General features: G+C 40.0%; 1 protein-coding gene and 1 long non-coding RNA gene across 2 annotated transcripts; one reads left to right on the forward strand and one right to left on the reverse strand.

Moving 5' to 3' along the window:
* Nucleotides 1-998: 998 nt before the first annotated feature.
* Nucleotides 999-73,711, reverse strand: AKAP10 (A-kinase anchoring protein 10). The gene is made up of 15 exons (XM_039227359.1): nucleotides 73,497-73,711; nucleotides 64,238-64,285; nucleotides 59,258-59,440; nucleotides 55,082-55,633; nucleotides 32,837-32,935; nucleotides 27,567-27,651; nucleotides 26,630-26,753; nucleotides 25,464-25,600; nucleotides 22,852-22,996; nucleotides 20,487-20,660; nucleotides 17,814-17,923; nucleotides 14,749-14,831; nucleotides 10,636-10,688; nucleotides 9,885-9,980; nucleotides 999-2,231 (listed from the first exon to the last, which is right to left on the reverse strand). The coding sequence occupies exons 1-15, from the start codon at nucleotides 73,582-73,584 to the stop codon at nucleotides 2,226-2,228; spliced, it is 1,983 nt and encodes a 660-aa protein (XP_039083290.1). The 5' UTR covers nucleotides 73,585-73,711; the 3' UTR covers nucleotides 999-2,225.
* LOC120228767 lies at nucleotides 34,205-41,523 on the forward strand. The gene is made up of 3 exons (XR_005527585.1): nucleotides 34,205-34,326; nucleotides 40,842-40,949; nucleotides 41,415-41,523. It is a non-coding gene; the product is annotated as an uncharacterized LOC120228767 (long non-coding RNA).
* Nucleotides 73,712-101,761: the final 28,050 nt, after the last annotated feature.

Here is a 101,761-nt window from a genome sequence, read left to right on the forward strand (position 1 = left end):
TGTCAACAACAGGATAAAGACGGAGGTTCAAGCAATTCCTTGAAGCTAAGAAAGGCTCCAAGGCAGCATATTTTGTGGGCGCGCCACACAGAGCCCGGGTGCTCGATGTCAGATTGAATCCAATTCCAGTTTGAAAAGAAGTGCAAATATCCACTTCCCACCGAGGATTAAATCTGCCTAGTAACCTCAGGCCCCACCTGCTTCCATGTCCCACAGCAGGTGCGGCAGAAAAAAGTAACAAGTCTCGAGCTTGCTATTCTTCTCTTTATAAGAATCTCACAACCAATCTCTGACGCCCCTAGCTCAGAAGCACAAAACGTATACAAAGAGAGGACTATACACTATCTTAACTGAAAGCAGTGGTTTCAAGTAGGCTAGCGTCTTACAGAAATTGTTATTCCAGAACATGCAGAGGCAGCAAGAGTCGCCCAAAACCACATTTTATTCTATGACTTTTATATTGCTTTTCTGTTATTTAAAGGTTGAAGCAAAGTGAAAAGGATGGAGACATTTTGTTAAAAGAACAAAATGAGTTAAGTCACAGCAAATACACCTAATAAAACCTCAGGTCTATGCCATACACTCCAAACACAGGGCTAAGTCCAGGAGTGGCTCGTGCCTGGGTTTTTGTAAAGCAAATGGAAATATTTGGAAGAATCCACACGTTTCAGGAGAAGAGCCACAAGTGCCCTGAAAGCAGAAAGTTGACACCATTTTAAATATAATTCATATATATATATTTTTAAAATCAAACACAATTAAATAGAATATGGGTTAAGTACATGAATACTTCGCTTTAGAAGAATAACAGAGGTGGTACATAGTACCAAAAATGTATACACAGCCTTTTGCTTCTTCTGTTGATGAAACAGTGTGCCTCTATACAATCAAATATTGCAAGGGAATAAATTCTCTATTCATTCAAGACTTTCTCAAGGACAGAGGTGATTAATAATTATATATATTTATATATATATATATATCTTTTTTTTGTTTTGTTTTTTTTTTTTTGCAAAGTCTGAGCAAAAGCTGTAACACCTAAGAGAACGTTCTTTCCCCTCAAACAGTCGCGTGCGGTGAGGAGGCAGTGGCGCGGCCTGGCCGTGGAGTGTGCTCGCCAGTGGGGCAGGCCCGCGGGCGGCGGCGAGGCCCGGCCCCAGCAGCCGGCTGAGGGAGTGCGGGAAGGCAGTCCCCTACTCTCCTAAAGACAGACAGCAAAAAGGCCACCAACTGCACACTTTCCAGCTCACAGCAAAGAAAGGGGAGGCAGCCGAGGCTGAATGCTTTCCTTGCTCCCAACCCTCGCTTGCCCACATTCTTAATTAAAAAAAAAAAAAAGGCAAAAACAAAACAGAAACCATACAGTCTGGGAACTTGGTACATTTTGTCCAAGGTACCAAAGGGGGAAACGGGAGTGACTGTTACTGTACATTCCTTTCCCCATGTATTCTGAGGGGAAAGTGAAGTGACTTGGAGGAATATTCCAGAAGAGCAAGTCCTAATGCACAAAGCAAAGGAGACTCATCTTTTTGTTAGCAGGGGAGAGACTGGTTTTCAGTATACTGCATCTTAGGAGCGATTAAAATATGGAAAGTGTATACTGTCACCATAGGGAAGGACAATATCAACGGAGACCTGACCTGTCAGCTGGCTTCCTTCCAAATTAATGCCTGTGTGAAGGAAGAATGACAACGCCACCGAAGGAAAAGGATCCGCTAGCACCGCGCTGCCACCCTGAGCTGCCTGGCTCTCGGAGGGGCTGACTCACCTGGTGGCTGAGGAGGCCAAAGCAAAGCACTCTGGTACCTGCCTTACAATACTTCCAGGGAAGGGTCACCACTACTGAATGTGCGTCAAGTATCCGCTGTGCGCTTGTCTGCCTCCCACAGTACATGGCCCCTGTCTATTCCAGTGGACTCAAATTCTTTCGTAAATGGGTTATTGCCATTGGAAAGCTATTAATTTTCTAGTAATGTAAACAATACCACTTTGTCTCTTTATGACTTTCACTGTGTGAACATCATGTGCAGCAAATATGTCTACATGTCACTCTGCTGAGGATGGAAGTCTAGGATTGTCTGCCATTCTTTCTTGGGAACAACAGTGATATATAAGTGAAAAGAAATACAGTGCTTTGTCTTCATTGGCTGTGTTGAAGAATCCAACCAAAGGAAAAAAGTTCTCTTATTTTTCAAAAGCAGATTTCCTTTATCTCAGGTCTGGAGTCATAGCTGAAAAAAAGAAAAAGAAAAAGATTAGGTACATTTCGGTAGCCAGTGACAGATTAACCCAAAAGCATTCTCATAAGAGAGGGCAAAGACATATACACAGACGTTCATTAAAGTACTGTTTGTAGCAGGAAAAACAAACCCCCAAACACTTTAAATGACCATCCTCAGAGGAGTCACTAAATCATGAGAGCCAGAATACAGAATATTCCAACACCTTCAGAGAGAGAAAAAACCTCTGATCTTCTCACTTCCTAAGACCAAGAGCTTGAGGCTGAGACCCTTTCCTCACAGAACTGGGGAGGGAACAAACATCCCGGGGAGACAAGGTCCCTGGGGCATCTACACATGAAATAACTCAGTAATGCCATGAGGCAGTTCACGGGATATTCCCAAATACATTCTATAGACAAGCAAAGAGTAGGAGATTCCAAGCAGAGCGGTATCAACATAAGCTAGAGAAGCTGGGTATTCCTTCGTGGAAGTAGGACAGCTCGTATTCATATACTCATAGAATGAGAATCAGAAAGGGATTCTATGAGACGGTCTTGTCCAATTTTCCTGATCTACCGATAGGGAAACGGGGCGTGGAAAGAAAAGCAAATTGCAAAAGGTCCCACATGTTCTCTAAAAGTGGACTGTATGAGTTCTTTTAGCCTAGCACTTTCTCCAGACCAATCCACTGCTGATCCTCAAAGGACATGCAGGAGAGTCATCTTAGCCAGCCAAAGAGAAAGGGCTAGCAAGCTTAAAAAACAAAATATAGCAAAATAGATCTAAAAATTTAAAAATGAAAAGCACAAGGTAATAAAATCTGAACATATAACTCAAATAAAAAGCCTTAGCTTTAAGTACCTGCTTTCTAAAATGGCGTCTAAAAGAACATTTTCATGTTGTCAAACATTTGTTCATGGGGAATCACAACTTCATACACTTTTATCTTGCTCTTTGCTCTTTCAGGTTTGACTGAACCAGTGAAGATAAATACAGACAAAAATTACCACCCTTACACAGAAAAGAGGATGGAATTTGCAAAAGTGAACAGAAGTTTGGTGGGAGTTGGTTCAGTGCAAAGTTCAAAATTGAACCAGCCTCTGGAAACGACAGCTCTCACAGTAACAAAGCTGGCAAGGAAAGAAAGGGCGACGCTGGACCTACATCTAAATTCAGGCCTCAAACCCCTGTGGGCTATATGGGGTGTCATCTGAACATTCTAAATTCTGATTCCTGATTTCTGCTAATATAAATAACAGAGGAGTAGTTTAATGCCTTCATAAAGAACATGAGCAGAAACTCTCCTCTTGCATTAAGTCTCTGTGAATCAACTTGAGTTAGGGAAAATAAGAAGTTGGGAAAACTGGGACTGTCTGGCTTGAGGAGAGGACTAGGGGCTGCGCTATGTGGCTGCCTTCAACTTTCTAAAGGTGACTTGCATGGCTTCTCACAGGCACTACTAGAACTAGCTGATGAAGCTACCAAGAGACAGTACTAGCTTGGGGCAAGTCAGAGTTTCCTACCCATTACAGCTACTGACCTCCAGATAAAGATGGAGAGCTGATCGTACTTATCCAATTCACTCCTTCCTAAAATGCCACTTTAAAAAAAGAAAGAAAGAAAGAAAGAAAACAAATTCACATGAATGGGAAAAGTGAGAAGAGAGGCAGAACAAACTTTCAGAAGCTGGAAGCAAATGGATGAGTGGTAAATGACTTAGCTGGCCCAGAAGACTCAATCCTAAACAGAAAGTGGAAAAAGTGGAGAAGCAACCTGATTTGCAATGCAGAATCCCTCAAAGCCTGGGAATTGGTAATGTCTCCTAAAGGCAGTGGGGGCTGAGTACAAACACAAGGACTTCTTAAAAGCCTGTTTTGGAAGTTACTAATCTATCGTTATTCTGCAATTCTGCTCAACCAGCCCCTGCCCCAAAACCAATCTCAGCAGAAAAACCTTAGATTTCTTCTCTGAGCAGAATAAAACAGAGGGTCCCTGGGCTGAGCTACACCGAGCATGACCAAGGACAAGGATGCTGTCCTGAAAAGAGGGGGATTAAGGAGAGGTATATATAATGAATGAAAGACTTCCCTAGCCTTTTCCCACTTGGCTCCTTGAACATTGGTAGCCTGGCCTTCATCCTCCAGGCTGGAGACTGCCAGTGTTTTCTCTGGGAAACAGGACCAGCCCAAGAAGAAAACTTCAAAAAAAAAAAAAAAAAAAAATCTGACATCAGCGTTCCCCAAGGAGACACCTGGCTAGTGTACATTTCTCTTTTTAAAAAGCTGCCAAACTGTCTTCCAAAGTGGCTGTAGCTGTTTGTATTTCTAACAGTAACATGGTAGGGTTCAAACTGCTCTACATCCTTCAACTGTCAGTCTATTTTAGTCATTCCATCAGGTCTGTAGTTGTATATCACTGTGACTGTAATTCGCATTGCCCTTATGACTAAACATGTTGAGCACATCTGCATGTGAATATTTGCCATCTGTGTATCTTCTCTGGTGGGATGTTTTGATAAAGATCAATTTAACAATTTTTCTCCTTTATGGCTCATGCTGAGTATGATCTAAGGAATCTGCCTAACTCCAAATCATAAAGATTTTCTCCTGTGAGTTTTACTTTTAGCTTTGACATTTAGGTCTATGATCCATTTTGAGCTGATTCTGTATATGCTATAAGGAACAAGGTTCATCCTCTCCCCCATATCTATCTATATCTATATTCTATATCTGTATCTATAGATGTCCTAGTACTGTAAACTAAAAAGACCATCTTTTTACCATTGAATTAGCTTGGCACATATGCCAAAAGTCAACTGGCTTCACATATTTGGGTTTACTTCTGCACTCTCTATGTGTTCCAACAATTTATATGTCTACCCTTATGCTAAATATTTCTCTGCCTTATGTAGCTTTACAGTCAATGTGTCCAGGTAGAGTTAGTCTTCTAATTTTATCTCCCCTCCTCCCCGCCACCACTTCACATTTTTGTTGTTGCTGTCTTATACCAGTTACTTTAAATCTCCCAATATATTTTATAATCATCTTGTTAATTTCTATAAAAAAGCTTGCTGGGATATTTATTGTGATTGTACTGAATCTATCACTAATCCTGGATAATCTTGTACAGAATGGAGAGTACAGTCAATGCTGTATTACATATTCGAAAATTGCTAAGAGAGTAGATCTTAAAAGTTCTCATCACAAGAAAAAAATTTTTAACTATGTATGGTGATGTTAACCAGACTTACTGTGGTGATCGTTTTGCAATGTATACAAATACTGAATCATTATGTTGTACATCTAAAACTAGTACATTATATTCAGCTATACCTCAACCACCATCAGCACCACCACCACTCCCATCATCATCCTGGGTTAAAATAGCACCTTTTTAAATTCTTTTTTAAAAATGTATTTAAATCCAAGTTAGTTAACATATAGTGTAATACTAGTTTCAGGAGATTTTAGTGATTCATCATGTATATACACGACACCGTGCTCATCCCAACCAGGGCCCTCCCTAATGTCCATCACCCATCTAACCTATCCCCCCACTGAGAAATGGCTCCTTAACAACACTGAGTCTTTTAATTCACAAACATGACTTTTTGTTTAAATCCTTAATTCTGTTCAGTTGTAGTTTATACTGTACAAATATTATACATATTTTATTAAATATATTCCTCAAGAATTTTATGTCTTGGGATCCTACTATAGATTATATTGTTTTTAAAATTTCAATTTCCAACTGTTAATTGCTAGTATATAGAAATATACTTCATTTTTATATATTAATCTTATATCCTTTAGCACTGCTAAACTTAGTTCTAATCGTTTTGTAGATTCCTTCAGATACTAGTGTCCAATAATAGTCCTTTGGACTATTCCAGAACAATGGAAATGTTCTGTATTGTTCATACATGGCTAGTCACTACCATATTGGATAAAGTAGCCTTAGGAATTTCTACATAAATGAGGAGGTCTTCTGCAAAGAAAACCAGTTTTAACTCCTTCCTTTATAATCTATAGACCTTTTTTCTTTGCCTTTTTGCACTGGCTAGGACTTCCAGTACAAGTGTCCTTGCTTTTCCCCCAGAATCATGAAGTCTTTCGCCATTAAATATGACTTTAGCTGTCAGTTTATTAGGTGTAGGGAATTCTGTTCTGTTCCTAGTTTTCTGAGAGTTTTGTCATCAATGGCTGAATTTTGTCAAATTCTTTTTCTGCATCTATTAAAACGATCATATGCTTTTCTTTTTATGATGAATAAAGCAACTGGTTTTCAAATATCAAAGCAAACCTGCTTTCCCAGGAAACCCAGGTTTCCACCAACAGTGCACAAAGATTCCTTTTACCTACACCCTCGTTAACACCTGTTACTGTTTGTCTTTTAGGTAATGGTCATTCTAACAGATGTGAGGTGATATCTTATTGTGGTTATGATTTGCACTTCCCTAATGATTAGTGATATTAAGCACCTTTTCATGTACCTTTTGGCCATCTGTATGTCTTTAGAAAAATGTGTTTCCAGGTCCTTTGCCTGTTTTGTTAAATTGAAAAAATTTTTTTGGTCTGCTGAGTTCCTCATATAATGTATATATAAATAATAATATATCAATATGATATTATAAATATAAATATATTTAACTCCTCAAATTCAACCTAATAGATACAGTATTAGTCAAGTTACCGATTTCTTCTTGAGTGACCTTTGGTAATCTATATTTTTCAAGGAATTTCTCCATTTCATTCAAGCTATTGAACTTATTAGCATAAAGTTGTTCATAATAGTTCCCTAGTACCATTTTAATAACTTTAGGATCTGTAGTGATGTCTCCTTTCAATCCTAGTATTGGTGATTTATATCTAATTTCTAATTTCCCCCCCTCAATTAGTCTGGCTAAAGGTTTATCAATTTAATAGATCTTTTTCAAGAGCCAGCTTTTGCGGCGCCTGGGTGGCTCAGTCCATTAAGCGTCTGACTTAGGCTCAGGTCATGATCTCACAGTCTGTGGGTTCCAGCCCCTCGTTGGGCTCTGCGCTGACAGCTCAGGGTCTGGAGCTTGCTTTGGATTCTGTGTCTCCCTCTCTCTCTGCCCCTCCCCGACTCATTCTCTGTCTCTCAAAATAAAATAAAGCATAAAAAAAATTAAAAAAAAAAAAAAAAAAAAGAGCCAGCTTTTGACTTTTCTCTATTGTCTGCCTATATTCTTCTTACTTTATTATTGCTTTCCTTCTGCTTTCTTTGGGTTTAATTTACTCATTTTTTAGTTTAAGGTAGAAGACTGAGACTTTTTTTCTTGTATAATATAAACATTTAATGCTATAAATTTCCTTTAAGAACTGCTTTACCAGTATCCCACAAATACTTTGTTGTATTTTCATTTTAATTCAGTCTAAGATATTTTTAACCTCTATTTTGAAATTTTTTTTTTTTAAATGTTTTATTTATTTCTAGGAGAGAGAGAGAGACAGAGACAGCATGAGCAGGGGAGGGTCAAAGAGAGAGGGAGTCACAGACTGAAACAGGCTCCAGGCTCTGAGCTGGCAGTCAGCACAGAGCCCGACGCGGGGCTCGAACCCACGAACCACGAGATCATGACCTAAGCGAAAGTCGGACGCTTAACCAACTAAGCCACCCAGGCGCCCCTTAACCTCTATTTTGATTTCTTCTTTGACTAATGGGTAACTTAGAAGTATGTTATTTAATTCCCAAATATTTGGGGAATTTTCTACATATCTTTATCTAATTGACTTCCTGTTTAATTCTTTTGTGGTGAAAAAACAGACTGTATGACTTCAATCCTTCAAAATTTACTGAAACTTGTTTTATGGCCCAGAATATGGTATATCTCAGTGAATGTTCTATGTGTAGGCCAAAAGAATGTGTACTCTGCTGCTGGATGCATTGTTTTCTACATGTCACTTAGGCCAAGTTGGTTGACATTGTTATTCAAGTCTTCTAAAACCCCTGTTCTATCCATTACTGGGACAGAGCTGTTGAAATATCTATGTATTTTTTCTTGTAGTTCTATCAATTTTTGCTTTACATGTTATTAAGCTCTGTTGTTGGATGCATAACATTTAAGATACTTGACGTCTTCTTGATCAACTGACCTTTTCATCATATAAAATGTCCTTTTTGTCTGGTAATATTTCTTGTTTTGAAGTTTACTCTGACTTGTGGTAATATGGGCAGCCCAAATTACTTTTGTTAATGTCTGGATGGTAGATATCTTTTCCATCCTTTTACTTTTTAATTCTTTTAAATCTTCATATTTAAAGCATCTTCTTACAGATAACATCTAATTGGGTTCTGCCATTATTTAATCAGACAATCTCCAACTGAACTACTTAGACCATTTATATTTGATGTGATAATTAACAGGATTTCATTTAAACCTACTTTCTTGCTATTTGTCTTCTATTTGTCCCATGGATTCTTTCTTTCTTTTCCCCCTTTTTCTTGAGTTCTTTTGTATTTAATACTTTTTCAGATGTGGTTTCTATAGATCGTGTTTTCTTCTGGTCAAGTTTTTCTGCTTCCTTGTACTGCTTCCTTGTACTCCTTCCCTGCATACCTAGTAATGCAGTGGATGGCAGACATTGTTATTTTCCTACTGCTGAATACTGAATTTTACTGTGTTCCTTTAAAGCGGGTTGGCCTTTGTCCTGGCATGCAGTTGTTACAGAGAAGTTTGATCCTTTCCAAGGTTGCTCTTAAGTTTAGTTAAGGTGCTTTACTCTAGGGCTTTTTGTTTTTTTTAAAGATTTTCTATCTGTTTTGAGAGAGAGAGTGTTCATGTGCACACAGGGGAGGGGCAGAAAGAGAAAGGGGGAGAGGGAGAGAGGGGGGGGGGGGGGGGGGAGAGAATTCCAAGCAGGCTCCATGTTGTCAGCACAAAACCCAATGTGGGCTCAAACCACAAACCATGAAATCATGACCAGAGCCTAAATCAAGGGTCAGTGCTCAAACGACTGTGTCACCCAGGTGCCCCACTGCCCCATACTCTAGGGTTAATTTAGCTCCAGTAGTAAGGCATAATATTTCTGAGGCCACTACCCAATGCTTTGTACACTACAAGATCTGTCCATATTGGTCAGTAGGGGTGTGATCTATTCCTAACCCATGTTTCAGGAATTGGTCAGCTTATTAATTTGTTATTTTTTTCCGTGGCCATGGGCACTTTCACCCAATACATGTATAGATCAGTATTTGGCCAAGCACTTCAAGGGACCTCTCGTAAAGAGAGAAACTCTGGAGCTTTCTTTCTATGAAGCTCCTCTTGTGGTATCCTCCTCTATGACTTCTAGCCAATTTAGGGTATCCAAACTTTGATTTCTAACTCCTCAATTCAGCAACACTATGAACTCTGTTAAGGTCTCCCCTCCCTGCACTTTGGAAACTGCTTCTGGGCAGCGAGCTACAGATCACCTCCATGTTACCCTTCTTTCATGGATTATAGACTACTGCCTATTGTCCAATATCTGGAACTAGTTTTTTCATTTAGTTTTTTCCTAGCTGTTCATGATAAGAGGGCAGTTTCTATAGCAGCTAATCCTTCAAAGACAGAAGCAGAATCTCCCTTATGTCCTTTTTTTATTTTTAAAATCTGGAATTTAATTCTTTTTAGCTCTTTAGAACACAAGTCATCCTTACCTTTGTAGACCTCTCTAAGGGTTGATCATATTGTGCCTGTTGCATAACATCACTGACTATCATTTTAGCAATCTTCCAAGCTAGCTCTTCTTGGGCCTAAAATTAAAAAACAAAACAAAAAAACAATTCAAACTGTTGATAATGGTTGTTCATTAGAAAAATCAAGACTTACATTATCAGTGCTCTAAACACAACTGTATATGCTTATCATTTCTACTTATTTGGATAAGAAGCACATTCCACGTATGGAAGGACCTGGGCCACCCTCTGGCTATGCTACATTAACATGCTATTGGTTCACTGCCTTGTAGGGTCAGCTACTGGGTACCCAACATCATGACTATTTTCATGTTAGATGATCAAAACATTTTTCTTTTCCCATATCTCTCACGTCTCTCAACGTACTTAACCAACAAGTAAAAAAGCAAGCCTCCTCTTCTGCAAACAGACAGTGAGGAAAGAAACATTTGAGGTTTTGTTTCTACGGATGCCTGATGGCTGATGGAAACCTGAAGGCACTGGTATTTTTCAGTTTCTAGCATCTCTGAACTAAAAAACCCTTCACTGTCCCCACACGCCAACTGTTAGATACTAACAATTTCTTGTTACAGCCTGGACAAGGAAGCAATGATGTGCCATGCTGCTTAAACGTGGGAAGTAAGGAAAGAAAGGAAAGAGAAAATCTGAAACTTTACTTAGACAAGGTGCCACTTATAAACAGGAATTTCTTGATACTGAAAGTAGAATTTACCTCATCAGTATTTCCTTGCACCCATTTCTTCATAGCTTGTGAGAACATGGATCCTAGTAAACAAAACCAAAATTGAATGTATATTTCATGCACAATTTTACACTAAAAAAGTGCTCTTATTCGAAAGCTACTTCCAGAAATGGGTATTCTTTTTTTGTACAATCTCATTTAAAACATTACGGAATATTACCATTAATCAAAACTGATTATCTCCATTAGCAAGTATTTAACTTGCAAAAGACTTTTGAAAGGCTGTTTCAGAGTTTTGGACTTTTCTTCTATTCTCCTCACTTGATAAAAGAAACTATTTATTGGGGCGTCTATGTGGCTCAGTCAGTTAAGCATCCAACTTCGGCTCAGGTCATGATCTCATGGTTCACGAGTTCAAGCCCCACACTGGGGTCTGTGCTGACAGCTCAGAGCCTGAAGCCTGTTTCAGATTCTGTGTTTCCCTCTCTCTCTGCCCCTTCCCCACTCGTGATCGGTCTCTCTCTCAAAATAAAAACATTAAAAAAAAGAAAAACAATTATCTGGTGTTAGATTTTCAACAAACATTACGTGGGCAAAAGAAAACCATGACTAGGATTTGGCTTTTGATAAGAGTCTAGCAATATGTCAGGAGGTATCAATCTCCTGGTTATACACCCAAGTTTTTTAGACCAGCTCCTATACAAAAGGGCTTCCAGTAGAGATTATGCTGCCACATGCTCAATCCCTGGTCTGTATAAAGTGGCTGGTTAAGAGCGGAGTTTTAAATGTCCACGCTCTGCCTGGGCCACAGCATACCTCAACCCAACAGGAGATACACGCGACCCTATCTTCGTAAATACTCAGGTGCTGAGAAATCACCAAGACACAGACTAGCTACTTTGTCCATTAATGAAATACGGAGCTTATCCTCTCATTAACACAAATAAGCTCCTTTCCAACTCTGCCTTACACCAAGTGATTGGTAGGTTGTTTCTTAGGCAAGGTGCCGACTGGATTGGAACTATATACGTAGCATTCATGAAAAGTATAAAGCCTGCATCCTTTCCCTTAATAATTTTTAGTATTAGCTGGTCTAGTCCAACTTTACGGCCAACTAGTCAAAGCTACAACATTAAACACTCTGCCTAAAGTCTCAAATGGCTGTTGAATTGCCCAGTGCACTGCTCTCTCTTCAGGCTAACCCAAAGAGTCACATGGTGACAGTCTCCTACATGTTTAATACCCTCTCTCCTTTTCAAAATAGATGTTTGGCTCCTTTCTGTGCATTACTTGCCCTTTTAACACGGAACTTCTCTTGGACCCCATTTCCAGCCTTCTTTTCTCCTCTGGCAGGTTTTCTTTGGGGCCTCTCATCCCCTCTCGAGGCTTTAATGTCATTTATTTTTAAAAATTTTTAAAAACAAATTTTTAAATGTATTATTTATTTTTGAGAGAGAGGTTGAGACAGCATGAGCAGGGGAGGGTTGGAGAGAGAGGGAGATACAGAATCTGAAACAGGCTCCAGGCTCTGAGCTAACTGTCAGCACAGAGCCCGACACGGGGCCCGAACCCACGAACCGTGAGATCATGACCTGAGCCGAAGTCGGACGCTTAACTGACTGAGCCACCCAGGTGCCCCTAATGTCCTTTAAAATGCAAATAATCAAAAAACTTGTCCTTGGGCATTAAAATTTGTATTTACAACTTGTCCTAAGGTCTCTCAAACTTAACATGTTCCAAATTGAGCTTGTCTGTTTTCCACCTTTTTTTTTTTTTAAGTTTACTATTTATTTTGAGAGAAGGGGAGAGTGTGCAAGCAGGGAAGGGGCAGAGAGAGAGAGGGAGAGAGAATCACAAGCAGGCTCTGCACTGCCAGTCCTGAGCCTGATGCAGGGCTTGATCCCCTGAACTGAGATTGTGATCTGAGCCAAAATCAAGAGTCATCATGTCTTGCTACCTGAGAACAGTGTAGAGTCCTTGCTGGCCAATACCCTCCAGAGGCTGTCTAGTATTTCCTCTGCTCCAAGGCTACCAGTCACTTCTTCCTTGTACTCATTTTTCACCCAATAAAAGACACTACTAGACTTTAAGGTTCTTAATGGCAGGACTGTTATGTTCTTTTTTTTTTTTTTTTAATTTTAATGTTTTATTTATTTATGAGAGAGAAAGACAGCATAAGCAGGGGAGGCTAAGAGAGAGAGGGAGACACAGAATCTGAAACAGGCTCCAGGCTCTGAGCTGGCTGTCAGCACAGAGCCCAACACGGGGCTCAAACCCACGAACCGTGAGATCATGACCTGAGCCGAGGTTGGTCGCTTAACCGACTGAGCCACCCAGGCGCCCCAGGACTGTTAAGTTCTAACCTGCCCCATGCGCAGGAGTGCACGGAGGTGCTACAAACTTATTTACTGCGTTAACTATGTAGACTTCCGTCAGTCTTCAGACTTTCCCCAACTGTATACCTCAGGCTTCTCTGGCAAATTAGGAAATAAAATCAATTATTTAAATAAACTAATAGGGTAAGATAGGTAACAGGTCCTTTCTGGGTCTAAGTGATTTCATCAATTGTTCCATTTTTTTTGCTTACTCTGTCAGTGTGTATCTGACCCAAAAGTAGATTGCTCACCCACATCAAGATGATTCATTACTCAAACAATAGCTGAACTGAAAAATAAACAATACAGGGCATCTGGCAGGCTCAGTTGGTAGTGTTTGACTCTCGATCTTGGGGTTGTGAGTTTGAGCCCCACATCAGGGGTAGAATTTACTTAAAAAAACAAAAACAAAAACAAAACAAAAACAAACAAACATAAGAGTGCAGTCTTATTAAATTAAATAGGAAAATTAATAATAGCTCTTTATTTTATTTTATTTTTTATTTATTTCTAGGAGAGAGAGAGAGAGAGAGAGAGACAGCGTGAGCAGGGGAGGGTCAGAGAGAGAGGGAGTCACAGACTGAAACAGGCTCCAGGCTCTGAGCTGGCAGTCAGCACAGAGCCCGACGCGGGGCTCGAACCCACGAACCGCGAGATCATGACCTAAGCGAAAGTCGGACGCTTAACCGACTAAGCCACCCAGGCTCCCCAATAGCTCTTTATTTTAAACACATTTATCAAAAAGACACTTTCTTCTTTTTTAAAATTTACTTTGGGAGAGAGAGACACAGAGAGTAAGAGAGAGAGAGAGAGAGAAGAGAGAGAATCCCAAGCAGACTCTGTAATTCCAGCACAGAGCCTGATATAAGGTCAGATCCTGAGCCAAACCAAAGGTCAGACACTCAACCAACCGAGACATCTGGGCACTGCTGAAGCATTTTCTTCTTACAAATTAGTATCTTTTACTCAAGACAATGCTGTCAATCCAATTACACTGAAACATGTCTAGATCTCAAGTGAATGGATCCACACTAGTTTTCAAAATCTTCCCGTGTGTAAACCAATAGTCTAGAAGCTGAAATCAGTCACAAATGAGGTACTTGTCAGCACATTTCTGTGTTTAACTCTTGCAATTGACTGAACACTCTCCTGTTAATTAAGCAAAGGACTTGAATTTCAACTTCTTCATATTTTCCACGTTTCATAATAAATTTAAGCAAATTAGAGGAAATCTAATGAATTAAAGGGTCTCGAGATAAATCTTAAGTGCACCCTAGACTGGGTACTCACCATTTTTTTTTTTTAAGTTTATTTATTTTGAGAGAGAGAAAGATCAAGTTGGAGAGGAGTGGAGAGAGAGAGGGGGTGAGAATCCCAGGCAGGCTTCGCACGATCAGCATGGAGGCGGATGCAGGACTGAACCCGCAAACCGTGAGATCATGGCCTGAGCTGAAGTCAGACGCTTAACTGCCTGAGCCACCCAGGCGCCCCGGGTATTCACCATTTTAAATAAAACAATGACAAATATTTTTTCATGCAGATGTGCTTTCTGGAATGGTAAAGCAAGTTCAATACCTTTCATTCAGAGAGACTGTACAGAGATGTGATTACACAAAGCCCTTGTACTCAGCTGTGACTATAAACACAAGGTGAGAGATAAGGCAATTATTTCATAAAATAAACTATTTAAATCTTAACTGATCCTTCACTTACAGTCACCAACTAATGTGAGAAGAGGCTTAACGGGGAGTATAAAAACACCACAAACCTTTTGATTTCTTTACATCAGGTTCAGGCTCAGATTCTCGGATGAATTGCCCCAAGTCACTTACTCTTCCAAATGTCATCTTCCTAAGTAAGTACAAAAAGAATATGATTTCTAACAAGCAATATTAAATTAAAAAAGAAAAATTCCACTCTTGAGCATCTCATCTAAATCTAGAGACCTAGAAATACTGCGTCATATTATTCAAAGCAAGGCTTATTTTAAATAGAACTGTCCCCTAAAGAAAGCAAAATAATCTTTAATTTAATGCAATTCCATTCAAAATCCCAGAAAGGTTTGGGAAGCAAAAATAGGATGAAAACAGGGAGGGGGAATGGGCTTAATGGCTAAAGAGCATTAAGGAATCTACTCCTAAAATCACTGTTGCACTATATGCTAACTAACTTGGATGTAAATTAAAAATTAGATGTTAAAAAAAAAAAATCCCCGAGGCGCCTGGGTGGCTCAGTCGGTTAAGCGTCCGACTTCGGCTCGGGTCATGATCTCACAGTTCGTGGGTTCGAGCCCTGCATCAGGCTCTGTGCTGACAACTAGCTCAGAGCCTGGAGCCTGTTACAGATTCTGTATCTCCCTCTCTCTCTGACCCTCCCCTGTTCATGCTACCTCCCTCTCTCTCTCTCGGAAATAAATAAAACATAAAAAAAATTTTTTTTTAAATCCCAGAAAGGTTTATGAAGCATGATGGGTTAATAGGTAGCTCACAATTCTAAAATTTATACAGAAGACAAAAGGCATAAGAACAGCCAGGATAATTCTGTAAAAGAGATAAAAAGGTAGGCACCTGTCCTAGACCAAAATGTGTATTATAGACATAGAGTCATTATATACTACATGTAATCATTTACATGCTGTAAAGCTATAATAATATAAAGCAAAGTTAAAAGGCAAAAAACACAGTGAAAGACCTTATTTAACAGATACTACTAATCAATAATGAATATTCAAAAAGATAAAGAATTCCAACAAGTCACTAAGAACGAAAGAAAAATGTAAAAAGGAGATAAAAGTCTCTTCACAGAAGAAAAGCCTTAACAACCAACAAACATGCCAAAAGCAACTTAATCTCAGAAATAATAATCCAAATTGGTAAAACAAAAACAAAAACAAAAACAAATATCTGATGTTATTTAGTGTCAATAAAGATGTGGGGAAAATGAGTATCTTCATTAACATGGGGTAAGAATGCAAAGTATATAGCTAATTTATTTTAAAAAATTTTTTTAATGTTTATTTTTGAGAGAGAGACAGTGAGTGAGCAGGGGAGGGGCACAGAGAAAGGAGACACAGAATCTGAAGCAGGCTCCAGGCTCTGAGCTGTTAGCACAGAGCCTAATGCGGGGCTTGAACCCATGAACCATGAGATAATGACCTGAGCCGAAGTCAGATGCTTAATCGACTGAGCCACCCAGGTGCCCCTAGAGCTACTTTTAAAGGTAAACAGTTTAATAGGTGCCTGGGTGGCTCAGTCATTAAGCATCTGATTTTGGGTCAGATCTGACTGAGGTCATGATCTCAGGGTTTGTGAGCTCGAGCCCGATTTCGGGTGAGCACTGCTTCTCTCTGTCCTTCCCCCACTGCTGTGGGATTCTCTCTCTCTCTGTGCCCCTTGCTCACTTGCACGCTGTCTCTCTCTCAAAAAAATAAAAAATAAAATAAAGGTAAACTGATTAAGAGCTATTAAAATTTAAAAATCTGCCTCTTGGTACAAGGAAGTATATAAAAGGAAGTCTTTCATCATTCCGTGTGTAACAGTGAAAAATTCCAAACAACCTGAATATTCATCAATACCCAAAGGGCCAAATAGTGGCCACAGTTATGAGCTATAATTAATATTTTATATGGAACACTACAACATAGTTAAAATGAGGTAATCTGCATAGACTATAGATTTATATAGACTATATATAGAAAAGTCTCCAAAACTCACTGCAAATGAAAGCACAAGATACCAAATAAGAGTGTAATATCAACTACATAAAAACAAGCAAGAAAAAATACATAGTATAATGTCACAGTGATTATCCTGAGTAGGAAGGGGAGAGAATAAGCAATGATGTGTGGTCAAGGGGACATTAGCCTTATTTACACATTTAATTTTTATAGGACCTTAATGTATTTGTGAATAAAAGTTAAAAGAAGAAAAAGAAACAGCGATGCCTATGGATTAGTTCACATGGGGCATGGTGGTTCTTATTTTAGGGTTAACCTTCCCAGTAAGTCGTCATTTCACATGTGCTTGCAGTGCACCGACAGATAGAAATATGTCTACCTTGAAAAAATTTCAGGAAGATGCCAAAGCCATAAAAAAAAACCAAAAACTGAAAGCTATCTTTAAAGATGAAGAAAAGTCATTATTCCTCTATTTCTGACCCATTTTATATACTGTTAAAATACATTTATTATACACACACACACACACACACACAAAGGAAGTAAAACATCTTGCAATTGACAGGCTGCAAGTCACTCCTGAGCCTTTACTCTTAACCACGGTCTACTGCATACTCTATATAAGTTAAGTGCTGGATACATAAGAGATGAGAAACAATTTTTTAAAAATTTAATAAATAATATATTTTATTTATAATAAATATTATAAATATTTTAAAATTTTTTAAATGTTTATTTTTGAGAGACAGATCATGAGTGGGGGAAGGGCAGAGAGAGAGGGAAGTCACAGAATCGGAAGCAGGCTCTAGGCTCTGAGCCGAAGCCGAATGCTTAACTGACTGAGCCACCAGGTGCCCCTAAATTTTAACTTTTTAAATGTTTATTTATATTTGAGAGAAAGAGCATGAGCAGGGGAGGGGCAGAGAGAGAGGGAGACACAAAATCCTAAGCAGGCTCCAGGCTCTGAGCTGTCAGCACAGAGCCCAACTTGGGGCTTGAACTTCTAACAGCGAGATCATGACCTGAGCTGAAGTCAGATGCTTAACCAACTGAGCCACCAAGGTCCTCCCAGATTTAAAAAATTTTAAACTGAAAAATAAAAGATGCAAAAGTCAACTGACTTGTAAGTACAATTTTAGACACTCAGCGAAGCTTACCCTGCATATGTCCGCTGATACAAAGATTCTGGGTCCAAACTGGCAGCATCCACAATTATCGCTTCATCAAAATTTTTCAGAATTTTAACACTGGCTTTTTTCATACTGGACTACAACAGAAATTATAAAATTGGCAGTATATTATTTGGGAATATACTGTACAACACTGTGAATATACTAAATGTCACTGAATTATACACTTTATGATAGTTAACTTTATGTTAGGTGAATTTTACCTCAATTTAAAAAAATGTACTTCTATACGTTTACAATAAAAATACGGATATAATAAAAATTCCATTTATAATAGTACAAAAAACAATAAAATATTTAGAATAAGCTTAAGAAATACCAAATGGATACTTGAAAATACAAAATGTTATTGGAAGAAATTACAAAAGATCTGAATAAGTCAAAGGCATCCTGTTTTAATGGATTACAATAATACATCTTGTTAAGATGGCAATATGCCCCAAACTGATCTATGGAGTCAATACAGCCCCTATCAGAGGCCTGGCTGGCTTCTTCACAGAAATTGACAGATTGATTCTTCAACGCATGTGAAAACTCAAGGGGCCTTGAAAAGTCAAAGCAATCTTGAAAAAAAAGAACTAAGTTGAAAAACTCTCAGTTCCTGATTTCAAAACTTGTTGCCCAAGCAATGGTAGTTAAGACAATTAAATAGAGTGATCATTTGATCTAACAATTCTACTTTTTTTAATTCTTTAAAAAATTAAAAAAAAAATTTTAATTTATTTCTAAGAGAGAGAGAGCATGAGCAGGGGAGGGCCAGCGAAAGAGGGAGACACAGAATCAGAAGCAGGCTCCAGGCTCTGAGCTAGCTGACAGCACAGAGCCCGATGCGGGGCTCGAACCCACAAACCGTGAGATCGTGACCTGGGCCGAAGTTGGAGGCTTAACTGACTGAGCCACCCAGGCACCCCTAACAATTCTACTTCTGTAGGTACCTAGAAGTAGAATTGTAATATCTCACAAGAGAAATGAAAACCAGTATCCACACAAAAACTTGTATAGCAGCATTATTCATAATAACCAAAAGAGAGAACCAACCCAAATGTCCATCAACTGATGGAAGAACAAAATGTGGCATGTGTGCACAATGGAATGTTATTTGGTCATAAAAGAGGACTCGTTCTGATACATGCTAAAGGTGGATGAACCTTGAAAACATCACGCTAAGTGAAAGAAGCCAGTCACAAAAGACCACATATCATATGGTTCCAATTACCAGAAGAGGCAAGTCTATAGAGACAGAAAGTAGATTACTAGTAGCCTAGGGCTGGAGGAATGGAGCATTTGTAGGGTAGTAGTTAAAGGACACACGGTTTTTTACCTTAGGTGAAACTCTTTTAAATTGGCTGTGGTGACAGTTAAGCAACTCTACGAATATACTAAACACCACTGAATCATGTAACATAAATGAGTGATTGTATGATATGTACGATAAATTGTACAATATTTGTACAATTGTACAATGAATGGAAATATTCTATTTTAATAAAGCTATATGAAAGAAAGAATGGAAAGAAAGAATATAGTAAGAAATGATTTCAATTATATAACTGAACAGGTAACACTAACCCACACCACCAAAATCAGGATAGTAGCTACTCTGGCAGGGAGGACAGTGACTAGAAGGGAACACAAGAGAGTTTGTGACATACTGGTAACGTTATGTTTCCTGATCTGGACACTGGGAGACATGGGTTAGGTCTGTTTAGGAAAATTCTTTAAGCTATTTATAGTTCTAAGAGTTTTCTGTATATATATTATACTTCAACCAACAACGTAAAACTATATTTTACGGTCATCACACCTATACCTTTTAAGTGCCTAAATAAAAACAAAACATTCTAGCCTATATCAAAAACAAAATAGCAACCACATTCAACAGGTAACCTAAACAGCAGGAAAAGTCCTGGGGAGAGCCTTGTTAATGGCAATAAATAGTACTGTCTTATAAATTAAGAAAATTATCCAAGGCCCTGTGTCAAAAAATCTCAAGTGTTATTTATTTATGTCAACAGTGTAATGAGAAAACAATTATGCTACATTATGGCAAAGAACACTGCACTGGCTTTACACTTAGTGTGACTTGAAAAAATTCAGTTAACTTTTTTTTAATAGCTCCCTAGATTCTTCTCTTGGGGACAACCCGTTTCATGCAATTTTGGAGAGAATCAAATCTGATACATGAAAGCACTCCAAAAAACCAAAAAAGGTTGAGGAAATGTACAATGGCACTAGAGTTTAAAATAAAATGAAAAGCTCTTCAGTGAAATACAATACTAAGAAATCTAGGCGTTCACTCAATTATTCTATAAAAAAGCATCCCAAATGTAGTTACTAAAATTTTCCAAGTAATTACACTAAATAGCTCTTCAGAGGCTATAAATGCCTAATATCTGACTATTGAAAGCAACAGCTGGAGTGTTGAACAGAATGGCTTGAATGAAACAGGGTAATACCTTACAATATAACATACTGTTAATCACCACAGATACTCTGATTAGAACATATAGTAAGTAGGCTAATTTTATTTTCTCCTTTGTTTCTTCTGCAACTAAAACTTACAGACAGAATCTGTCACTGGTATTAGAAGGAAAAGATGTGTACGCTTTCTCCTAACGGCAGGAGCAAACCGGTCCATACCTGAGCGGCTGAGCCGTCGGAACCGCCTGGCTGAGAGTCGTCAGGAGGGCCGACAGAGCCATGAGCAGCCAGTGCAACATTCCCTCCCAGAAATTCATCTCCTCGAACCGAATGGATGAGATCATTCAAATATTTATAATAAAGATTGCTGGATAAAAAGCCAGGCAAAAAGACCTGAAAAAGAGGACAAGCATTCTTTTAAAGTTGAAATCAAATACAACTCAAATTTTATTTGCAAACAATATTTTACCCACAGTCCTACCAGGTGGCACAAATGATTTTATTTCTTGCCACACTCCCAAGTATTATCTCTTTGTACACAGTTTACAATATGACTACAACTGTAAGTACAATTTATAGGTTTTTTTCCCCCAAAAAACACTTGCCATAAAACGATTACATAGACTTGATATTTAGACTTCTTAGTGACAGAAAATATTCAGGGAGTGCATATAATCTGAACTACATTTCTCTGGTTTGTTATAAATATTAAAGTCTTTGCATATGTACTGGTGGTTTACTTTTGAACTGATTTCTTTAAGATAAGTTGCCAGGTGTGTGAATATTGAGTTAAACAGCACGGAACATTTTAGCTTTGATATATATGGCTGATTTACTCTTCGGAAGGATGTTGTTAATTTGTATCACTGGCAATATAATCAAGGTGTCTTTTTTTTAATTAATAATTTATTTATTTTTTACCTTACATCCAAGTTAGTTAGCATATGGTGCAACGATTTCAGGAATAGATTTCTTAATGCCCCCTTAGCCATTTATTCCATCCTTCCTCTTAACAACCTCTCCAGCAACCCTCAGTTTGTTCTGTAAATTTAAAGAGTCTCTTAAGTTTTGTCTCCTTCCCTGTTTTTTATTATTTTTGCTTCTCTTCCCTTAAGTTCATCTGTTTTGTATCTTCGAGTCCTCATATAAGTGTAGTCACAGGGTATTTTTCCCCGACTGACTGATTTCACTTAGCATCATACCCTCTAGTTCCATCCACGTAGTTGCAAATGGTCCAGGTGTCTGTTTTGACACAGGCTTTCCAACACTGGATTGTGTTTTTCCAGGCCATTGTTAAATAAATGCCTAATGATAGATGGATATTTTTATTTGCACTTAAAAATTATTAATGATGCTGAATAAGCTCCCATGTTTATTACTGGCATTTCCTATCACCAACTGTTTCTTCACTGCACTTAGCACATGACTGTGCACTTCACATGTTTTTAACCTGCGCCTGTTTACTGTGCACCTTCTTTATAGCCAGAGCTCCAGGAGGGCAGAGCCCACGTTTCTTCATTTACCTCCGAAACACCAATACCTAGCACAGAAATTCTCAAAGTAGTGATGAATGAACCATCCACGTCTTTTTCCCATTTATCTACTTGATAGCATTCTTAAACTTAGTGTTAAGTTCTTTTACATATACACATTTTACACGAAATATTTTTACATTCTATTTTTCTGTGTATTTTAATTTTTTTTCTTACCCAGAAAGCTTAAATTCTTTACATGACACAGATTTGGAACTTTTCCTTTAAGATCAAAGATTTCAATTTCATTTAATTTAATTAAAAAATGATCCCTGGGCAGTAACTGATACTCTACTCAGTTTACCACTAGATTTTAATGATTTGATTATTATATGTAACTCTTACATGTTCCTGAAATTCAGCTTTTATGTGTCGTATTATTTAACAGTGCTTACTTAACCCTTTTCCGCCTAGATACACACAACATACAGAAGCAACAGAACCTCATGGGCTTATCCAGGCTCTGTGCAATTCCTGGCAAAATCTGTACCAGCTCATTAGAATAAATCATTCACAAATTCCAACACCTTATTATTAATAAGCCATTAATGACACCCCATAAGTTATGATACACAAAACTAGCGCTCTAGATCCACTGACGGATATTGATGAGATATTTGGAACACCCCTAAGCTAACTTCACCCAATAATACTAATTATTTTTGAAAATATGATAATAACAACAGTAGTAATAGCCATTGACATTTTTTAATGCTTACCATGTGTCAGGCATAATGTTAGTAATAACTGCATACATCTTACCTCATTTTTATCCTTAAAATAACTCTGAGGTAAGTATCCGTATTATCTCCATTTTACAGATGAGGAAAATGGCATTAAAGAATTTCAGTAACTGCCTAAGGTCACTCAGCCTATAAAGGTTAAGATGAATACATACCAAGTCAGAGTCAAAGCCTCTGCTCTTAATCACTATGCTCCACTGCTTCAATTTTCCACTGTTTTGTAATATTTGGGTTTTCCTGTGTTATGTTTTCTGGGTTTCACCAGTAAAAACGTCTTGCTGTTTTAATATTTTTGAAGTTCTTGGTTACCTTCTCCATGGTCGTCCAGGCCTGACGTAACGGAGTTGTGAAACAGTTAGGGAGTGGCCCACCTTCCCTGCAGATATTAGATTCGATTTCTAATCGCACAACATCATCAAATCCAAGAGGATGTGTGGCTTGGAGGGAGAAGTACCTATGGAACAAAGACAGCCAAAGTAAAACCAAAGTCCACCGGCGGGATGAGCAACTTCTGGTACCCACACTAGAGAATCGTCTATGCAGCTACTTGGTTCAGCCTGCAGACCTAGGGCTCTAGAACTGGCTCACAGCTGTGCTGCAACCTTTATTCCAACGGCCCTAAAGTCAACTTGCTACCTTTCTATTATCTCCTTCCATCGTCCCTAGTTCTTAAGTTTTCCAAGTGTCAGGCCACAACTGAGACAAAGCAATCAATCAATCACACACACTGGCTGGGTGCCCATTCTCTGTTCAGCACTTGGGAGAGAGAAATGGACTTAAAGGAAGGTAAGACACAGTTATTTCCCCTGGAAAGGGAGCAGAAAAGATCTCTGCATAGGACACAATGAGAACACACCATCATAACTAAGAGACACAAGTAATATACAAGTAGGAATTCAAAATAAAAGAACAGTGAGGGTGAAGCAGGTGGATTTGATGTATGTGGATAGAATAACATGCCTTGACGCTTGGGCGCAGAAAGGAAAAGGAGTAAATGATACCTTAAAGATTTCTAACTTCTTAAGATAGAATGCAAAACTAGTGTTTTAGTAAGCTGATTGTAAAGCGGATACCAAAAGGAGGATTAAAAGAAAAACAGCATCTTAAATCCAGTCTGTGATACAAACACAGAAAGACCGATTAGGTAGGACTGTGATGTTACATACATAATATACATAAGATATAAAAACAAACAGGGATTGGTAAAATGAAATTTGGCCCAATGAAGCTGGCAAAATGACAGTGCAAACTGGATGCCATACAGTAATCTTCATTTACAAAGGGCTCCCAATGTGACAATGGGATCCAGAAGGATAGGAGACTCTTGGCTCTCTGGGGTTACTGACCTCCAGCCAGGATCTTACTCCTGGTGCCACTCTTCTGTCCCAGCATAAACAAATAGACATATATATATTTTTTATCAGGCTTTTCTTAACAGAAACTTAGTCTCCCACCTTGTAATGAGTAAGTTGGTAAATACTCCTCCATGATTTGAATTTTAGAGCACCCCAGACCAAATTTCTAATTGTAAACATCTGCCATTTCAACATCCATGTAACAATATTTCTTAGATAATTTTCCCACAAATATATTCTACTAAAATAAACAATGAGCAAACGTTAAGAGCTGTAGTCCAGCCTAAGTTCTGCCATTAACTCGCCCTGTGACTTTGAGAAAGTCACTACCTCTCTGGGCCTTCATTTTCTTATCTGCAAAACGGGAAAATCGGACTAGATTCCCTAATTTGGCTATTTATCAGCACCGTCTGGGGAATCATCTAAAAATAAAGATTCCCGGGTCATACCTCAAACATGCTGAATCAGAATCTCTTGGAGAGAAGGACCGGAAGCCTATTTTTAACAAGCTCCCAGGTGATTCTCAGACAGACAGCCCAGCAGGAACTTGCGAAGCAATGTTCAAGAACCACTGACCTAGATGCGCTCAGCTCTCTCCCAACCGACAGCCCATGGATTCTCCTCTACTGTCAAGTTAACCTTTTAGCAGTTGCTTCTGGATACAAAGAGCGTATTACTTTTCTTTACAGATTAAAGAAAATTAAATGAAAATTAAATGAACAGAGTATGAGCGGTGGCCATCACCTTATCACTTAACTGACCAGATGTTCTCAGTTCTGTTCACTGTAAGATTTTGCCATCCTCTCATTTTCAGGGACAAAAAGTTAAAAACCTATTATTCATTAATTATGAACCTGGCTGAGCAGACCTGCACAACAAAATATAATTCATCCATACAGAGTCAAGACCCTTTTTAATATATTGCAATTAGTTTCATCTTTTTATTTTTTAGAGAGGGAGAGAGTGTGTGCATATGCATGTGCATGTGGAAGGGCAGAAGGAAGGGGAGGGACAGACTCTCAAGCAGGCTCCTCACCTAGTGCAGAGCCCACTGCAGGGCTCAATCATCTGACTGTGAGATCATGACCTATTCAAAATCAAGAGTCGGAAGCTTAACCAACTGAGCTAAGGCGCCCCCATTTCTGCTTATATTCCCTACCCAAGTTTTACTTACTCAAACTCAAGTTCCCTGAAAGTGCCACATTCCCCTAAGTTTCTCTGACTTTGTTTGTGCCAATCCCTCTGCCTAGAATGTTCTTTCCCGCCTTCTCTGGCTAGCAAATTTCAATTTGTTCTTCAGGATCCAATTCTAACCTTTCTTCTATGAAGCCCTCCCTGAACTCCACCACCATCAACCTTCTTGCCAACATAGATCTCCCGTTCCCCCAACAGAAAACTTTTACTCTAAGAATCCTAAAACTTTATACACACTATGTGAAAAGTAGCTGTTATGCTACTCCCTGTGAGCTCCTTGACAGCAAAGACTGAATTCATTCATTTTTATTTCCCAAGTACCTATCAAATAATAAATATTTGCCAAACACTAAATACATCAATAAAACTCACTTGTCATATAAAATCATGGCGTCATTCTGTGCCTCCTGTCCATCATACTGGCCCTTCTTGGCAGCAAGCTGAGACTGGAAGTTATCTGCCGCCAACCAGAACTGTAAGATATTCACTGCATCCTCTTTCTCCATGTACTAGGAAGGAAAATACAAAAGGAGAAAAAAAGACCATAAACAGATTTATCTCACCATCTCTAATCTCTAAGTCCAGCCATTAAAATACAGGACACACACACACACAAAACAAAAAAACAAAAACAGATTGACTTGTTCAGTTAACACCATTCAGCAGCTTATAGTTATTTGAGATTGAAAAGCTTAAAGCCATTCTTGTAGGGAAAACATCAAAAACTAACCAAAAAACCAACCACACTGCCGGATACACACTTAAGTGAACTGGAATAAAAATCACGGTCAAGATGATTAGTGGTCCCTCACTGGCAAACATACACAAAGTAAACTAACCAGACCAAATCTTTTATACCTGATCATTTCCATCACTCCGTGTAGCCATAGTAACCGGAACAAATGCTGGACTTAAGCTGACGGCAAACGAGGGAGTGAGAAAGCAGATCAACCGAACGGGCTCTATTCATGGGACAGGCAGAGTGCGAGTGTATATTGGAGTTCTGCTTTGTGAGCCTGGAAGTCCTCTTATCTCTACTTAAGGGTCATTTGCTGAAGCCGAACAAATGCCATTACACTAAACTGTATGCTTCAAAGAGATTAACATACTCATTGCTTGAGAAATCCTACCCAATGTCTAAAGTGAAAGGGATGATAGTAGGGAAAAAATCTGCTACTTTTCTTTCTCTCTTCTGAAGTCCGGTCTGCAAATATGTGTGCACTGGAATCATGCACCAAAGCTGTGGTTTTTAAAACAGCTCCAAATAATCAAAAATATGCATTCTCTTCTAAGATATTTAATTAAGGTTTTCGAAATTAGAGTTATTTTACACTGAATTTTCACGTTCTACGTAATCTAATAGGCCATCAAAGTACCCTTGCCATTAGATATATCTTAAAACAGTATTATGTCACTCCAAATGATCTTTTTGGAAATAATGTGTCTCTTCCATGTTATTTTCTCTAGAGGGGGCCCCGGCATTTCTAGTTCAGAGGTGGAATGCTCTAACAGAGTGTGAAAGGAAATGCAGACTTTACCTCAGAGAAATAAAAGAGGGCTGACTCACAGAAGAGAATGTCAGCCAGGTAAACAGTTCCGCTGGTCAGCACTTCAATCTGGTATTTACAGAAATGGTGACTTCGCAGAAACTCACTAAAGTGCCTGCACATGGACAAAAAGGGAAAGTTTGAGGGAACGACCAAGGAAAGAGCTTAACGGGGAAAAACATACTCTTTCCATTCTGTGCCTCCTGTATCTTAAAAGCCAAGGTCCACACTACCTCCCTTCCCCTGGTGTCGTTCCTGGTTCCTACACCTGGAAATAACCTCTCCCACCTCCTGTGGCTTTGTAGTTTTCCTCTGATATGTGACACATGCTACCTCGTATTACAGTAACCAAAGAACATGCCCTATTTCTCTTATTAGGCTCTAATTTTCTTCAAAGCAGGCAGTGTATCTAACTGTGCCTTGCACAGAGCACTCTTTTCAGACATGCTAAATGAATCAATACATAGATTTTTTTTTTTTTAAGGGCATGCAGCAGTAATTAAAAACAACAACAACTTTGGAGGCTGTTTCAATAAATCTATGTGGATTTAGTACTAATAGTATCCATTAGGACTAAAGCATGCACTGACAGATAGGATATCCACCTGAACACATGCATTGTTTAAATAAATAAACCAATTCTAACAGTCACACTACACCCATATCACCCCCAAATGACTTCAGAATTAAAAACAAATTCTTTTAACTTAGGAAAAATTAACATTAAAAATGAACACGTGTTTTATTTTTAAGAGTTCACACAATTTATATTTAAAAGGCACCACTGACCAAGGTAGTCTTAGAGCATGGGTATGCCTCCAAGATCCCATAAATGTTAAAAATACGTAAGTCCTCAAAGATAGTTCATTTTTAGTTGCATGAACCCAAATTCAGAAAATGCAAACGGTAAAGTGTATAATTAACTTACTCTTGCTCCATTGCACGGAAGACGGTGGACTGCGCCACCACGAAACAGTTAGGGTCCACCTGTCCATCTTCTCCACAGATCTTGGCTGTAAGAGAAATGGGAAATACATTTCTACTAAATCCAAACTACACACCTCTGTGAATCAAAGAGATAAAGGTAAAGGCATACGAACCAGGAAGTTTTAAATGGAGCTAAGAATGCACAACTAATCTTGAGGTAGGGAAGGTCTTTCTTCTAAGCATATATACACAAGCAGAAATTGAAAGATTAAACAACATTAATTTAAAAACAAAATTTTTAAAATGTTTTCTTTATTTCTGAGAGAGAGACAGCATGAGCAGGGAAGGGTCAGAGAGAGAGGGAGATACAGAATCTGAAATCGGCTCCAGGCTCTGAGCTAGCTGCCAGCACAGAGCCTGATGCGGGGCTTGAACCCACGAACCGGGAGATCATGACCTGAGCCGAAGTCGGACACTTAACCAACCGACTGAGCCACGCAGGCACCCCTAAAATTAATTTTTATACATTAGAACACCTCCAAAACAAAATGGCAAACTGATGCAAAAAATTCACAGCATGAATGACAGTTTACTCTGTATGTGACAGATTATTATCATTTGTATATCAAGAGTTCCTATAAACTAGTAAGAAATGTCCTGAAAGAAAAATGAGTAGAAACATGAAAAGACAGTTTACAAAAGAACAAAGACAGGGGTGCCTCAGTCAGAAGAGCATGACACTCTTATCTCGGGGTTATGAGTTCAAGCCTCATGTTGGGTGTAGAGATCAATAAAAAAAATAAATTTTTAAAAAAGAACAAATTATCAAGTGACCAACAGGCAAAAATATGCATGCTCGCCAGTAATCAAATAAATATAACTACAAATTAGAATAAAGAGGCACCCCACCTTTTATCTAGCAAACTGGGACAAAACTGTTAAAACAATGCATGTGTGTAATTGTGTCACACTACACTGCCTTGCCTGAGCAAGGACGTAGGAAAACGAACACTAGCGTTAGCCAGAAAATACTGGTATATACTTTTTCGGAGGGCATTCTGGCAGTTTCTAGCATAACCTTTAAAAATAAACATGCCCTTTCCATGAGCAATTCTAAGACTGCAACCTAAAGAGTTATGGATTTGTAAAAAGGTTTATCTGTAAAAAAGTTTAGCAAAATGTTAATTGTTAGAAACATAAAATGTGCAACAATTAGGAATTACCTAAGTAAACTGCAGCAAGTCAGTAAGCTGGTTAGCCAGCCATCAAACATGGCTGAAACCCTCCTGCCCATGATGGCTGGTTTCATTTGAAGTTCATGACCTTAGTGGACCTTAATGAAAATCCAAGGATCATACTACACTTTCCTGGGCCATTTACTCTCATAGTCTGCTGGGCAACACACATCTTCCCTCTCAGTAAACAACTTAATGCCTCTTCTAATTCTCTTTGCTGATTACTTTGCTTCCTACTTCATTAAGAAAACAGAAGCAATCTGAAAATTATTTCCATCACCTCTCACCACATCTAACAACTCGCCTGCACCTCTACCCACACACTCTGCATTTGAGCACCGGACCCTTTCCTCTTGCCTCAAGATTTCTTTCTTACAGCAACTGTTCCCTCAGCCTCCTGTATTGCTTCTTTGCTGCTGTCTCATATTCATCAGCTATACAGTCTGTCTGTACGCTACACATACGAACTTGCTTGCATGCTATACCTTATGTGCGTATAACACATCATCACAGAAACACAAACCATTGGTTCTTGACTTACTATCCCCTTCCAATTTATCTTCGGAGCAAGATGCCTCAAAGAGTTGCTCATACTTGCTGTCTCCACTCCACCTTCTATTCCAAGACTCCTCCAATTAAGTTTCCATCTCTAGTGGTCCTGCGAAAATAAGACTTAACCACAGGGTTGGCAAGTCCCTTCCATTCCTAGTACTCATCTTACTTAACCTCTCGGGAGGATTTAACGCACCTTTGATCACTCCTTTACTCCCAGAAACATTTTTTCACTTGGCTTCCAGAAAAGAACTACTCTCCTGAGACAGAGTTGATAAAGCAGGGCCTCCTTTATGGCTGTTACTTCTGAATCTCTGCTCGTTCTTCCTCACCCACCAGACTTGTAAATATTAGGTCTGTCCCAGAACTCAGTGCTTAGACCTCTTCGTCTTCACTCATCATACTTCGAGGGTAATGTTATCCATGGCTCTAAACCATCTATAGGCTGATGACTTCTAAACACATATCTTCAACCTAGACCTCTTTCATGAACTCCTAGTGCAGATATCCAACTGCATACTTGACATTCGCCATTTAGTGAAAACCCAAACTCCTGATTTCCTCCCTAAACCATTACCCTCATAATCTCTCTCATCTTATAAATGGCAATTCTATTCTCTTAGTTATTCAGGTTTGTTTATTTGAGAGTGAGAGCACATGAGCAAGCAAGCGAGCGGGCAAGCAGGGTAGAGGGGCAGAGGGAAAAGGAGAGAGAATCTCAAGCAGGCTCCAAGCCCCACACGGAGCCCAAAGCAAGGCTTGATCCCACGACCCTGGGATCATGGCCTGAGCTGAAATCAAGAGTTGAATGTAAATTCAACCGACAGACAGCCAGGTGTCCCATTATTAAGGTTTAAAAAACAAACAAACAAACAAACATGAAGTCACGCTTAATTCCTTTTTCCCTCTCACACTTCTCAATTTCAAACCATCAGCAAAATCTATCAGCTGTACCTTCAAAATATTTTTAAAATTCTACCACTTCAAGGACTTACAGAAGATGAAGGAGGCAGTGGAAGCACAGTTTTGGGGTTTTTCGAGTCCCCATATAAACGGGGAGTAATGAGCCAGCAATATCAGAAAGCCATGGATAAAATTTACAACAAAACTAGGCAGGTGGGATACACAGTAACAGCTCAAGTGCAGACTTCTTCCAGCTGTAATGTACTCGAAGTAGAGCTGTATTAGAGTATTCCAGGGGCGCCTGGGTGGCTCAGTCAGTGGAGCATCCGACTTGAGCTCAGGTCATGATCTCATGGCTCCTGAGTTCAACCCTGCGTCGGGCTCTGTGCTGACAGCTCAGAGCCTGCAACCTGCTTTGGATTCAGTGTTTCCCTCTCTTTCCGCTCCTCCCTTTTGCTGTCTCTCTCTCAAAAATAAGCAAACATTAAAAAAAAAAAAGAATATTCTAACTGAAAGAGTAGAAAATGGGCTAGGATTCAGAAGAATGAGGTTCAAAGAGGAAAAACGGTCTAAAAACATAGGTGATTAACATTTTAACTTTCTCAGATCTCTTGATCACTAAATGTTATCAACTTATACTTCAAAAGATTTTTTTCCCCTCATGGGATTATATCATTAATTTGATAAAGAAAAGGAATAAAAAAAGAATTGAAGAAGTGATATTTCATTTTTAAATATTTTATTTGAGCCCCATCCCTCTTTTCTCCCCTACCCCTGTATAGTTTGGTTATTCACTACTACAAACAAATCCCCAAAGGAATCACTAGTCAATCAATTCCTCAAACAGCCAAATTCTAATCAGCTAGCACACCCCAGTTGTATTACTGCACAGGAAATGCTGGTCTAGAGAAGTGTGGAAGATAGCTGAGACAAATCCCCACATAAAAACAGAGGAACTGCATAGAAAGGACAAAATCCAAGGACAACATTTGCAACAGAACTGGGTGAAAGCTCAAAATACAAGCAAATGGGGACAAACACCCAACAGCCACAAGGCCTATAGGAGAGTGTCTGTGTGGGAGGAAAAGGAAAACAATGAGAGCGCATCTGACAAGCCCCAAAACAGCCAAGAGCTATTCACTGGGAGGCGTGGCGGCCAAATTAAGACCCACAGCCTAGACAGGGAAAGGTTTTGCTGTCTCCAATAATGAATGAATGCAAAGTATCCATGGTGAAGAATGAAAGAGCCCCATGCTGGGAAGAATCTGCAAGGAGAAAAATAATATGCTAGATTTCATAAATCAAAAATATGAAGTTTCTGTAATAAAAATAGAAAACTCAGTATCAGGACTTGATGGGAATATAATACTTGTTTAATGAATAAACAAACCCCTTTCATCTGTGATTACAGGTGCTTCTAAGGTCCTTCTGATACAATGCAGTAAAAACTTTTTTTTTTACTACGACCTACAGAGAGACAAATAGATTTACATGACACAGTATATACATACATACATGAATATATGATGAAAACAATTTCCTGAAATAAGGTTTGCTCTTACTACCGTGAAGCACCTTGATTTTTCTATTCTAGGTTTTTTTTGGCAGGAGGGTGTGGTTATGAGGAGACTGGGCTGAATTTACAGTATGAAAAACATTGCCAAGTAGCATACCAGTCAATGTGTAGTGGCATAACCCCCCACCCCCCTTTTTAAATGTTTTTATTTTTAAGAGAGAGAGAAATAGAGAGAGACAGGGCATGAGCAGGGGAGGGGCAGAGAGAGGGAGACACAGAATCCCAAGCAGGCTCCAGGCTCTGAGCTGTCAGCACAATGGCCTGAGGCAGGGCTCCAACGCATGGACCGCAAGATCATGACCTGAGCCAAAGTCAGGGAGGTTAACCGACTGAGCCCTCCGGGTGCCCCTGTAGTGGTCTATTTTCAAATCCGGACTCTGCTGTGTCTGATTTACCTGTGGGCAAATAACTTACCCTCTTTGTGCTTCAGACTCCTCATTTATAAAATAGTAACGGTATTTATAACTGCAGGTTTTTAGAAGGTTAGAAACTTCTTACAATGCTGGGGCGCCTGGGTGGCTTAGTCGGTTAAGCGTCTGACCTTCGCTTAGGTCATGATCTCGCGGTTCGTGGGTTCGAGCCCCGTGTTGGGCTCTGTGCTGACTGCCAGCTCAGAGCCTGGAGCCTGTTTCAGAGTCTGTGACTCCCTCTCTCTCTGACCCTCCCCTGCTCACGCTGTCTCTCTCTCTCTCCTAGAAATAAATAAAAATATTAAAAAAAAAAAAAAAAAAAAAAAGAAAGTCCTTACAATGCTGTCTGGGACACAGTAGGAACTCAGTATTTTTGAGTGCCACTATTGTTTTTGGTGCTGTTGTTATTTGAGCCAAAGTCTAAGAATTTGTGTCTTACCTATTAAGAGAAAATTTTTAAGTGAGCTACAAATGATATAATAAAGTACTCTGAAAACAGATTAAGAAGGGATATGTTGAATTTCATGTTCATAAAAGATTCTCTTAATAACCAAAACTAGGCATTTTTTTGGCCATAGCTTTGAGCACTGCTTACCTATGATGTCATTTCTCATTGCTTCTGTAATCGGTATTGGTTTAGCAGCATCTGGAGATATATATTTGGTAAAAGTATTCACTGCATCTTGTTCTATACCTGCAAGGGAAGAAGGTGACAACTTCAAAACTCAAAGCGCAACCTGGACCAGGAATGGACTATAATCTTGAACAGCAGGGCTGTCTGCTGTATGCCCAAGCGTGTGCGTGCACACATACAAATACATCCATGTTTATCACAAATATAAATACATATAAAAATAGGTATGGGACAAAACAATGTTGCTTCTTCACTGGTCTGTGGAACAGAGAAGTTAATTCAGAAGACGTGAGTCCCGCCCCCTACTCCTCATCTAAACTAACCGAATGCTCCTTAATAGCAATTATTTATGCATGGTCTCTTTCCACGTCTCTTCTCCAAAATCTCAAGTCGAGGGACTTGCACAGCAATGTTAACAGCAAGAGCTCCAACATTATTTATAAATCCACACTTAAAATATTTTACAAAATGGGGCGTGTGGGTGGCTCAGTCAGTTGGGCGTCAATGACTTCAGCTTAGGTCATGATCTCGTAGTTCGTGAGGTCCAGCTCCGTGCTGACGGCTCAGAGCCTGGAGCCTGCTTTGGATTCTGTGTCTCCCTCTCTCTGCCCCTCCCCTGCTTGCACTCTGTGTCTCTCTCTCAAAAATAAATAAACATTAAAAAATATATATTTTAGAAAATGATTTCAAGTTTATGAATACATTCCTTCGACTTTCAACAACCCTAGAAGGTTAAAACAATAGATATCAAACGTTTTAGTCTCAGGACTTCTTTGTAACCTTAAGTTAAACTGAAGAACCTAAAGAACTTTTGTTAATGTGAGTTTTATCTATAGGTATTAAGGTATTAGAAATACAAATAAGAAAAAAAATTATTAAGTTAAAATTAACAATATTAAATCTGTTATAAGGTAACATACACAATATTTTTATGGGGAAAAAAAACAAACAAACCCTGATTTTCCAAACTGAAAAAATTAGTGAGAAGAGGGCACTATTTTATATTTCTGTCCTGATAGCAAACTGCTGGATTTTCGTTATCTGCTTTGGCACTCAATCTGCTGTCTATTCTGTGTCGGCTCAAGTATATTCTGATGCGGTGGTACCACCACACACTCTTCATTCTGATTCCTGGCACAGAGCTTCTAAAACCAACCTCTGCGATTTCCTGAGCAGCAGGGGTGAGAGGAACGTAGTCTGCTATTCATAATAAGCCCCTTTCCACTATAGGAAAGTTTATGGTAATGAGGTAACTTGCAGAATGGGGCTGGTTGCCAGACGAACACACTGTGTGGTCACAGAACTGGAATTTTCAGCCCCACTCCCCAACCTCCAGGGAGGGTAGAGGGGCTGGGGGTCATCATGTTAATCTCCAACGGTCAATATTTAATCAATCGTGCCCACATTGTAGAACCACGAAAACCCTAGATGAAGTGATTCAGAGCTTTCAAGTTGGTGAATGCATCCATGTGCTGGGAGGGTGGCACACCCCAACCCCTCAGAGACATAGGCTGTCAGCCTGTCATGGGACTCAAACTCACAAACTGTGAGATCATGACCTGAGCCGAAACCAAAGGTCAGACACTTACCCAACTGAGCCACTCGGATGCCCCATGATATACTTTAAAATAAAACAGTAAATGTAAGCAAAATGTTCTGTCAGCTATTATAACAGATTACTGAACACAAGGAGAAGTTGTGGAAATCGCAGATTTGCAGCTGTTGGCCAGAAGTACAGATGACAACTGTACTTGTCACTTGCAACTGGCATCTGAAGCGGGCAGCACTCCTGTGGAACTGCGCCCTTAACCTGTGAGGTCTGTGCTAACTCCACGTAGTTATGGCCAGAATGAATCAGACGGCAGGACTCCCAGTTGCTGCCCGCAGAGAACTGGAGAAGTGCTTGATGTGCAAAGTCCACACGTTTGGTGTCACAAGTGTGAGCAGAGGAAGGGTTTTCTTTCACCTATACTAAGCAAATCTCACCTCAGATAGGCACAGATGGGAAAAGGAGTATCTTAATAGCTGTTTGAGATCGCTGTGGATAAATTCTTGATACGACACCAAAATGTGACAAGTGGTAGTTTCCTAAAGGTAAGTTAGAATGGTAGAAGTGCAAACCCTATCAGCGAACTTGTCTGTTATACTAAAATCCAATGGTGTATCTCCCTTTAGTATATCTTTAAGTCATGATTTTATTACATCATAGATATTTTTTAAAAATTTTAAATGCTTATAATTTTTGAGAGTGTGTGAGAGAGCGGGGAAGGCTAGAGAGAGAGGGAGAGAGAATCCCAAGCAGGCTCACGGGTGGGGCTCAATCTCACAAGCTGTGAGATCATGATCTGAGGCTAAATTAAGATGGAGTTGGACACAGCCGACTGAGCCACCAGGTGCCCCAACATCATATATTTTTTTGAGTATTTTGGAAAATATTGGTTCACTGACTTATGTAGATCTTCCGAATGTTGATACCCTGCATCATCTAGTGTAAAAAGTAAAAAAAAAAAAAATCTCGGGGCGCCTGGGTGGCTCAGTCAGTTAAGCATCCGACGTCGGCTCAGGTCACGATCTTGCTGTTCGTGGGTTTGAGCCCCACATCGGGTTCTGTGCTGGCACAGATAAAAAACAGAGCCTGGAGCCTGTTTCAGATTTTGTGTTTCCCTATCTGCCCCTCCTCCGCTCATGCTCTGTCTGTCTCTGTCTCAAAAATTAAAAAATAAACTATTAAAAAAATTAAAGAAAAAAAAAGAAATCACATCATTAATATCACCAAACATCAGAACACTCTTTAAAGCTGTCAAAGCATAGCGTAGTTTTCCAAAATTCTAATTTTCACTTGAAAAGCTTAAGCTTTACCATAGGCAACAAATACGGTCAGCTGTTTTCCGTGAAATGTCAAGCTCGATTCATTCATTTCCAAGAAAATATCTGGCAAATACTCAAGTCTGTAACCACAGTCATTCTTTGGAGTAAAAATGGTATCCCATTAAAAAAAAGCAGCTAATTGAGCTCACAGAAACAAAACCGCACACCCATGCTGTGATGAGCACTGGTTGTCGCACAGAAGTGCTGAACCGCACTCCTGAAACTAGTATTACACTGTAAGTTAACAACTGGACTTTGAATAAAAACTTGAAAATAAAATAAAAACATTTATATCTTAAAAAAATACATATTCCCCAGAGTTTAGATTTAATAAAGTTAATTACCTACTTCCCCAAAGACATCTTTAAGTAAAACTGACAGTTTTACTGGGAGTACATGGCAGCACAAAATGAGTATTAGTACAATTTGACCCAAGGGCAGCGGGTTTTTCCACAACTGCCTTTGCACCGTCACTACAAATGTCAACATAGTGAAAAAGACAACATCTCAGAATTATTATGCAAACAGTTGGGACTACATGTACCCTGTTGAAAAAATTCTCAGGGACTCTCTATGGGTATGCAAACCATACTTTGAGAATAGATTTTTTTTAGGATAGATTATTATCCCTATTTTTACAGAAAAAAACCTTTATGTACAAAAATTTTAAATGGCTTGAGTTAAGAAAGTGCTGGGGTGAGGGTCAGGCCAGGGAGAAGCAAAAAACATAGTTTTTGTATGTGACTAAAGTTGTTATCAGCCTAAAATAGATTTTGATAAGATCTTAAGTCCTGTGGTGACCACAATAAAAACATCTACAGAAGATATGCAAAAGAATGAGAAAGAAATCTTAAGTGTATCACTACATAAGAACAAGGAAACACAAAGGAAGACAACAAGAGAAGAAAAGAGGGAAAAAGACTTAAAAGCCATTCACAAAAACAATGACAAGATGGCAACAGTAAATTCTACCCTATCAATAATTACTTTAAATGTAAATGGATTAAACTCTCCAAAAGACATAGGCTGAATGTATTTTTATTTAAATAATCAAGATCCCATTACATGCTGTCTACAAGAGACTCATTTTTTTAATGTTTATTTTTGAGAGAGAGAGAGAGAGAGAGCGTGCGCGCATGAGCAGAGACAGAGTCCGAAACAGGCTCCAGGCTTTGAGCTGTCAGCAGAGCCCAACAAGAGGCTCGAACTCACAGTTCGTGAGCTCATGACCTGGGCCATAGTCAGACACTTAACCAACTGAGCCACCCAGGCACCCCAAGAGACTCACTTGAGATTTAAGGACACACATAGGCTCAAAGTGAAGGGATGTTAAAGATATTCCATGCAAATAGTAACCAAAAAATTGCAGGGGAAAGGGGACTAACCTTTATCAGACAAAAAAAACCTTTATGTCAACAACTGTCACAAGAAACAATGATAAAAGGGTGAATCCACCTAGAAGACTTAACAATTATAAATACATATGTACCTAACATCAGAGCATCTAAATATTAAATCAACCACTGACAAAAGTGAAGGAAGAAATAAGCACCAATACAATAATAGAAGACATCAATACCCCATTTTCAATAATGGATACAGAATATCCAGACAGAGAATCAGGAAGGAAACAGAGGACTCAAACACCACCACAGACCAAAAGGACCTAAGAGACATATACAGAAGATTCCACCTTACAGCAGCAGAAGGGATATACATTCTTCTTAACACATTCAGATCACTCTCTACAACAGATCGCATGTTAAGTCAAAAACAGGTTTTAAATTTAAGACAGAAATTATAACAAGTATCTTTGCCAACAGCAATGGAATAAACCCAGAAATCAAAAGCAAAGAGAAAACTGGAGAATTCAAAAATATGTGAAAATTAAACAATATACTCTTGAACAATGAATAAGTTAAAAAAATACATCAGGAAATTTAAAAAATATCTGGACACTGGGGTACCTGGCTGACTTAGTCAGTAGAACATGCAACTCTTGATCTTGGGATGGTGAGTTCAAGCCTCACACTAGGCATGTAGCCTACTTTAAAAAAAAATCTTGGGACAAATGAAAACACAACATACCAAAATGAGAAGCAGTAAAACCAGTATCAAGAGGGACATTTACAGCTATAAATGCTGACATTAACAAAGTAGAAAGATCTCAAAGAACCTATCTTTAGAAAAGAAACTAGAAATAACAAAGTAAGCCCAAAGTTAGAAGGAAGGAGGGAATAACAGAGCAAAAATAAAATACAGAATAAACAATAGAAAAATCAATGAAAGAGTTGGTTTTTTAAAATGATCAACAAAATTGACCAACTTTTAGCAGGCTAAAATAAAAAGATGACTCAAATAAAATAAAAAAGGAGGTATTACAATTAATGCCACAGAGATAAAAGTTATCATAAGACATTATGAACAATATATCAACAAACTAGATATATGCCAATAATCAAGAAGAAAAAGGTAAACTTTTAGAAACATACAACCTACTAACACTGAATCACCAAAAAACAGAAAGTGAACACATCTATCATTTGTAAGGAGACTGAATCAGTAACCAAAACCCTCCCAACAAAGAAAACCCCAGGAGAACATAGCTTCACTGGTGAATTCTACCAAACATTTAAGGAAGAACTAACACTAATCCTTTTCAAACTCTTTCCGAAAACATAAAGAAGGAACACTTCCAAACTCATTTTATGAGGCCAGCAGTACCCTAATACCAAAACCAAAGGCACCATAAGAAAACAACAGAAGAATATCCCTGATGAACATAAATGCAAAAACCCTCAACAAAATACTACCGAACAGAATTCAACAGTATGTTGAAAGCACCCCACGCAATGACCAATGATAAATCAATGATAGAGACACACCACTTCAACAAACTGAAGGATAAACGTCATACAATCTACTCAATAGATGCACAAGAAGCATCTGACAAAATTCAACACTTTTAACGATCTAAAAGTTCCAACACACTAGGAACAAAAGGAAATGACCTCAACATAATAAAGGCCTCACATGAAAAATAAACAGCTAATATCATATTCAATTGTGGAAACCTGAACTCTTTTCCTCTAATATCAGGAACAAAGCAAGGATGCCCACTTTTAACACCTCTATTCAACACAGTATTGGACATCTAGCCAAGGCTATTGGGATAGGAAAAAAAAAGGGGGGGGGGCCCTCCAAATTGGAATGATAAAGTTAAATACCTCTATTTGCAGATGACTAAATCTGCGCCTGGATGGCTCAATGGGTTAAGCATTTCACTCTTGATTTTGGCTCAGGTCATGATCTCACAGTTCATGAGTCCAAGCTCTGCATTGGGCTCTGCACTGATAATGCAGAGCCTATTTGGGATCCCCTATCTCCCTCTCTCTCTGCCCCTTCCTCTGCTTGTGCTCTTTCTCTCTCTCTCAAAATAAACTTAAAAAAAAAAAAAAGACACAAAAGTTAGCAAAAAAAAAGAAAAAAAAAGAAAAAGGAAAATCCTCAAGACTCCACACACAAAAAACTGATAGATTAATTCAGAGTTATAGGATACAAAAACCAACATGCAAAAATTAGTTGCATTTCAGGGCGCCTGGGTGGCTCAGTTGGTTAAACGGCCAACTTCGGCTTAGATCACGATCTTATGGTTTATGGGTTGCAGCCCTGCATCAGGCTCTGTGTCTGTGTCTGTGTGCTGACAGCTCAGGGCCTGGAGCCTGCATCAGATTCTGTGTCTCCCTCTTTCTCTCTGATCCTCTCCTGCTTGTATGCGCATGCTCTCTCTCTCTCTCTCTCTCTCAAAATTAAATAAAAAACATTTTAAAAAATAAAAAAAAATTAGTTGTATTTCTATATGCTAACAAACTATCCTATCCAAAAAGGAAATTAAGCAAACAATCCCACTTGAATTGCATCACAAAAAATAAAATACTTAGGAATAAATTTAACTAAGGAAGTGAAAGATCTGTACACTTAGAACTGTAACCCACTGCTGAAAGAACTTAAAGAGGACACAAATAAATGGAAAACCAGTTTGCGTTCATGCAATGAAAGCCTTAATATTGTTAAGATGTCATTACCCAAAAGTGATCAACAGACTTAAATCCTATCAACACCTCAATGATATATTTTTTTCAGAAATAGAAAAAAGAATCCTTAAATTCATAAGGAACCACAAAGGACCCGGATAACTAAAACAAACTTGAGAAAAAAGAACAAAGCCAAAAGTATCACACTTCTTGATTTCAAAATATATTATAAAGCTACAGTAACGAAAACAATATGGTACTGGCATAAAGACATACAGATCAACAGAACAGAATCATAATGAGATACCATCTCATACGTTAACGTTAGGACGACCATAATCAAAACAAAACAAAACAAAACAAAACAAAACAACAAAGAACACATTAACAAGTGTTGGTGAGATGTGGAGGAATTGGAGAATTGGAGTCCACATGCACCGTTGGTGGGACTGTAAAATGGCATAATTCCTATGGAAAACAGTATGGAACATCCTCAAAAAATTGAAAATTAAAAATAGAACTCTTATATGATCCAGCAATGCCACTTCTGGGTGTATATAAAAAAAATTGAAATCAGGATCTTGAAGAGATATTTGTACTCCTAATTCACTGCAGTATGACTCACAAATGCCAAGATACAGAAACAACCAAAGATCCAAAAATGGATAAATGTATAAATAAAATGTGGTATATACATATAATGTTATATTGTTCAGACATTAAAAAAGGAAATCCTAACATATGTAACAACATAAATGAAACTTTAAGACATAATGGTAAATAAAATAAGCCAGTCACAGAATGACAAATATTGCAAGATTCCAATTCTATGTGGTATCTAATATAGTCAAACTCAGAGAAGCAGAAAATAGAAGTGTAGCTCTTAGGAGTTGGAAGGAGGGAGAAAGAGTTGCTGGTAACAGGTATCAAGTTTCAGTTACCCAAGGTGAGTAACTTCCAGAGATCTGCGATACACCACTGTATGTGTCGTTAACAATACTGTACTGTACACTTAAAAATGTGTTAAGAGGGTAGAGTTCATGTATCTTTTCTTACCACAACAGAAAAAGAAAAAAGAATTCATGGAAAAAAGAGAAAGTCCCACAGTTGGGACAAAAGTTCAGGGATGACTCACGATCAGTGCTGTGTCTCATACAGAGAGCTATAAAAAGGTATGTTTTGGGGAAGAGAAGTGCTTGTTTTTTTTTCCCCCTCTACATTAACTGATTAATCAATCATCTCTACGACCAGGGCCTTGAAGAAAGGTATCAATTGTGAAGATGTGGGGGGACTGTTTTGCCTTTGACCAGATATAGTAACAATAATCATCATCATCATCCAAGCTACTTCCACTCTCTCAACGAACATTTACTGTATTGTCACTATGAGCAAATTGTTAGTCAGAACAAAGACACTAGTTTTGAAGCAAATGTCTGTCAAAAAGCCTAAAAATCAGAACCTGGGTGGTTTCTCAGTTCTTGCTTTTCCACAGCTAAAAATTATAGCTGCCAATCCCAGACAAATGCTGTATGTTGTATAGACACTGATGCACATTTATTTGGGGGGGGGGGGGATTAAAACTAACTGAAAGAAGTTTTGATGTCTTTAAATAAAATGTTAACTATATTTCATTTCAGAAACACGGAATGAAGTTACACCCTTCTTTTGGATCAGGAAAAACTCAGTTTTAAGTATAAAAGGACATTAACATATTTTAAACAGTTTAATAAATTAATAAATGAAACCGTTTTAACTCAATAAATACTTGGCTAAGCAAAGATAAATGCTTTGGTTCAATACCTAAAACAGTCTTTTTTTTTTTTTAATTTTTTTTTTTAATGTTTTTATTTATTTCTAGGAGAGAGAGAGAGACAGCTTGAGCAGGGGAGGGTCAGAGAGAGAGGGAGTCACAGACTGAAACAGGCTCCAGGCTCTGAGCTGGCAGTCAGCACAGAGCCCGACGCGGGGCTCGAACCCACGAACCGCGAGATCATGACCTAAGCGAAAGTCGGACGCTTAACCGACTAAGCCACCCAGGCGCCCCTAAAACAGTCTTTTAAGAAAAGAACAAAGAACACAGAAATGCTTAAAACATCTGCTTTTTAAAAAACATACCTTTTAGAAACCCATGAGGACAGATTACTGGAAATACAGAACTTTCCTCCAATTATCTGAGTGATGTTCAAAACTCCATTACCCACTTTAGTATTTCACTAAGAAGTTTTAAATATTTAAAAGATGCTTATTTATTTTGAGAGCGAGTGAGTGAGCATGAGGACAGGAGGGCGGGGGGTGGGTGTAGAGAGAATCTCAAGCAGGCTCGCTGTCAGCACAGAGCCCAACTTGGGGCTCGAACCCACAAACTGTGAGATCAATGACTGGAGCACATATCAAGAGTCAAACGCTTAACCAACTGAGTCACCCAGGCACCCAACTTAGTATCTACTTCAATGGAAGTACAAAACACCAGTAGATTCTAAAGAAGTTACTCAGAAGAAATTAGATAGCAATTCTGAGTTCTTAATATCATCAATCTTTAGTAACAAAAGCAGTAGGCCATTATGAATTCCTTTATGGCCACCTTCTGAGGCTCGAGAAGTTTTAATACAATGAAAATGATTACAACAGGAACCTTAGAGGCAGGTGTTAGATCACCATCTTCCTAATATCTTTGCTTCTTAAAGGGAAAACAGAAAATCCATAGAGGAAACTCATTCTTTAATTTGCTTTGAAATATCCTAAGGATTGGGTCAAGATGAAATAAATACAGCCCACCCACCCCACAGAATGCAACTAAAACACTAGACAAATGTACCTGAGGACTGGGAAACGGTAGCAGGCAGGCAGACTGAGAAGGGAAACCAGAACTCAAAGTGCCACCATAGCAGAGCCGTTTCCCACTGTTTCCCCAGTACCTCCCGGGCTGGACTCAAAAGCTGAACCTGCACATGGACGCACAAAGAAAAAGCTCCAGAGAAGCCCTCTATTTCTGGTCTGAGGAGCAGGACGGCGGTTCATACGGATAGCGAGAGTGAGGGAAGTCTCCTGGGCTTTCTTTCACTCCAGTCTTGGTGCCCAGGCAATGGCAGCAGCACCCAGGCAGGCTCCAAAAGCTCTTTGACAGAGAAACTGTCCCAGTAAGAAGAGGAGAATCCCTCTTTCTTTTACCCACTGTCCTCTGGCTGCTTGGCCACAGAGGCTGACACAGTTGTGGAAAGTAAAGCCCCAACTTTCTAGCCAAACAACCAGGAAGGTAGGGTCCCCTAGGCACCAGAAGCTGTTAGAGAAACGGCAGAAAAGAAGAAGGCTCATGAAGAGCACGTTAAGTTGTGTGTGTAATCCTGGGCTCATACGTGAACGGGGCATGTGTGGACTTGACTGTAACAGCATACCAATGGGTCTGAGAACTAAACTATGACCTTTCCACTGGTCAGTTCCCAGACTGGAAACTAGCAGGCATATATACAAACAAAATCCAAAACTAAATGGATTCTGGAACCACAGGCTACAGAATGCTAATTGGAACTTGGCTAAACCTAACCAGGTGACTTTCTTGCTAAAGGAAAAATTCAACATTCTTTACAGGATCCAAACATGACCCAGTATTATGTAAGCCAAACTGTCCATAACACAATCCAAAATTAACTGCCATATAAAAACCCAGAAAAATCCCATTATCTCACAAGGGAAAAGACAAGTAAGATGATACAGATATACAGATGGTGGAATTATAGAACAAAGATTTCTTTTTAATAACCATGTTCCAAGAAGTAAGGTCAAATACTCTTGAAACAAATGGAAAGACAAACTTAGTAGAGAAACAAAAGAGAGGAGGGGGAGGGGGAAGGGGGAGGAGAAACAAATGGAGGCTTTAGAACACGAACACACACACACACACACACACACACACACACACACAGAACCCAAGGTTAAAATTCACTGGACTCACAGCATGATAGAAATGACAGAGTAAAGAATCAGTGAATTCAGATATATGAATAGAAAATTTCCAAACTGTATAACAGGAAAAAAAATTAGACCAAAGTACATTAGAGCCTCAAGGATCTGCAGGGCAATGACAAAGATGCATCTGGGGCATTAAAATCTCAGAAGAAAGGGAAAGAAGTACAAAAAAGCCAAAAAAAAAAAAAAAAAAAAAGTGAAAGAACAATGGCTGAAAACTTCCTCCCAAAATGGCCAAAAACCAAATTTTGAAAATCAAAAAGCTCAGTGAACCTCACACAGGAACAAACACTATAGCCAAACTGCTGGACATTAAAGACAGGGAAAGAATCTCAAAAGCAGCTATAAAAAAGATGCTAAATATAAGGTAATAATGATTCCAAGACTGCAGATTTCTCCTAGAAATCATGGAGGCCAGAGGCAGCAAAACAGAACTTTTAAAATGTAAGAGAAAAGAACAATTAACCTCGAATTCTCTATCAAACGAAAAATGCTTCAAAATAAAGACTTAGATGGAAAATTATTGAGAAGATTAAAGTTCTCTGATAGCAGTCCTGCTCTAGAAGAAATGCTAGAGGGATCTTTGAGATGCTGGTGACATAACAGAAATAACTGAACTTTAGGAAGGAAGGAACACCAACAGATATGGCAAATATTGGGCTAACATGTAATAGACAATTCTTCTTTTAAGTTCTTTAAGTGTGTCCAACAGTTGAAAGCCAAATACCTAACATTGTCTGATGGGATTTTCAACAAAAGTAGATGACCACTACACCACATGAGTGGGGAGATAAGGGGGCCTACACGGTCCCCCTATCACTTGATGTGATAAAATGCTAATTTTAAGTAGACTGTGGATGTATGATGGTATGTATACTATAATCCCTAGAGAAACCACCAAAAACCTATACAAAGAGATATAATCAAGAACTAAATAGATAAATTCTTTAAAAAAAATCAAACAATCCAAAAGAAAGAGAATAGGAAATCCAAGGATGGGAAACAGAGGGAACAAACAAAAAAATAAAATGGGAGACAAATTCAAACACATGAATAATTACACTTAAGGTAATTACATATAAATTAAGCTAATAAGTATTGGTAATTTACATATTAGAATGTAAATAATCATGGAGTAATTAACTACACTTAATATAAAGAACAGTGTACACTACAACTTATGCTGAAATAAATTTATCAACAAAAAACAGTTTATCAGAATGGATTAAAAAAAAAATGACCCAACCACATGCTATCAAAAGAAACTCACTTTAGAAATGATAAAGGCAAGTCAAAAGTAAAGGGATAGAAAAAGATATACCATGAACTGCAGTGGCTATATAAGTCAGACAGAGAATAATTCTGACCTGAAAACAAGTGAAGTTACCACAGATAAAGAGAAGATATATAATAATATCGATTCACCATGAAGATACAATGATCCTAAATAGGTACAAACCTAACAACAGAGCCTCAAAACACATGCAAAAACCGACAGAACTCAAAGCACAATTGGAAAAATCCACAACTACGGTTGGAGACTTCAACACTCCTCTCTCGGTAATAGATATAAAAAGCATAAAAGTACTGGCAAGGACACAGAAAATCTGAACACCATCATCAACCAGCTCCATCTAACTGACATCTATAGAAAACTAGCAAACAGCAGTATATTCTTTTCATGGTATGTGAAATGTTCACCAAGATAAACAATATCCTAGGCTATTTAAAATTTTTAACAAATTTAGGGGCACCTGGGTGGCTCAGGTCATGATCTCACGGCTTGTGAATTCAAGCCTCCTGTGTTGGGCTCTGTGCTGATAGCTCAGGGTCTGAAGCCTGCTTCAGATTCTCTATCTCTCTTTCTCTGCCCCTCCCCTGCTCACACGCTCTCTCCCTGTCTCACAAGATAAATAAACATTAAAAAAGTAAAAAAAGTTTTTAACAAATTTAAAAGAATTGAAATCAAAGTATGTTTTCTAACCATAATATAATTAACTGGGAAATCGATAACAAAAAGATAACAGAAAAAATTCAAACACCTGAAAATCAAAACATATTTCTAAATAACCGTGAGCAAAACATTAAGACTCCAGGGAAAGTAGACGTTTCATTTTTGCTTAATTCAAAGTCTCAGAATTTGTCGGATGTAGCTAAAACAGTGATTAGAAGGAAATTTATAGCATTACGTGCTTATCTTAAAAAAGAAAGGTCTTGGGGTGCCTGGGTGGCTCAGTTCGTTAAGTGTCTGACTCTTGATTTCCACCGAGGTCATGATCCTAGGGTTGTGGGATCAAGCCCCGCGTAGGGCTCTGTACTGACAATGCAGAGCCTCTTTTGGATTCTCTCTCCTTCTCCCTCTCTCTCTGCCCCCTACTGCTTGCATACCCACACATGTGAGCAAGCTCTCACTTTCTCAGAATAAATAAATAAACATAAAAAAAAAAAAAACAAAACTCTTTTGGGCATCTGGCTGGCTCAGTCTGTAGAGTATGCAACTGCTAATATCAGGGTTATAAGTTTGAGCCCACATTGGGTGTAGAGATTACTTAAAAAAAAAAAAAAAAAAAACCTTTCAAAAAAAAAAGGTCTCAAACAATTTAAGTTTCTATCTTAAGAAACAAGAAAAAAAGTAAAATCTAAAGCAAGCAGGAGGAAAGAAATAACACATAGCAGAAAATCCATAAAACTGAAAAGAGAAAAACAGATAAAAATCAATTAAACCAAAAGCTGGTTCTTTTAAAAAGACAGATTAAACCCCTAGATACACTGGCAAAGAAAAAAGACACAATTACCATATCAGAAGTGAAAAAGGGGTATTACTACAAACTTGAGATAAAAAAGACAGTAAGGGAATGCTAGATAATTACATGCCCATAAATCCAACAAGTTAATGAAATTAACAATTCCTTGAGAGCCACAAAGTACTAACATTCCCTCAAAAGGAAATGGATAACCTGAATAGTCCCATATCTATTAAAGAAACAGAAATCATAGTGTGAAACATTCTGAAAAAACACACAAAAAGCTCCCACAATTCTACATGATCTCTTCCAGAAAAGAGAAGTGGTGGGAAAGCTTCCCAACTCTTTTTGGGCCAACATTACTTTGATACTAAAATCAGACACAAGCAGTACAAGAAAACTACAGATCAAATCCATCATAAACATAAATACAAAGATGTTTAACAAAATTTAGAAAATCACATCTAGCAACATAGAATACACACCACACAACCAAATGGGGCTTCCCTGGGAATGCAAGGTTATTCAAACTTTTAAAATCAATCAATATAACCCATCACAGTAAGAGACAAAAAAAGGAAAACTGCATGGTCATATCAAACAACACAGAAAAAAACATGACAAAATTCAACATCATTCATGATTCAAACAACTTTCATGAAACCACTTAGAGAAGCAGACTTCCATCAACCTGATAAAGAGCCTTTATAAAAAAACCCATAGTTAACCTCATTCTTAATGGTGAAAGACTAAATGTTTTCCCTTCAAGATCAGAAAAGAATATTCATTCTCACCACTCCTAATCAATACAATATAGGAAGTCCTAGCCAGTTAAATAAGGCAAGGGGAAAAAAAAAAAGACTGGAAAGCAAGAAATAACTGTTCTATTCACAAACAACATCAATGTCTATGTAGAAAATCCCAAGCCATCTACAGAAAAATTACCAGAAGTAGTGAGTTTCATAAGGTCACAGAATAGGTTAACATATAAAAGTCAATGATATCTCTATATACTAGCAATAAAAAATTAGAAAGAAAAAGTTTTTAAAATAGCATTCACTGGGCACTTGGGTGGCTCAGTCAATTGAGCATCCGACTTCAGCTCAGGTAATGATCTAATGGTTCATGAGTTCAAGCCCTGCACTTGGCTCTCTGCTGTCAGCACAGAGCCTGCTTCAGACCCTTGGTCTTCCTCTTTCTCTGTCCCTACCCGGCTCACACTCTTTCAAAAATAAATAAAAAACATTACAAACAAAATTGCATTTACAATAGCACCAAAAAGAAATACTTAGATATAAATTTAACAAAATATATGAAGGGTGTGTATGTTGAGAACTACAGAACACTGATGAAGGAAATCGAAGACCTAAGTAAATAAAAAGATACTCCATGTTCATGTATTGTAAGACTTGATATAGTTAAGATGTAAATTCTCATCAAACTGACCTAAGGATTGAAAGCAATTCCAATAAAAACTCCATCAGGATTTCTTTTCTTTTAATGTTTATTTATTTTTAAGAGAGAGAGAGAGACAGAGAGACAGAGAGAGAGAGACAGACAGAATTGGAAGGAAGGCTCCAGGCTCCAAGCTGTCAACACAGAGCCCAATGTGGGGCTTGAACCTGCCAACCGTGAGATCATGACCTGAAGAAAGTCAGATGTTTAACTGACTGAATCACCCAGGCACCCCCATCAGGATATCTTACAGATATATGGACAAGATGATGCTAAAGATTATATGTAGGGGGAAAAAAAACCTAGACAGAACAATTTGATAAAGAAAAAACAAAAAAACAAACTTGACTTACTGTAAAGCCACAGTAATGAAGACCGTGGACCGACTGGTGAAGGAATAGACACATACATCAATAGAACAGACAGAGTCCATAGAAAGACCTACACAAATATGGCTAAGGTACAAGGGCAAGTCAGTACAGTGAAGACAGACTTTTCAGTTAGTGGTATTGGAACAGCTGGGTATTTCTATCCAAAAATAAAAACCAACACAAAAATATGTGACCACCCTTTACATCTTAGACAATGTTAACTCAAAATAGATCATATATCTGAATATGACATATAAAACCTATTACTTTTAGAAGAACACACAAGACAAAATCTTCATGACTGTTAATTAGACAAAGAGTTCTCAGGGCATGACTCCAAAAGCATAATCCATAAAAAAAAAAAAAGTTGCTAAACTAATAAAAAGCCCTCTTGTTCTGAGAAAGCCACTATTAAGAGAATGAAAAAATCAAGCTATAAACTAGGAGAAAACATTTGCAAATCACAGAGCCAACACAGTTTTATACCCAGGACACAAAAAGAACCCTCAAAATCCAACATTAGTAAAACAGACAATCCAAGAAAGTATGGGAGTTATGTTGCTTGTGGATACGCAAAATGGTGCAGCCACTCTACAAGCCAGGCTGACAGTTTTTTACATAATTAAACATATACCACATAACTCAGCAAATCTACCACTTGGTATCTGTCCTAGAGAAATAACAACTTTTGTCCACAGGAAAAAACCTATACATACACAATCGTTTATAGTTTTATTCATAATCATTAACAGCTGGAAACAATCCAGATGTCCTTTAACTGGTGAATGGTTAGCACATCCATATAATGGAATATTACTTAGCGATAAAAAGCTATGAATATTTTGACAGAACATGGATAAATTTTAAGCCATTATGCTGAATCAAAGAAGCCCGTCTCAAAGGCTACATATTATAAAAATTCACTTGTATGGCGCTCCAGAAAAGGCAAAACTACAAAGTCAAATAGATCAGTGGTTGCCAAATGATGCAACAGATGAGAGTTTAAGCACAAAGGTGACAGAACTATTCTTGTCCTGTGACGACAGTTACAAGAACCTACATGTGTTAAAATTCACACAAATATACATCAAAAAGGTCAAATCTACTGCATTAAAAAATTTTAAACTAATGAAAAATGAAAAAACAAGTACTCTTTTAATAACACCATGGCTATCTCTTTTTTTTAAATTTTTTTTTTAATGTTTTATTTATTTCTAGGAGAGAGAGAGAGACAGCGTGAGCAGGGGAGGGTCAGAGAGAGAGGGAGTCACAGACTCTGAAACAGGCTCCAGGCTCTGAGCTGGCAGTCAGCACAGAGCCCGATGGGGGGCTCGAACCCACGAACCGCGAGATCATGAACTAAGCGAAAGCCACCCAGGCGCCCCTATCTCTCTTTTTTAATGTTTATTTATTTTTAACAGAGAGAGTGGAAGCGAGTGGGGGAGGGACAGAGAGAGAGGGAGACACAGAATCCGAAACAGGCTCCAGGCTCTAAGCTGTCAGCACACAACCTGATGCAGGGCTTCAACTCATGAACCGTGAGATCATGACCTGAGCTGAAGTCGGACACTTAACAGACTGAGCCACCCAGGAGCCCCGTCCTCCACTGCTATTTCTATTTTTTATTGAAATAAACTACCATCAAAACAAAAGGCATTCCCTCCCCAAAATGAAGTGTATTACAATTAAACAGATTTCCATTTCCAGCAACAGGCCAGACTAGATGTTCAAAGAAATTCTTCACAATACTATACTCTCCCAAAATGCTTTTTAAAACCATATCAGAGTTCATGGTGAAGCAAGGGAAACTGTGAGAGGCAGAAAACAAGGACAAACAATTCCCTAATCTGAAAACTGGGGGCCAGTAATATTTTAGAATTCGGAATCTGGACAGTTTTTATACAGGTTTATATAAAGCCGGTGAATCCTCTAGCAGCGTGCGGGACACCACCACATGATCAAACACATCTACATTTCTGCAGGAAGTTCATACCAGGCCAGGTCAGGTTTTGTTCTTTTAGAAAATAACTTGTGATAGTCAAAGCTTTCTGGATCTCTAAATTGCAGGTGAAGAACTGTGGACTGCAGGAGCCAGTGCAAATCAAGATGGGCAAAAGACCAGAGGGGAAGGGCAGTCACCTGGGAAAACCAGCCATGTCAAGAGACTTGAAGTATGCCTTTCAAGGGCAGTTGCCCAGGACCCAAATGGGGTAGAAGATTCGATCAAAATCATGCAGGCCTTAAGGGTTTGCCTGAAAAACCCAAGACAAATTTAGTTTTAAGTGGTGCCAGGATGGTATCGAAGCCCCAGATGGAGGACAAAAGCTAATGCAGATATGCTCTGGAATAACCCCACTTAAACAGATTTCTCAAAGAATTCCCACAGATCAGGGCACAAGGGTGGCTCAGTTGGCTGAGCGTCCAACTTCAGCCCAGGTCATGATCTCACGGTTCGTGGGTTCAAGCCCCGCATCCAAGTCTGTGCTGACAGCTAGCTCAGAGCCTGGAGCCTGCTTCAGATTCTGTGTCTCCCTTTTTCTCTGAGCCTCCCCTGCTTATGCTATCTCTCTACTCATGCTGTCTCTCTATCTCACTCAGAAATAAATAAAACATTAAAAAAAAAAAAAAAGAATTCCCACAGATAAAAATCCAAAAACCTATGATTACAGTCAAAACCACTAAAATCACAAGCTACCAAGACTGTGAATCTGAAGAAACAAATAAATATGGAATCAGATCCACAAAACTATAGCTACTGGAATTATCAGATGATGAATATATGTTTAATAAATCTAAATAAAAAATGTGCTCAAAAGTGGGATGATGGGATAAAGGAACAAGAAACTAAAAAGTGACCAGGCAAATTTGAATTATAACCATTTTTTTCCTAGAAATAAAAAATTAACTTTTAGATAATAACATTAAAAAAATTATTCAACAGCATATTAGACCCATATTAAGAGACAACCAATGAACTAAATAAAAGACAGATCTGAAGAAACCACCACCAATGTGAAAAAGCTACCTACTATATGATTTCAACTCCAGGATATTCTGGAAAAGGCAAAACTATGGAGACAGTGAAAAGATTCATGGTTGTCAGGCATAAGCAGGTAGGAAGAGATGAACAGACAGAGTAGGGCAGTAAAACACCATAAATGATGGATACATGTCATTATACATTTCTCTAAACCCCTAACAATGAACAACACCAAAAGTGAACCCTAAGGTAAACTATGGACTTTGAGTGACTATAACTTATCCAGGTAGATTCATCAACTGCAAAGAATGTCCCACGCTGGTGAGGGATGTGGATGATGGGGGAGGCCTCTGCATGTGTGGGGCCAAGGGTATATGGGAAATCTCTGTACCTTCCCCTCAATTTTGCTGTGACCCTTAAACTGCTCAGAAAAAATAGTCTTACTAGGGAGAAAAAAAAAAAAAAAAGAAAAAGAAAACACAGAAAAACCAAGAAAGAAATCACACTAGCCCTATCGGAGACAAAGAACAAATAAGATAAAAAAGAGGAAAGGGGCACCTGGGTGGCTCAGTCAGTTGAGCATCTGACTTCCCTCAGTTCATGATCTCACAGTTTTCGAGTTCAAGCTCCAAGTCAACAGCTCAGAGCCTGGAGCCTGCTTTGGATTCTGTGTCTTCTCTCTCTCTCTGCCCCTCTTCCACTCACATTCTGTCTCTCTCTCTAACATAAGTAAATGTTTAAAAAAAAAAAAAGAAAAAGAAAAACATGGAGGCTGTCTAATCAGAATTCCAGAAGGTGATAACTTAAAAATTCAGAGGGTGTAACTTCCAAATGGACAGAGAAACCAAGAAAGAGGTGCTGTTGTTGAAATGCCTGGACTTTAACTTAGCTCCACCTCCACCTCTCCCCTCATTCTATAACCTGAGCCAAGTTCCTTAACTTTCCTAAGTCATGATTTTCTCATGTGTAAAACAGGCTAAGGATGTTGACCTCAGGGACTGTTAAGTGGAATCCAAGGACAGCACTTGGCATAGAACCCAACAAAGGTCACCTGCTGGCAATTAACAAATAATGGCATCTACAAAGTTCATTAAAATGGTAGTAAATTAAGAATAAGATGAGGATGAAATAAGCATATCTGGATTAATGATTTGATTTCAGAAGCTGTGGAAGGGAAAGGCAGGACACTTAACCCTTCCTCACTGGTTAATTCTGCAAATATCCTGCTCAGAGGATCCAATTGCGTAGGTATCCCTGCTGTTCCTTTTTTTATATGCCAAACCTACTCAGGACACCCTCCAAATCCTTCCAAATCTATGAGTGGGTATGAAGAGAAAAGAAACCTATTTCAGACCTAGCCTCAGCAATCAGACAACAAAAAGAAATCAAAGGCATCCAAATCAGCAAGGAGAAATCAAATGTTCACTCTTCACAGACATGATATTCTATGTGGAAAACCCAAAAGATTTCACCAAAAACTGCTAGAACTGATAAATTCAGCAAAGTCACAGTATATAAAATTAATGTACAGAAATTGGTTGCATTTCTATACACACACCAATAATGAAGCAACAGAAAGAGAAATCAAGGAGCCAATCCCACTTACAACCGCACCAAAACCCATAAAATACCTAGGAAAAAACCTAACCAAAATTGTGAAAAATCTATACACTGAAAACTATAAAAAGCTTATGAAAGAAACTGAAAAAAGACACACAAAAAAGGAAAAATATTCCACGCTCATGGGTTGTAAGAACAAATATTGTTAAAATGCCGATACTATCCAAAGCAATCTACACATTCAATGCAATTCTTATCAGAGTAAAACCAGCATTCTTCACAGAGCTAGAACAAACAATCCTAAAATGTTATGAAACTGGAAGAGACTCCAAATAGCCAAAGTAATCCTGAAAAAGAAAACCAAACCTGGGGGCATCACAATCCTGGACTTCGAGCTGTATTACAAAGCTGTTATCATTAAGATTGTAAGGTGCTGGCACAAAAACAGACACAGAGATCAATGGACCAGAATAGAGAACCCAGAATGGACCCAACAAGTCTCTGCCAAAGCAGGAAAGAGTATCCAATGGAAAAAAGACAGTGTCTTTAGCAAATGATGTTGGGAAAACTGGACAGTGACATGTACAAAAATGAACCCAGACCACTTCCTTACACCATCCACAAAAATAAACTCAAAATGGGGCACCTGGGTGGCTTAGTCGGTTAAGCGTCCGACTTTCGCTTAGGTCATGATCTCGCGGTTCGTGGGTTCGAGCCCCGCGTCGGGCCCTGTGCTGACTGCCAGCTCAGAGCCTGGAGCCTGTTTCGGTCTGTGACTCCCTCTCTCTCTGACCTCCCCCTGCTCATGCTGTCTCTCTCTCTCTCTCTCCTAGAAATAAATAAAACATTAAAAAAATAAATAAATAAATAAACTCAAAATGGATGAAAGACCTAAACATAAGACAGGAAGCCATCAAAATCCTAGAGAAAACAGACAACGTCGCTGCGTTGCAGCGTTGTCTCGGCTGCAGCAACTTCTTGACACATCTCTAGAGTCAAGGAAAACAAAAGCAAAAATGAACTACTGGGACCTCATCAAGATGAAAAGCTTCTGCACAGCAAAGGAAACAATCAGTGAAACTAAGAGGCAACCAATGAAATGGGAGAAGAAATTTGCAAATGACATCTCAGATAAAGGGTTAGTATCCAAAAGTCTATGAAGAATTTATCAAACTCAGCATACCCAAAATACAAATAATCCAGTGAAGAAATGGGCAAAAGGTATGAATAGACACTTTTCCAAAGAAGACATCCAGATGGCTAATAGACACAAGAAAAAATTCTCAACATGACTCATTTTCAGGGAAATACAAATCAATACCACAATGAGATACCACCTCACACCTGCCAGAATGACTAAAATTAACTCAGGCAACAATAGAGAGCAGTGAGGATGCTGAGAAAGGAACCCTTTTGCACTGCTGGTAAGAATGCAAACTGGTGCAGCCAGTCTGGAAAACAGTATGGAGGTTCTTCAAAAAATTAACAATATAATTACCATACAACCCAGCAACTGCACTAGTAAGTATTTATCCAGAGAATACAAAAATGCTGATTCGAGAGGGCACATGTACCACAGTATTTATAGCAGCACTATCGACAATAAAATATGGAAAGAGCCCAAATGTCCATCGCCTGATGAATGGCTAAAGAAGACGTGGAGTGGCGTGGTGTGTGTGTGTCTGTGTAATGGACTGTATTACTTGGTGATCAGAAAGAAGGAAATCTTGCCATTTGCAACAATGTGGATGGAACTAGAGGGTAATATGCTAAGTGAAATAAGTCAGTCAGAGAAAGACAAATATTATGATTTCACTCACGTGCGGAATTTAAGAAACAAAACAGATGAACATAGGGGAAGGGAAGCAAATATAAGATAAAAACAGAGAGGGAGACAAATCATGAGACTCTTAAATACAGAGAACAAACTGAGGGTTGCTGATGGGGTGTTGGATGGGGGGATGGGTTAAATGGGCAACGGGCATTAAAGAGGGCACTTGCTGGGATGAGCACTGGGTGTTACATATAAGTGATGAATCACTAAATTCTATTCCTGAACTCGTTATTACACTATCTGTTAACTAACCTGGATTTATATCAATCAATCAATCAACCAATCAGAAAATTATTCCAACCTTTTTATTCCCCTCCTCAAGTTCTACTTTGTAAACTGATTAAACAAATAAACAAACCAAACAGGATAAAGAGAGACAAGAAAACCACATACTTACTTTTCATTAGTTTTCCTGATAATTCCTTTAGTGGTGAAGAGGGACTATTTCTACTGGCTACTAGAAGTCTGGAGGAGGAATCTTGGGTCTCCATGGGAAGTTGGTGAGTTCCTGTTCTGGCCATTTCAAGATGGAGAGCACTGTCACATTCCCGGGAAAGCAGCAAGTGATTCTGAATGTTGCTAGTTCTATTATTCAGGTCAATTCCTTCTGATTGAGTCATAAGCAGCTGGGCTGAGCTAGAATCCTCCAATCTCTTGTCAAGAGACTCAGTTACAAAAGATGTTGTAGTTTCCTGCTTTTTAGATGGAGAGACAGGCTCGGCCAATGCGCTCTGCTTCACTGTGTTCAGACTGTGTGCTCTTATGCGAGACCAAGTTGTAGAGTGAAAACTTTCAGCCTCTAACCAAAATTTAACCAAATGCTCCATTCTCCGAAGTTCCATGAATTGAATGAAATAAGGGAGGACAACAGTGTCGTGCAAGACTTGTTCAAGGGTCTTTGAAAGACTGGATTTGGTCTCTTGAGTCTGGTAGTCCAGACAAGATCTGCCTAAAAGAAGCAAAAGATCGACAGAGAAGTCAGTCACTTTTAGCATCAGTGGTACCAGAATTCTTGAATAAAGTTTACTTCCCTAGCAATTTAAATGAATAAAGAACTAGATACACTATAGTTCTGGCTTCTAAACCAGCAAAGAAACAACTGTCCAAAACTTATTTAATCCATTAAGAAGCTCTTTGTGACTCAACTATTATCTCTTTTAATGGCAGTTCAGACCATGTAAATTCTTTTTAAAAAAGTCTTTTTTTTTTTAAATTTTTTTAATGTTTTATTTATTTCTAGGAGAGAGAGAGACAGCGTGAGCAGGGGAGGGTCAGAGAGAGAGGGAGTCACAGACTCTGAAACAGGCTCCAGGCTCTGAGCTGGCAGTCAGCACAGAGCCCAACGTGGGGCTCGAACCCATGAACCGCGAGATCATGACCTAAGCGAAAGTCGGACGCTTAACCGACTAAGCCACGCAGGCGCCCCTCTTTTAAAAACAGTCTTATGATACTAGTCCCAAAGAAAGAAAAAAAGGGCAATAGAAACAGGAAAATATATTCAATCTAATTAAAAATCCCAGAAAAGCGAATTAATACAAGATAACAATTTGTCTGTTGTCAACTGGAAGATGTTGTTTCAAAAAGTAATCAATAACAAAGGCCAACACTGTCACCTATGGATGATGAAAAGAAAAAAATGGGAAAATCTTTTCAGAGGAGCACTCAGTAACAGCAAAGCTTTGGTAATCTTCATATTCTCCATCCAGTAACTCCACTTCTAGGAACTTTTCCTGAGGAAAAACTGTGGATGTGTGGATATAGCTAGAAAAATCTTACTAATTCTTAGCACTAGTTACAACAGAATAAAGAGCAGCTCTGGGATTTTAACTTCAAAAATAAAACTAAATAAAAATATGTTCATTTCACATTAAACTAAATTTAGGCTATGATTCTAACTACAAACTAGCTGTTAAACAAAATTTTTAAAAAATTTTTTTACATTCACAGCAGTGGCATATTGAGTTCATTTTCATAAAATTAACAGGGCTTCATCAATTTTTCAAAAGGGCTTTTCTTAATCCTTTGATATTCAAATCATTTTCTTTTAAAGCACTTTGAGAGTCATCCTTACTGGCTGTCCCATTTTCATTGTTAGCTAGAGCATCTTGGTCAACATCACTTTCACAAACTTCAGAAAATCCTGATCCTTTACAAAACTTACAGTATTTTAAAAAATTCATTTATTTTGAGAGAGAGAGAGAGCAAGGGAGGGGCAGAGAGAGGGAGAAAGAATCCCAAGCAGGCTCCACGCTGTCAGCACACAGCTGGATGCAGGGCTCGTACTCACAGACAGTGAGATCATGACCTGAGTTGAAACCAAGAGTTGGAGCCACGCAGCCACCCCTAGAATTACAATTTTTTAAATTAAACTTAAAAATTTTTTTTGATGTTTATTTATTTTTGAGAGAGAGAGCACGAGCGGGGGAGGGTCAGAGAGAGAAGGAGACACAGAGTCTGAAGCAGGCTCCAGGCTCTGAGCCCAACATGGGGCTCGAACTCAAGACCAGTGAGATCATGACCTGAGCTGAAGGAAGTGGGACACTCCACTGACTGAGCCACCCAGGTGCCCCTAAATTAAACTTTTAATTTTGAGATCATGGTAAATTCAAATACAAGTGTAAGACACAATATAGAGATGCCATGTACCCCTTACCCAAGTTCCCCTATGGTAACATCTTACAAAACTACAGTACAGTATCCCACCAAGGTACTGACATTATTGATACAACCCACCAATCTTACTCAGATTTCCCCATTTTACCTGTACTCACTTACGTACTTTGTTCTATGCAATTTTATCATACGTAACCACCAAGACACTGCACAGTTCCAATGTCACATGGATCCCTCATATGGCCTTTTATAACCACCTTCTCTGTTCCTAACATCTGCTCTTCATTTCTCTAATATTGTCATTTCAAGAATATTATACAGGGGTGCCTGGATGGCTCAGTTGGTAAAGTGTCCAACTCTGGCTCAGGTCATGTTCTCACCGTTCGTTGAGTTCGAGTCCTGCAGTAGGCTCTCTGCTGTCAGCACAGAGCCTGCTTCGGATCCTCTGCCCGCCCCCCCCACCTCTCCCACACGTGTGCCCACATGCTCTCTCAAAAATAAACAAACATTTTAAGAAATCATTTTTAAAAAGAATATTAGACAGATGGAATCATACTGCATATAATCTTTTGGGATTGGCTTTTGACTCTCAGAAGAACCCCCTTGAGATTCATCCAAGTTGTTAGGTATGTCAATAGTCTGCTCTTTTTAACTGCTGAGTAGTATTCTGTGGCATGGATGTACCAGTTTATTCAACCATTCACTCACCTGTTGAAAGACAGCCAGATTTTGGCTTTTTTTTTTTTTTTTCAGATTTTGGCTTTTAAGCTGCTATGAACATTGGAGTATAGGTTTTTTTTCATGCAAATGTAAGTTTCCATTTCTCTGGGATAAATGCTGGGTGCAATTGATGGGTCATTTGGTAACTGCATATTCAGCTTTATAAGAAACTGCCAATCTGTTTTCCAAAACAGCTGTACCATCTCACATTCCCATCAGCAACACAGGAGTAAACCAGTAAAAAACTTATGATTTTATTTTGTGACCACTACAAATGTTTGTACTGTACTGTGGAGTGTGACCCAGTGTAAAAACTTTAGCACCTTTGAATAAACACTAATGTTAAGCAAAGATGTCAAAAGAGGGATTAATTTTATTAGACATCAGTTTATTCATGTTTTTTCTTCAATTCATGATACCATGATATGCAATTTTTAGAAGTTCAGAAATCTAGGTGACAAAAATTCAGATAACATCAATTTCCTGCATATCTTTGCGTGGGGGTGGGGAGTACAAGAGAGAAAGAAAAGTTTTTTTTAACAGAATAGGGATCCTACTACACACACTGTTATGTGACTCGCTTTTTGAACTGTAACCTTAGATGTTTCTCTATGTTATCTTCAAATTTTTAAATGGCTACCCACTATTCCCAATACAGGTACACCACGACTTGACTACTTCTTCATTAAGATATTTACATGTTGTTTTTGTTTGCTCTCACAAATAACGTACACATACTTGGATACATATCTCTTTGCATATATGTGAATATATCTGAGGGCTAGATCTTGTATTTTGATAAATACTTCCAAATTGCCTACCAAAAAATCTTCATCAATTTATACTTCCACTAAATAGGAGTGGCCATTTCTCTTCATCGACATTAACATTCAAATGATCAAACCTTAAATATTTGCTCATGTGTTGGCCGAACTTGTTATTTAAATTTACGTTTCCCTGAGTATGTGTGAAGTGAAGCAACTTTTTCATATAATTAGTAGCTACATATATTTCTTCTTCTGAAAATGGCCAATTTTTCTACTGAGAATAGTTTACACTTTATACTTATAGGAACACAATACAGTGCCATTCATTATATGTATAGCTGTTATTTTAAATATTTTTTCAAAGCCCGTTCCAATTATAGTTCCAATATATAACTATAAATGTGGCCAGAGTTTCACATATTACACTCAAATCCTTCCTCCAACTGGAAGTTAACAAGAAGTGAGTCACTTACCCAGGTCACCAAAATGAGCAGCCTCCATGTGGCTTGGCTGCTTTTTAAGTGTCGCTGTCCTGCTACTGGAGAAGGAGTCCATGTTGGCAGAAATGGCATTGATCGCAACATGACTTGGTCCTGCCGCCTCCAGCAAGGCATGATTTTTAGTGCTTTTTTGTGGGGAATGTACAGATATTGAAGCTGTAATTTTTCAAAAACAAATGGTTAAAAATTAAACACAATTTGATTGTCTAAAATGGTCTCATAAAAGGCCTTTCAGAGAACTTTAAAAACTAAATCCTGTAATACCTTTCTTATGTATTCGCACTCAATAATACTTAGGGGAAAGGTAAGTTAATCAAGGAGCAGAAAACTGGAAAGAATTATCCTATTATTACTTAAAACTCTCAAGATACTGTGCTAAAATGAAATGATCTTTTTTGTCCAAGGAACAAAAAACTAAAACAAAATAGAAGCTTAAGGGGAAAGACCAGAAAAATACTTTTCAGAATACTTATTTTACTTTTACTTTTTATTTTTTTTAAGTAGGGGCCACACCCAATGTGGGGCTTGAACTCACAACCCTGAGATCAAGAGTCACACGCTCTAATGACTGAGCCAGAAGGCGCCCCTTTACTTTTTAACTGGGTAACGAATTTCTCTATTTAATAAAAAACATTTTGATCAAAGTTCAAGCTGCTCAAACATAAAGCACACTTAAAAATTTCACAAAATAGGGGCACCTGGATTGCTTAGTTAAGCATCCACCTTTGGCTCAGGTCATGATCTTGCAGTTCATGAGTTCGAGCCCTGCATCAGGCTCTGTGCTGACAGTTCAGAGCCTGGAGGCTATTTCAGATTCTGTCTCCTTCTCTCTCTGCCCCTCCCCCTCCAACTTGCGCTCTGCTTCTCTCTCAAAAATAAATAAACATTAAAAAAACATTTTTTTAATTCACCAAATATATTTGCTTTAGTAGTTTGAAGAAGTATCTTATTGACTTCAGAATAGATTCATTACTTATTCATTAACAGGAAACAATCAACTCAATATTATAATACTGTCAAAGTAAATCCTGTGACCTTGTTGCTATGCAGCTGAATCAAAATCTAGCTATCCCCACAAATATCAATGACTCTAACTCAGGGTTTTGAAGAAGTTTTGGTTTAGTACATTGCTATAGGGACAAGGATAGAAGAGATACAGGTCACCTAGCATTCCACACCCCACACCCTCAAGATAAGTACTCTTAGATAACTAAACTTATTGCTAATAGAACTATTTATTTTATTACATTGCCAACAGATAAGCACTCTCAATCTCAGCAAAGAGTTCCCAGACACAGATTCTGAACAGCAGCGGGTAATATTTATGAAGAATACACAGTACTGTAATTCAATTTGTTACTCTTTGAGATGTTTTGATAAGTAGGATAAAGCAGGTAAGAACATGAATGTCTACACCTATTTTTCGGGTACTTACATTTACCAGTCATCCAACAAGATTTGGGAGAATTACAAAATGGAGTTATCGAGACATTGTTTTCAATTTTAGGATAAAGTCTTGTTTTTTTGGGTGGTTGTTTTTTTTGTTGTTGTTTTTTTGTTTTTTACTTTCATGATAAATCAAAGAAACCAAAATCATTTTAGCGAGTTTATAAACAATAATAGTTCTTTGCATAAATAACTACAAATAATAGTGTAAGAACAGATAAGACTAATGGTTTTCTAATTAGATGTATATGATGATATAAAATGCTATTAAGCTATTTGTGCAAGGCTTTTTTTTTCCCCCCTCCTCTTCCTTAGTAGAACTATTAACTTATTTTAGATGTGGCTTCCAGATAGTCTATCTTCCTTTGGTCTCCATGGTACTACCTGCTCCTCTTTTTACAGAAAATACCTTTTCTATCTGTGCCTCCCTTCGAAACCCTTCGAACACATTTATTTAAAGTCCACTGTGTCAGATGTGGTCTCCTTCCATGACTCCTCAGGACCTCCCCTTCTGAGGTTCTCTGTTCTTTTATTCCTTCTGCTAGAAACAACATTTATTCTCAAATCTTCAACTATTACTAGAGCAATCTTTTTCAAACATATTTTTTAAACCTGTAAATGCACTCTTTTCCCCCAAATAAACTTAAGTTAGACCCTGATACATCTGTAAAATAGATAAATCTCTAAATAAAGTATCTAAAATCTAAATAGATATCTAAAAGAGATTTAAAAACAGAGTTATTAGTAACTGGCTAATTCAAGGGGAAAGTCTCACTCACACCCTGGACCACTCAGCAACAGCTCCTAGAGTGTAACTCTGTGGGACTGGGACCCCAGTTGAGAACCCCTCACTTGTATCTGAGACCTGTCCTTTGATCTGGGCTTTGGTCCTGTATCTGTAATGACTTCCTAGCTATTCTCACTTCGAATTTACATATCAAGACCCATTTGCCCAACTATCAAGCTTACTGCATCTTCTCCCAAACTGAATCTCCTATTCAACTTCCCTGTCTCTGTTCAATCTGCCGGTCTCCAAAGCTCAATCAGAATCTTGTACCCATTCTTTTTCGCTCTAAGTGTTTACCTGCCAAGATCTGTTGACTTTTCCTTCAAGATATTTAAACATCTACTTGTCTGTTTATTATCAACACCACATCCTTAATATAGGCCTTTCTGTCTTACAGCAAAAGAACTTCTAGGATCTCCATCACACAGATGGCTTTCAGACAAACCTTTCATAAATACCTTATGTAAAGCATCAACATCCTGTTCAATAGCCTGTAGGCTTCCTGTTTTTCTGTCTCAACTCTCTTTTCTGGTCTTTAAGGTCCTCATAATGGATATTAATCTTCTGTAAAAACATCCCTTTACCTGTCTGAAGGTCCCTTTGCCCAATATATACTCAAAGAAACAAGAAGCTATGCTGGTAGGGGAAAAAGAGAAAGACTGCCTCTTTCATTCAAATCCTTCTTCTTATTCAACTTTTACATAGGTTAAGTCCCATTTCTATAAAGTCTTCTCCACACTTCAGAAACCATTTGCTGATCTCAAATTCCTCTCAACTCCTCACAGCACTTTGGTTAATGAAGTCAAGACACTGAGGGCCTCTTCTGATAAAACTAGAAAGCAACAGCTACCAACGGAGTACTGGTTGCTTCTGAGACATCTGGGGGTACGTATTTCAGCACCTCTCACAACAACTTTGCAGGACCGGTATTTCCCTCATTTGGGAGATGCAGACACAGAGAGAAGTTAAATACTTTGCCAAATGTCAATGAGATAGTAAAGAGTCATTTGTTTCAATGGGCAGGATTTCAACTTTGGTCTGCCAGACTCTAGAAAATCACTTTTACCTCTGGATGGAAACCCGGACTCTAGAATTACTGTGTGCATAAAATATACGTAAATGTCTCCAAAGCACCTCCCACCCAACATGCCAAAACTGAACATATGATTTCCCAACCTGGTTCTCCACCAGTTGCACTGTTGAGCAGGCCAGAAAAGTAGGTGTCAGTCTTAACCTCCTTCTCTTACGTCTCATATTTATTCAGTAACAAAGTTCTATCCATTTTAGCTCTAAACTGATCTCTCCAGATCTCTTTATTTCCATCACCACGGATTCCAGCCCATGCCATCTGTGGAATACCCTAATTAACGTGCCTCTCCCCTACCAATCTGTAAGTTCGATGAGTACAGGATCCAAACCCTTTCTGTTCACTGTTACAGCTGCAGTTTTTTGGCTAATGCCCAGAACAGAACAGGTGCTCAAGAAATGGTAGTTATTAGTATGCTGGGGTATTTGCTACTATTCCGTGTCTAAGTTCTAATCAGACTGCAAACTTCATGAGGGCCTGTTTCCTGTCTTGCTTCTGTCTTATTCCAAGGTAAGTCAGATAAGCACAAATTATATACTGTCACAGGGTATGAACATAGAACTTTTAGCCTCATACAGACTTAGAAGTTAGGCAGGTCAATCTTCTCATTCTACAAATGAAGAACTGAAGAAGGTTACGGGACTTCCCAAAGTCATACTGTTCGTGGCAGAGTTTACAGGAGAAGATCCATGGGCCTGAGACATCACAGTCTGTTCCTTCTACAATCAGATCTAGTCTTCATACGCACTGCTTGCTAAGGGCTTGAAGCCAATCAAATTTTGCTTGAGGAGTTGCATGAAGCAATATGGAATCCAACTGGCTTTAAACTATCAGAAATAAGCAGAAAATAAGACTGCAAGCTACCCTAGTTTTTCCCTGATTTTATAAATCTCTTAAGTTATCATCAGTCTCTCTGGCAAACTGATCATATATAGTTAAAACTCAATGCTAGCTACGTAACATACAAACATTTAAAAGAAAAATCTAAGCAGCAATCTATAGATTTCATGTAAATAAATTTTATATATGAAATTTACATATAACAGCTACAGAAACAATTTCCATTATAATCTCCCATTCCAATCTTTGTACACTGACATGAAACCAGTCAAAACTAGAGTAGAGATCACAACCTAAAAAAGCACGTTCTAACCTATAAATAAGGGCAATATATCGATTACAGTAAAGTACTCTGAGTAAATTTTAAGACCATTCATCTGAAGCAACAGAGAAGTTAACACTGTCATCACCCACACTCTGGACAAACAATAGAAAACCAAGCCTCAGAAGTGGCAGTTCTTTCACTTAGTTGTCAGCTCAGTTCAGAGTATTTTTTACTTTTTGTTTTTTTACTATAAGACAACTAATTGCTTTTAGGAACAATGAAATCGGTGATTAATAAGGAGGGCCCTGGTTTACTGCATCACTAGGACAGCCAGTAAGTGCTTAGTACAAAGCTTATCATGTGCTAAGTGTTGAAGAGTACATAGGCCAAACCAGGAAATAAGGTACAACCCTAATTATAAAAGGCAGAGACGAATAATGGCAAAATAAGGGGGAAGATAACAGGATTAAATAGCCCATAAATGCAGAGCACATCACTTTTTAATACAATGGAATCTCATGAACGCACCTTTAATTGACTTGACATCTGAGGTCTTCTCTTGTTCTTTGCCTTTCACTAGAAGATAAAGGAGCATTATGAGCAACTTTTACAGTCAAAAATTTCCATTCTCTATGTTGTAAAAAGGAGACAAGCTGTATTCTAACAGATGAATTTTCAAAGTTGTACAACAATGGAATAGGTGCCTTGGGAGGAGACAGGGCAGGAGAATTGTCAGGGCAAATTTCCCGAAGGAAGTGACCTTTGAACATCGTTCAATCAAAAGCATGAGCACAGAAGTGTGCTTATGCAGAGACAAAGTCAGAACACCTGGCTTCAAATTCTAGCTTGCCACTTATTACACAGCCATGTGATCCTGGACAAGATACTTCTCTGGGTCTCAAGTTCCTTGATGTATAAAATAAGATCAGTAATAGCCCCTATCTTAGAGGCTTGTGGGTGAAAACAAATATTTGTAAAGGATGTAGGAGAGAAACAGGCACACAGTAAATTCAGAATGTTAACTAACGTTATTACAATATGCCAACTACTACTATGATACTTTCAATATCATAAATAAGTTGTGAATCAAAGACAAGAGTTGATTGTGCTTCATATCTTACTTCTTGTGTATTACCCTCCCAGCATCGAATACAAACACTCTAAACTTCTAAAACTCAAGGCCCAACAATTTCTCTTAAAAATCTATACAGTTTCTTCTCCATTACACAAAACAGTAGAAATTCTAAACTGCAAATAAGCTAATAATGTAATATCCAAGAAAGGAGGTACATGACAGCTTAAGCAAAGTGTAAACTCTTACAGGATCTAACCCAAGACTATTTTTAACCTTCCTTACTTTTCTTGTATTTTTTTCAACATTAAATTTTCTTTAATGCACCACAAAAAACAATCAAAATAACAAATCCCAAAATGTGACCATCTCTCTTCTTGTGCTCTTAAACATTAAACATTAGTGGCAGGAAATAACCAGCTCTCACAGTACCTGATAAATCAATCTGTCAACAAGTATTTGAGTGCCTTGTATGTGCTAGACACTCTCCTGGCTCAGAAAAGAGCAGTCCTGCCTTCAAGAGGTCTACATGCGTGAATGTGGAGATGAACATGGACAAAAATAAGATCATTTCAGGTACTGATCACTACTGTTAGGAAGACAAGCTAAGGAAATGAGGTAGAGGGGACTGGGCTCCAGCCCTCACCACAGCCTTTGCCAACTGACTACATCTCCCGCTTGAAAAGTGAACTTGGCTTGGCTTCTGTGGCACTCCACCTTCCCAGTTTTTTAGCTGCTCCGTCTCAGTTTATCGCCTTGGCAACTGTGAGTTTCTCAGGAAAAGGGTTTGAGCACTTGTCTTTTCATTACATACATATATGTATTTCCTGGTTGAATTTACCCATGCTTAAGGCTTTCAACATCATAAATAAGTTGTGAACCCTATATTTCTATTTCTAGTCTAATCCTTTTTGACCTTAAATTCATTTCATTAACCATCTACCTGTCTTCTTCCCTAAATCGCACTGGTCCGAAACAGAACGCACCATCTTTTCCCAAACCTGTTCTACCTCAGTCTTTAACTTCACTCATGAATGACACGATTACCCCATTTCTCAGGCCAAAAACCAGGGAGTCATTCTTAACATGCCGCTCTCTTACCTCCCACACCCAAACCACTTCTAAGAACAACGGACTCTACCACCAATGTATACCTTCCCGGTTCCACTTTTGGCACCCTCAGTACATTCTCATCTTATAAATCACAGCTCCTAGTCAATTTCAAACATAAAAGTACACACACAATCCAATTTCACCAAATATTAGTATTCTGCCTCACCTATTTTCACCCCCTGAAATATCATACACATATTTAAAGGATCCTATGAACCGCTACCTGATCCCTTTGCTCTTCTTCCCTTCCCAGAGATAAAATTTGTCCTAAACTGGATGTTTGCTGCTGTGTATGTTTTTAGACTATAACTACATTATTAATACTTAAAAAATGGTATTATTCTGTACATCTTTAAAGATTACATAGGGGTGCCTGGGAGGCTCAGATGGTTAAGCACCTGACTCCCGGTTTTGGCCCAGGTCGTGATCTCACGCTCTCCTGATTTCGCGAGTTCAAGCCCTGCATCAAGCTCTGTACTGTCAGTTTGGAGCCTGCTTGGGATTCTCTCTCTCCCTTGCTCTCTGCCCTTCCCCTACTCACAGTGTCTCTCTCAAAATAAATAAAAAATTAAAAAATAAATAAAGTACATACATGATATCCTTTTATACATATCTGACACCTGTATCCATTCCATAATTTCACTTTTGTCTATACTGATACAGTTCTAGCAGTCATGTAGCTCAAGTGCATTCATTTCAGCTGCTTCATTCCTAAAATACACTTTTATTTATTCATTTTCCTGTTAATGAATATTTAGATTTTATTTCCTAGTTTTCACTATCACAAACATTGATGTGATCAACAATCTAGTATGTGTTTTTCTATGTATATATGTAAGAATTTCTCTAGGATAAAACACTAGAAATGGAACTGTTAGGTAACCAATGATGTGCATTTTTAACAAAAGTGGCTATTTAATAGTCTTCAAATGATTTTTTTTTTTAAAAACTCATTTCCTTCATTGAGGGGATATCCTTTCATGTTTATTGGCTTTTTAAGTTTCCTCTTTTATGGGCTGCCTATTCAAGTCCTTTGTCCTTTACATATTGGTAGGAATGCCACTCGTATTCTGGATACTAATCCTTTGTGTTGCAAATACCTTATGTATATTTTATTGTATGGAGGCTTTGAGTGCCTGGCTGGCTCCGTGCAAAGAACATGCTCTTGACCCACATGTTCTTGGCCCACATGCTCCTGACCTCAGGGTCGGTGAGTTTGAGCCCCATGTTGGGTGTAGAGATTACTTAAGTAAAAAATAAATAAATCTTTATTGATGGAAGTTTTAAATTTTAATTAGCCAAATTTTCATTATGTGGATTGTATTTTCCTGTGCATTATTGTTTAAGATACCTTTTCCTACCCCAAGATCAGAGTTTTCCCCATATTTTCTTCTATATGATTTTCAAGTTTTGCTTTTTAAAATTCTGGATTCTTATCTACCTGAAATTTATTTATCAGAGACTGGGAAACTACAGTCCATGAGCCAAATCAGGCCCACCCCTAGTTTTTTATATAATGTTTTATTTTAACACAGCCATGTCCATTTATTTACATACTATCTATGGCTACAAGGATAGAGAAGAATGAGATGAGAGGCCTCTATGACCTGCAAAGCCTAACAAACATATTTACCATCTGTCTTTCACAGAAAGTTTGCTGACCCCTAATGTGTATGCTAGGAGGTAGAAAATACTGTCTTTTTCCAGAGGGATAATAAGCATCATTTACCGATTAGTCCAACCTTTCCCAACTGAACAGAAATTCTTTAGATACTAAGTTCCCATACATACCTGGGTCTGTTCCTGGGCATTTAAATTCTACTGTCTTAGTTTCCTAACGATATAATCAGCCTTTGGCAGGGCCAAGTCCTCTACCTTATTCTCTTTTGAAACTATCTGCCATATTAATTATAGGGTCAACTTGTCCTGATCCTAAAACCCCCATGGGAGTTTTTAAAGCAGCACCGACTTAAAAGATTCACTTGGGAGAGTTCACATCTTTCTGGTATTGTATTTTTATCCATGAACACAGTACACCTCTCCATTTACTTGGGTCTCCTTTCTTGTCCAATTGGGTCGTATAAACTCCGTAAAGATTCCAGTCTTTTGTTTTTACTGGCATCCAGGGATACAAGTGAATTTTAAATACTTACATATAAATGCATGTATTTTAAAAACCTAGCCAAAATTTTTTTTTAAAGAGTTCTAATAGTATGTGTGTAAAATTTCCATTTTCTATATATGTAAACATGTTTATCTGGGAATAAGGATTCCTTTGTTCTCCCCCCTCTCCCCTCTCCCAAAACTTAAGTTTCCCTTCTTTTGTGTGTGTGTGTGTATGTATGTGCTATTGTAAAGACTATATTAGCTTATGTTTTGTCTTATATCCCTAATATATTTTTCCATCCTTTTACTTTTAACCTTCTCATGATCCTTCTTTTATTTAAAAAATTTACAGCAGGAACCCAGTCTGTAAATCACTATCTTTTCACTGTCTGGAGCAGCCCATTTCTTTTTATTGTGATTACTGCTCTTGATTTCTAAAGATCATTCTTAAAACTTTATGATTATGAATTTGTTGATTTCTCCTGGTAATTCTGTATATTTTGCTTTATGTATTTTGAGACTGATAATAGGCACAAAGCAGTTCAGAATTTTATCTTCCAAGTACCGTGCTCATCTTATCATAATGTAGTGACCTTTTTAGCTCTAATAATGTTTTGTGCATTAAAGTATGCCCATCTGTCACACAGCTTCCTTCTGGTTAACATTTGTCTGCTGTATCTTTCCATCCATTTATTTTCAATTTCTCTACGTTCTTACATTTTAGCTGTGTTTTCAGTAAAGAGTTTATGGTTGGATTTTGGCTTATTATCCAATCTCTCTATCTTTTAGCCATACAGCTTTTTGCTAGAATTTAGTCTATTTACATTTATTGTGACTACTGATCTATGTACGTTTATTTTAGCCACCTTATTCTGCCTATGCTTCTTCTTGTTTCTGTTAGTTCTTTTTTTAAAATGAAACATCTAAGATAAATATTAGAATTCAATCTGATTAACACTCAAGTTTGAGCCACACTGGGGTTTTTCAAATCTCAACATTATGCTGTATTTGGGTCAGAAAAATTTTGAAAAGAAATAAAACATGCAGGTACAACTGAAGTCTCTCCCTAGGGAAATAATTTCATAAGTTGAACATTCATTGTTTCTGTCCATATTTTTATTCTTTAAATACACTTATGTACCCATAAACAACATAAAGCATTGTTTGAAAGTTTTTAAACTTTATACAAATGGTCCTACCAGCTGCAATTCCCAACAGCAGTGTACCCTAACCAAAGGGACAGGCTTTAATCCTAATCCTTAGGATTTCTTAAGAACTTCACTCCCATAAATTAACACCTCTCTTCTCTATCATTTTCTCCCTCTCTACCAGATCATTTCTATTAGCATACAAACATGCTCTAGCATCTTCTATCTTAAAACAACAACAACAACAAAACCTCTTAACCAAATAGCCCCTTTTAGTTCCTTTTCATTGCAAAGTTTCTTGAAAAAGGTGTTTTCTTAGTTTTACTCTTCCTACTTTCCACACTTCACATTGTCCCCTCAACCCATTTCATTGATACTACTCTTAAAAGTGACCAATTACTTCCACATTATCAAACTGGATAGCTATTTCTCTCTTGATCTTGCAAGTGACATTCAACACAGGACTCCCTTCTTTATGAAACCTTATCTTCTCTTAGCTTCCATGGCATTGCACTCCTATATGACAGGCATTTTAGTTTTGATTCTCCTTTGTCAATGGCTCATGTTCCTTACTTTCACTTCTAAAAGCTGGATTAACTCCAGAGCTCTCACCTAGGCTTCCTTCTTGTCTACAGTATGGCAGGAAATACACCATGGTCACTGAATTCATTCTCTTCTTGGCAAGAGGACTGCGGCCTAGCACGGAACTGGTTAGTTACTCCACACTTCCTAGCAGCCTCTGCAGTTAGCTATGACAATGACGAGGTTCTCACCAACAAAATATGAATAGAAATGGTTATGTGCCACTTTCTGGCCAAAGCTGCTCTTTTCTTCCTTACCAAGGATCAGAGAACTGAGGGACAGAGAGAAAGGGCTATAACGTGGCTTTGCCAGAAGACACCACACCCTAAGGGAAAGAGTTGTAACAAAATGAAAGGAAAATGATCCCTGGATGATTGTGATGCAAAGCCACCCAAAGAACTTGGACCCCTACACTCAAGAGAGTAATAAAACTCTATCTTGTTTGGGCCATTACACTTCAGTGTCTCTGTTGTAACAGTTTAGCCTTTCAACATAACTAATTCACATACTGTATGCATTCTCTTGGTGATCTCTACAGACTTGTACATTCAACTGCCTCAACATACCACATGGGTGTCTGAGACTTATCACAAACTGAGAATTGCCAAAAGACCATTCCACTCACTCCAATCACTTGTTCATGTTATCTCCATCTCCAAAACATATCCCACTGCCAATAAATTCTAGGCTTTTTCTGGTTCCTTAAACACACACACCCAGCTCATTCCTGCCTCAGGACATTTGTACTTCCAATTCTCTCTGGCTACAAACCAGTTCCTTTCATCTTTTGTGAGGCTGGCTCTCTCGCCTCATTGAGATCTCAATCTAAATACCCCCTTCTCAGACAAGCCTTCCTTTATAATCTGATCCCAAATTGTCATCCTGTGATCTACTCCCACAACAGTTAAATTCCCTGCACAGCACTTCTTACTAGCTGATAATTTTCTTGTGTTTTTATTAACTTTTTCAACAAATATTTACCAAATTCCTAACAATATCCCAGGCACTGACCTACACCTGCGAATACAACCGTGAACAAAACTCAGCTTTCATCTTAACGAAACGCATAGTAAAGCAGATGGTGATAAATTCTGTAGAGGAAGTAGAGAATGCTGTAAGAGTGCAGGGGCTGGGTACTGCAATGTTAAAGCAGGATGGACAGAAAAAACTTCACTAAGATGCCAAATGACTGAAAACCTAAGGAGATGAGGGAACAAACAGTGGGTATCTGTGGGAAGAGGTTTCCAGGCAAAGAGAAAATATAAGTGCAAAGGTTCTGAGGTGGGAATGTATTTGACAACAAAGAGGCCAATATGAGTGGAACAGTAATGGGAAAGGAAAGCAGGAGATGAACACAGAGAGGAAATGGGACCTTGATTAAGAAGGGCCAAGAACGGGAAGTTACAGGAAAAAATCTGAAAAGAGATGTGGCATAATGCATTTTGAAAATGCACCAGAGGGGTCAAGGAGGGAAGGGAAACCAAACTGAAGCCTACAGCAAAATAATTCTGTTCTTGATTTTCATAAAACCGGCTTCCTCTTAACATTTAAGCTGACATGTGAACGACATCCTTAAAGATGTTAAGGACTTCCTTAACTGCCCAATCTAAATAGAGATGACTGCCTAGACCAGGGATCAGGGATGATGAGAATTTGGATATGTTCTGGGGTAGACTTAGCAGACTGGATGTACATATAGAGTAGGAGAGAAAGAGAAGCTCAAGAATATACTCCAGTTTTAGCCTGCACAATTAAAAGGCCAGAAATGCAATTTATTGAGGTGACAAAAAACTGGAGCTAAATTTTAGATATAGTAAATGACACACCCATCCGTTAGTCTATTACTTCCATTTAGTAGACAGACCTTCATCTACTAGGTAGAGGTATACAGTGAACCGACAGTTGGATAGAATATTCTCAATTCAGGAGAGAGAATTCAAGCTGGGGATGTAAATTCAGGAGTCATCAGCATATAGGTGGTATTTAAAAATGGTATTTAAAGACTGGATGGGATCCCTAAACAGAAGCATCTCGAGCTTCTACTCTTGCCATATTCAGTCTGCAAAAAGCATCTACAATGATCTTTATATAACATAAGACCAAATCACTCCTCTTTAAAAATGTTTAAATAATATCATCTCTGCAGTTGGAATAAAAGCTAACAACTATGGCCCACAAAGCCCTGAATCTTGTCTACCTCTCTAGGCCCAAGTCACAGTAGCCTGCCTTCCTTTCTTGACTCACAACTTTTGAACATGCTATCTTCCCTGTGCTTCAAAATGTTCTTCCCTAGCCTCTGTTACCTCCTACAGATTCCTAAGCTCTGAGTTTCAAGGTCACCTGCTGAGAGGCCTTTCTCTATCCTCAAACCAAAATATGGTCCTTCTCTCCAGTTATCTCTGTCGCAACATGTTATCAATTTGTAAACACACACACATAAGAAAGAGAGATTTCTTGTCTGCCTGCCCCAGCAGACAATAAGTTCCATTAGTGCAGGCACTTTGCCTTGTTCGGGGCTTAATTGTGAGGGCCTAGCACAGTGCCTGGCAAGCAGCAGACATTTAAATGTTGAATAGAGACAACAGTCTATTATGCAACATGCAATTTGCCTCATTATACACAGAATGCGTTCTTTCCCCTTCAAAAACCAAACCAAACCAACCCAACGACTTCAACACTGTCAAACAAATTAGAGCTTTTAACTATACCAAGGTATGTTGTCAACAAAGCTACCTTGTATCACTTTACAGGTTTCCTTCCTTCAGCACTGTTTGCATTCATTCATCACAGCTTCATTCACTCACCCCGACACCACTTACTAAAACTCGGTGTGTACTTAAAAGGAATTCTTGAATTCATAGCTGAATGGGGCCTTCAGAAATCATCTAATTCTCAGTTGAGAGAAGAGAAAAAAGTGGGTTAAGACTTTTCTGTCCCAGGTTACAGTCAGTAGCAGAGCAGTTCTATGAATCCACGTTCCTGATTTAGTGTCTTCTGTGGTTTTTTTCCTGGTACATTTTCTCTTAAATAACTAGAATTCAAAGAACCACCATCATCGAAAAAGACCTACCCTTGCTCATTTTGCACATACATTTTTAATGACACACGACAACTTTATCTAGGATCAAAATTAAGCTGCCTCTACTTAAAACCTGGGCAGCTATTATAACTAAAAATCAGAAATATAAGCAGTTCACAGAATGAGTGTCCCAGCAGTTGGAAGACTTGCTAAGTCATCAAAAGAACTAGTTTCTTTAAATAGGGAACTTTCAGCAATAAGTAATGGTATTTTAGGAAGTGCAGAATTCCCCCCCCCCAAGAAGGAATCTAGAAAACAGCATTAGTTGAGGAAAACAGTTTTTTCACATGTTGCTTTTACACGTAAAATCCTCAATATTCTGAAAAGTCAGAGACTCTCTTAAGATACTAAAGGGATTTCCTTTTCCTTGATCCATAGTTTTAAACACACACACACACACACACACACACGCCGAAGGCTGTTTTTTACGCCAACAGGCAGTAACTTGTATGGACGTCGGCAAATACTTTTGGACCAGCGAGGCAATTCCCCCCTCTGACCTCGCGCGAGGAGGCCACCTTCTCCCTCCCTGCAGGGTCCGGGAGCAAAGCGAGGCACGCAGGGGGCGTCTGCGCGGAGGCCGAGGGCCCCGCCGCCGCCGCCCGGGAGGAAGCCCGTGCAGGCCCACCTGCCCCACCGCCGCCCCTGAGGCCCAGCCTGGCTCCCCGCCGGAGCCCCCTCTGCTACCTTTCCGCCGGAAGAAGGACATGGCGGGGCCCGGGTCGGGGCGGAGGGCGCGGGGGGACTGTCGCGGGGAGGGCCCGGCTCCCCTCATTCAGCAACCGACCCGGACTTCCGGGTCCGCAGCGGCCGCCGCACTAGCCTGAAAAGAGACCCTTCTTCCGGGTGTGGGCCCCGCCGCCTCCTCGAGAAGCCCAGGCAGCTCCTGCCGCCATATTATCAACAAGCCGCCCGCCCGGAGTTCCGGTCCTTCCCCGCGCGAGGCTTCACGGGAGGCCGCGCTGCCGGCCCCGCCCCCATCCCCGCCTCCTCTCGTGGGTGCGGGGGGCAAGCGCCCGCCCCGCCCACGTGACCCTGCGCGCGTGCGGTCTGTGCCCTTTCCCTGACGGCGGGTGGCCGGAACCTGCGGCCGCGCGCTGTCTGTGCCCTTTCTCCGATGCCGGGTGGCCCGGGCCGGCGGCGGTACCCCGGCGCAGCTTTGTGGTCCCCGGCTGCAGCCTCGGGTGGAGCGGGGCCGACGTGGTCCCCGCAGAGCTGACCCTCCGGGAGCGGGAGCCCCCCCGGACCCCGGAGCTGAATGGTCCGGGGCGCGCGGTCGTGGGCACTCAGAGCGTGCCCTTGTGCTAGGCGAGGCCGGCACTGCCACGCTCCGGCTGAGCCCCTCCCGTTTCTCCGTTCCAGTGGGGCCGAGCGGCACTGGCCGGCCAGAGCAGCCTCGCCCTGCACCGCCGGGCCCTGCTCTCCCAGGAGAGTAGACCCCGGTCGTGCGGTTTCCAGGAGGTCACGGTTCCTCGAAAGAGGAACAGAAGGCATAACCTTCTTTATGTGGCTCCTCTCTCAGTCACACTGAACTCAGCAATAAAAAAAATTAAAAAAAAAAAAAAGGAGAAGTGGGCTTATTTTCTGAACCAAATCCCTGCAAGTTTGAATGGGTAACTTAAAAGCATCGCCGATAATTACAAAACAAACTCGTGAATCATCCAGCTTTGTTCAAATGCACTGCTGGCCCCATCATCCATCCTTAAAGCAGAGGGAAACAAGTCTTTCTCCCTCTGTGTCCTTGACCACTGGGTGAGTGTGCTCAGTGCCTGGTAAATAATTGTGTGTGCTCTTTTGGGGAAAGGAACTTGGAAGATAGCACTCCATAAATGTTCACTGAGTTTTGTTTTTTGTTTTTTTTTTTTAAATCCGTGAAGCCCATCATGTGACAATTGGGGGAAACAGGGCCAAGAAAGAAGTCCATCTTGTCCGAGGTTACTAAATGTCAGTCTTGAGACTATAACTAAAACCCCAGGGTCTTTTCACCATATAATCAGAGCAATTTAATAGGTTTGTTTTGGTCCAGGGCCTGTAAGGTAATCAGAGCTGATGTTTATTGAAAGTTTTCTACGCACAGTTACTGTGCCAAACCCTGCAGATTAATAATAGTCTTTGGAGTCAGTCTTGATGTGGGAAAAACTAGGCACAGAAAAATAGGCTACCCACGGTCACGAGCTAACTAGGGGTGAATCTTAGATTTCAAACCTAGAGAGCTGGCCTCCAGAGGCAAAGATCCAGCCTCTCCCTGGGTAAAGAGAGTGTATCCAGGCAGAAGCAAGAAAGACTGACCGAGGTCCTGGATGCCTGAGTGTACCGTCCACCTGACTTGGTGCTGAGAAAGGATGTCTGTTTGACTCCTAGAGGCTGCATAGGAATTTGGGAAGTGCCCTCCAGGGATCCGAGGGGTTGTTGGAAACCAGACTGTGCTTAAAGGGGACCCCTCTGATGCCTGTGGCCAATAAAACCAAAGATCTTGCTTCTCTCTCCTTGGAAATGGGGATTGTCTGAAGTCGAGCAGGAGTGGGGGGGTCGGGGTACAATCTGTATGAAAGGAATAAGCGGTACCTAGCAGAGAGCACAAGGCATCTACACACTTGGCAGGAAAACACAGTGCCCCCTCCCTTTCCCTATTCGTCGGGAGTCCAATCCTTTGGCAGCGGCTTTTTGTATTTGTGGACTGGTTAGTTGCATGGGACGGAAGGGGGAGTGCGAGAAATCTCCTGAATATCATCGAATGGGAGCAGCGCTAAGGAATATGGGGAGGTGCTGGGGGTTGTGGGGGTGGATAGTGCTCTAATCCCTGTAACTATCCAATCCTTTCTCATCTTCTCCAACTAAGCCACCTTCCAGTGTGATTACTGCTCTTGAGCCCCTCCTAGCAGAAATTGGGGAGCTGCCTTTATTACTCCAGGCATCAGAGTACATTCTAGTTAGGTGATGATAGCCACAAGTACTATTATGTGCTCTCAACATACTAAGTGCTTTATATTCACAATCTCACTTCATCCTTTACTTTCTCCCCCACAAAAGATCCCGTGAGATGCCTAATATCATTACCCCTAATTTACAGGTGCTGACCTTGAGACTCAGAGTAACTTAGCCAAGGAGCACTGGCGAGTAAGGATTTAAATCACTGTCAGTCTGACTCCAAAGCTATTTGCTTATACCACTTGCTGCTTTCTTTTCCTCCACCTCCATCTAATACCCATTTAGCCGATGTTCCAGCATGGGGTGTCTATTTATTGGGCAAATATGAGGCGAGTGATATCTAGCAGTGCAGATGCCTTCTGAATCATCACCCATTAAAGTGTTTATACGCTTCAAGGAAGCTTGAAGAGTACTATCATTTAATCTGTAAGAATTTGATGATCCACCTGTGAATAAAGTTAAGATAAAACGAGAATATAAAAATAAGCAAGGGTATTCCATTTGCCTGAATACCCACTTGTGGCAAACTGATATTCTGCATTGCATTTCGGAGTTAATTTGTTACAGCCACTTTAATTTACATGTAAAACAAAACACATTTTCATCAGAAGGAGTTCCGTTAATTATATTCCTAATTTTAAGGGACTCCTCACAGTCTTTTGAAACCAGTTGTATCGGTTACAACAAATGAGTGAGGTAAAATCAGCAAGGTAATTACCACAAAACCAGTGAATAAAATTAATCTCCTGTGACACACAGTTTAAAATCTTAATGAAGAATTCTACAACAGGGGCTCCTGAGTGGTTCAGTCGGTTAAGCATCCGACTCTTGATCTCAGCTCAGGTCATGATCACATGGTTTGTGAAGTCAAGTCCTGAGTCTGGCTCTGTGCTGTCTCCCTCTCTCTCTGTCCTTCCTGCTCTCTCTCAAAATAAAGACTTTTAAAAAAGAATTCTACAACAAGCATTCAACAAGTATAGTTGTCTATATCAAACATTCATAGCCTCAGGGATATTATTCAAATCAACCTTTTGATACTGTAGAGAAAGGAAGCGTGCCTTATTAGTAAGCACATAAAAGCAACTCAGATTCATGACAAGACTCAGAATATGTATAGACGTAACTGAAAATTCTTATCAACTGTCAAAGGCTACTTCCTAAACCAGTGTTTTACATTCTCAAAAGCATTTGCATCCATAGCTTTGTAAAATTTATCTCTGTCTCTCAAAAGAAAAAAAAAAGTGTGGCCTCTGAGTTTTAGTAAAAGCTAACTGAAAAGCATCTGGGGCTTCACATAATTTATTTCTTCTATAGTCTCTAATCATGCCAGATAAATGGTAGTTTAATGCACATTTTTCCCATCAAAGGAACCCAAAACAAGAAGGAGATATGAGAATAATCTCTTAAAAATGCTTAACAGAGAGAGGCCTGGGTGGCTCAGTTGGTTAAGTGTCTGACTCTTGATTTCAGCTCAGGTCATGATCTCAGGGTCATATGATTGAGCCAACTCGGGCTCTGTGCTGATGGATCTGATGGATCCTGCTTGGAATTCTTTCTCTCTCTCTCTCTCTCTGCCCTTCAAAATTAAAAAAAAAAAAAAAAAAAAAAACAGAGACTCCCACTTCTGTGTGAACCAGAGTAAAGCCATCTTCGACAAATCTACCTTGATTTGATACTATGCATGACACGGAGCGGGACGCCTAGGTGCCTCAGTCAGTCAAGGGTCCAACTTCGGCTCAGGTCATGATCTCGTGGTCATAAGTTCGAGCCCTGTGTCTGGCTCTGTGCTAACAGCTCAGAGCCTGGAGCCTACTTCAGATTCTGTGTCTCCCTCTCTCTCTCTGCTCCTCCCTTGCTTACTCTCTGTCTCTCAAAAATAAATAAGTGTTAAAAAAAAGAAAAAAAGACTATGACATGGAGCTATTCTCGAACATTTCCTCCCAGCTGGTCTGCTAGCATGTGCTTCCCAGCCTCCAGAGCTAGAAAAGCAGGCCTTAATGGCACTGGGGTTGTGGAAATGCACTTGACTTACAGTTGCCCAAGACACACTCCTGTCTGTAAGTCCCCTTAAGAAATCATTTCTTGTCAAGATGGACTTGTCAGCCTTTTCCTTCAGTCTTATGGCTCCTTTGGAGATCCTTCTGGATACATCTCCTTTTCATGGAATAGCTTCTAATAACAGTGGAGCAGTTAACTTGGACTAGCCACCTGCTGAGGAAAGTGGGGGGGGGGGAAGGAAAACTAAAACCAAAAACTATAAGACATTAAAGAAAGAAGAAGGTAATGACGAATTACCAGATGGAGAGAAGAAAAACAAAATCCAGTGAATTAAGTTCCTCATTTGGGGTCTTTTCTCTGAGACTTTCCTGTTCAGGGAAAAGAGACTGAGGAAGAAAGTTGGAGCCCAAAGCCTGCTTTGGGTCAAGATTCTGAAAAAGCTACACCAGCAGGGCGACTGCGTGGCTCAGAGGTTAAGCGTCGGACTTTGGCTCAGATCATGATCTCACGGGCTTGTGAGTTTGAGCGCCTCGTCAGGCTCTGTGCTGACAGCTGGGAGCCTGGAGCCCACTTCAGATTCTGCGTCTCCCTCTCTCTCTCCGCCCCTCTCCTGCTCACACTTTCTCAATCTCTCTCTCTCTCTCCCTCTCAAAAATAAATAAACATCAAATAAATTTTTTTAAATCAAACTGAAAAAGCTACCCCAGGAGTAAATCAGCACTTAGCAGGAATTGTAACCCAGATTCAAGATATCTGTGTGACTTAGGACATCTTAGTACATTGAGAAAATCCTGATTCTTGGTGTCCTAGATGCCTGATGGAAGCAAATGAAAATCCACTTGGAATAAGATAGTATCACCCAAGGTCTCAAATTATTTCTACAAACAATTGTTCAAGCATAGTGTCTAGCACATAATCTCAGATATTAGGCACATAAGGAGACACGACACTAAGAACAAGATCCAAGAGAAATGATGAGCAATAGAAATAGTGACACAGGAAGGGGCTCCAGATAGTGGAATTATTGGTCATAGATTTTAATATAATTATGCTATGATCGAGGATATAAAAAAGAAATTTGGAAATTGGGGCCAAAAACTGGACATCATAAAAACTGACAGTTATATACGTGAAAAAGAAGCAACTAGAAATCCTAGAACTGAAAAGCAAAATAACTGAAACTAAGACCTACATAGATCTGTAAGCAGAGTTATAATAGAGAGAATTTGTTAAATGGAAGACAGGTCAGAAGAAACTATTTAGAATGAAGCATAGATAAGAGACCTAGAGAAGAATACAGTGAGAAGTTTTACCATTTGCTTGATCAAAGTCCCAAATGGGGAGAAAAGAGAGAATGTAACAGAGGAAATGTATGAAAACTTAGTGGCTGACAATTTTCCCAAGGTGATGACAGAAAGCAACCTACCAATTCAAGTTCACTATGAACTCCAAATAAAAGGAAATACACACTTAGACTGTTAATCATGAAACTTTAGGAAATAAAAAACAAAGACAAATTATTAAAAAGAGCTGGAGGTTGGGAAAACAGATTACCTTCAAAGGAGTGACATTTAGGGATCTGATTTTTTCCATAGCTACAGTGGAAGCCAGAAGTCTATGGAATTAAAATCTTCAATGTGCTGGAAAACGTAACTAGCAGCCTGGAATCCTATACTCATCAAAGATGACACAAAATAAGACATTTTCAGATGAAAACAGGAAAAAAAAATCTCACCACAAGAGCAAAATGTACCAAAGGATTTATGAAGAGTGATGGAAAGTGTGAGGCGTGAGACGTAAAGAACAAAGAAGTGGTAAATATGTGGACAAATATAAACATTTAATGATAATGTGAAAGTAACCAACTGTGAAGTCAAGGGGCACAGTCTACACAAGATCACCCTCAGTTGCAAGTTTGGGGTTCCTCAAGACCACCCTCAGTTTCAATAATTTGCTAGAAAGAATGGCAAAATTGATTGACAGCTATTACACCCACAACTATAGTTTATTACTGCTAAAAGATACAGATTAGATTTAGCCAAGGGAAGGAATACATACAGCAGAATCCAGGCAAGTACAAAACACAGAGCTTCCAGTTGTTCTCTCCTCATGGAGTCATTAATTTCCTGGCATCGATATATACAATATTCATGGATTATTGCCAACCAGGGAAGCTTACCCAAGGTTAGTGTCCAAAGTCTCTATTGGGACTCCATTACACTAGCATGGTTAGCTGCCTTTGCAGGTGATCTCAGTCTCCAGCCCCTTAAGAGGTCACACCGATACCATGTGACCCAAAGTCTCCACCCTAAATCACATTGTTACAATCAGGCACGATCTTCCAACAGCCTAGAGATGACTGCGTAGTAGCCAAGGGCTAAGGCAAGGCCTCTCTTTAATGTGTTAAAGATGAAAAATAAAGATAAAAATGAGGCCTCTCTCATTTGTGTTAAATGATTTTCTACACAAACATCTAACAGGTTTAAAATTTTCACCAATGTGGCTGGCCCATGAATCTTTGTAGGGCTTATACCCCACCTTCTGGCATGTGTACATCTTACTAGGGCATCTAGAATACCTGCCATTTCTTGCTCCTTGGGTCTGAGTAGCATGATGTCATCAATCTAGTGTCTCAGTGTGATGTTCTGCAGAATGCCAAGACAATGAAGAATTCTTTAGACTTGCACTGTCCAATATGGTAGCCACTAGCTACATGTAGCTATTCTGCTCTTGAAATGTGGCTAATTAATGCACAGATTTAGAAAATTTGGTATGAAAAAATAATGTAGAATATCTCATTAATATTTTTATATTGATTACATATTTAATTTTTTTGAGAGTTAGAGAGAGAGTGAGAAGGGCTGAGGGAGAGAGAGAATCCCAATCCATGCTGAGCATGGAGCCTGACATGAGACTTGATTCCACAACCCTGAGATCATGATCTGAGTCAAAATCAAGAGTTGGATGCTCAACCTACTGAGCCAGCCAGGTGCCCCTATATTGATTACATATTGATAATATTTTATTTTTTAAAATATTTATTTATTTTGAGACAGAGAGTGGACAAGAGAGGCGGGAGAAAGAACACCAAGGTGGCTCCACACCATCAGTGCAGAGCCCATCTTGGAGCTCAAAATCATGAGCTATGACATCATTACCTGTGCTAAAATCAAGAGTCAGACGCTCAACTGACTGAGCCACCCAGGCACCCCCATAATGATAATATTTTAGATACGTTGGGCTAAGTAAATACATGTATTATTAATTTCACTTGGTGCTTTTTGACTTTTTTTCAGTGTGGTTACTAAAATTACGTATGTGACTCATGTCATATTTCTCTTGAGCAGCACTGCGTAGACTATTTTGATACTGAGTGTGATGGTTAGTTTTATGTGTCAACTTGACTGGTCACGAGGTGCCCAAAATAAGCATTATTTCTGGGTGTGTCTGTGCGAATGTTTCTGGGTGAGATTAGTATTTGAATTGGTGGACTCACCAAAGTAGATTGTCTGCTCCAATGCAAGTGGGTGTCATCCAATTACTGAAAGACTGAATAGAGCAAAAGGTGGGCAAAAGGAGGAATTAGGCCCTTTTGTCCTGCCTCACAGCTTGACCTTGGACATCCCATTTCATGGTGTCCTGCTCTCAGACTGGGATTTTCACTATCAGCTCTCCTGGTTCTCAGGCCTTTGGACTTGGACTAAACTACACCCTGGCCTTTCCTGGGTATCCAGCTTGCAAATGGCAGATTGTGGAACTTCTCAGCCTCCTAAATCACGTGAGCCAATCTTTCATAACAAATAAATCTCTCAAGGCATCTGGGTGGCTCAGTCAGTTAAGGGTTCAGCTTCAGCTCAGGTCATGATCTCATGGTTTGTGGGTTTGAGCCCTGCATTGGGCTCTGTGCTGACAGTACAGCCTGCTTTGAAATCTGTCTCCTCTCTTCTCTGTCCCTCCCCTGCTCACGCACTATCTCTGTCTCTCTCTCAGCAAATAAACAAACATCAAAAATAAATAAATTTCTGTCTCTCTCAGTTCTATTTTACTGGAGAACAATGACCAGTGCACTGAGAGCCGTAGAATTAAAAAGGACTGGACAAGACTGGGTTTGTGCTATTTTCCATCCCAGATGAATGCAAATTGCTTTTGCGCCCCCTTCATGGAATTTGAAGACAATGTATTTGCTCAATCAATAGGCACATACTAATTGCCAGAGGCTGTGCTAATCTGGAATGGCAACTGCTGTTAGGGCTACATCTTGGTGAAATTTACAGTGGTCTACCACCAACCACTGTGATCCGTCTGGGTTTTGCAAGGCCATATGCCCATGAATGAAATGGAAAGTAGAATGGGAACCACCACCCATTCTTTACATCTTTGTGAGAGGCTGTAATCTGTCTCCCACAGGAGGCAGTGTAGCTTGATATATTATCTTGGCCAGAGGTTAGGAGTAGTTTCAGGAGTTTACAGCTGGCCTTTTTTTTCTCCTTAAAAAAAAAAACAAACAACAAAACCTTAATGACTCTCAACAAGTCAGGGAGCCAATGTGAAGGTTCTGCCAAATTCTAGGAAAATCTATATTGATTATGCCTCAGAAATGACTAAAGGCCTATTTGGAGAAAGGATTGGGAGAATAGCTACTATATATATTTGTTGTGGTATTTCAGGGTTTCTGAAGAAGATTTGGCTTCCTCTTTGATTAGTAGGCTCAGATCTTAGAACTGTCTCAGGTTTGGTAACTGATCATGATTTTTCTATCATGGTAGTGACATCAGCCTTCTGATATCTAATTTTGATCTTTTGATTATATGAGTCTCATTATACCCTTGTTTGCTCCCTGTCTTAGTCGCTTCAGGCTCTGAGAACAAAAATACCATGGACTGGGTGACTTGAACAACGAACATTTATTTCTCACAGTTCTGGAGAGTACAAGATCAGGGCACTGGAAGATTCTGTGTCTGCTGATAGCCTGGTTCATAGATGGTCATCTTCTCTCTTCGTCCTTGCAAGGCAGAGGGGAGAAGAAATCTCTCTGGGGTCTCTTTTATAAGGACATAGTCCTATTCATGCAGGCTCTCTGATGACAAAATCACCCTCCCCCCAAAGGCCCTCATGACATCAGGAGGTTAGGATTTCAACGTATAAATTTTGGACAGACACAAGCATTCAGTCCATAACACTGACCATCAATTCATTCCAAGGACATAATCATCATTAGCCATTCCCACATATCCCTGTGGGTCAACACACTCTTGGTATCTTTCCCGCCTGTGTGGTAATTATATCTATCATGTCTCTGAGAACTTAGGGCTGTCATACAGGCTCTGCTATTGTGGAATCCTCTTATGACCGTTGACACTAGGGAATCCAGTTCTATAACAGCATCTCCGACTGTAAGTCCTGGGCCACCATTCAGGTTCTCAATAATCCAATGGTCTTCTCACAAATTCATTCCTTGTTTTACAAAGGCGGTGGTCTCTGGGACCTGTTAGGAAACACAGTCAGGCAATGGATCCTCTGGCATGATATAATACATTCTGACATCTCCACCTCTCTGACCTGGGATTCTCTCTCCGGAAAGCCCAGCCTGCTCCTTTCATAGGCCGACTGCTAGAGAAAGACCACAGCCAAAGACTCACTGATGTCTGCAGTAGGAAGCTATCTGGTTACAGTGCAAAGAAATAGTTAAGCGCTTAGGGAGTGTGGGCCAGGTACTGACAGTGTGTACTGCATTAACCCAATTCCTACTTTGGGGCTAAGGAAATAACCACCGATCGGGTCTGAAGACTCACTGGGCCCATGTCAGCTAAATTTGAACCTGGACTTGATTATCGTCTGGCCTCCATTAGCCTTCATTTTAGGCACAGGACCATGTGATGTTTTCTGGTTCCAATCAGTCTTATCTCAGATCTGGGTATTCTTTTTACTGTGGTGCATGGTTACCCTCACGTACGACCTCAAATCTCCCTAGGAGAATGGGGAAAGTTTTACTATAGATATTTATGGTGGTATTGCACAGTCCATCCTTAAGGGGACCTAGCTTCCCTTTCAAACGCTGAGCTCTGGGCCTGTGAACTAACGTTTACCTGGGAACTTGGGAAAGAATGTGGTTTCCATTATGACAGCTGACATTAGCCTTCTGCTCATAAGTTCTTGATTTCTTTTTAATTATATAAATAAGCATGCCCTGCTCAATTGTCTGCATCTTTCTCCCCACCAGTAACACTATGATCCATTAGCTATTTCTCCAGATCCCTGTGGGTCAAGGAACCTTGATGGCTGGTTCATCTTTGCTTTCCAACGCAATAATTATACTCACCTTCCTTTGATATTTAAATGCAGTCATCTGGCCTCTTGATAATAGCACCTCTCATTGTCCACACTAGTTGACAGAGGACGGCCACCATTGGGTGTCTCAGAGATGCTGGTGGCCTTAATAAAAGCGGTTCCTCTGATGGGTTCTTGGGTCTTACATAGTGAATCAGTTCCAACATCCACTTGGTAACATCCTCTTCATTTCTCTAGGCCAAGTTCATTCCAACAGTCAGTTAGGACTAGCTTTAGGTATTGAGGCCATAGCTCTGGATTTTGACTTGTGGATGGAGGGCCCCCAAGTGGGGAAAACTCCGCTTGCCCAGGCACATCTTTCACCTCTCCCCCAATTAGACAGCTTCAAATCTGCTCTCCCACATGCCCACCAGGTTCTTCCCATATGTTACAGGCAGGGCCCGCAAGCCTGATGGTACATGTGCTGTTTTTTCCCAGAGCAGCAACTGACTTTCTGGTCCGGGATATACAGAGCCCTGACTTTGGTTACTTACTTGAAAGAGTCAAGAGTGGACGGGTGAATCTTCAGTAGGACATGTGGTGTCTTGCAGGGTTTCTGCCTCAGCAGAGGTTGCTGTCTAGTCTCCTTTGGTGAGAAGAAGGGGGCTTGAGGCATCTCCAAGTTCAGGCTTCTCAGGCTAATCTTCTCAAACATCGCCATTTCACAGCTCAGACTCAACTCTTATCCTTCATGCTCAGACTATGGCTGGGAGGCCATCAACATGATGCATTCTCTTTTTCAACTCTGCTACTTTTGAATTTTATTTATTTTAATTTTTTAAATCTTTATTTAGTTATTTTGAGAGAGAGAAGGAGAGAGAGAATCCCAAGCAAGATCCTCACTGTCAGCACAGAGCCCGATAGGGGGCTTGATCTCACCAACCGTGAGATCACGACCTGAGCCAAGATCAAGAGTTGGTCGCTTAGCCCACTGAGCCACCCAGGTGCCCCAATGCTGCCACTTTTATAGTTAGATCGTGGGTCTGCTTTTTAACAAAGTCTGTCTTGCAACTACTTCTTGAAAGCTGCCAAAGGGGCCCTTTGGCTTTTCACGGTGTGACTAAAATTGGCAGTTGGCTACCTTGAGCCTACTGTTTCCAGATTTCAGCCAGAAGCCAGACCTATCACTGAACTTCATTTCGATTAGTCAGAGGCAAAAGCCTGAGTAATTGTGATGCATGAGGTTCCCTTCTGCTTGCACAGGGTCATTTGCATCTCTGCTCACCGCTATTCATAGTGTTTTCGTTGCCATCATACTGATGACTAATTCCCAAATCTCTATCACCCAATTAGTCTTAGGCTGGGTTCCCCAGGAAGCAGAGCTCACGGCAGGACTATGTCAAGGAACACACTCCTGGGGAGCAGAAGTGAAGAACAAGGGGAGTGAATCAGGCACAGAAGGGAACCAATGCGAGATGGTGTTATTGAGTGGGCTGCCACCTCGTGTAAAGCATTGCTGGGTCTACAGGGCTGTGCCCCAAGAATGTGTACAAATGCACCCCCATCTCTTATTTCCCATTGACCAATGATTCACTCCATCAACCCTCTGGCACCTCAGGGCTATGCATACACCCCCAGGGCATTGTCAATATGGAAGCCTTGGGGTAGGGGAGAGAGGCACAGAAGGGACAGGAGGTGGGGTACAGTCAGATTACCCCTGCGTGAGCCCATGCAGAGCTGCAACCAGAGCTACATGAGACCAAGAGCGTCTGGAGTGACCCAAGAGAGGGGGTGGGTAATAGTGGGTGAACATGCAGGCTCCACCCCAACTCCAGACCTGCAAGTTCAGAACGGCCAGGAGTGAAGCCAAAGAAATGTGTTTATAAGAGTCACAAAGTTGCATGGATTCTGGGGCATCGGTAGGGCCCCAGGTTCGGACTGCCCGTATCTTTAAGGTGCTTCTGGGAGTGACGGCTGTAAAGAAACTAAATAAAGCTAGAAGGGATCTTGGCAAGGACCTCACACAATTCCCCAGAGCGTGAGGATCAGAAAACTGAGGCCTCTGTCAGTGTAATAATAGCCACAATCATTACCACCATGGTGATAATTCCAGCCAGCATTTTTGAGCACCTGCTAGACAGACTTAATCGCCATAAAAACTCTCACTTTGCAGATGAGAAAGTCTCACATTGGCTCTGATGTAATATGTCTTGGGAATTCTAATAACTAGGATGTAGAGACTGATGTTTAACTTAAAATGGCTTTGTCTCCCTGCTCCTCAAAAGGAGACAAGTGAGCCCGAACCTTTATCATCAATCGCCTTGCCCCTGTGATTTGATTTCCTATCTACCCACAATCATCCAATAAATTTGGATGACGTTTCCCCCATATTCTGTGATTATGAGGATCCATTCCTCCATGCTCAGTATCTACATAAGAAGATAGAGATAAGAGACTCACATTTGTTGAGTGCACACTGCATGTCAGGTATTGTCCTAGGGACTCTTCATTTGGTTAAGTAATGTTGGGTTTAATTCTCACAGCAGCCTGGGATGTTAGGTATTATTATTTGCCTCATTTTGCAGATGAAAAACAAGTCATCAGAGAGATTAAATGAATTGCCCAAGATCTTTCAGCTCATAAAAGGCAGAGCCAAGGATTGGAACATGGTTCTGTCTGCATCTGAAGCCCCTTTTCTTTATACCTAGCTGCATAAAGATTAGTTCTGGTAAATTTACTGGTTCATTTACTTTGGAAGTGGTAACCAGATTTCACATGGGTGTGTTTTTTTGAGAGTGGAAGTGACTCAGAGGTTTTCAGTTCCTGGTTTTCTGACTTAAACTCCCTCTTTTTGTCCTGACTTAAAAGAGTCAGAGGGGCGCCTGAGTGGCTCAGTTGGTTGGGAGGATGACTTTGGCTCAGGGCATGATCTCACGGTTCGTGGGTTCGAGCCCCATGTCGGGCTCTGTGCTGACAGCTAGCTCAGAGCCTGGAGCCTATTTCTGATTCTGCGTCTTCCTCTCTACCTGACCCTCCCCTACTCATGCGCTGTCTCTCTCTCTCAAAAATAAATAAAACATTAAAAAATTAAAAAAAAAAAAGAAACGGGGTGACTGGATGGCTGAGTCAGTTGAACAACCAACTCTTGATTTTGGCTCAGGTCATGATCTCGTAGTTTGTGGGATCAAGTCCCGCATCAGGCTCTGTGCTGGCAGTGCAGAGGCTGCTTGGGATTCTCTCCCTCCCTCTCTGCTCCTCCCCAACTTGCACTCTTTCTCTCAAAATACATTTAAAAAAAAGTTAGAAACAAGTATGATACATGGGTCTGCATGCAGAAATGTGGGACACCTACAGAAAGCTTTTCTTTTCAAAAAATTTGTTTAATATTTATTTATTTTTGACAGAGACAGAGCATGAGCAGGGGAGGGCAGAGAGAGAGGGAGACACAGAATCTGAAGCAGGCTCCAGGCTCCGAGCTGTCAGCCCAGATTCTGGCGCCGGGCTCGAACTCACAAACTGCGAGATCATGACCTGAGCTGAAGTCGGACGCTTAACCGACTGAGCCACCCAGGCGCCCCTCTTTTCTTTTAAAGTTTATTTATTTCTTTTGAGAGAGACAGAGACATCGTGAATGAGGGAGGGGCGGGGGGGGAGAATCCTAGGCAGGCTCCACACTGTCGCCCCCACCAAGAGCTTTTGTTTTCAAGTCAAGCAAAGCCACAAAACCCCCACAAGGCTGAGGATAGGCCCCACCTGAAATGGGGTTCATCAAACTGAGGTGCTCAAGGATAAATTTTCTATCCAGAAGTCTACCCAAGCCTATAGTTGCTTTTTGGTACAGATGTTTTTAAGACTTCTTTTGGTAAGAGCTGAACCCTGCCCTCGCTGCATCAGGCAACGGCCAACTATGCAGATAGTCAGATATGACAGCAGCACCTCAGACTTGTGTATTCCCACTTCGCACAGGCTGCTGGAACCAGATCAGCTGGCTAATTGTGGTACCAGGGAGCAGAAAAGACCATGCTCCCAAGGCAAGGTGAGAAGAAGGACACGGAGGCCTATGTTCTAGAAAGAGGAAGGTCTTATTTGGGGGGGTTGGAGGAGGTCTGTGCATAAAGGGATCAAAAGGGACTTCTTGTCTAGTCCTCACTGGCAACGGCAGAGCAAGGTGAGCCCCTGTCTTCATAGCGACAAACGTTGGATTGGCAGGGAAGACGGAATCCAGACTACAGTGCTCACCGGGGGTTCCTTACACACTTTCTGAGTGTCCGTTACGTGTCTGTGCTTAAAACATGGCACCTCGTACCAGAAAGAATGTAGGTTTGAGGACATTAGTGCTCTGGATCCCGACCGAGTATTTGTCCTTGGGTAAATTATTTACCCTTGATGGGTGGCATCTGTAAAATGACAATATCACCTGTCCCAGCAGAGTGCAGCTATAAGATATCGCAGAGACCAGGATCAGCTGACACCCCAGGGGCCCAAGCCTGACTAAATCCCTTTAAAAAGGGAGGAGTTTTGCAGCAAACTGTCAGATGCTTCAGACGCGACCCCTCTTTGTCTTATCACTTAAAAAAAAAAAAGCAGCTGCTGCCCAGGGATGTCCTAACAGAACCGAGATCCCTCCTTGCTCGAGCATAATGGGCAGTAGGTGCCAGGAGCTGACCCAGACCGGTCGGAGGCTTATCTCCACTCCGCACCTACAGACCAACCTCAAGTTTGGTCTGTTAACCCCTCCATCATCTTGTTTGTCGTGTGACTTGTATGTTCTGCTTTCTGCGTCATATAGGAAGCCGAGTTGATTACGTGGTGCAATGACATTGAGCTTGGAATCCTGAACCTGCTTGACAATTCCATTAACCTTGCTTTAGTGCTTCATAAAGCTGGCAGTGTGGAAAGAAAGATACAACTTGTGTGTGTACCTTCAGAGTGTGCTCGTGACATCATTAATTTAATTCCATCTGTAGACATAGAAATGGTTTTTTTAATGTTTATTTTAGAGAGAGAGAGAGAGCATAAGTGGAGGAAGGGCAGGGGACGGGGGGGCGGGACAGAAGATCCAAATCGGGCCCTGCGCTGACAGCAGAGAGCCTGATGCAGGGCTCAGACTCATGAATTATGAGATCATGACCCGAGCCAAATTTAGATGCTCAACTGACTGAGCCACCCAGGCCCCCTGACCTAGAAATGTTTTTAATCCTGTATGTTTCTAAGGTATTTATGCATCTAAAGTCACACACATGTTTAGACCCGGGGGCTTCCTGTCAGATTTTCTAGTGGCATGTTCTTCCTGCTTATTCCTCGGTTTTGCTGCCAGCTAACAATCAGGTGTACAGGGAGATTTGGAAGAAAAATTTTCAATAGGAAAACTTCATACTTCGTTTTTTTGGTTTATAGTCAGTGTTCAGAAGTCGGGAAGTACAGATGTGCTTGTGTTTCGGGTGGTCTGGAAGCCACAGGATGGAGCAAAATCCTCTCCTCACACCACGTCTCACACTTGCTTCTGCAACACGAGAAGCCTGAGCTAACTGATTTCTGGGGGTCCTTCCATCCCTTGGGTTTCCCTTGATCTCGAGTCTGGGAGCAGGCTCTGCCCACCTTCACCATCCCCTCCAAAGTTTCCTTCTCTGATGGTTAAGGAGCCCTGTTTCGTTCATCACAATGTAGAGGATCCCACTTTTGCAAGATTGGGTTACTTCTTCCAACTCAATACAGAGACCCAACGTTGAAAACCTCTGGTGATTCTTCTCGATCTGTGGAAGTACCATAGAATGTGGAGATTGAGGTTGTCTCTCTCTCTCTCTCTCGTCTGTGTGTGTATGGTAAAATATACATAACATAAAATTTACCATTTTCACCATTTTTCAGTGTACAATTCAGTGGCATTTAGCACGTTTATGCTGTTATACAACCGACACCAGTAACTATTTCTAGAACATCTTCATCTTTCCGAACTGAAACTCCGTACCCCTTAAACACTGACTCTCCATTCTTCTTGCTCCTCCCCCTTGACCATTGCCATTCCACTTTCTGTCTTTCTGAATTTGAATATTGTAGGTATCTCATATCAGTGGAATTGCATAATATTTGTCCTTTTGTGACTGGCTTATTTCACTTGGTGATTTATTCCTGTTGTAGCGTGTCAGAATTTTATTCCTTTTTAAGGGTGAATAATATTCCACTGTGTGTATACATCACTTTTTGTTCAGCCATTCATCTGTTCATGGACATTTTGGTTGTTTCTACTTTTTGGCTATTCGGAATAATGCTGATATGAAGGTTGACAAATAACATTGGTTAAGTCCTTACTTTCAATATTTTGAGGATATATACTTAGGAGTGGAGTTGCTAAATCATATGGTAATTCTATGTTCATTCTATGAACATATCTATGGTAATTCTATGTTCAGAGCCATGTGCTCTGAGCATCTTTTCGTGTGCTAATTGGCTATTTGTGCATCTTTGGAGAAATGTCTATTCAAGGCCTTTGTTACCCTAAAGGGCCGATTCTGCACTTTCTCCAAGCCTGTTGTATCAGTCAGTATAAGCCAGGCTATGCTGCGGTAACACACAAGTCTAATAACCAGGGGCTGAACCAACAAAGCTTATTCTTCACTAATCTTACATGTCCTGCACAGGTCTACAGGGGGCCTCTGCTTACTGTGGTGCTCGGGGACACAAGTTGGCACTGACTTCCTCACCGTGCATCATTCCACTGTTCTGACATCAGTGTAAAGGAGGGCATGTTGAAGCATGTGCCAGGTCTCAGAGCTTCTGCTCACACTACATTTACCAAAACAAGTCGCTTAGCTATGCCTAACTTCAAAGGAAACTTCAAAGATACATTTTAATTTTTTTTAATGTGCATTTATTTTTGAGAGAGAGAGAGAGAATAGGGGAGGGGCAGAGAGAGTGATGGAGACACAGAATCAGAAGCAGGCTCCAGGCTCTGAGCTAGCTGTCAGCAAAGAGCCCGACACAGGGCTTGAACCTATGAACCACAAGATGGCGACCTGAGCTGAACTTGGACACTTCACCGACTGAGAGGGGTCCCTTAGAGCTGTGCTAGAGATCAAGGAAGATGTGACTTACCTATCTGACGCTATGCTCTGAATTCCACTCTACTTTCTTACACTATGTGTGTCTCCCTGTGGATTAACATCTCACTGGGAAGTGAAACAAGAAGTTCAGGGATAGTTTGTAAATAGATGAATTTTGAACCTGTCTTTGAATTGTATTCATATTTGAAACTGAATTGGATTTGAATTCTGAGGTTTTAGGTGATTCCCTTACAAAACAGAGGTTTTATCTGACAGCTCAGAGCCTGGAGCCTGCTTTAGATTTTGTGTCTCCCTCTCTCTCTGCTCCCCCCCTCTCAAAAATAAATAAACATTTAAAAAAATTAGAAAAAGAGTTAAGAGTTTCTTAACTAGGTACTAAACTTGTGTGTGATTTTCAGTGGTCCTAGGATCCCTGGAAATGTGTTGGACAGGAACTTATGTGAATTTCTCCAAGAGAGTGTCCTGTGTCATCACATCTCAAAATGGGTCCATGACCTAAAGTGCTACAAATTCCTGTTACAAAATATCAAAGAGCCCATGTTCAAAATTCCAAATAGTTCTTTGAGAAAACATTTTCTGATATCTTAAATTTTAACTTTCTTCAGTTAAAAGCAGCCTCCAGGTTGGGGCTCTGAATTTCAGTGCATACAGTGCAGTACTAGACATGTCCTCTAGATGGCAGCAAAACCCTCAATATAAACATTCCCTCCTCCGGTCTCTGAATTTTCCGGTCACGTTTAAAAAAAAACCATCCAAGTCAGTTAGCATCTAGTGCAATAACGATTTCAGGAGTAGAATCCAGTGATTTGTCCCCTATGTATAACTCCCAGTGCTCATCCCAACAAGTGTCCTCCTTAATGCCCATCGCCCATTTAGCCCATCCCCCCACCCACAAACCCTCCAGCAGCCCTGTTTGTTCTCCATATTTAAGAGTCTCTTATGTTTTGTCCCCCCTCCCTGTTTTTTTATTGTTTTTGCTTCTCTTCCCTTATGTTCATCTGTTTTGTATCTTAAAGTCCTCATATGAGTGAAGTCATATGATATTCGTCTTTCTCTGACTAATTTCGCTACCCTCTAGTTCCATCCGCGTAGTTGCAAATGGCAAGATTTCATTCTTTTTCATTGCCAAGCAACATTCCATTGTATAAATATACCACATCTTTATTCATTCATCCGTCGATGGACATTTGGGCTCCTAACATGGATGATACTTTTAACATCGCTGTATTCTCAGTCCCTGGAGCGGAGTTGTTTGAACAAAAGAATGAGGGGATTACCACAGGAAATGTACAGCATTAGGCATCTCTTGGGTTGAAAAAAGGCCTCAAATGGCCATATATGTAGAAACCCCGGTGTACCAGCCAAGGCTCTTGACTGCAAGCAACAGAAATCCACTCTGCCTGTCTTAAGCAGACAAGGAATTTTGGAGACAATATGAGAGTAGATTGCAGAATTGTGAGGAAGTGTTCAAACTTTGGACTGTTCCCTTACTCGGTATCATATGTTCCAGACTTGCGGGTGGATAGATCTTTGACAGAGCCCCAGTCATGTTCCTGGGCCCCAGCCACCAAAGGGTGAAGAGGATCGCCATGATGCAGCTTCCCTGTGGAGAAGGCAGTGCCTATGTCTACTACACCACACATGGACGGCCAGTGTCGCCTGGCCTGCGAGGTGGGCTGTACTAGAGCACGTCAGGGGTCTGCCCCAGCCTCTGCCCCACCACCGTATTTTTATTACCACTTACTTCTTCTTCTTGACTTCTTGAGACAGTTGTGAAGACTGCAGACATTCTTGTCTCGACTTTTTTAAATGTTTATTTTTGACAGGGAGAGAACCCGCAAGCAGGGGAGGGGCAGAGAGAAAGAGATACAGAGTCCCAAGCAGGCTCCATGCTGCAAGCACAGAGCCCGATCTGGGGATTGAACTCATGAGTTGTGAGATAATGAGCTGAGCCGAAACCAAGAGTCAGACACTTAACTGACTGAGGCACAGGGCCCCTTGACTTTTTTTTTTTTAAATGCAGACAAGCATATATGTTTTATACATACATATATATGTATATATATATATATAAAAGTTTTCATTTTGATTCCAGTTAGATATGGTGTTATATTAGTTTCAGGTGTACAATATAGCAATTCAGGAATTCCATACATCACTCAGTGCTCATTGCAACAAATGCTCTCCTTAACCCCTGTCACCTATTTTACCAACTCCCCACTCTAGTGGGGAGTCTGTAACCAACTAAGAGTCTGTAAAGTGTGTTCATATACATACACACACATACAAACATGCACACAGTGGAATATTACTCAGCCATCAAAAAAGAATGAAATCTTGCCATTTGCAGTAAGTCAGTCAAAGAAAGACAAATACGATTTCACTCATATGTGGAATTTAAGAACGAAGATAGATGAATATATGGGAAGAAAAAAAAAGAGAGGGAATCAAACCATGAGAGACTCTTAACGATAGAGAACAGACTGAGGGTTGATGGAGGGAGGTGGATGGGGGATGGGCTAAATGTGTGATGAGCATTAATGAGGACACTTGTTATGATGGGTACCAGGTGTTATATGTAAGTAATGAATCACTAAATTAAAAAACAAAAGAGTCAGGGGTGCCTGGGTGACTCAGTCGGTTAAGTGGCCAACTTTGGCTCAGGTCATGGTCTCACAGTTTGTGAGTTTGAGCCCTTTGCTCGTTTGTGTTTTTTCTTAAGTTCCACAGATGAGTGAAATCATATGGTCTTTGTCTTTCTCTGACTGACTTGCTTAGCATTGTATTCTCCAGCTCCATCCATCCATTTCATTGCAAATGGCAAGCTTTCATTCTTTTATGGCCAAATAATTTCCATTGTATATATACACCACATTTTTTAATCCATTCATCTGTGGATGGAAACTTGGACTCCTTCCATATCTTGGGCTTCTGCACCGTGAACATCAACAAAACTAAAATGCAATCTATGGAATGGGAGAAGATATTTGCAAATGACATACCCAATAAAGGGTTAATATCCAAAATATATAAAGAACTTGTGAAACTCAACACCCAAAAAACAAACAGCCCGATTAAAAAATGAGCAGAAGACAAGAATAGACATTTCCCCAAAGAAGACATCCAGATGGCCAACAGATACACGAAAATATGTTCATCATCACTTACCATCAGGGAAATGCAAATCAAAACTACAATGAGTTATCACCCCACAACCTGTCAGAATGGCTAAAATCAACAGCACAAGAAGCAAGTGTTGGTGAGGGTGTGAAGAAAGAGGAACTCTCTTGCACTGTTGGTGGGAATGCAAACTGGTGCAGCCACTGTGGAAAACAGTATGGAAATTCCTCAAAAAGTTAGAAATAGAATTACACTATCAACCATTCAGCAATCTCATTACTAGGTATTTATCCAATGAATACAAGAATCCTCATTCAAAGGAATGCATGCACCTCTATGTTTACAGCAAAATTATCTACAATAGCCAAGACATGGAAGAAGCCCAAGTGTCCATAGGTGGTCTTGATTTTTGATGGGAATACTCCTAATATTTCACCATGGGGTGTTATGTTTACTGAAAGCTTCCGGTAGCTAGGTCTTCTATCTGGTTTAGGAATTTTTCTTGTATTCCCACCTTACTAAGCACTTTTGAAAACAGAAATCACTCTTGAATTTTACCAAATAATTTATGGACACAGAGTTTTTCTCCTTTTGAGGAGGAAAGTTGGTAAATGCAAATAAAAAGGGCCAGCCTGATGTCCAAGGCCAGATACTCCCCTTGCATGCTTTTGGCTTCTGCAATCTTGCTTGCTTCAGACAGCAGCCAATAAACAGAAGCTTGACTATACCAGTCCCTCTCAGCCTGGAAACGCATGTGTATAAAAGATCAGTAAAACCTGAGCCGGATGTTCAGCCTTGGGAGGTGACTCTGCTGGGCTGGCAACAGTGTGCAAGTCTTTTCTGATTCCCAGAGTGACTGTCACTCGTCTCTTCCCGGGTAGTGAGTATTTGCTGTAACACTTTAATGTATTGCTACAGAGAATAACACTAACAAATTTTCTCTTCTCTTCTCTTCTCTTCTCTTCTCTTCTCTTCTCTTCTCTTCTCTTCTCTTCTCTTCTCTTCAAGGAGATAGAACTTTACTGAATACGCTGAAAGAGAATGGCGGGCAGAACAACAAAGGAGTGGCTGTCTGCCAACACTAACAACTTCTCTAATGGTGAACCAGTCTTGTGCACGTGAGATTAATTTCATTCAACACTTCATTCATTTCATGAATATTTATTGAGTGCTTACTATGTAAACAGTCTTTCCGCCATTGGGGATGAACAGAATGAACAGAACAGCAATAAACAAGACAGAAACAAAGTGCCTTCCTGCAGGAGGCATACATTCTAGCTGGAGGGAGACAGACATTAAAAAAAAATTTTTTTTTTAATGTTTATTTTTGAGAGACAGAGAGACAGAGAACAAGCAGGTAAGGGGCAGAGAGAGAGACACACACAGAATCTGAAGCGGGCTCCAGGCTCCAATATGACAGCACAGAGCCTGATGTGGGGCTCGAACTCACAAACTGTGAGATCATGACCTGAGCTGAAGTTGGATGCTTAACCAACTGAGCCACCCAGGTGGCCCAGAAACTTTTTTTTAAAATGTAAGACGTGGGGGTACCTGGGTGGCTCAGTTGGTTGAGTGTCCGACTTCGGCTCAGGTCATGATCTCACGGTTCATGGGTTTGAGTCCCGCGTGGGGCTCTGTGCTGACAGCTATCTCAGAGCCTGAAGGGAACAGATTCTGTATCTCCCTCTCTCTTTGACCCTTGCCTGCTCATGCTGTCTCTTTCTCAGAAATAAATAAAAACATTATAAAAAATAAATGTAAAACGTAAAGCATGTCAGAGAGCGATAAATGCTGTCGACCAATGTTGTTTGATCGATACGTCTCATGTTGAAATTCATTTCTAGAGAGTTTGCGATTGTGGCACTTATTTCCTCTTTCTTCCCTGACTTGAGTGATTTATCTCATCGCATTGTGGTTAATTCATAATTGTATTGCATGGGGTCAGTGTCATTGTTGATTTTTGGAATCTTTTGAGATTTTTCTTTGCGGTCTAACATTCATGCATGGAACATTTCCCAAAGTAGAAATCATACAGATGAATACTTTTAATACAGCACTGTAAGCTCATCCCTTAAATAGGGCAAAGAAATAGAAAAAGATATAAAATCAGACTCAAAGACGTTGAACATATCTCCATGGACTAGAAGTAGGGCAGAAATCCAAAGTGGGGTGCTGGCCTGAAACCGTTGGACTGCTGGACCCTGGGTCTGGGATAAGGCAGGGAAGGCTGGGAGTTCAATTCTGTGGTTAATAGGGTCTAAAACTGCCTCACAGAGATGGGGCTGTAGAGGGGGGATGCCTGGCTCCTGATAGAACGATAAAAAAGCTGCTGCCGATCCTTGCCTGGGGTTACAGTGTATGTGCAGAGAGGTAAGAAGGCATGTGCACCCATCTCAGGGAGCCTCTGGGTAGTGACCAAATCTGCAATACCTTTAATATGCCCAAGGATAGCGACCCTGAACCACCCCGTCTAATGTCTGTCTAGACTGAGGACGGGCGGGTGGTGTTTTCCAGAGGGTGAGCAGACTCTTAACACTGCTGTATGGCGGGGGGGGGGGGGGGGGGGGGGGGGGGGGGGGGGGGGGGGGGGCGGAGAGCAAGGCTGTCCAATTTCTGCAAACAGAAACTCCAAACTCAATAATCAAAATTCAATAGCCCCTCAGGTAGAGTGACTGCCTGCTTTCCCAGAGATAATCCCTAAGGATTATTAGAAGTTGTAGTAATGTCGTCATATTAATGTCACCGTCTTTTGTTCCCAGGGTTCTGGTTTGGGTGACCAGTGATCATCCTAACAGAAGGGAAATTAAAGTAACGCAAGAGTCTGGAGAAAGGATTGAAGATGGATCTGGCTTGGACACGGTGAAAAACAGTTGAAATTTCCTACTTCTCTTTCAGAAATTACCTGAGGAAGCAAGAGTATGAGACACAAACAAATACGATCTTTCATGAAGCTTGGAGGTCCTGAAATCCCCAACTGTAAAACAGGGGAGGATGGGGTGCCTGGGTGGCTCTGTTGGTTAGGCGTCCAACTCTTGATTTCGGCTCAGATCATGATCTCACCATTGTGAGATGGAGGCCCCTGGTGGGCTCCGCCCTAGAGCATGGAACCTGCCTAAGATTCTCTCTCTTCCTTTCCCTCTGCCCCTTCTCTCTCTCTTTCCCTCTGCCTGCTCTCTCTTTCTGTCTCTCAGACAAACAAACATACAAAAATAGGGAAGGACAGACAGAAGTACCTGAAATCAAACAGGAGAAAACTAGATCTCTCAGGAAGAGCTGGCCAAGTTCACTACCAAAGTGAGAGTGGGCCTGAATATATAAAGCCTTCCTAGGAACAATGGGAATAGGGAGCTTATTTACCCTAGAATTAGACAAAAATAATGTATTAGAACAAATATTTAAAGATTTGAGAGAAATGGGGTGCTTGATTGGCTCTTTTGGTAGAGATTGCGACTCTTGATCTTGGGGTGGTGAGTTCCAGCCCCATGTTGAATGTAGAGATTACTTAAAAAAGAAAAAAAAAAAGAATTTAAGAAAAATGACCAGATTAAAAAGGTGAGCTGAATCCACACAGCCAATTCATTGTGTCCCTGGAACTATCGACCCACAATGGTAGCTCCAAAATGTGTAACAGTGAAGTTCATGGATTTCATAAACAAAGAGGTAATTCTTGGGGCAGCAAGGCAATTACATCGCTTGTAGGAAAAAAAAGAAATCAGGCTGGTTTTGGATATCATGGTGGCAGAGAAGATGATAGAGCAATATATACATATTTCTCAAGAAATAAAGTACTGCCCAAGAATTTCATATTCAGCCAAACTTTTTCAGGATAAAGGCAACAAACGTTTTTGAACACCAGAAACTCAGAGACTATCATTTCCATAAATTGTGTTTGAAAAAACTACCAAAGCAAGATCTTCGCAAGATGAGATCACAGGATGGGATGCCACAAAATAGGTGTGTGGCGAGAGGGATGGGGACATTTTGGTGAAATCACGGTGGAGATTCTGAGTCCACCTACCTGGAGGACCCAGATGAGAACAAATGTGGGGCTGATGCTTCCAGAGCAGAATGTATGATTTTACAGACCCAGTGATGTAGAAGTGGTCTAACAAAAATTGGGACAAGAAGGGAAAATAAAGGAAGGGGTGTTTAAAGCACATTGATTTCCTAATTTTTTATAGCCAGGGATGGAAATATCTCATTTAAAGCTGATAAAAAAAATCCAGGGGCGCCTGGGTGGCTCAGTTGGTTAAGCATCTGACTTCAGCTCAGGTCATGATCTTGGGGTTCATGAATACAAGCTCTGCATGGGGTTCGCTGCTGTCAGCACAGAGCCTGCTTTGGATCCGAAGCTCATTCAGTCTCCCTCTCTCTCTCTCTCTCTCAGAAATAAAAATTAAAAAAAAAAAAGAAAAAAGCAAACACTAAAGACATATAAAATCCCTTGACATTGGATGTGGAGACAGAGGAAGGATAAAGAAAAAGGAAACGTACTGTGTTATCATTTTTCAACAGGGAGTAAAGCGAGACAGTGTGAGGCGGTAGAGGACTGAGGGTATTATGTACAATTACAGTTGTAAAGGCACCCATTTGAATAAAACTTGAACCTTCCAAATCCTCAGGAGAAACACACCTAAAACAGCAAAGCAAACACCAAGCACATAATAAAAGGGTAAAGAAGAACTTGAAAGGCTATGAAAACACAGCATAAACCAACATAGCCATCACATGAATAGGGCTAAACCCATCTATTCCAAGAAAAAAAGACTTTCAGATTAAATCACAAAACAAAACTTGGTGTTCGATTCAAGCGACTTGCCAAGAACAAAGGCTTCCAAAAAGATGAAAACAGAAGGGCAAAGCTATATTGGGCTAATGGCAAACAAAATTTAGAAGGCTTGTCATAACAGTGGACAAGGTTAAATTCAGGGCAAAGGTCAAAAACATCAAATGAGACAGAAGTCATTTTATAATTTAAAGAGACGATTCACAAGACTGTAAGGATATTTGTGCACAGATAATATAGTATCATCGTTTATAAAGCAGGACTCCACAGAAATAAGGAGAAATAAAACACAATAGTAGTAAGTTTTTTTAATGTTTATTTTATTTTTGAGAGAGACCATGAGTGGGGGAGGGGCAGAGGAGAGAGGGACAGAGGATCTGAAGGGGGGCGGGGGTCTGTGCTGATAGCAGTGAGCCTGAACGGGGCTCGAACTCATGAACTCATGAACCCGGATATTCTAACTGAAGTTAGACACTCAACCGACCAGCCCAGCGAGGTGCCCAGAGAGCGCAAAGGTTTTAATTACTTCTCTCAGATTATATTAGGGCAAAATACATGTAAGAATATGGAAGGCCCACACGACACAGTTAATAAGTTATATTTCATTGATATGTATTAAAATCTGTATGCCAAAAATGGAATATGCATTCCTCTCCAGGGCCCTTAAAGCATTCACAAAAATTGACCCTAGTTTAGATCACAAAGAAAATTCAAGGATTTAAAAGAGGCAAAGTAGTACAGACAATGTTGATCTCCCATCTCTGATCACAATGAAACAAAACTAAACTTTAATGACCCGATCAGAAACAAAAGACTCTAATCCCTGGAAGTTTTAAAACTCTACCGCCCTCTCTTAAAATTTATTTATTTATTTATAAAGATCATTTTATGTATTTATTTTTTAATGTTTATTTTTGAGGGAAAGAGAGACAGAGCATGAGCAGGGGAGGGGCAGAGAGGGAGACACAGAATCTGAAGCGGGCTCCAGGCTCTGAGCTGTCCGCACAGAACCCGATGCAGGACTCGAACTCACGCACCATGAGATCATGATCTGAGCAGAAGTTGGACGCCTAACCAACTGAGCCACCCAGGTGCCCCGCCTCGCTATTTTCTTATTCACCAAAGACATCACTCACAGTGATGCAAAAAGTGTTCTGCCGTGTGTATGGCTGTTTCCACACCCACGTGTATGACCCCAGCTCCTCTATACACCCCACTGTTCCTGGAGGGCTGTGCTGCTCGCTGCGCAAACTACATAAGGGTGCTTGGTGGCCCTGCCCGCACTCCACGTTAGCCATCCATCCTCACATCCTGACCTGGTCATCAGCAACGGTCTCTATTTTCTTTCCAGAAGCTCCTTATAGTAAAATAAATAAATCTCGGACCCCCATCAAAATTCCGTGTGTTGAACCCACTACTTCTTCCCCACCATTCATTTCTCTCCCTCTTATACATCTCTTGTTATGCAGCTTAGATCCCATGATTCAGCATTTGATAAACATACACACACGCATGTGTGCGTGTGGGCGCGCACAGACACACACACACACACACACACACACACCACACCTATCTATCCTCATAGACAACTTCCTTTCTTCCTTTCCAGAGAAAACTCTTCTTTCTTTCTTCCTGCTCATACAACAGAACAGGCTGCTGTCCAAGCCAGGATTTCTCAATTTCAGCCTCACTGACATTTTAGGCTGGAACATTCTTTGGTGTGTGTGTGTGTGTGTGTGTGTGTGTGTGTGTGTGTGTGTGTGTATGAGGAGCTGTGCATTGCAGGATATTTAGCAGTATTTAGCAGCATCCCTGACCTCTACCCATTAGATGCCAATAGCACCCCCAGTCATGACAAAAAATGTCACCAGACATTAGCACACTTTCCTGGGTTGGGGTGGGAGGTAAATCACCCCTGGTTGAGAAACACTAGTCTAGGCCCATCCCTCTACTTGTGCCTGGGACTTTACCTCCACTCTCACATATATACAATCTTTTCAGGAATCATACAGTATGAAATATCCTTTCCTCTCCTGTATAGTCAGAAGCTCTCTCTCAACTGGATTCTTTTCATAAATATTTAAACATCTTAAAAAAAAAAAATCCTTCCTCAGCCACACTTTCGTCCCCAACCACCAATAACGCTTCTTCCTTTCCCCACCACATCTTGCAAGAATTGGTTATTCTTCCTGCCTCCTCTATTCCGCTCTCCTCATTTGATCTTCTCGCCTTCAAATATGACTCAGGGCTCTTGGCATTGCACCCCTGTAGCTTTCACTACGGTTTTAAGTGACTTCCATGTCTATAAATGCAGTGGGAAGTTTTCAGCCTGTGGCCATAGGCACAGTGGAGGAGAAATAGACGGAAGGAAGTAAAGATCATGAATTTGGTGGTGACCCAGTTGTATTTCAGGTGTCTCAGAGGCATCCTGGAGGAGATGTTGGGTAGATATTGAGACAATGAGGCCTGGGGTCAGAGGGGAGGTCTGGGTTAGGACATAAACTGTCTGGGTCTCCCCCAGTGTACCTGGGAACATACAGGTGTATGTATATGGGTGTAACGCCACAGGCGTAATGTTAAGTACCTTGGCAAGGGGCGATGGTGTGGAGAGCAATTATAATCACTTGAAGGGCTTTCAAAATGCAGATTTCTGGGTCCCACCCCCCAATTTTTAATACAGGAAAAACCTAATAGCCTCCCTGTGATGGAGAATTGCCATTTTTACCAAGTTCCCAGATGATGCTGAAATTGCCGGTCCCGGTACCACATTTTGAGAACCACTGATCTAGAGC

Source organism: Hyaena hyaena, unplaced genomic scaffold, assembly GCF_003009895.1.
Source record: "Hyaena hyaena isolate Hyena2069 unplaced genomic scaffold, ASM300989v1 scaffold_27, whole genome shotgun sequence".
Taxonomy (NCBI): Eukaryota; Metazoa; Chordata; class Mammalia; order Carnivora; family Hyaenidae; genus Hyaena; species Hyaena hyaena.

What these genes read in the sequence shown, in the direction of transcription:
- AKAP10 (XM_039227359.1), bottom strand. Translation starts at nt 73,584, where the DNA reads ATGAGGGGAGCCGGGCCCTCCCCGCGACAGTCCCCCCGCGCCCTCCGC. An exon ending in TATCAGCGGACATATGCAGG is followed by an intron (nt 14,832 to 17,813) that starts GTAAGCTTCGCT and finishes GTACTTACTTAG; the next exon opens with GAAGATGACATTTGGAAGAG. An exon ending in TGCAAGGAAATACTGATGAG is followed by an intron (nt 9,981 to 10,635) that starts GTAAATTCTACT and finishes TTTTAATTTTAG; the next exon opens with GCCCAAGAAGAGCTAGCTTG.